This window comes from Scophthalmus maximus, chromosome 18 (genome assembly GCF_022379125.1).
Source record: "Scophthalmus maximus strain ysfricsl-2021 chromosome 18, ASM2237912v1, whole genome shotgun sequence".
NCBI classification, from domain to species: domain Eukaryota; kingdom Metazoa; phylum Chordata; class Actinopteri; order Pleuronectiformes; family Scophthalmidae; genus Scophthalmus; species Scophthalmus maximus.
Window position 1 is genome coordinate 15,073,164 of NC_061532.1, and position 144,179 is coordinate 15,217,342.

At 43.3% G+C, this 144,179-nt stretch overlaps 5 protein-coding genes and 3 long non-coding RNA genes across 17 annotated transcripts in view; 5 read left to right on the forward strand and 3 right to left on the reverse strand.

Moving 5' to 3' along the window:
* Positions 1–264: 264 nt before the first annotated feature.
* On the reverse strand, positions 265–73,006 carry LOC118289772. 3 transcript variants are annotated; one of them, XR_007030029.1, is made up of 4 exons: positions 72,876–73,006; positions 39,798–39,941; positions 8,400–8,507; positions 265–1,632 (listed from the first exon to the last, which is right to left on the reverse strand). It is a non-coding gene; the product is annotated as an uncharacterized LOC118289772 (long non-coding RNA). The 3 variants fall into 3 exon arrangements; XR_004786241.2 differs by lacking the exon at positions 265–1,632 and having other exon boundaries at positions 8,304–8,507; XR_007030028.1 differs by lacking the exon at positions 265–1,632 and having other exon boundaries at positions 8,304–8,507; positions 39,791–39,941.
* Positions 35,000–46,847, forward strand: thbs1b (thrombospondin 1b). The gene is made up of 23 exons (XM_035616763.2): positions 35,000–35,281; positions 35,437–35,521; positions 35,690–36,249; positions 36,490–36,565; positions 36,888–36,971; positions 37,091–37,200; positions 37,428–37,553; positions 38,443–38,539; positions 39,444–39,617; positions 39,818–39,994; positions 40,096–40,269; positions 40,521–40,648; positions 40,757–40,909; positions 41,143–41,361; positions 41,526–41,633; positions 42,008–42,167; positions 42,272–42,390; positions 43,437–43,671; positions 43,817–44,044; positions 44,148–44,419; positions 44,508–44,605; positions 44,700–44,839; positions 44,949–46,847. The coding sequence occupies exons 2-23, from the start codon at positions 35,458–35,460 to the stop codon at positions 44,954–44,956; spliced, it is 3,510 nt and encodes a 1,169-aa protein (XP_035472656.1). The 5' UTR covers positions 35,000–35,281; positions 35,437–35,457; the 3' UTR covers positions 44,957–46,847.
* Positions 64,949–72,863, forward strand: LOC118289771. Its single transcript, XR_004786240.2, has 3 exons — positions 64,949–65,227; positions 67,983–68,117; positions 68,780–72,863. It is a non-coding gene; the product is annotated as an uncharacterized LOC118289771 (long non-coding RNA).
* Positions 72,966–77,832, forward strand: LOC118289770. Of its 6 annotated transcripts, none has more exons than XR_004786235.2 (4): positions 72,966–73,102; positions 73,188–73,316; positions 74,312–74,508; positions 74,951–77,830. It is a non-coding gene; the product is annotated as an uncharacterized LOC118289770 (long non-coding RNA). The 6 variants fall into 6 exon arrangements; XR_004786237.2 differs by lacking the exon at positions 72,966–73,102 and having other exon boundaries at positions 73,109–73,316; positions 74,951–76,286; positions 76,359–77,832; XR_004786239.2 differs by lacking the exon at positions 72,966–73,102 and having other exon boundaries at positions 73,109–73,316; positions 74,951–76,026; positions 76,359–77,832.
* A 12,435-nt stretch (positions 77,833–90,267) lies between these two features.
* gpr176 (G protein-coupled receptor 176) lies at positions 90,268–99,828 on the reverse strand. The gene is made up of 3 exons (XM_035618288.2): positions 99,013–99,828; positions 94,572–94,824; positions 90,268–92,378 (listed from the first exon to the last, which is right to left on the reverse strand). Exons 1-3 carry the CDS (start codon positions 99,239–99,241, stop codon positions 91,142–91,144), a joined length of 1,719 nt encoding a protein of 572 aa, XP_035474181.2. The 5' UTR covers positions 99,242–99,828; the 3' UTR covers positions 90,268–91,141.
* A 645-nt stretch (positions 99,829–100,473) lies between these two features.
* Positions 100,474–105,430, reverse strand: acot20 (acyl-CoA thioesterase 20). Of its 3 annotated transcripts, none has more exons than XM_035618289.1 (4): positions 105,347–105,430; positions 102,613–103,133; positions 102,321–102,523; positions 100,474–101,945 (listed from the first exon to the last, which is right to left on the reverse strand). In XM_035618289.1, exons 2-4 carry the CDS (start codon positions 103,067–103,069, stop codon positions 101,355–101,357), a joined length of 1,251 nt encoding a protein of 416 aa, XP_035474182.1. In that variant the 5' UTR covers positions 103,070–103,133; positions 105,347–105,430; the 3' UTR covers positions 100,474–101,354. The 3 variants fall into 3 exon arrangements, with proteins under 3 accessions (XP_035474182.1, XP_035474183.1, XP_035474184.1); XM_035618290.2 differs by lacking the exon at positions 105,347–105,430 and adding an exon at positions 105,131–105,309; XM_035618291.2 differs by lacking the exon at positions 105,347–105,430 and adding an exon at positions 104,741–104,877.
* A 4,534-nt stretch (positions 105,431–109,964) lies between these two features.
* susd6 (sushi domain containing 6) lies at positions 109,965–139,076 on the forward strand. The gene is made up of 7 exons (XM_035617495.2): positions 109,965–110,211; positions 115,884–116,048; positions 133,289–133,483; positions 133,904–134,098; positions 134,230–134,368; positions 135,313–135,791; positions 136,701–139,076. The coding sequence occupies exons 2-7, from the start codon at positions 115,925–115,927 to the stop codon at positions 136,724–136,726; spliced, it is 1,158 nt and encodes a 385-aa protein (XP_035473388.2). The 5' UTR covers positions 109,965–110,211; positions 115,884–115,924; the 3' UTR covers positions 136,727–139,076.
* Positions 139,077–139,710: 634 nt separating this feature from the next.
* Positions 139,711–144,179, forward strand: part of srsf5b (serine and arginine rich splicing factor 5b) — a 5,728-nt gene continuing 1,259 nt past the window's right edge. Inside the window, exons 1-8 of the mRNA XM_035616784.2 lie at positions 139,711–139,872; positions 140,115–140,253; positions 141,175–141,245; positions 141,362–141,535; positions 141,808–141,880; positions 143,213–143,286; positions 143,413–143,520; positions 143,804–144,179. The exon at positions 143,804–144,179 is cut by the window's right edge and continues 1,259 nt beyond it. Coding sequence (XP_035472677.2) covers positions 140,128–140,253; positions 141,175–141,245; positions 141,362–141,535; positions 141,808–141,880; positions 143,213–143,286; positions 143,413–143,520; positions 143,804–144,164 — 987 coding nt within the window. The 5' untranslated portion in view covers positions 139,711–139,872; positions 140,115–140,127 and the 3' untranslated portion in view covers positions 144,165–144,179. The remainder of the gene's footprint in view (positions 139,873–140,114; positions 140,254–141,174; positions 141,246–141,361; positions 141,536–141,807; positions 141,881–143,212; positions 143,287–143,412; positions 143,521–143,803) is intronic.

The window sequence follows — 144,179 nt, forward strand, 5'->3', positions numbered from 1 at the left end:
TGTTCAAGTGGCAGGTTGGAGCATCTAACACTAACATCAACAAATTCTTTTTTTTTCACCACAATAAAAGCTGCCACCTCAAGAATGTCAAATCTGATGCGTTTGCTGATCGCAGTGTTTTTCTTTTCGTGCTGCACAGATGATGAGTCACGTTCTGCAGATGGTTCGTCTAAGCACGACAAAGCTGTTTCAGATGATGGATGTTTGAGCTTGGACAATTCCGACAAAACAAAGGAGCCTCTGCTTTGCAGTTGAAGAATTTATTAAGTGTGGACAATGATAGCGAAGCATTTTGGCTAAAGGGCAGCTACAATATAATACTGAAACATTAAATCTGCTGCAGCAAAGCTGTGTAATTCAGAGGGTTTGTTTAATCTCGACAACATGTCGAGTGTGATGGGGTTGCAATCACTTTGGAAAAGGAACTAGGAGACAACATGTCAAATGAATCAGCCATCCGATGATGTTTTCTGACAGCTGCTGTTACAGTGCTTTGCAGGAAATCTGCAGGAATGCTTACGCCAGCACAAAAGGAAATTGTCGTGTTGCAAAACAGAAGATGGTCACGGTTTCACTGGTGCAAACAAGCAGCAGCATTGTGTTTTGTGACTTAAAAAAACAATGGCAAAACCAATTTATTGAAAGTGCAGTTTTCATTTGATAAAGAATTGTTGTTATAATACTACAACAAATGTTTTAGTTCAGAGCAATACTTTTGAGGCATCGCGAAACATGCAGAGAGCAGCCCTGTGAGGCCTAGTGGTGATCCGAGCTAACTGCTAACATTAGCATGAAAATGTGCTTAGAACAAAAATGCCAACATGCTGATGTCTAGCAGAGTTTATATCCACCATGTTAGGCATTTAAGTTTAGTGCGTCTGGATGCTAACATTTGCTAATTAGTGCTTTAAATTTCAGGTTTTTAGCCATAAAGCAAAACTTTGAACACATATGGACACGGGAACAGTTCATGAGACATCCAATTCTCCCTGAGGGGCTGTATGTGAGAACACAAATGTCCACGAATGTTGGTCAAGAATCTTTGCTGCCATTCCTCCGGTAAAAATTTCTGGATAATGTCTTAGTAAGCCTGTGTGAGAATACAGCAAGAAGACGAGCGAGTGGGCCCCAACCCTCGCCATTGGTGCTGCAGAAATGCTCTTGCTGTTGTGAACGTGTCTGACATGAACAGTCTCCAATAATTGTTGGATGGAAAACAAGACTTAAAACGATCCATCCAGTAGTTGATGAGATACTTCAGTCTACGACACGAGTCTGGCTAAAAAGCCTTGGTGCACAAGTTCATTGCGGTCGGAAGACATTCATCCAGCTGCGTCGCGTTTCAGTGAAAAACTTTAGCGATTGCAAAAATGTAACGCTAAACCGTTGCACGCATGAAGACGAATGCCCCTTTTGAGTGCAGATCATGTATTGGCCCTTTTTCCGGGACAACGTCTTTGCTATTCTCGGTGTGATCCATCTTCGTCCCCGAGTTGTGTCTCCTGTCAAATGTTTTCTCTTCCCGCCTGGAAGGTCATGCTCCGTCTGCCGGCTCCCCGCATGCCTCAGCCCCCTTGACCTCAACCATGGCTGTGGTTTTCCTCTTTCTCCTTCCATCCTCCCATTCGGTGACTGAACGACACGAACGCATGGTTAAAACTTTAGAAGGTTTTTATTTGTGGAAATCATACCACTTTTAATTAGATTAGGAAGCAAATGTAAAGCCAATTTTTTTTCCATCCAGGAGGTGAGTGAAGGAACGCGCCGGCAGTATGAATTTCAGTCTGAGTACAAGGCAGCCGCTAACTTTTTGGGAATGTCACTAATTTCCTGCCAGTGTTGTCGGCCTCAGATTTCTCTCCTGGGGTGTATAGTTTGGCTGAAGCCTTTCGAGATGATGGAGGGCAGCCGCTCGCCTCCGTCGTCTCTTATTTCTCATCAGTGAGCAGCAGCAGCGGCGGCACGAGGACGACAGATACGCTCACATGGCTAATAAGACACTTGGGGAGCATTTGATTTCCTGCTCCTGATTCTTGTGGATGGAGTCACATCCTCCTGGTGTGCCGTTCCGTCTGCGGCGAACTGCGCCTCAGGCTGACAGGAATGAGATATATCGTCATATCAGTCAGTCATATCAGAAAGTGTATTTTTCCGTCTGTGTGAGCGTGTTCGCGTCCATCTGTGCAGCACATGTGTTCGTATCTGAGCGCTTCGGACACTTTCTGATGGGAAAAGCACTGCATTTGCGCTCATTCTTAAAATAGATCCCATAATCACTTCTTGCCGGCTGCAGAGAGGATGTTACTCCTCCTCACACATGTTTTGAAGAGCAACAATTACCTTGGCATGACCTCAACACTGGCAGGTTAGGTTATTTACTGAAGTATTCAGAATCACAGTAAAAAAGTTTACCCCTTAGGATATTTGTTGCATATACAACAGAGAGAAGGGATTAAAGGTGAACAGACTATGGAACCCTGTAATCTGCCAATGAATAAAGAGTCAGTGAAGTGAAAATGAAAGTCAAACATTTTGTTTACAAGAAAGCTGAAGAAGAAAATAGTACTTATATGGACGCAGGAGATGATTTAACCTTTATCTGACCAAGAAAAAATATCGAAGGAAATATGATGAACTGAGAAGCTTTTTCCACAGAACAAGCTGAAGGAAACAGGAGTTCAATCCAGAAACACATTCCTCATGCACGAGTACAGTTATCAATTAGGTCTAATGGGCTGTTTGGATAACGTGGAGTCATACAGTAAACATCTATGATGTGCACACACACACACACACACACACACACACACACACACACACACACACACACACACACACACACACACACACACACACACACACACACACACACACACACACACACACACACACACACACACACACACACACACACACACACACACACACACACACACACACACACACACACACACACACACATTTCTGGCATAGCTACATCTCCAGTCACCGGTTTCCGAGGAATATAAGCACTTCTGACGGTCACGAGCTCCTGCTCCAGACACATCCTCCATCCCGCCACAACACGCCTTCTTCAATCAGCTCACATTCACTTCCCTTCTCTGCCCCTCAATGGGCCTTTATGGACCATTTTCATTAGACAAACACCACCTTTGTCCACCGCAGCGCGGTCCGATCAACCTTTACTATTTTCTGTTTTTGCGAAAGGAATTCTTTGATGTGTGGATGTTTCCACTGGCATCGACATAATTCAGGGGAAGCAAAACAACTCTCCATGCGAGCGGGGTCACAGGTCCTCTGCTGTTTTGTATATTATGTAATTCAGCCTGTCAGCTGGGGAAAATAGATGGGAGCAAAATCTTCAAATGTAATAAATCAGACAAAAAGTGAGACAACATATGTTTTATCGCAGCATTATGACCCGACACTGACACTTCCCCTTCATGGAAATAGAAAAATAATCACACAGCTGGTCACGATGGGCTTCTGCCCTTGATTTCACAACAAAGGTTACGGAGAATGTCATTTTTGACAAACCAAACATGGCTTGAAGTTGCTGTCATCATTCGCCGTTGCCTGGAAAAGTGTAAATTTGAAATAAATTTGCGAGCATTTAAACAAAAACACGGACTCCCTCCTCCGTGGGACCCACCACAGTGAACAAGGTTCATGTTACATGTACTTAAAAACTAAGAGGCCGTACAGAAAGCCTTGCTGAGGCAGAAGGCAGAGCTGAAATTGCCCAGAGGGCGCTCTCAGAGATAAAACCGCCTCTTAAAAACACAGATTTGCTCGGCCTACAGGCCAACAAAAAAGACCCACCCGGATTCTGTCGGAGCATAGGAATGAGATGATGATGATCTCACTTCAGCTATTCATATCCCCGTGGAATGAGAGAACATTAAAGTTTATGGTTACTGCGCCTCCAATGGCTCTGCTTTTTTTTTTTTTTTTTTTTTTTTTTAAATCACTGGCTTGCAGGTGGAGCTCATATTAAATTTCATGCATGGGCGAGAAGAAGAAGAAGTCGTCTTCGTCTTTCGACAGGATAACAGCAGTTACTTGAAGTGACATGTTACAGCTACAGAATGGCATCAGGTGCTCCCACTCGGAGCAACAGCGTCCTGTGTAGAAAATGTGAAAACCTCAAAGGAGACTTATTTCATCATTCGTGTCCCTCTGCTTGAGGTCTTTCATGACAGATGACCCTTCATGTGCCGTACTGTACATTTGAGACAGTGACAGACAGAGGAAGGCAGAGCGACCGGGATAAAGACGGACTGTGCAAGTTAATTAAAAAATCCATTCCAGGCATAGCTGGTTTTGGTGAGCGGGCATGTGTCAGTGGCTTGTCTTATGTAAGCCAGCACCTGGGATCCTTGAAGCATGCAAGATATGCGATCGGGTGCCGTGAGGACACCGCCTCGTTCGACTTGTTCAAACACTGGGGCCTGTATGACAAAGTGAGGTTAACTCAGCCAAGCTTTCTTTGGGTTATCTGGGCTTAATTAAACTTGACGTTGGTGATTCTGGATTACTGGTGGTCACAGAGCGGCTCTGTTGACCAGTTTAGCCGACAGTGCTTTCACATGTAAGAGGCATTTGTAATTACAGGCCAGTCACATGCTCCATCAACACACACGGAGCTGAGAGAGGAGAGGATTTTATAGGAATTGGGTCATTGTGATGGAACAAAGGGGTCATAAAAAAAACTGTAGAAATATTGCAGTTCCATCAGCAACTATTCTGATATGCAAATAAAGGTAATTTTCAGGCAAAGTAAAAGAAAAAGTTACATACTTCATGTAACATTTCATTGGTTTTTCTGCTTTGCTTCCTCAGATATAACAATAAACTAAATATCCCAGGTGTTTGAATTTATCACACTGGGCTCCATGATCTGGTGACTTTTTTCAACAAGATTAATTCAAACAAATAAACGATCTACAATAATAATAATCATTATTTACCGCCCTAGAAATAATTATAACCAAATACTAGAGGTATTTAATAAGTGTGGGGGATTATTATACAGACCTAAAGAGAGATATATGATATGTAGAATGGAAAGGATATGGGAAGTCAATGTTTTTTTGCTGTAATGCACTCTCATGCACACAAGCAAAACATGTTATACATAGAAATAATTATATGTAATAATCAGACAATGTATTTGAATTTAGCTACCGTTAGTTTGTGGATACACTCAGCAGGTAGTTACTCAGATTTCTCCCCTACCCCCCGATCTTATTGTGGAAGCATTTCTTTCTTAATTTGATAAATGCATCTGTATTTTCAGATTAAATCTATCCAGAGAAATCCCGTCGCCATAATTCCCAACACACTGATCTCTCAGAAACGGTCTTCTTGATGACAAGATGTTTAAGAAATCAGCTTACAGGTGAAAGGTCACTGAAGGCCAGTCACTTAATGTCATGTGAACGCACTGATTAATAAATATGAGTAATACAGCAGATTAACAGTTCAAAAAGCTGCTTCTGCTGAATCCAGGGAGATTCTGGTCTTTCTCCTTCATTACACTGTAAGATTGCTATTTTTCCTCTTAATTATGAAGAGCCAGGAGAGAGAAACTCAGATAAGTCAACCATGATAAATGGAGGAAAATAGAGGGAATTGAAAACCTTTGTAAACAGCATAAAAATCCCATTGTTGACAAATGTTTGACTGGCTACATTTTTTCCTTTTGACTGTCTTGGCCTCTCCGGACTAAATCAATGGACCACGCCATGATGTCACTACAGAACAATTAAGCAACAAATGTTTGTGCTCCGTCAAATCCTACTGTAAACCTGAAGGGCCATTTCCTTTCAGTGTGGGGCTTTTGTGGCGGGCTAACGTCCGTAATAACAGAGAAGAAAAATGGCTGAACAACCACAGAAAAACATGGACACACACATGCATATAAAAGAGAAAAGAAGAACCACTCCATCGCTCCCTGTGTCTGTGTGCAGCTCCCTTCCTCTTTTATTCTTTGTTCCTCTCCCTGTCATTCATTGCAGCAGTCTGGACGTCTGGTCCAGTCTCATCCCTTCCAGCTTCAAGATCTAAGATTACAGCACAAGTGCCACAGACTTCCAGGGCAGAGAAGATATAAAGTTTGGATTCAAATGTCTCGCCAGCTGTATGATTTCACACATAGAAATAAAATAAATTAATTACGTCATGATGGACCTAAGACGATACAGTTGCAGGCTCCCCATAAAAAATATGTGTCTGAGTATTTTGAGCAAACAGAGCAGAACGCTCTCTTCCTCGGTACTGGAATGATTTGCATCTTGAAACTGGATTACAGGAGAACAATGTGCCTCTTTAGTCAGTTTAAAGGGATAAATCCGTGTTCTTTGTGTAACCTAGTGGACATCAGGGATAAAAGCTGGTCCCGTATAATCTTCCTATCAAAGCCCCTGAACGACAGAGTTAGAGGCTTTTGAATGAGCGCGTTTGTTAATTGATAACTTGACCCCCCACAAGGACGCTAATACTTTAAACGCTCCGGGTCATGCAACAGTGCCCCTGCTGCAAAAACACTTTGTGACAAAGTTCACTTGCCTGCTTTCAAACCCTTGCGGTGATCCCTGCCCATGAGCTGTTTTTCTGCTCAGTGTTTTCCAGAAATCACAGTGACGATGAGATATGGTGGGTTACAGAGATGACCTGTCTTTCTTCAGCTGTGTGGTTTAACGCTGAGCGCGCTAACAGTCTTTAAAGATAATATGAAGCGGAACAAATTCAGGTGCTTCAATGAACAAGCTTTAACCTACAGGAAGAAAGTTGAAAACTCGAACATCGACCACGGCCATGGGCCAAAGGTTGTCCGTCCGCCCCTTCTCAAGAAAAGCATTCGTATCAGGGACAAATGTTCAGTTGAACTATTCGATTTTTGTAGTCAAAGACCAAAGGTCAAGGTCAAATCCTGCTTTCTGGTCCTGCGAACTCTCAGGAACACCTTGTGTCTTTGATTTGGCCCAAACGTGCACTTGTTGGTGGTCAAAGTTCAAGGTCGCCCTGGTGTCGACAAAATGTACTTTTTGGCCGTAACTTATTTTGGCCGTACACATAATCTGCAGGACAAACGCTGAACACTGGGCTGGTGTCTCTTGCACAGTCCTGAAGACGTCTTATGTAACTTGGTCAACAGTTCTTTGTAGCCATGGGCGACCACTCCTCCCACAAAAGAGACCCGTCACGTGGCGTCCCTGCCCTCAGAGCTCTATATCAGACCAGGTCCTCTTCAGTCCACACACTGCTAACCCCTCACCCTTTGTGTGTTTGTCATTTATTGTAAAAGTTGTTTTTTATATATATATATATATATAACGAACTGAGCGTACGAACACATGTAAGAGAAATTTTGGGTATGACAATGTTGTTGCAGGAAGCTCATAGTTGTTTTCCTTTTTTTGCAAATTCCTTGCTCATCAACCTTCCAGTAACATCAGGCAAAAACTAAAACTAAAACTAATCTTGGAGCTACTCCACTTTTCCAGTAGACGAACAGCAAACAACTAAAGCTAGTAACTAGCCAATGCAGCATTAGCATCTAAATTGATTTAACTCCTACACAGATATTCAGTATTGTGTAACAGATTGTACGTTAAAAGAATCAAGCTCCTCATTCAAAGAAAGGTTATAATGGAGTGTAGAGGGGCGAGTAATTAGTTTATCCCGGGTGGTCAGAGGAATTAGCAGCTGCATGGATTAAACCCATTTTGATACTATTATACACTAAGGTTTTTCATCTTGGACCTTTGTACGTTTTCTTTCTCTGTTACTGTACCAAAGTTATAGAAAGGACATCATGGCCTCTTCCCCAAAAGGTTTAGAAGTATCAAAAGAAAGTGGAAGTTGCTCTCAGACTTCTCCTCCGCTCTGAAAAGTGATGGAGCCGCCGCCGCCGTCGTCGTCGTCGTCACTAAGCACAACCTGTCATTGTGGCCCACATTTTCCCAAGGATTACTGTCACTGGCCTCTTCCTTCGGGCCAATCATGGCATCACTCGCACTGTCCTTGATTACAGCGGCTGGCAGGTCAACACGGAGGTAATCGCTATTCACTTTTCTAATCCCTATTCTCAGACTCGGTGGATCTTCTCACCAGCCGTCACTCCTCTCAATTCTCCGCGTTCCCCTTTTCCCTTCTGTCTGTTCTCTGTCCCATGCCGCTCAGCTGCACAACAGCTCCATTCACCTCGCTGTCCCTCTCCCGGTCAAATGCTCGGAGAGGCCATTAAGTGATTTAATGACGCACAGCGGAATGATTTCAAAGAGAGGTGATGTCACCTTTGAGACTGCTGAAGGTGTTTAATCACAGATTTAAGGTATTAAAACCCCCTCCGATGACAATATTAAAGTTGAACCAAAGGTAAACTGTGTACTTACATAAAACTCTTAATGGGATCAAAAGCGTGCGGTCGTGGGAGTGAAGATAAATGTCTCATCAAAGCTCTGATCTCATTCCAAGGCTTCTGTCTCTGCCACTTCAGTTCCCTGAGACGTGGAAAAAAAACAATGCAAAGAATTTCATAAAGCATGGGAAGCAAATGAGGGGACATGAGTTACATGATGACTAACACATGGGGAGCTGCGTTAAAGCTTTGTTGTTCTCGTTCTGCTGCACGTCTGCTGCATCAGTGTGCGAGTTCATTGAGCAAAAGAAAAAGAGTCTAATATTCTTGGCCAGTAAGGCCGATTCTGATTCAGAAGCCATGACAGTCGACAATGCTTCAAGTATGGATGTTGAAGAAGATAGTTAAAAAATGAAAGTAGATTCTTGTTAAACATCTTCAACCTGGAAACACAGAGTTACAGTATCAAGATCCGATGCACAGTATTATACCCGAGTCGATACGTACGAGTATTTTGAGTTTGTTATGTCAAGTCCAGAGGGAACACGCCTCACGGTGGTGGTCCGACATCACCTGCTGCTGTCAGCGCTGACATGTTTGTGAGGAAACGCACGATAAACTGATCAGTCTGAGTTATTTACTGTAGAATGGCCGAGGGTATAGCTACTGCAGCTGTAAATCATATAGAGTTGTCTCAAGAGGACATTTTTCTCACTGCTGCTGTATGCTTTTTATACTGTTGCATAAGAAACATACAGTATAACTCACACACCTGTACATAAATATATATATATATACATATATATACATATATATGGTCATATTACCAGGTTCATAAACAAGTGGAAACATTCAAATTTGGTTCCCTTCTCTATAATGTTTTCAGTGTTTGTCCAGGGTTTCTGTATCAACATAATGTTTTTTAGTAAAAGACAGACTGTAGATATTCAATAAAACATATCAGCTGGGACTTCTGCAGTGTTTCCTGGTGATAAGCCTTTGGGGCGAGGAGCTGCATTGACAAGTTTCCCTGTCAGACCGAAGAAAACTTCACTGTGATGTCTCCTATCTGCTGTGAATGCTGTCTGTCTGTCTGTCTGTCTGTCTGTCTGTCTGTCTGTCTGCGTCAAGGCTTCTTTGTCAGTCTGGTCTGGTTTAATGATCAGCTCAAGTAGTTGTGGCTTCGAAATATTTTCCCGATGATGTATTTCAGACACATTCACATTTTCATACCTTAAGAAAAATACTAGAAAAATAAAAGGTTGGGTCTTTAATCCAACTCAAAATGCCAGTATGATTCATCAGAGCTGTTTGTCAGATGGTCGAAAAGTTTCAAACCCACAAGCTTACATTCACACCCACTTCATCAACCAGGCATGAGTGGGGCTTGAATCTTGTTTGAACTTTGAGAACAGTTGTGTGAAACAGCTTTGAACACTTCTGCCTTCCTATGTGGTCGGACGACACAAAGTAGTTTTTTATTGAGCATAACACAGACTTAACTGTGCAACCAAAACCAACATCCAAGCTGTGTAAATATAACAGCAAGGTCTTTCATTGATTCATACATTTTAAGCTTTTATTTGTTCCTGGCATTATTGATGATGGATATCAAATTTTTACGGAATCGTCACATTGGAATTGGCTGTAGGTTTTCTGCTGCCTTAAAGTTGACGTTATGGAACTTTTGGATTCACTAAATCACTATACACACACACACACGCACAGATCAGGAGGTGACGAGGCGGTGATTAGCCTGTCAGCTCGCCTCCTCTCCAGCCCACGAATGACGGAACTGATGTTTCTCCACACACAGACGCTGTGATGTCAAGTTCTCAGCCTGTAGCACTTGTCAACCCCCCTGGCACCTGTCAATGTGCTTGCTCCAGTTGTTCCCGGTAACCCTCCGCTCAAACGCGGTCACTCACATAAACATACAAATGCGCATGTTCATGCACAGGCACACACAGAAGTTGGTTGATTTCATCCACATTTTATAGTGACTTTCAAACAGGTTTTACACAAGTTGTGTATCCAAGAGCTGTTGTATTTCCTTATGCACGATGACACAAATTGCTGCCGTCCCTCTGAGAAAATAAAGGGAAACAAGAAGCTTAAGTGATTCACCTAAATACCAAAAATATCTTGATGTAAAATGCAATCATCAGCGTCATATATTTTGCATTCCTTAGGAAACCTCTCCCTGTCTGACACAGAATGCGTCACACTTACTGCTCCGACGACAGTGAAATCGTCTGCCCCGGCTCTGCGGGGCAGCACGGGACGCCCGTTCAAAGACTTCTAATGAGTCGCTTATCCTGCATTATGTAATCAGTGTATGAAGACTCGAATGTGAGAGAGGAAAGCAACACGCGTAATGGAGAGCAGGCACAGCAAAGACAATGTTGGAGTGTGTGTGTGTGTGTGTGTGTGTGTGTGTGTGTGATTCCGTTAACAATAAAATCAATGGGAAAACAGCTTACAGCTACATAAGTACAACATATTTCTGTCTTCCAGATGTAATCCTCTGCTGCTCATATTCAAAGTCTTCAATTTCCACTGAATCTTATATATATATATATATATATATATATATATATATATATATTTCTGAAGGGAAATGCTTCACATACTCCTTGTTGATTTGCGATTTACATTGTCAAAATATTTAGTAATTTCAATAAACATTCTGACATTAAATAAGTGTTGAACAAAGGCCTACACTGAAGGGGAAAAAGTGCAGATGATGAAAAAGTGCAGATCTTTTAACATGTTTTTTTTTTTCAGTGAAAGGGTTAAACAGCAAAAAATGTTGCTTCTCATTTTCATTCTTAACTCAAAGCAACTTAAAACATTGGACAGTTCAGAAAAAAAAATATTCAATGTTAGGGTTTGAGAAATCAGCACAACAATGTTCACTGGACACTAACTGACCGAGTCAGAGTCCTACCATTTGCATGTCTCAACTGTTAGGGGACCTGTCTGTCAAATTTCAAACTCATCAAGTGTTTTTTTCTGCATTCCAACAAATATCTGTAGGTTAAGTCAGTGTTTCCTGTTCCTGGTGGGCACCATCTGCATTAACCCTTCTACACAACCTTTGAGGACATTCGAATCTCATCCACCATCGCCTCTACAAATCCCCTTTACACTAAGTTTTTAATGGAAGTATCACAGCTGCATAATCCTGGCCCAACAGTGCCTCTGAGTTTAGCCTGGACTCACTCATTCCAGCTAGGTTTGGGAAGTCTCTGTCTTCAGCGTGGCAGCCTCTCACGCTGCTAGAGTCCACCACAAGGTTCCTGGGCCGTCGCCATGACAAGCAACGACCACTCTCTGGCCGCAGATCCTCGCAGCTGGTGTCATGATGGGATCACATCCCCCGACCTCCCTCCGAAGCACAAGACACGTTTGCTCGGAGGTGAAATCAGAGGCGTGAGCGAGAGAAATTCACACATCGAGTCTGGCAGCTTACGGTGATGTCTGATCCAACTCCCCATCAGTTGCTGATCAGCCGGCAGCTCCACAGTTCTTTTCATTGGACCGAGCAGGACATGCACTTCCAGGCCAAGGTTTCCTCGTAGATGTCTGATATTCCAATCCCAACCTGGAGCCAGCACTTTCATTTCCGCGGCTCAGTTGGTCTCCATTTGAAAGTTTCCGACCGAGCACTGACGTGCACTATCTCTGCAGTGGTGGATGTCTTCACGACGTTATACCAATCTATACGTTTACTGACCAAAACTACAACACTAAGACCAAGTTCCTGCCACTGAGCTGGTTCTGTTGTCCAAACTAGTTTGGCCCACTGCATCATTTGATTCACGTCAAATGTTACACATTAGTATCCACCCAAACGTAGTAGTCAAGGGACATCTGTGATATGTCGTCACCTTGTGGATGTGATAAAGTTGCTTCTTTCCTAGTGTTGACAATAGTTAACTATTGGACAGTAACTGTTGGACACCGACTTGGACAATTGAGGTCACAAACCCCAGAGTCGTGGTCTTCAAGAGACGGTCGGAGCACTTACGCAGAACAACATTAGTGTTTGGTTTGGTCAACTATTCAACCATAGCACATCTGTGTTTGCCTACAAAGGAGGCGTTCATGCACAGTACAGTAGTTTGGAGGGGCTCAGAGCACGATACACAACCACTATAATTTTGTGCCTAAGACACGGGAAAAAATACATTGAGGATGCGTTTATGGGAGAATCACGCTATGGAACAAGCGAGCAGTTTCATGCCCCATGCAGACGGCTGGACTTATTAAATTAGGAGAGACATCGTGAGAGAGATGACTGAAAAAGGAAGCAGAGATGTTTTCTTCGTCTAGACTTTACATTAAAGTATGTTTGAAAAACATAGTATAAAAAGCAGAGTGAATTCTGAAGTCAGAACTAACCAGGGACAATGGTTCTTTTCCCTCCAGTCGACTTCCTTTGTCCTCTTGTCTGTGTGTTAAAAATGCTTGTGTTCCATTTTTGTATCTTGTTCTGTTTTGCTCAGTCTCGCGCTGTCCGAACCTGTCCTCCTATCCATAAGCACGATTCCAAATCTCTATACATGTAGAGAAGAAGCCCCATTTATGAAAAGGTATGTGTGGTTTATTAAACTAGTGGTGCGGAGCAGCGCTGTGGAAGCCCCCTCTGATTCAACATCAAGATTCAACATTCCAATCTTTGATCTCGGCACTGGTTTACCCCCAGAATACTATATGGAGCGGAAGGGGAAAAACAAGCCCAACATAATTGTGGGAGAACTCATTTCTCCTGACTTCCTGTTATTGAGAACATGCTGCAAATAGGCTGACGGCACGGTATCAGCGACATTAACAACGTTTCCTCGGACCGGCCGACTGACTGCCTCTTTGATCGGCTGAGGATCAGTCACACACACTTGCCAGTTCTGCAAGAATGGAAGACAATTTGTGATGTGTGCAGTGTGAGGGAGCTGGAGAGCAAAATGATGGAATGAGGAAAAAGGTGGGAGGCATACAGGGACGAAGGAGTCAGGGATTTATTTGAGAGACTGATCTGAGAGTTCTGAATTTTGATATTGACTGTGTGTGGCCTGCACTGTGCAATGTACAGATCTCGACCATGTTCAATCACAAGTTTATTCAATTTTTGGTCACTAGGGTAATCAGTAATTATGCTGTAATGATAAGACTCAAATCAAAATTATTAATGTACCGCGTACAACGGTGGCTGACATGAAAGAGACAAAACATAAGGAAAATTCAGAAAATACCTTCATCAATTGGACAACGCGTGCACTGGAAATAAGTAGACAAATGTACTGCACATACCAAATGAGCCGTGTTTCCATGTAATTGTCAAATGAGGCACATTTTGCATTGATATAAATAGACAAGAGTAGAAGAACTAGAGGCTGTGAACCAGAAAGAGGACAATCGTCTTGGCCACCTATGTGAGAATAAAATGGAGAGAGGCCTTCATGATGTTATTTCCTTCAGGCAACCTGAAGTTGTTCTTTCATGTCATGCTCTCTGGAGACAAAGAAATGCAGTGGGGAAATCTGGTAAGATGCCAGAAACAGCTTCTTTTTTTGTAAAAGTTGAAACAGCTGATCAGTCGTGAACATAGCCTGCATATGAAAATGGACGGATTCACTGGGTCCGTAGAGTGAAGCCAATGCAGAAGTGCCTGGAACCTGTATTCTCGGGACTGACCAGCAGGGGTGTTGCACCAAATTCTGGGCCCTATACATACGCAGTCTCTGTGGCGCCCCCCGTAGCTTTGATGCTAATTAAATTATGATGCTACTAAGCATGGATGACTTTATTAAACTACACAGATGTGCACAGTGACATGCTATTCTCAAACAGGATCTTTTATAAGTGACACGTCGTGAAAGAAATCCGTTTAACTCTCGTTCATGGAAACAACTGTGCCGTGGTGTGGTCCTGAACTCCAAACAATACGACCAAAATGAGGTCAGATTCAAACACCGACTGCAGCTGGTAATCTTTGACTGATGACTTAAATGGAAAATGACAGATCCCATACCAAAAAAAAAATTAAGTGAAAAATAAAAGGAAAGGCCATATCCAAATATTTATATTTAATCCCAAATTGATATGTTTGCGTATAACATTTCCCCAGAACCTGTGGTTTCCCACTGCTCCCTGGAGCAAGCTTCGGCCGATGATCCAATGCTGAGGCGGCACGCAAGCTGTAATTTTAATGCAAACACAATTATAATAGTGGGATCCTCCACTATCATTAGTGGTGAGAGTCTGAAAGGCAGAAATGGCCGCAGCACTGCATGAAGCTGACATTTCACTGCTTCGGAATGAGTTGTAGTTGTAGAGCTGCGACCTGGAGTCTGTCTAGCATGTCAGCAAGTCAATCACCCCCCCCCCCCCAACGTCCTGGAAGTCGAAGAAGGATGGAGCAAGAAAATTTTGAGAAAAAATTCAACACAAATTCGAAACCCCAGACTAGCCAAATTAAATAAGGCCTCAGTACCAAACCAAGTTTAAGAAAACATGGTGTTTAGGTGCAGTTCAGACTCTTCCGTTTGTGGTTGTGTATCAAGGCTTGATTTCTTCTGAACTGTGGCATCTCCAGCCATAACACACATTGTTAACATTTTTATACTCTGGCAACAGAAAACCTCAGACCAGGACACCGGTGGCTGAGAAGTCGTCGGAGGCTGCAGGTTTAGGCAAGTGAATGAAACCATAGAGTCAAGTAGGTAGGACAGAAACTGGAAGTATCTGGGTCACTCCACTTAGATTTTTTTTAACCTTCTCTCTCATGAGGTGACCCGCCATCACCAGTCTTCACGCAGAGAATTTCATGTCAATGAAAATTCACAAAAAAATGATTTGTCATCTTCATCACAGTTTCTCCCATCCTCATCCTCGGACTGGCATCACCTTTACAATGTGATTGGTGCAATTGAACATTGGAGTGCGGACGATAATGAGTAGATCTTCCCATCTCATAGCCCCTTGAAGAATATTAAAGTGGGTGGAAGTGTAGAATTCTACTGGAGGGTGATGCATTGTGGGAATGGAGAACATCTCAGCTAGAATGTTTTACTTCAAAATGTCCATGTTACATACCCTGAATAACAAGTAGCACAAAATGTACCAGTGTTTTTAAACAGTCTGATATGTATTTGTCTCAATACTATCAGTTCATATGTGGGGAATCCTGATTCTACATTTTAAGTATTGCAAAGCAACATGTGATGTAAATTCCTCCTCCTCTTTATGTTATCATCTTGAAAATCTTCTGAATTCCCCTGGAAACTAGAAAAAAAGTGATCCTGGGCAGGTAATACCAGGACTCAAGCTCTGGCCCGGGGATGGCCACTGATCTCTGATATCGGTCTGCCAGGCAGTAGTCATGCATACCTCACAGCCGAGTCATCAACATCAACACCCGCCTCACTATTTCGTTTCATTTCTAACTTCCCCTCTTTCCATTCCAGTTTCTCTTTCCCCCCATTTCTCTTCTTTTCATTAATGACCTGTTGTGAGCGTGGCAATTATTCGTAGTATCCTCATTTTACTCCCTCAAGGACTGGATGTAACATGCTGTATCACAAGCATGAAAACCAACATGAGTCATTTCAATAAAGTGGGCTCCACGCTACAGTATCACGTACGTTCCAGCTTCTGCTAAATTAGCTGTTCAAAATATGCCTCAATGTGGAGCAAAATGCTCGGTCACAAGGCCAGCAACGTGACCACTGCTTGTATGGGCAGGGTGCGTGGAACATGCCTTTCAAAAAAAAAAAAAGAAAAAGAAAGGAAGAAAGAAGAAGAAACTGGAATGTTATAGGGATCGCACCCAATCACACCAAAGGTTGTATTCAAATAACATCTGCATTTTGAATTAGTCACTTTTCATCAGCAGTGGAAACAAGAGTGGTAAATTATAAGTGCTGCTCTTCCAAGTCAATTTACTGTCAATCCAAGTTAATTCATTATTTTCTCAGTCTGTGAAACTGGAGGGATGTGACTCAAACCCATACACAAACGCACTGACACCCGCTTCTCGTCCTGCTGCTTGAAATAATTAGTTAATCTATTCCACAAGTATGGAAACAAAACCTCACACTCCATATTACTCCTTCTGCCAACGTCTTGGTCAACCACTGCTTCCGGGTCCTGTTACATTTTTTTTTAATTGTTTTTTTTTTGCAGATGAAGTGTTAACCTTCTGTCGACTGTCGTCACTGTTTATTTGCAACCAGTACATGTCCCACATACTAGCTAAATAGTTAAAAATATTTCAAGGAGAAGAACAAAATGGACAAATATCCATGTGACAATGCTTCCGATTGTTGTACCTCTTACATTCATTATACTCAGGAAGCTAAAGGGGAAAAACTAAACCAAGCAAAAAACTTTAAACAATTGTTGAACATTGATTTAATATTGAGGCTCTGCACACATCAGCATTTCTGGGCTGATTCTTTGTCCCAACCATAACTGTGACTGTTTTCAGGGCATTTTAAAATTTGAACCATGCATGGCAGCTGCTAAACAAAACAAAAACAAAAAAAGGTGAATGAGGTTAATTCAATTTTGGAAAACTGGGCCTGCAGTGTCTTGGCGAGGAGCAGGGGGCGCTGTTGTGTGCCCCTAACATCAGGTACCTCGAGTTGAGGGAGTGTCAGTCTTCGTTAGGGTTCATCGAGTTCAGCTTCATACAGGATATGCTTAATTTAACAATTTGAGAGACGTCACATCGCTGCACACAAAGCCTCCTGACGAGTATGATAGGCTGATGATTCTCCACATGCATATGTAAACGTGTCAGGTTATATCTGATCTGACAGATGATGGAGAGAAGATTTCAGCTCAGGTTTCACACGAAGGGGGATTGGAAACCCAACACTTGACAAGAGACCAAATGCAGAATATCAACCATGTGTCGGTAAGGCTTATTAAAATAAAATATTTCACGGAAACATTTGCTTCTTTTCACTTGAACGTCCTGTTAAAAGGTGACAAATCATACAAAGCAGTAGAGCCCGACTTTTTGGGGGTTGATGCCAATACCGCTTTTAGGGAGTAAAAAATGTCCAATACCAATATATCAGTCATATTGGTCCGTTTAGAAAACATTAGACTTCTTCAATTGATAAAATCAGTTAAATTCAATTCTAAAAAGATGTTTTTAAATTGTTAGTTGAAGCTCAGCTGATGGAGCAGCTAAGTTGTCATAAGGATGGTTGTGATTGTTGATATCACATGATATTTCAAGCAAAATCCCAATGGAAATAACATCCTTGACAATTTAACTGTATGCCAGAAATGTGTGATTGTAGTCTTATACTTTAACTTTAATATTTGGAGTCAGTGACAGCTGCAAATGTCACTTATTGATTCCCATCAGGTTTTTATTATAATTATTATTATGAATCTGTAAACGGATATAGAAAGGTGGGGTTTCCCAGCATCCACCGTCTGAAACGAAGCGGGTTTTCAAAGGTTGCCTTGGCACACATTTTATGAGGTGCTTTCATTCAGGGACAAACTCAGACGGCAGACATTCTTGGCATTCCTGTCCCCTTCCAGTAAACACCGGTTGGGTGCTCAAAGTGGTGTTTGATTCCTGCTGCCGACTTTCTCTGATGGCAGCTCCACGCGTCTAATGAGCGTCTGTGCCTAATGTTTCGTCTGGCCCGCTGCATCGTTCATGTGCCACTCTGAATGCAAATCCACACAACAAGAGGCTGGAGCTGGGAGACACATGTGAGCCACATGCTCCTTCGAACTCTCGATCTTCCTCTTTTTTCTTTTTTTTTCCTGAAACAAGTTACACAATTGGTTTTTCTTTTATGCAATTACTTCTCTACTGAAAAAAACACAATATTTGCTTTTCATCGCGTGGACCACGTGTCTCAAAGACTACACCTACACACGGTGTACATCAATGTCCAGCCTTTCCTCAGAAGTCGGGCCATATGTGAATCCTTCAACCTCAGCACATATCTCGAAATTGAGTCTTTTTTGTGCTCCATCACTGTGACAAATACCCCGCATACCCGCGGGGCTTATCCACCTGGGGTGTAAAATGGCAGGCTGGAGAGAAATAGCCTTACCTGCACGTACAAACACAAGGCCGAAGGCATCGCAGTAAATCACTGGGGTTCAGTGGCTTGGCACGACTTCCCTGGCTACAGCGACGCACAAACCCCGCTGGCGCGCCGCTGCCGTACTGCTGCCGAGTGCAATTCCTGACGTTCAGCACAGGTCACCGCACTCATCGTAACTCACAACGACCCAGCCACTGAAAGGAATTAGGCTTTGGCCATTGACTCAAGTTATTGTGACATGCAACAGCAGGGTAAAAGCTCAGGTAACAAACGTAATGACGGCTGACGTACATTTAGCACCGAAACGTCTTGCTGGATCATTAATTAGTGCCACGGGGGTTTTACCTTCTAATACAAGTCGACGTTCTGGTGGTGGTTTCCCTACTGCTCACCACTAGACACTGAGAAAGGTCTTATATGAAATGCTCCTTTGATTGTTGCCGTTAGTAACGCGCAATATACTCAGATTTCTTGCCTGACCAAATACCGATATGGATACTACATCACTTACAAACAACACAGGTGAATCACCTTGATAAATGTAAACAATAGCGGTATGTAGGCGGAAGAAGAAGTAGTTCTCCATCCAACAGGTATTATTCAGACCAGATCGTGGTGATACCATTGTTACTTTCTTCTGTGTCCCTGTTGATGATCTAATACACGTTTACCCCCAATTCAGATATCAATCTTTTAACACAAAAACTTATCCTGGAACGGAAAAGTTTGGGATCGGACGTATCCATATTGTATCATTGATTTGCACACCACTGTGTTGCCATGCCTACAGCTATAATCAGATACTTTACTGAGATGTTTGAGTTTCCTGCTTGGCCTTACAGTTCAGAACATGATGAAACTCACTCGCAGGCCGGGGGTCTCTGCAAACCAAAGAGTCCTGGTAAAGCCTGCAACAGCTCAGGGTTGCTCCAGGAATTACTATAAATAAATATATATAGAAACATTTTTTAAGATATTGCAATCCTCAATAAAAGAAAATCAGTGCTGAGTGATGAAAAGGTACAAACAATACACACCAAAGGAACTCCATATCACCATTGGAAAACAAGCCCAAACAGCTGGAGCACATGTGTGTGTCGGTTATGCAATAGGGCATCTATCAGTAAAGGTACTGCTGGTGTGCTCTCTCTCTCTTAAAGGCCAACGAGAGTAATGTAGATGCTGACTCAAGATGTCGGACGTGGGCGGAGGGCAATTTGTAAGCTCAATGTCATTTGACCTACGAGTGAGGACGTGACCTGGCAGTTGGCGCACAGAGCAGCGATTTTCTATAAACGGGCCGATAAAGGAAGAGATGGGGGAGAAATTGATGACATGCCGTGTTGCTTGTGCCTCGTGGCCCTGACCGGCTCGTGCAGGGTGAATGCAGTCTCATCACTCAGAGGCACTTGGAGGAGAAACAGAGAGGAAGAGGAAATGAATGAGTGAACGCGGTTGATTTGGAGATCCTTCAGCAGAATGTGTGCTGCCGGCTAATCGTTCCAAACTGACCTCAGACGTACAGTACCACTGGTAAACACACGAGTGTATCAATGGAAACAGCAGAAGATAAGCAACTCCTGTTTATGTTTACGGAGCAGCCAAACAAAACCATGAGCTGGGAGGATTCAAATGCCGCATCTTTTTTTGTTTTTTTACCACGAGCAACCGGAGTCGGATCTCATCTCATGCTGTGTGAATGGAAGTAATTTTCCACACAACAGCATGGCTCAGTTAGAGGAGCTGTTTACCTTGATGACCTCTGGGAGGTTTGCTAAGAAGGTTCTTTAATCCCCTTCAGTATTTAAAACTGATCCATGGACAAATCACCACCAGGGCTAAAAAAAAATAAAAATAATGATTAGCCATAAGTATAATACATAATGTATTGTCTGTGGTTGCACCCTGTGGTTCACCATTTGGCCAGTTTTAATATGAATCAACTGTGGAACTTTTTTGGTTTTTCTACAATAGAATAGGTTCATCTAAATAAGCTGTAGATCGTGTCTCTGAAAAGAAAAATGTCATGCATCACTAAACCATGCAACCTCATTTTCTGACTCCATTGTGACGTCATTCCTTCTATTTGATGATAAACAATTTATTCTCTATCTAAATAAGTTTTACGGTTGTGTCTATAGATATAACTAAGCATGATGTAATTTTCTGACTTCTTTTTCACTTCCCCATGACAATATCTCATGTCACATGATGGGGAATCATTTTCTCAATCAATATAGTCCTTAGATTGTCTGTCACTAAGATAAATCCCTCCATAGGTGCTGGTGGAAAACAAGACACTTCTAACCAGGAATTATTAAGTTTAGCTATTTTTTCCCATCAGGGGCGGTGTTACTTGATATGATACCCAGGACTGTGTTAATAATCATATCTCAGCAGGTTTTCCGGCCCTCCGAGTCAACAAGCATTCCTTAGCCGTGACCGTGACAGACTTTCACAGAAGTCGGGATCACTCGCTGGGCCAGACACTGCTCCATCCCCAAACAAACAATGGCTTTTAACTGATGCAGCAAAGCAAATATAGGAAGCAGGGGCTGCGATAGGGGTCTTATCTGAGGTTGATCAAAACACCTGCACAAAGGGCAAAGAGGTCGCGGTCTGTGAAAACACACACACACACACACACACACACACACACACACACACACACACACACACACACACACACACACACACACACACACACACACACACACACACACACACACACACACACACACACACACACACACACACACACACACACACACACACACACACACACACAGATGGGCAGGCAGGCAGACAGTCTGGTGGGTTTCCTTCTCACCAGCTGTCGGAGCTCATTGGACAGCTCCTTGACCACAACGTGAGATCACACCTCACGTGATGCTTGTAAATCTAATGCTGCAACTAGGGGGCATTTTCACACCTGAAAGTCTGGACCAAGGTTTATGTTAACATTGTTTACATTGGCTTCGGTTAGTTTTGGTTTACACTTTGCACAGAATTTTGTATGACATAAGTGCGTCCTGTCGTCATCACCAACGTGGGCTGTGACTACCCCTACTTGACATTGATTGGTTTGTAGAAGGGGAAAGCATCTGACGTTGGCGTGTTGTCAACTCTGTGGTAGAAGTCTTTCCGATTGAATGGAGAAAATGAATAAACCTGTTGATTTTGTTAATTTCGTGCCACTGTCATATCATTGTTTTTTGTTTTTTTTACCAGCATCACCAACTTCAGGCGCGGAACTCAATTGGTACAAGTCCGAACAATCTAAACAAATAGTTTTCACACTAAGAGCACCTCTGTTGCTCCGACAAAATGTTGGTCCGTTGGTCCTGCCCGTGGTCCGAGGCTCCTTTTACACCTTTTATTTGGTTCCAACTAAACTGACAAGTCAGAAGGTCCGAAGCAAAGAATGTAGGTGTGGGAATGTAAGTGCCCAGAGAGGAAACTGTGAGAAAATGTCTGAAAACATGAATTGAGAGACTTCGTCGTTTAAGACTTTGTTGGCGGTAGAAATTCAAAGCTGGAAATTCACCCCTATATTTCACAGTAACCATCCCAAAGCCTCTCCCAAGTAGACACATATCACTAAATTAAATCAGAAATATCGTAACGATTGCAGGGGTCTTTTTTTTTCTATGTGGTTGCTAGAAATCTTTGAATTTTGTCCTACAACATGCAGGGTTGCAAAAATGTTTAATGTATCCATGGGTTCCTTGGTCTTCACATGAGGAATGTGCGATCCACAGTGTCGTCTGGACGGCCAACAACAGTCAACATCAGCAAGCCTCTGTTTCAGCTCAGTGTGCCTCTGTATGACTGCGAGGTCATGCAACTCCAGCTCCATTGTTTCTCCTTGGGGCAAGATTATGGTTTGTTTATTTTGACATTTCCATGGAGAGACACAGAAATGGCACAGATTAGAGGAACTCAAATAGTGCTTGGAGTGGGGGAGGGGGGTCACGTCATGCTGGCCTCATGTCAGGGACACTGACTGGTCTCTTTTTTAATGAATCGTAATTTGATCATTTCCTCAACCCGAATCAAAAGCATGGAAGGAATAGAAGAAATTTAAAACATATCGGTCACATTGCGGAAGGAAAACAGGACAAGAATGTTTTGAAATAAATAAATAAAGCCATGATTTGTTGGCATCTGATTATGGTTTGTTCTTGTTTATGGAGTGTCATATCAATGTTTTGAATGCCGGAATATGCTTACGGTCATGACAAGACTCTTCAGCGAAGCTCAAATTGATAATATCCAGGAACATTTAATCATATGACTTTACAATAGCATAACTATTATACGTTTCTGAACGCTAGTTAAAAACCATGTTTACACTGGTTTTCACTCTCACATGGTTTATGTTACAGTGTCGGGCTGTATTATTGATTGACGGACGGTTGAAACCTGCAGCTTTAAAAACAATTACATACAGTTCCTACCAGAATTCTAGTTGATTTTTCTCTTCAGTGATACTGCCTCAAGAATTACAGTTCTCATGGGTGTGATACATCTGCTGCCTTTCACCTCCCATTATGAAAAAGAATAACAAACACTCATTTACTTTTTGATTTGCAGCGCTGCCAAAAATAACCTCCTTGCCCCGTTAAGGAGTCTTGACAAAAAGCAGCGGGGAGCCTGGCAGGAGCGGATTCACCCTGTGTCGAACATTCTGGATCAAAGTGGAGGACTTGACTGCTACGCTGCCGTAAATCCTGTTGATATCCACACAAGCATGACCCCGCTGACTCCCACAGCACAGAGGCAGGGCCATAAACCTCCGTGCACACAGTTCCATTCAGGTTGCTGCTGCTGCTGTTGGGGCCGGACCACAGGACCATGAAGGGGGATTATTTTGCAGGTATTTCTCAGGATACCCCCCCACAACTCTAACGCGATGGATGACATTGAGTTGGCAGCTGATGTGGACCCTTGCTTGTCCACATCTCTAGATGACGTGATCAGGTCATCACGTCTGTATTGAATGATTACGCACTCGTGATCACGCTTTACGTTCAGCACCACTGTTCAATGCCAATGCAGCGGGTGGCGTTTGTCAGATTTGCATGTGATAAGCTGTTTTCAGACATGAACGCTGCAGCAACAGGAACGTTTCTGGTACATTCAGGCGAGGGGGGGTGCCCTGTAAAGCGCCAACTTTCTTGCTGTGAATCTTGTGGAGATATAACTGCTGTATTCTCACATGGGCTCAAGCTGACATTTTCTGGAAATTCTGCTTGGAGGCTGGAGTAAAAGTTCAGGAAAATGTCCAGACTTCAGTGCTGCTTTGCAGCTATGGTGACTCGTGGCATAATGGGATAATGATAAAAACCTCACACTGGATATAAAAACTCTTTAAAGTACAACGTGTGCTCTTTGTAATACCTGAGCAGTGATCCGCTGGTCTGCTGTGCAGGTATGGCCCTGAGCCAAGTTCCACTTCTGCTCATTTAAAAGAACAAGAAGACACGGATACAGTGGCAGCGTTTGCTTTACAGGAGTAATTACAACCATTACGAAAAAAGAAAAAAAGATTAATTAATGAGGATTGCAGCGTTGTGGGTCACATCCCAGTGGGAGGTTTTACAAGAGCAATCTTGTTATCGGTTTGTTTCTGATAAATCATCGCATACCGAAACTGGAGGGGAAAAGTTGATGACGAGTCAAAGCGAAAACAAACTATTTTTTTTCCTCTTTGAGAGACGCTGGAGGTCTGAGGCAAAGAAGCGCTTTGGCTGTGAAATGTGTGGCACAAAAGCACGTTCACGGCAGGAGAAAAAAAAAGGAAGAGTTCCTGATTGGTTTTTATTTTTCTGCTATGGGAAAGTTCAAAGTCTCATTCGAGTCACTCCACCCAGTCACATATGCTAATGGCTCTCGTCAGGAATGTAATAATCACAGAGAGGAAGCCAGCGAGAGAAAAGCGCCCGCTGACAACTTAATGGTGTATGTAAACACAAAGATGTTTACATACTGTACCTTAATGCCTGTCTCTCTTCAACAACACTTGATGAAGGTCAAATGTAACTTAATTACCTATCTGATTATTACATGAGATATGTTTTTTTTTTAAATCACATTTGGGTCATGCACAGGCCCAAAATTTGTCAAGTGATAATGTTAACGATTGCACGACTAATATTTTGTGTGTATTGTTAAGAGTGGCAATATTTAAGATACTTGTGTCTGTAGTTTTATGAAAAACAAACTCATCATCATAACTTCTTCTCCTTATTCCATACTAACAAACAAAAAAATTTAGGATGCACCACTTCCTGTTAAGAGAAGGATTTTCCCACTCTGCAAATAAGCAATGTAAAATGTCTGTGCGGGGCAGGCGAGAAAAAATGCTCGTCCCCTGCATTCATCGTGTAGTCTATTAACATCAAGACTGAAAATAGTTCTGGCTCCACTCGTCATAGTGCCGAGTCTGACACGCTGACCCCGTGACTTCAGGAAAGGTGAGAGCAGCCTGCAGAAATGTTGGGAGGTGGGTTAAAGGGCCGGGAAGAAAAAAACAGGACCGGTGGTTTTGTTTGTGCTTCACACGAGAGGTCAGATCATTGCTAGCTACAATGTCAAGACTGGCTGACGATAGAAAGTGGACGGGAGTCAAAAAGAATCTCATACTAAATTTCTTTTTAATGCAAATGAAGAAATGAATGTTGTAACTGCTGATAGACAATTATTTTAATTAGTGCCTTTTTGAAACGTAGATTTTCTTTAGGACTCGCCGTGTGCTGAAAACACGAGCCTGAGTCAAGTATTAGTGCTTCATGGTCAGGTGAGTACTTGTCGAAAGTATCAACAGAAACATCCATTCTGGTGTCACAACATGTCCCCAGGTTGCGGAAGATGAAAGTAGAAAATCGACCGGCCTGACATGTTGTCAGTGACCCAGATATGTTAAGGAGCTTATAACGGGATAATTGACAACAAAATTACAACCGTGAGAGTTGACACACACACAGAGTTCACACACGTGCTGAAAAAGAAAACAGAAATAATGTCAAGAGCAAAAGGCTAACAAGTTAAAAATCATGAGCACTATATATCATTAGCCTATAAGCTATTTTTGTGATTTGTTCATTGATTTAATTTTGGGTCTTCTAATTAATATTGGTTATCTTCGAACTGTAAAACAGAATATATGTCAGGACACCAACTGACATCTTCACACAACAGTTCAATATAAAGTTATTTAATTTCCAATAATATTAAATAGAGAAAAAAAATCTAATATACAGACAAAATTAAAAAATTTAATTAATTTTAATTGAAGACCTAAGTAACTCTAAGTTTAACCAATTAAATATACAACGTAAGATTAAATTCTTTAAAAAAAATTGTTTCAAAGTTAGAGACATACCAGACAAAGTTTAACAAGTTCAAATCCTGAACATTGAATTTCTTTGTTTTTATTTTCACCTAAATATAACATGAATGTAATTTGAATGTCTTATTTTGATGTGTTTAATCTTTTCTTTATGTATTAAGTGGCTTATTTTAATGTGTCCACGCCTTTGTGAAGCACTTGCCTTGTGTTTGCATGGTGATGTGTAAATACACTTGCCTTGTCTTTTATAATCCTTGAGACAAAAGGCAAGAATGGACTGTGTACATGTCAACATCTCAACCTATCTCTTCGGGTTCATGTCCTTTTCTTTTGGGTTATGACCCTTGAAACAGCTCCTGTGTCACCCCCACCTCCTCCCTGTATCCTGCCTTTGCTCGGCAACCTCATCAACAGAGACGCTAATACCGGCCTGGTTTGCATCAACTACTGTACGACTCAAGAGGAGGAGCAGCAGCGTGACATATTTTTGGGAGGACATTTCCTGAAAATGTTTTGGCTGCGTTTCGTGAAAAAATGCTACATTGTGCCAAAATAAGCAACATTTTAGTGATTAAATGGATGTTATTGTGGCGTAAAATGTTGATGTGTGACAAAGTGTTTAACTGACCAGGCAGAGAGCCAGTGTCAGTTTAGTTCACATCAACATAAAATGAGAGTGAAATCCTTAGAAAAAAAAGTTTGTGGGTCCAGGAACACCTTGAATTAGGGTTGTTTTAAAAGAAATACAACAACAGTTGTATTGTTGTTAATATAGCACAGTATGCATTGGGGCGTGGATACACCATGATTGACACTTTGTACCGTCCAATCGGTGCAGGTTGCAGGTGGATGTGCATTGGATAAGCTCTCAGTCAGGCCCATCCACCGCTCCTCCAAATATGGTTACTTCTGGTTTCAAAAAACCAAGATGGAGTGGACAAAAAAAGAAGTAGAACTGAAACAATGATTTAATTAATCTATTAGTCAAGCGAGAGAAAAGGAATCTGTGACAATTTTGATAATCGCTTTTAAGTCATTTCTTTCAATGTGAGGATTTTCTATTTTGGAGTTTTGGACTGTTGATCTGTCAAAAAAATAGATATTCAGTTATACAACTTATCAGAAAAGAATCATTGGCAGATTAATCAACAATAAAAAGCTAAAGCTAAAAGAGGAACAGGTTAACAACAGAAAACTTGAGACTGTGCTAAACTCACAAAGGCAGAGAGAAGGATACCAATGTGTATGAAACCTATGGATTTCACATATGGAGAAAAAAAAACATGAAATTGTATAAAGAACACGAATGATCAATCACAACGGATCATTTAGTTTTTGGTACAAAACAATCTTGAACCACTACCCGAGTAAGTGGATCATTGTGAGTTTACTGAACCCTGCCGTAGCTGCTGTGGGAGTCATGCGGTGCACCGATTCCAAAAAAAACAACCTAAGGAGAAACTTCCTTTCCTCTCAAGTTGAGCTTTTCTACATGATGTCTCACAATCTGCTACTCCACAGCCATCATCCAGAGGCAGTTTGGTAAATTTAATAAGCTTACAAGCTGTTAAATAAGCCAGGGGCAGGTTTCTCTAAATGTTATGAGCGACCTCAGATTAATCCTTTTACCTTAAGCCTGGCTGTGAACCAGCAGCAGAGTCACAGATGTGATAAAGAATAGCTGCAGCTGATGCAGCTGAAAAATGACTTTACAGAGGCCTGGATGTTCCCTTTTTGTGCCTGAATAAGTCCAGCTGAGACAAAAACAACAACTTCGGAAAGGAGGTGGCATCAATCGAGCAACGGCTTCTGAGCTGAAGCCAGAGGATGAAATACCAAACATGAAACTACAAATGGGGAAGCTTTAGATAAACACATGAATGAATGTCTGCGTGACAGACATGTTAATATCTGTCTTGTCGGACGGATTTATCAGACAAAAGATCTCTCCCTCTGAGACCAAACGCACGGAGAGGTTCTCAGCGTCAGAAACCTGCCACACATAAGCCTTTTGTAAAGACGTTAAACTGCAGAACATGTACACATTACCTCCAAGGTCCCGCTGCATCTACAATCCCGCTGACAACATGAAGTAACACAATACAGTCAAGATGTTGCCTCCAGAAAGCAAAGAGCTTGATATTGAATGAAACGTGGCGTTTGCACGTGTCGCAAGTGAAAAAAACGACAGTAAATTAAAGCTGGGACCAATTTGTCTACGCTTCCTCATTGCATTGCTCTCTGACATTGGGATTGTGACTCCTGCCACATTAGACAAAGATAAATAAAAGTGTATATATAGTATTTTTATAGTATATCTTATAATAACTTAATTTTACAAAATGTAGGCAGCGAATGAGGAAGGATTACGAGACAATATTAACAGAGAGATGACAGAAATATATCCAATTTTTTCTACGCTGGCTTTTAATAAAATATTTAGTATCTGAAGTACATTTTTTAAGTTCACACAACACGATTTTTAGACTTTTTTTACATTTTGGAACTCGTCCTTTAAAGATGCAGATCGGCGACAAATCAGAGTTCAGTCAGCAGTCGCCAAACGGCGGGTGTGATCTCTTCAAAGGCGAAAACAGGCAAAAAGGGTAAATATCTTAACAAATCAGTGACCACTACAGCCAATCAGAGCGCAGGACTTCTCCTCTTGGTGAAAGATCATGTAGTGTGTGACCCCCTGTTGCCAGTCAGTCGTGTAGTATGTACTCACAACGACTGTGAGACTTGTGATCACAAGACACTAAGTTGTGTAATGTGAACTGCACGGCGATCCGACGACTTTGAAAGTCTTAGTCATAGCTTTGCTTACTGTACGTCACTGGGTTTGGTAAACACGCACATTCCTCACTGTTTTTTTGTGTGCATAGTGTTTTTTATTTGATTTACAAAAAAATGTGTTTTCTTACAATTTACACAGCAGTGATATCACAATACAAAAATTGCATAAAGCGGCCACCCACGGAGGCACCCGTTTATTGTTTGCTTTGAGCATCCAATTAACTTTTGCTCACTGCCAGAATGACTCAGACGCCCACAGAACCATTAACAGCAGCGTTAGTCATTTCGAAATACCTTAAATGACCTATATTTATTGTTTACTGAGAAGTACCTCTGGGGGGGTTGTTGGAATCACTGCAGGGACACTAATGTATTACAACAAGTGGCTCCTGAGCGAGCAGGTGGTGGGAGGACTCAATGAACAGTCATGCAGCCGCTCATGCACCAAATAACTGCTGAAAGATGTCGTCTCACTCCGAGGGTCTTAACCTGGTTGTTGTGACCCTCAGAGGGGGGGGGGGTGGTCACAAAGGGGTCAAAGGAAAGATGTTGTACAACAGCAGTGTGGTACAGATGAATTGATCAGAAGACGATGGCTGATTGGATTCAGAACCATATCAGTTGTCTAATCAGGCCCATTGGTGTTTGTCAAAGAAGTCTAGAGAGACAGAAAGATTTAAGAGGAACAACAAGGCAATTCAAAGTGCTTCACATGTGATGCATAAAAGCCAAACAATTCCCTCTCAAAAGTATTAGAATCAAACAAAAGGTCTAATACCGCGAGGGGACAAGAGCTGCACGTCAAACTGCTCTCTGAACATGTTGTGCAGTTTTCTCTGACGGCCCGAGGCCACTAAAACCATCTCAGTCGTTCAAGTTGAATCAGCTGCTTTGGGCTGTGTTCACTCCACAGTGCGGTGCAGGATAGTATGTCAGATTCGACTGAAAGACAAACAAGGAGTGGTGCACAACCTTCAGTAGAACCATTACACCAGATGTAAACATATGAGGGTTGCTGGGACGGTAAGAGACGGCGGCCATGCCAGGGTGTGAAGTGCCCGTAGGTGCAGGTAGTTTTTAAACAAGGCCTCACTGGGCGGCTCTTTCTCTTTGTCTTTTCATGTCACTGCCAGGTCCTGATCCACACCCATTCTCTGTAACAGCTGAGACACTCATCTAATTGTGTGTTGCCTGATTTTGGCTGCACAGGTCTGGACTGATTCTCCCGTTTTGGTCCGTGCCCTCTTGCGTCTGTTGCAACACTACACTTTCTCTGATAAAGTGCTTCGGGGACATTGACGTCATTCGAAATTGTCTGGGGAAAAACATCGCTCCTAACCAAAACTGCCGCCGTTGAACGTGAACAAAGTCCATCAGAATCAGCTGTGTGAAAACATCCTTTGCCTTTCCTTCACGTCAACGGCGGGTTATTGCGGAGCCTCTTGTTGTGAGCTCAGATGCAATCAGAGTGATTTCTGACCAGGCTCTTATGCAGATAAACGGACGGGGCATATGGAACAAGGCTCCGAGGATATTTATGTACGCTACAGAGGTATGTCAGGAATGTGGATGTGGCAGGTGACCTCTCTATATCTCCAAATAAGGCCCGCTGACAGTTGTTTATTGACGTTTTTGCCCAGGTCACCGCAGTTTGTGTTTGGTTACGGGAGGAATGTGTCGTAAAGAATGGCCACTGTTTGAAATTCCCTCCAAAATGATGCCTATGGTTACAAAATATCATGTTTTAAAGGTGCTGGTGTGTTGGCCCAGACTGAATCATCTCAAAAATCTATTGGACGGATTTCCATGTCTTTTTGGACAGACATTCATTATCCCCGGGGGATGAGCCCTACAGACTTTGCTGATCCCCTGAGCTTTGCTGTAGCACCTCGATGACGCTAATTTTGCACAATTATTTTGGTGATCTTCTGACTTGTAATCTAGTCACAACTTTAATTTGATTTTGGTTTGTGACATTTCCCATCAGCCGCAGCTGTACTTTGTGTTTAGTGCTAAATAGCAAGAGGTTGCATTCTGATACGCTAAACCAAGATGGCGAACATCAACATCTAAGCTTTGTCTTTATGAGCCTGTCAGCAAGCTGATGGTAGCATTTAGCTCAAGGTGTCAACATACTGCCTCAGAAACTTCTTCTCTTGGAGCGACAACACGTTCTTAAAACTTTTAACATTCACAGCGAGTAGTCGAGCTGTGACTGATAAGAACCAAACAGGAAGCAAATATAGGGAACTGTACCATCCTTTCCAAAAGGTCTTAGTTTTTTTTACTCATCCACAGGACAACAGCATTTCCAAACTTCTCAGTTTTAGGTGCTCGAAAACTTAACTGTGGATTATGATGATTATGGATTTATCTGACCTAGCTATGAGGAGTCTGGTTTGTATCTGAAGCAATAGGGTATTCAAAATCCACAAATCTTGAGTGAAAGCTTCAAACTGCTTTTGCAAACTGCCTGCCACTGTTTTACTGTTCCTCCTGCTTAGGGATGGATTTAATACAGGAAATGATTTAGTAATGAGTGACTTCAATGACGGTCGTGGATCAATAATGTCACTGCACTTGATTTAAACAGCATGTGTCCTTTGTTTTCATTGAATTTGGTGAATATTGGGTGACGCCAGCACACCAGGAAATCAATCAAAAGGTTGTCACTCCGCTGCCTGTAATTCCTCATTTATGAGTGTCATTTTCTCTGAGCAATAAACAGCTGGTTAACAGCTGTGACATCGCTAATGGTCAAAACAGCCTGCTGCTGTATTCATTTGCCAAATTTGGGGAAAACATTTCATCGGCGGCCCCATTAGAATTAAACAGAATCAGCAGTTACGCTCTCAGCAGCAATTATATCAGATGATTCAGAACACCCAAACATCTTTCTCCCCCCACCCCCACCACCACCACCAGCCCACTGAGCTCTGGAATGCAAATTACATTGTCCATGGAAGCCCCTGAAAAGAAGCTGGCACACCGTGACCTCCTAATAGGCTGAAGATGGAACTGGATCAAGACTACATTCCTAGACACTATTAGATATTTAGAAATCACAGATCAGCCCTGCTTGCAGGCAACCAATGTCTTTTCCCCGCTAATGGTCCTGGCTCGGGAGCAGCAATGTCATCATGGGTGAACACTCCTATGAGTAGTTTATTAGGAATTTGTGAAAGCAGGGAGGAGACCCAAAGAAAGATACGCACAGGTGGTCAGCTGTCGGCGTCTGCATCACCGGAAAATTAATTTTGGCATGAGATCTCATTGCGTTTGTCCCATACAGACCGAAAGTGTAAACGGTCCCTTCATTGTTCAGAATTATGAAAACAAAACTTTTTTTGGGTTTACCATAAAGCAACATTATAAAAGTCTAGCAAGTTTTGCATTAACCTGACGGTAATTTTAAAAAGAGCAAAGTACTAAAAATCTGACTAGTGAATAGTTTGGCCAATGAAGCTCCGTGTTTGTTTACTTTGTGCTGGTTAATTACCGTAAAGAAGCAGAGAGGGGGTTGTTGGTGAGTGTGTGTGTGTGTGTGTGTGTGTGTGTGTGTGTGTGTCTGTCTGTCTGGGTCCTGCATTGTGCACAGAGCAATAACACCAGTAATCTCCCATCTGATTGTGTGTGACCTCAGGAAGAGTCTCTGCCTGCTGAACAACAAACACACACTTCAGCACCCTTGTAACACTGCACAAGTGAGAGATCTCTATACACTGTACGGCTGCAAATATTCATTTTCATTATCAATAAATCTGATCCTCTCCAGCCTCGAGCTGGGTTTATTTCCGCCAACCAGTCCAAAACCCCAAAACAGGGGAATTGTGGGAAAATGTGTTAGCCGAGATCATGCATGGTGCCACTGCTGCTAATGGATGAATATCTATGAAAAGACATGTATGTTTTCTTTTTAAATTTTTCCTTTTCTTTCCTCCTCCACCCATTATTTCTTTGTTCCTCCTTTCCTCCTTTCCCTTCCCCTTGTCTCTCCACTACCGCTCTTTTCCTCACAACCCCCTTGTTTTGTTACGTTTCCTCTCCTTTCTCGTCTCCTTTTCCCTCCTCTCCTTCCCCACCTTCTTCCCTTGTTTGTCTCCTCATTTTGCCCATGTTGCAAAACATGAAAGAAAGGGAAAAGGAAAAAGAGGAGGACATGCAGTGTCCATGTGCTCATGCATCTTCACCGTACACGCACATGTCTACACCAGCAGTCTGCAGCGAATGTGTGTGGCAGCGTGTGTGTATTCAGATTAATATCCCCTTCATCCTTTTATTTATATTTTCATCTGCCAAAAACAGCAGTGCATTTTTTCTCCCCCCCCTGCACATGTGCTTTCTTCTTCACAGGCTGAGTTTACTAAATAACAACCAAACACTAACATGGGTCTTAAATGAGCTTAAACAAGCTTCCAAATTGTGCGTCACTCAAGCAAGAGTCGGTCCATTTGTTCACCCAGGTCAACGCCTTCCCAAAACAACAAATCTGCAACTGGTGTATTACACTGTGCAGCAGTTAACTACCCTGGCATCTGAAGCGGTGACAGTGAAGTCTCCACGGGCTGAAACAAGCTTCCCTGCAATCTCCATCGAGGTGCCTGATCTGAGACCGAGACTCGCAGGCACCACAGGAGTCAGCTCAGCTCTGACCTCAGGACCCTTCAGGGTGCAGCTTCCATCTCCGCACGAAGGGATTTGTGCACACCTTTCTGCTACACTCATACCTATCGCATTGTGTGTGAGAGCAAGTAGATAATTAGCACTGTACGGCCAAAAGAGGTTGAGTTTCTCTGTGTCTGTGAAACAAGCCAAAAGCTGTTATTACTGATCTGTCATAGGCAGATCTGTTTACCATCGCCAGGTAGTCAAAACACAGCCTGTTATCACACAGAAGAGGAGAAGGGGCATGCGCTGTTACATTTGCTGTTCGTTCTATCCTGTTCTGCATGTACAGTTTGAAGAAACTGATGAAACGCCGCACAGAACACTGATGATGTAGATCTACCACACCAAAGCAAATAAGAGCCAGTGACTGAAACGTTAATCACTGCCAGAAATAATCACTGTCATTACAATTGTCTGGAAAAATTGATTTACAGTACGTACATTCATCTCACCACCGTTTACTGTAAATGTCAAGGAGATTCTCCCTACAAATTACATTTATTATTCAATATAAGCAGTTTTTTTGGGAGTTTACTTGGATGATCCTCCAGCATAAAATATAAAGGATCAGCTTCTATAGATGAATATGTGAAGGACCGAGGAAGATGTGACTATGCTACTCTCACACTGCTTAATCACTGACTAACCATGGTTATTTTAAACAAAGTTAATATCAAAATTATTGCTACACGGTGTGACGTTTCTGAGCAGGCATCTGTTTGCTACCTACATGCGTCTGAAATCAGGACTGACATATTGGGGAAAACACTGAAGACTTGGACACTGGTGTCTTTGTTTTTTATTTGACAGGGACTATACATCAGTAAAATTTGCTGTATGTATGAAGTCCCTCAATAAATATTAAAAAGGCTCTAAAAACAGAATATAAGAATTAAGGTAAAAATGTCAAACGTTTTTTAATTAACACGCTGAACTCTGAATGAACCTGAGTGAGGTTTGGGTCAGTCACCAAATCAGAATTGATTTTCTATATGTTCAAAAGTATTTTAACATTTTACTATTAACTTTATTTCATCTGTGTAAATCTGAATGTCAGTCCAGGTGTGCTGCAGCTACGCTGCACCTTGAACAGCCTGAGGCGCCTCTCCAGTGAACTCACGTCGGCTCCTAGCGGACGGAGGTGGAACTGCAACGAGTTGAGGACTTATAGTCTATACTGAAAATAAATAAGGAGTTGTAGTAATTCTGTTGTTAATTTAAGGATATACAACGTATATGTCTCATAGGGGGAAATTATTGGCATTCTTTTGCACCATGTCAATTTTTAATTTTAAATTTAACTAATAAAAAAAATAGTCAATAGTTTGTTATGAACCAACAATATTATATTTATATTATGGGTATATTGCAGCAACTCGGAGCTTTATAATGTAGTAATTTCAGTATCAAAATTTTGAAGTGACAGTTTTTTTTCTGCTTTTTTACACTATAGGCTACTAGAATAGGGAAATAGGAATATTGCAGTAATTGTATCGTGTGTTATGAAGATTTCTGAGATGGAAATGCCTCAGAGGACTGATGGATGGAAGCTGTGAGAGGAAACACTGGTCCATTAAAAGTCTGAGCGCAACAAACAGTGGAAAGTCTCTCTCTCTCTCTCCCTCCCTCTCTCTCTCTCTGAGGATAAGCTCGTCCCTTTTTCTCCCCTCACCGTGATTGGACGAGGCCACTTCTTAGGAATGGCATCAAACTATTTAAATAGCACTTTGTCCACCCTCGGCTTAAAAAGGGAGAATTTTTAGCTGCCCGACACCAGCGAGGACAAGTTCTTTAATCAAGAAAAGAAGAAGAAGAAAAAAAAAAATCAAAGGAAAAAAAACGCTAATATTTTATAATTTTTCGTCTTTTTCATTGTGGACTTTTTTTCGCCCTGTTAAAAAAATTCTCTATCAACTAATTCCTGAGAATAATTGCTGGATTTCTACACATTTTTTGCAGGATTTTATCGATTTTTTTTTTTTTTGTTGATCTGCTGTTTTCGTCAAGCAGGTGAGTGGCAGAGATTCTGAGGCATGCAACTATTTCTGCAGCTGCATAAATGATGAACTTGAAACCAATTATTCTAACCCTGGTGTATAGTGACTTTAATTGACATGTAAATGTTTATTTTATTTTTATTTTGGGGGGGGGTTAATTTGTCACAGGCAGCAGGTCGGTGTTTCACCATGAGGCTGACAGACATATTTTTGCTGTTGATGCTTTGGAAGTGCGAGGGTACGAGAGTCGCAGGTGAGTCGGACTTGGAGGCAACTTGAACTTTTCTGAATATCAGCCTTCTTCTCTTCTCAAGTAGGAAATAAATTGTCATTTTTTTAATGAGTGCAAGGGGCCGGGGGAGGCACTGAGGGTGAATACAACGACACAAAGGCTGAGTGCGTGTTGTCATCCACCCCGCAGAGAGCAGAGACGACAACAGCGTGTACGACTTGTTCGATCTGATCCAAGTCCCCAAGAAGAACCACGGGGTCACCCTGGTGAAGGGAGACGACCCGTACAGCCCCGCCTACAAGATCCTCAACCCGGACCTGATCCCCCCGGTCCCCGAGGGCGCCTTCAGGGACCTGATCGATTCCATCCACGAGGAGAGGGGCTTCCTCCTGCTGCTCAACTTCAAGCAGTCCAAGCGGACCAGGGGGAGCCTCCTGACCGTGGAGAAGCGGGACGCCACCGGGCCCGTGTTCGAGATCGTCTCCAACGGCAAGGCGAACACCCTGGACATCGTCTTCTCCACCGAGAACAAGCAGCAGGTGGTTTCCATCGAGGAGGCGGACCTGGCCACGGGCCACTGGAAGAACATCACCCTGTTCGTGCAGGAGGACCGCGCGGTGCTGTACGCGGGATGCGACGAGGTGAACACCGCGGAGCTGGACGCGCCCATCCAGAGCATCCTGACGCACGAGACCCCGGTCAGCGCGCAGCTCCGGATTGGCAAGGGCGCGGTGAAAGACAGGTTCATGGTGAGAGAACGGCGACTTAGTCTCTTCAGTAGCCATTCAGTCTCCTTTCACACGTTGTCACAGATTAAAAACTCAAATGCGCAAATGCGTAAAAAAAAAGAAGAAAAAAAGGCGTCATATGGCATGACCGAATATGTTTATTAATTCAAATCTTTCGGTGTGTTGTAGTTATTAAATGGGTTGTTTTTTTTCACGTTGCACCGGGCAATATTGCTTAAACTTGAACATCGATGCTTACAGGGGGTCCTGCAAAACGTGCGGTTTGTGTTCGGAACAACACTCGATGCCATCCTCCGCAACAAAGGATGCAAGAGCTGTGAGTAATCACCACCACGATGTTTAGAGTGTTTACTCATCCCTCATCATGCACTACTGAGTCCCTATCAGAGAAATATGTCTGCTGATAGACACAGAAAACTCCCAATGGAGCTGTTTACCACTTGTTACAGAGGAATGTCAGTTTAACTAACATCTCTTGAGGGTCTTTTATTATGTCTACTGGGGTGCAAAGTAGTAACTAATAACTTTTCATGGAAATTTAAAGCTCTGAGATGTGTTGTATAGATTAAAAAAAACGTCCTTATTAATACTAATGTGTGCAGATTTTTTAAAATTTGATTCACAATTTCTCTTTTTAGCGATGACGTCTGAAACCCTGATCCTTGAGAACCTCAATGGCTCCTCAGCCATCAGAACAGAGTACACCGGACATAAGACGAAAGGTAAACACGGCTGCATGTCACCGACATGTGGACTTCCCATTATATAACCCGTTAGACCAGCTCACGTCTTGTTTGTGGTGTACCTGTGTTAACTCCTAACGACTTCTGTGCCTGTGAAGACCTGCAGATGGTCTGTGGCTTCTCCTGCGACGACCTGGTCAGCATGTTCAAGGAGCTGAAGGGCCTCGGCGTTGTGGTCAAGGAGCTGTCCAATGAGCTCCGACAGCTGGTGAGAAGGAAACCCACCAGACTGTCTGCCTGCCTGCCCATCTGTCAGTGTGTGTGTGTGTGTGTGTGTGTGTGTGTGTGTGTGTGTGTGTGTGTGTGTGTGTGTGTCTGTGGTTTCTTGGGTAATATCCTGTGTGCAGTTGTCCAGCAAAATAATGTCAGCGCAATTGCTATTGAAATGTAAATCCAACACATTTGTCTAACATAGCTGTGTTCTCTCCCTCCAAGACGCATGAGAACAAGCTGATCAAGACCCGCATTGAATTCCCCGGCGGCGTCTGCATCCACAACGGCATCGTGCACAAGAACAAAGACGAGTGGACCGTCGACGACTGCACCGAGTGCACTTGTCAGGTGAGATCTCCAGAGTGCGCTCCCATCACCTTGTGTTTATTGTGCCTTAAGTGCTTAAACACACGTGTGAGTGGACGCACTCTCATGCTCCGACTTGTCTGTGAGACATACTTAACACCACTCAACTGACCTGGTCAGTAATTAGTGTGACGGCCTGGCAGAAGACCAACAGTCTTTTTACTGTGGTGATGAGACGCCTGTTGTCAGAAGTTAATCTCGAGCACCAAGAGGTACTTGACCAGACTTAAAGTGAGGCGTTGCCCATAATTAAGAGCAAGACCCTGTGTCTGACAGCTGGATATGAGGGATGGATTCACCGTGCAAAATACTTGGCGTGGAAGATCCAAGCATTTCTACTGATACACTAGTTGTCTTCCCCGTCAGTGCTCAGCTTCAGGAATGAGAACATTACCATGTGTAGTTAGAGGCAGTTCCCAGAGTCATTCACAGTGCAACCGCAAAGGTTGCACTGGCAGGCTTGCTTTACTTGTCTGGGGCTCATTGCCCAGATCGTTTCGACAGTAAAAACCAACCTCCATTATTATGCCTCATCATCCCCACCCTCCCCTTTCCCAGTGGGCAGGTGCCTGTCTGCAGGAGTTTTTGTTCTCAGCCAGAACTCGGCTTTTTACTTCTTCTGGCGTTGTAAATCTGTGCAAACTCAGATGTTTAATGAGTTGGTTGCACGGATATGGCCTAAGAGACTTGGATAAAACATTACCCAGTAACACTAACTTATTTAAATAGGTTTACGCAACAATCTTCTCAAGATTAGTAGCTCTGTCAAGTGCCTGGACTACATTCAGAAGACAACCGTCTCAACATTTGAGGGATATCCACATATTTGACCTAATGTTTAACCATAAATTTAATCTCTGTGTTTGTGCAGAACTCTGCTACTGTGTGCCGCAAGATCTCCTGCCCCCTGATCCCCTGTGCTAATGCCACTGTTCCTGACGGAGAGTGCTGCCCCCGCTGTGGAACACGTAAGCATTTCTGTTCTCTACAGCCCAACTCATATTGTTAAAATCTGCACAGTTATTGGAGAGTTAACTGCGATGACAGTTATGTAAACCTGCACTGTAAGAGTCTGTATTTAAATGTTGCCTGTAAGAGAGAATGTATATGCTTCAACACAGATCAGTCAAACACTGCCTCATTCACTGACTGAGCCGTTTCTGGGTTATTTGCCATATAAACAAAAAAAATGCCACAAATATTCCCTTCATGTAAAAGGTTATATCCCAGAGAAAACACTTTAATTTTAGAGATGATTTAACTGCACTCACATCCGAGTAAATAAAAGGGTGCTTATGTGTTTGGAACATAGGCGCTTTGTGCACCAAAACATCTTTGAATCTTCGAGTCAAAATGGCTGCAATTTGCTAAATTGGTTAAAGCGGGACGGAAAATTGGCTGGCTGTTTAGTGGAGCCCATCTTCTACATGAGGGAAAGTGACATGTTCTTCATACCTATGCAAACTTGGCTGCAGTGCCTCCCCAAAACCTAAATAAACAAGGGGAGCCACATTCATCCTGACCTCAGCCACTTGTTGAAGTCATTACATACCAGGGCCGTGTTTGCAAAATCTGTTTCCTCTTTAGGAAAACACAAGTTGATGGGGCATCCCAACGTATCCTGCGGACAGTGGTCCTTTCTATTTCCCCAGCATATCACGGTGTTTTAATGGCCGCCCTCTCACTCCCTCAACAGAAGGCCTTCTCTCTGTCGAAGCCCCACCTAAATCCTCACCATTAGTCCTCCGCTTTAAGAGCTTTTTCTCCTCATTTAGGCTTGGGGGTGTTTGTGGAGGGGGTGCTGCCTCACTGGAATAGCTCTTTTATTGTCTCCCTCTTCCCTCTCTCTCATATTCTCTCCCTCCTACTCAGCGAGTGACTATGCAGAGGACGGCTGGTCGCTGTGGTCTGAATGGACCCATTGTTCCGTGTCATGTGGGCGGGGCATCCAGCAGCGCGGGCGCTCCTGTGACCGTATCAATAACAACTGCGAGGGCACCTCTGTGCAGACCCGCGACTGCTACCTCCAGGAGTGTGACAAACGCTGTGAGTTAACTCAACATACTCTCGCCCATCGGCCAGACACAAACAATCAAGTGGATCCCGTTGAGCAGCCACATGTACTTACATTTTACTCTGCGTTTAGCAAGTTTGTCATCATCTGTGGGACTTAATGCGAGTGCCACAGTGGTCCAACAATTTCTTTCCTGATAACTGACCTCTAACCTTTTCTTTGGGGCCTTTAGTCAAGCAGGACGGCGGCTGGAGCCATTGGTCACCCTGGTCTTCCTGCTCCGTCACCTGTGGTTCTGGTGTCATCACCCATATCCGCCTCTGCAACTCCCCCATCCCTCAGCTCGGAGGCAAGGACTGCGCGGGAGAGGGCCGACAAACAGAGAAATGTCAGATGTCTCCATGCCCCAGTAAGTCCCACAAGCTGATGGTATTCACTGCCTGGTAGCATGTATGTTTCTTATACAGTATGAATAGGAATGAAATGGGTTTTCTTCTTGTCTTCCCTCAGTCAATGGCAACTGGGGGCCCTGGTCACCATGGGATACCTGCACTCTCACCTGTGGAGGTGGTGTCCAGACTCGTAAACGCCTGTGCAATGACCCTGGACCAAAATACGGAGGAAAAGAGTGTGTTGGTGAAGCCAAAGACACTCAGATGTGTAACAAGAAAGCCTGCCCCATCGGTGAGGCATTTTAATCGCTTACAGAGCTTCTACTTTTGTCCTGTGGTCTTTACTGAGCATTAACTTACTACATTAGTTTTTTCTATTGCAAGCTTTATTACTCAGCTTTACTTTAATACTTTATACTTGGATCTCCTTTCACAGTGCGGTCATCACTTTAATGGGATTTACCTTGTTTAAATATAATGGTTACATCTGAAGGATACCTAGCAGAGGATGCATTGATAATGAGTCAGCGTTGCTGTTTTCAGATGGGTGTCTGTCCAACCCTTGCTTTGCTGGGGCAAAGTGCACCAGTTTCCCTGATGGTTCCTGGAAATGTGGCAAGTGTCCAGCTGGCTACGCCGGCAATGGTGTCAAGTGCAAAGACGTCGATGAGGTAAAAATTCCTTAGCTCTTGTGCTATGATTTTGTCAGCTATAAACATGTAGAGACATACAACTGTCTTGGTTAATGATCGCAAATCTTCCTTTTATCCTAAAAACAGTGCAAGGAGGTGCCAGATGCTTGCTTTGAGTTTAATGGCGTGCACCGCTGTGAGAACACAGAACCTGGCTACAACTGTCTGCCCTGCCCTCCTCGCTACTCTGGACCCCAGCCCTTTGGAAGAGGCGTGGAGTACGCTGCTGCAAACAAACAGGCAAGTACAGACAGGAAGATATACAAGTTGATGAGATTGATGAGAGATATTTAAATACCGATAACAAGATTAGTTGTGTAATGTAAAACAACTCATATTTCATCAGGGCAAGAACACGCTTATTTATTGTGATGAAAGTGACGCCTTTTTTAAGAACAACATGCTGGGAATTTGGACTATGCAAAGCCAGTCTGATTCTAACGGATTTTTGAAACTTCCCACCACTCTGACAGATGTGCACACCTCGTAATCCCTGCCTCGATGGAAGTCACGACTGCAACAAAAATGCCCGCTGCAACTACCTCGGACACTTCGCTGATCCCATGTTCCGCTGTGAGTGCAGGCCTGGTTATGCTGGCAATGGTCATATCTGTGGAGAGGACACAGATCTGGATGGATGGCCCAACGCCGACTTGGTTTGTGTGGAGAACGCCACCTACCACTGCAAAAAGGTAGGTAATGGTGAAGCAGGCTCTAAGATGACTAAAAAATTTGGTGAAGCAAAGTCACTTTCCTATACTCATAAGTATGAGTCACTTACATTTGTTAGAGAGTTAAAGTTACCTACATGTTTGTTATAATCTCTGAGTTCCTGACAATGTTGTCTCTTATTCAGGACAACTGCCCCAACCTTCCGAACTCTGGGCAGGAAGATTACGATAAGGACGGCATTGGAGATGCTTGTGACAGTGATGATGACAATGATGGAATTCCTGATGATAGGGTAAATGAAACCTCTCCAGATGTGGCCATAACAGTGCACAAGCGACTGTGTGTGTGTGATCTCTGACTGTGATTTTTGCATTCATCATTCATGCTGTCTAATAAAAAGGGCAGGTGGAGAGGGGGGAAGGGGTGGGAAGGCTCAGCAGGAAAGCAAATGTTTCTCCCCTGCCTGAGCCAAAACCTCAAATTCCCTTAAATTCCAACACTGAAGTGAAGCTCTGAAGGAGCTGCACTGTATGTGTTTGCTAATCCCAACATTAGATTTGGGACAAGGCCTAAAAATAAAGCAGCTTTTCATTCTGCATCCTTGCAAGTACATCTACTTGCACTATGACAGCAAATAACAACTGTTTCTCCTTCCTCTTGAAACAGGACAACTGTCCATTTGTCTTCAACCCCCGGCAATATGATTATGATCGTGACGATGTGGGTGACCGCTGCGATAACTGCCCCTACAACAGTAACCCAGACCAGACCGACACAGACAACAACGGGGAGGGAGATGCCTGTGCTGTGGACATCGATGGAGATGGTGAGTACTGGAAACTTAAGTTAAAAACATTCTTTGGAACATCTACATTGTTGTGCTTTTTTTTTTAAAGAAATTCTTCATAAATGTCACTATCCATTTTCTAGGTATACTAAATGAGAAGGACAACTGTCCCCTTGTGTACAATGTTGACCAGAGAGACACAGATCTGGACGGCGTAGGAGACATGTGCGATAACTGCCCTCTGGAACATAATCCTGATCAGGTGTGTGCACACACACGCACGCACGCACACGCACACACTGCCCTTCCCCATTTCCTTCCACTTCACCCACCAACAATACTCCACATTCATCTCCCTGTCGTTCTCTATAGCTCAGCATATATCTCTCTTTGAGTTGAGAGAGAGCCTCAGTGATTAGCTGTCTAAGCTTTATCACGCCATGTAAAGGTGGAGTAAAGCCTGCGTGCAGCTCAAGGGCACATCAGTTAAATAAGGCGTAGTGGGGGGCTAGGGGTCTTTTCAATGGCCCATTGACGTTAGCGAGCTAATGTGAGGGAAGAGGCCCTAGACTGGATATTACTGAGGAATGGCCCTGGGCTGTGTCCATGCCCTGTTGGTGCACCACGGGCCTGCTCAGTCCACCTGTGCTATGCTACAATGAGAAATAGGAATGTGTTGAGGAACAAAAAAGGATGGGGGAAGGCGGGGAACAAGTCAATGCTGATGTGGTTTTTAAGGAGAATTGCACACTGCAATTTAAGGCCAAAAGAGACAAGTCCAAACCTGGGCACAGGGAGTACAAAAGTGAACAAAAATACCCTCTTTAAAGGTTGAGATCTTCAACAGCAGAAGTTTTGATTCAACATAGTTACTCAAATCCCTCACGCACACTTCTGTTAACCCCCTTGGCCTTATTCTTTCTTTGTGCCGCAAGGTGTCTAGTCCTGCCAAGTAGGGCTAGCATGACTCTGCCTTTCCCTGCAGATGCTGGGGGTGCTCAACAAGCAAATTGGAGTAGGGGGAGCAACAGGGTCCTGTAGAAAGAAAAGTAGATGAAAACTGCCAACAGAGCTTGGACAAATTGAGCTTGGCAGCTTTACAGAGGCAAAGAGTGATTGGAGCCCAAGGAAAGTCTTTAAAGAATGCAGAGGAGGAGAGATGAAAGAACTAGGGAAGCAGGAAACTATGTTGAATGGCAATAAACATGGCAGAATGTAATTATCAATGTTAGCATGCTATTACTTAACTCTTCCCTTAAGCCATACATTAAGTCATAACTCTTATGCTAAAACACTGTGAAATTGCAGGTGGATTCAGATGATGACCGTGTGGGAGACAAGTGTGACAGCAACCAGGACATTGATGAGGATGGACATCAAAACAATCTGGACAACTGCCCCTACATCCCCAATGCCAATCAGGCTGATCATGACAAGGACGGCAAGGGCGACGCCTGTGACCATGATGACGACAATGATGGCATCCCTGATGATAAGGACAACTGCAGACTGGCCTTCAACCCTGACCAACTGGACACTGATGGTGAGTAAAATGGGCCATGTTTGACACAGGTGTCCCTTATAATTTCTTGGACAGCAATACACTGAAACATAGTTCACAAAATATATAGAAGTCTTCAAAACACCTTGAGTATTAACTCCAAATGAATATGTAACCTATTTTTCAGGTGATGGCCGTGGAGATGCTTGCAAAGATGACTTTGACCAGGACAATGTCCCTGACATCTATGATGTGTGTCCCGAAAACTTTGGCATTAGTGAGACAGACTTCCGCCAATTCCAGATGGTTCCCTTGGACCCAAAAGGCACCTCCCAGATTGATCCTAATTGGGTTGTCCGCCATCAGGGCAAGGAGCTCGTTCAGACTGTCAACTGCGACCCTGGCATTGCTGTTGGTGAGCAAAAGATAATGTGTGGGGTTTCCTGGGGTTTGTATAAAGAATTATGAATGCAGTCTTTTGAGAACAGTCTCATAACTTGATTTTTCTCCTTCATCAGGGTACCATGAGTTCAATGGAGTGGACTTCAGTGGGACTTTCTTCATCAACACAGAGAGGGATGATGATTATGCCGGCTTCGTATTTGGCTACCAGTCCAGTTCCAGGTTCTATGTGGTGATGTGGAAGCAGATTACACAAACCTACTGGTCAAATAAACCCACCAAGGCCCAGGGCTATTCTGGCCTGTCCATTAAGGTGGTTAATTCCACCACCGGTCCAGGAGAGCACCTCAGAAATGCCCTTTGGCACACTGGGAATACCCCTGGACAAGTAAGGTTTCATCTCCCAGTGGATTATTTTAATATGTAATTAGGGATATGTAAAAACCCCGTGGTCGTTTTTTTCCCCTATGCTTTAGGTCCGCACTCTCTGGCATGACCCCAAGAATGTTGGTTGGAAAGACTTCACTGCCTACAGATGGCATCTCATCCACAGACCAAGAACAGGTCATATTAGGTGGGTACTTTACATCAATTAATTAACACAGAAGTTCACATCATATGGATTTGATTTCCACATCTAAACATTAATTTTTCCTTTTACTCCACAGAGTTGTGATGTACGAAGGCAAAAAGATCATGGCAGATTCTGGAAGCATCTATGACAAGACATATGCAGGCGGCAGGCTAGGTCTTTTTGTCTTCTCACAAGAGATGGTATACTTCTCAGACCTCAAGTATGAATGCAGAGGTAAGGATTTATGTGAAGTGTAACTGCAAGCATTTCAATTCCTGGTCTTCATGTCAATTTTCCATATTTAACTCCATACATTGTCTCTTTTTTTCTTCATCTCTAACAGATGCATAAATGGATGGCGCAGGAAGTTCTGAGGAATGCACCTTTTTTTGTACAAAGTATGAACTTATGTATTCTGATGCAAAGTCCAGGGACCGATTTATATCCGCGACTCTTTCTTCTGCGGCAAGCACACTCGGACAGGGCAGAGGGCATGTGGTCAGCCTCAGGGTAACTTGAAGCTGGTTCGGGCAGAGTACCAACCGGCTGACTGCCAGTTGAGGATCAGAGAGCCCCTTCTCCTCCACCCTTAGCATCCACAAGAGCAGGGAGAGCTGGGGAAAAAAAGAAGAAAACAAGCCCTCTAGCTTTTGCCAGTAGGACACCAACACCCTTCTATCCCAGCTCTGCCTGCCCTCTCGCTCTCTGAAAGAACTCATTCAGCTCTGTGCGGGAGCGGCTCCCCATAGATAACTATGCACTTCCAAGCCTTTACATCTCTCTCTGTCTTTCTATCTCACTTCTCCAACCCGTGTGCCTTTCTGCTTCACCTTCTGGATGGACATCCCAAAGAAAAAAAACTGTTCAAATATTTCCCTTTGCTTTACCAGATCTGCCAGGATGTAGATTCTGAATGATACGACTTTTGAGGACTCCAAGGATGAATACAGCAATAACATTTTTTTAGGAACTTTTGTTGTTAAGGACTTTTTTTTTAAATTTTGGGAGTTGAGAGAGTTAAGGGGAAGAAGATGTTGTGGATGTTTGTGTTCGTGCATGTATTGCATATGGAAGATTGGTCATGAATGGAACAAGAAAGTGACTTTACTTATCTACCTAAAGAGGAACTGTGGAGAGGAGAAATACAAATTCAATTTAGGTTAGCTATCTTTTGAACATACAAATGTCGTGGGCTTTGTTGACTCTCAGGGTGAGATGGAAGTAACAATCTTCCCATATCAAACCAGTACAAATTTTTTTTGTTAGAGCAAGAAAATTCAAAGGTGTTCCAAACGTACTCCAAATCTCAAATTAAAGCCTGTGTCACTAAAGAGATTGATCTCCCTCAGCTTTTGAGGATTTCAAATTGAAATTATGTAAATACATGTAATTTATTGACTCTTGCCTACAATGTAGGCAGAAAACGGAAATTTGAATGCTTTGAAAAAGTATTTTTTTTAAATATCCATCCAATGCTGACTTAAAATCAGGTAGTCAGATGTTAAACAGAGTGCATGCTCTTGTCTATCATTTCCCACTGCACAAAGTGAATTTGGTATTCTTCAGAAAGGTCTATTCGCATGAAGTGTACTGTACGTGACTTGAGTGCCTTTTCTTCAGAGAGAGATGGAAAAACAAAATCTTTGATGTACAAATATTACCTCATTGCTGTTGTATAATTTGATCACACAAAAACAAAACCATATGCCTTAGAAATGATGGACATCTTACTGCTACTGTAGCATGAGCTGTAAATAGTATGACGTTTCATATCTACAGAAAAAACAACCAAGTTCCCAATCCCATTGATCTAGCCCAGTGAAGATGGGAGGTGTCTTTTTTATGAATAATTTTTGTCCAGTGCTGGTCTTAGCAGATAAATTATTGTTCTGTTTTATCTTAGCTGTTTGTGTGTGTGTGTGTGTGTGTGTGTGTGTGTCTGTGTCTGTATGTGTGTGTGTGTGAATGCTATTTAAATAATTTATCAGGATTTGTTGCCTTCCAAAATGGCACGTCCATCTGTATAAACTGTTTGCACACTGACGTGAGGATGTTCTGTTCTTTATCGTTTTTACCTATTTTTTTGTTATTGTGTATCAATGTTACCATTATTTTTGTACAATTAGTTTGCTTGTCTGGATACATTTTCTTAGTTGTACAAAGCAAAAAAAAATGCTGTTTTTATTCTTAGCGACTATTTTGTTACATACTTCAAGACAATAAATAGTTGTTAAAATCTCAAGGCTGCTTTAGTTTTTTGTTTGTCAAATTGGAGAAATGTTAACATTTTTCATCCAGGTTTAATGGTGCCTTCACACCAAAAGCAAAGCAAATGAGATTGCATAAGCGAATAGACATTAATTTTGCTCCACTTGCGCCCGGCGATGTAAGTAACGCAATGCGTATAACACAAAGACACTAAATTTGCGTCATTAGCTTCACTTGCTTAATATTTAAACGCGAGTGAAACATTCAAGTGACACAATGTTGCGATAGCCAATTACCATTGATATATTATATTTTTGCGGGTTGTGTGTACACATGCAGGACAAACTCGCGCCAGTAACGCAATGCTAAAATTCGCTTCTCGTTTGGTGTGATCACACAATAAGTCAACGTTTGATCGAGTCTAGAAGTTGATAAGATGACGTGGAAATACAAAGACATGTTTTACATTAAACACAAACTAGTGTGACTCAGACCAGACTTACCAGAGGCCTTTACCAATTAGAAGACATCACACAGACAACTGGATTTCATTTGGTCAACTGCAGCGGCCATGCCAGACACTTGAATAAACTCAGAGTCAAAGTGATTGCCAAGTACCCCAGAGGAAAACACGGAGTTGTACTTTCAGGTCTTTCTCTGTGCAGACAGGCACACATCGTCTCAGTGATGATGAAGGCCACATGAGGAATGTGACACAAATGTCTGCTCCTCAGCCTGATCTGCCCCGACCTCTCTGATCTGTGCTGACCTCTGCCAAAGGTTAGAGGTTAGAGGAGAGCAAATATTAGGATGACACAAACCTTGACATTGGCTCATGACTTCAGAAGACGGACACTAAAATAACCCACCAGTGGATAAAACAACAGGAACGCACAGTAGAGAAAAGAGAAAACCACAAACTATGACCTCATATATAACAGTAGTTTTAATTAAAACCACTGACACAATCTGAACGAATTATAAGCTTTGAAATGGATCCAAGGACATTCAAGTGCGATCCAAACAAACTTAAGGACCCACTAACAGTACAGATATTTTTTTTCCTTGACTTCACAATTGACACTTTCTCCTACATCGAAAAAATTGATCCTGAAATGATTATAACACTACACGATTAGACTTGCCACTGAGACAGGTGACAGCCTGACTCGTGTCTGGTCGTGTAGACTAGGAACAAAGTCAGACTGTAAAGACCTTTAATCACTTGTCTGAACAGCGTGTGGTGTCTGACATAGTCTCTATGTTTATGTGGCTTTAGTTGTCAATTTAACCATGGTGGCTTCATCTCTGCTCATGCAAAAAACTGTGCGACTTCATCAGTATATTATAGAAATAATTTCAATCAGGAGAGACACTGGGGCTGATGGTGGATGATGACTTGCAGAGACTGATGAAGAGATGAATCTGAAGTGGTGAAGGGGAGGTGGAGGGCGCGCGTGTGACTGCGGCAACGAGATGATAGGGGAACTATGACTGCTAAAATGACGGCCCAGGGAAATGACAGCAAGAAACGGAGAGAGTGTCCGTGCGTGAGAGGAGGAAAGGCAGGATGAATGAGAATCGAAATACGATCCAAGCGTTCATGAGAGTAGACTTCCTGTCTGAACTTACGCTAGAGCTTCGTAAAAAACGTCCATGTCCTGCGAGCAGGGATTTTCACTGAGGAAAGACCTGCGAGACGTAGCCAACTGTAGTGTGTTTACACAGGGTCAGTCTGAACCTAATGAACTGGATGACTCCTTGCTGTTCTGTAGCAATCAAATTTAGAGAAGTAAAAAGAGATTTTTTTAATCTAGTAAATGAGTTACAAATGTATTCGTGATGACAGAACGACATGGGTTATTATGGATCATTAAAATCAGGCAAACACTGAAGGCTAGACATTTTAATACCGGCTGCAGTTGTCACACATCTCTGCCAGCTGTCTACGAACACCACATGTTTACTCTCAGACCCAATTTTAGGATGCCTGTCAGGGTGTGAGTGGCCACACTGAGCATCCCCATCCGTTGAAACAACATCTAACAGCACACAGGCAATTTTGAATAATGAATAACTGATCATCAAATATGTGCCGATTTTCTGTCTTTCATTAAATGATTCATTGCTTCGTTTTTTTTTTAATTGATTCTAAAATGAAGGCAAGATTATTTCAACCGCTGCAACTGTCTCATACTGATAGTGATGTACAAATGACTGAAGTCTGGACATTTTCTGGAACCTTTCTTGCCAGCCCCTGGTAAAATTTCAGTAAAAAAGTCAGTGAGACTAACGTCAGAATACAGACGGAAAATCTCCGGCATCTCCTGCTGCGTTCTTCATATGTGAACGGCAAACAGAGTTCATGTCTGACTAGAAATGCTCATGGTGAATACGCACGGTTAACACAGCATGTGTTGTTGCCCATCCTCAGATCTTCCCAGCAACACCAGGACTTCAAACTGGCAGCCTTCCGGTCAGAACTAACTACAATGCTTATTCATCACCCACACACACACACTCTCAAGTAATGACAGACCAAAGCTTTAAAAGACCCACTCAATTACCTCCAGCGCCTTTAATGGGTCCACAAAAGCACCTTTTGCAGTAAAATGATATATACATCAGCCTTGAAGTGTGGTGACTAATGCAAAGTGCTGATGAATGGAACAAAGACCCTCCACCCTGGAGTTACAACGGATTTATTTAGCTCCTGTAATCCACCCGAGGAAGTGGAGGGACTGAGCTCCATTTGCAGAAGCCGCGGCCACAATTGGCCCCAAACCTCAAGCCTCTAACCTGAAAATCCCTCCACCTTTTTCATGTCATTTGACACCTTTATGCTTCACGCTTCTGTGTGTTGAGGGTTTGACGGGTTAGGATGGAAGACCCCCCACTGCATACTGCGGCATTTGCACACCACCCTCAGGAGCCACCTGTACATACAGTCCAGTACGAGAGACTCAAATAAGAATAGAATAACATTTTCTTTCACAGTAAAGACTTGGCGAAAATAATTCTGGAACGTGGATTAGTCATGGCATTCCTTTCCATTATAGTATTAGTTGGGTGTGTTGGGTGTGATCAAAAGTAAAACCGCAGTTTTATCACCTGCGCACTATTGTTCCTAAAAAAAAAAAAAAAAAAAAAAGAACAGCTCAAGGCAGTACAACAGTTAGAATCATGGCTTTAATCGCTCCAGCAGTTACGTAACATCGTGAGGCATCGGTGCTTTGCTGTTATTGAGATCTCTGAAGATTAGAGGCATTACATGGCTGAAGAATTCGTTATGTGGAAACCAAGGGACGCAGTACCGTCAAAGAAAATTCTAATATTGGTCAGTTCTACTGTGACACTTATAGAATACCTCTACTGATTCACCTGGGGCTGCAACAAACGATCGTTATAATTATTGATCAATGACCTTTTACATCTTAAATCAAGAACATTTTTGGAATAAAATAAATTTAAATGAATGAATTATTAATAATGAATTAAAAAATGTCTCTGCATTGTGACTTATGTACTTAGAAACAAATAACTTGTCCATGATATTTTATAGAAGAAGAGAGGAACATAGTCTAGCATATACATATTTTAGTTGTTATAAAATATCAGGGGAAAATAAATAAATAACCCATGCCGATCACAATTTTCCAGAGACCAAGGTCACATCTTCATGTTCCGACGTAGTCAGGGGAAATCGGGCTAAAAATCATTGTGTAGTGTGAATTAGGCATGAGTGTCAAACTGCTGTATGACATTGCTCTGCACACATTGAGACACTTAATTGCTTTAACAACCAGAAGTGTCTGAACATTGCGCTGGTCAAACCAGAGGCTTCACGGCAGCCGCAAGGTCAACAGGCATGGCATCGGTCAAACAAAATGACATCTCTCCATGATTCCAGGAATGGAAACAAATAGCCATAACCACATAAATACTTTGGCTACTTTTATGTAATTGCCCATGGAGAGCAATACAGTTCCTGTGATTGTTGGCAGTCGTGATGGGATTCCTTACTAGGATGTGCTCTGACCTCTGACCCTAGGACTGGCTGCACCTGGCGAACTCCAACAGGCAGTGGATATTTTGATGGAAAAATGTGACCTTCATCATTCTTGATGAACAGCGACAGGCACACAAAAAAACCCATCCCTAAACATCATTATGAGGATATAAATCATAAATCCTCTCTCTCATGTCGGTATGTCTCTTGGGCAATGAGATGACAGGTTATGAAAAGCAAGTTCACAATTTGAAAACAATGAGGTGGAAAATTGTTGATCGTATTCAAGTGTCTGGTATGAGAGCCGTGCGTTGAAATGTGGTCACCAACATTTTTGTGGAGGTGCAGACTGAGAGGTGGCAAACGTGTTTGTTCTGCTCCTGAACCCCGTCACATCGGCTTGGTGTGATCTTTGCACATTACTGCTGTTTGTTTTTCCTCCGTCTTCTTCTGGACACACTCTTGAGGCAGAGAAACACTTTGAATGGCGAAAAGATGAAGAATGTTCCAAAACAACCCGAAGAGGACCGCGTCGGTGACGCCTCGTGCAGGACCAGAATTCCATTATGGAGTAAATTAGTTTTTCTTTCCCTATTTTACTGGTATGACACAAACGCCAAGCGCCTGCTCTTACTCTGCAGTGTGGAAAACACTGAGCACATGCTCTCCTTGACTTGGGTATTCAAGTCTTCCACTATCCAGGTCAACCCACAATGAGACAGAATAATTTATTTTTTCCTGTGTGGCTTATTATTGAATTGTAATTAAATGTAAAAGTTGATGCAAAAAAGCAGTTGCACACGTTTCCATGGAGAACATCCTGCATCCAGGGAAGGGTCAGAATTTAGAACAGTTGATCTCGTCTCTGTATTTGATCTTTTTCTTTCCTTAACTTAAATAAATGACCAAAAATTCTTCCCGAAATTACCCTTTTCCTCACTTTCCTTGATTTGTTAACTTATTTTGACAGTTTGTCTAAAAACAAGGAAGTTGATGAGAATGACTGCAGAAGGGAAGAAACCAAAAAAAGCATTTATTCTTTACATAATCATTAGAAAAGGTGCAGGGTAAAATGGTGGCTAACAGATGTCTGGTACATGCATGTGTCTCGACCGGCTCAGCCTGAGAATGACTACAGTGTGCCTGCTCCAGGGCACAAAAAAAAAAGAATTGTCAGGATGTCCGCGGATGTGGAGATGTTTTTGGTGTACGCGCCCAAGGAGCAACTTTTATACAAATAAACGGGCGCCATCTTCAAACGCAATAGTGCAATATGTGTGCAGAAAGCAGCCATAGAAGATGTGTGATTGGATGTCAATTATCAAACTTTGATTTAGATCCATTTCCAAGCTGCACGATGACCACATACTCTTTTTCATCTGGAAATATGACACAATATAGAAGATAAAGATGTGATATGTGCTCTTTAACTGTGACTTTGAGGTTAAAATGATCCCAATGTGTCCTAAATGTCAACTTACTCCTAAAAAAAAACTGCTCACCTCCGAGGACGTTTGTTGAAATGCAAGAAAACCTGCTCATCATACTATAGATTACACAATATAGCTCAGCTGTGTTGCCAATTTCTTTCAGCAATTGCACGTTGACTACACATTTGGACAGTACAGCTACAAATTACAACAGCCACTAAGTCATAATATTAACTATGCCAGTACAGAAATAACAAGTGCTTTATATCTGTAATCAATTCTGATATAGTAGCATGAACAGTATCCGTTTTTTATGCAACACTGTAAATATGAGGGTCAAAGTCTTCTACAGGCGACAGCGAGCAAGAACGACCCCAGACGCCGTTGGTGTGCTATTCCTTGACCCAACTGGCAGCAGATGAGAGAGGATGGGGAGACTGAAGGAAGAGGCAAAGGGCTTTTAATTTCCTGCAGGGAGCACGCTCCTGCTACTGCTCTACAACTTCTGTTTATCGGATGGCCTGTAATTCCTCCAGGCCTCGGCCGTATGTCGAGCTGCAGACTTGGCTTCAAATGCGCAGCATTGCAAAAAACAGTGTGCCCATACAGCGTAGCTCCACCCTTTTATAAAATCTGTGCTTATGCGTTCTTTCTATCAAGCTCTCAGTTCCTATTGGTATCGACGTGAAGCTACAACTATACATCCACAAATCCGGCAGTTGTTCAGTGCTGAGCATCAACGACTGACCACAAACTTGGAAACGGACATGATGTCTTCTGTTTGAACATTCAAGGCCGAGAGGAAGTCAAGGATTCTGTGTGTTGTTGACCACAAATCTCCCCCCCCCCTTACTCTCCACACCGAGGTGTGAAATATTAGAGATGGCTGTGGCAGACAAGACTTCCACACAGACACTACACTTCCCTATGGGCCGGCTGCGTTGCGTGAGAGACGGAGATGTAAACACTCGAGATACAGACACCTGTGTCTCACTGAGTCCGATGCTTAGTTGAGACTTATTTGAATGGACATATGTTATGACGGTGAAATATGGCTCACTGGCTTATATATATTCATAAAGTAGGTCATAAAAGTCAGGAATGGGGCGGATTTTCACGTTTGCACCTTTACACCACAGAATATTATGTGTATGCTGCGGTTACATGTTGAAAGTGGTTCAGTTAGGGAAGCATGATGTGGAAAATGTCTACTTTGTGGGAACTGTGTTATTACAATGTACTCAAAGAAGTGATTAGAGGTAAAAGTAGAGGTTTTGCATTTGAGCAGCAGAGTAAATCCTTGATCCACAGTTTTATAAGTGAAAATGTTCTGCTCACAATGTTTAAAACTAATCCAATCATGTGTACACACAATTTTACATTCAAGGAAACCACAGTGTTGCTCGCCTGCTGAACGTAGAAGAAATTGAGGTCACCTGGATTACTTCTGAAAAATGCTTTGCAACAGCATTGATAATAATCTCCATCCATCCATCCATCCATCGTCTACCGCTTTATCCATTTAAGGGTCGCGGGGGGCTGGAGCCAATCGCAGCTAACATTGGGCGAGAGGCGGGGTACATCCTGGACAGGTCGCCAGCCTATCACAGGGCCACATACAGAGACAAACAACCATTCACTCTCACATTCACACCTACGGTCAATTTAGAGTCTCCAATTAACCTAACCCCACTCTGCATGTCTTTGGACTGTGGGAGGAGTCCAAAGACACGAGTCGTTTTGCTCTGCCTTCGGAGCAGGAGATCCGTCCTTTGCCGAGCCAGGAAAGAACAAACCAAGGAGGAAAGAGAAATGGGCAAACCTCCAGTCTCAAGCTCCTGCCGACGCTATGAAAAGGCCTGAGGTTTCCATTCGAGGTGCGACCCATAGGTCTGTTCCAGGCCGTGTGACAGTTGAATGTGAGGAAAGTCGATGAGGGGGAAAAAAAAAACTCCCTGTAAATGAGGCCGACTGACAAGTGGATGCCAATCAGCCACTGGGCATCACAGGAGGGGAAAAACAGAGACCTGAGAGATGTTTTTCAGAGCCATCAGGTCGAGGAATTTTCGAAGCAGTGCATCACACAATGAATCGTGATTAAAATGCAAGATAAAGTATCTGTCTGCTTGTCAGTTCATTTGTGCGGGTGAGTGTTGCCAGAAGCTTTAGATTTGGTTCCACACATATCTGATGGCAAATCTGTGTTTACCGGCAACATTCCTTTACCAAAAAAGCTCCGGTTACGAGCCTCCGCTGTGACTGGCCTCAGTAATATCCCGGTCCAGTGCTTTCAAAGCGGAGCTACTCAGATCAGGGTGTTCTGCTCGCATTACTGGGTCGGTGGCATTGCTTTACTGGGCAGGCCCACCTGGGACATGCTTCAAGTGTAAGCGGGGAAATACCTATTTCAAAAGGTTACGGTGAAATGGTGGTTTATCTATTTCTTTATGAAAACAGCTCGTACTGTTTTTCATCCTGATGAGAAACGTGAGGGTGCGGTGTAGGGTTCCCTCCAGACCCATTTTGTGTCCTCAATCGGTGGCGCGAGACAAAAGAACCACAGAAACCAGAGCTTGAGGTAGTGCTGCACTCTCGCCGTGAGTCAGGAGGGGGTAGAAGAATGAGGTCCTTTCTCTGTCTGGCCTGGCTAACTGTACTGTACACCTTAGAGAAGCACTCAGCACAGAGGGGAGATGGGTTGGCTTGATAATGGACACACAAACACAGACAGACACACAAACACACACATCCGTCCTCACGATCCCCCCTCATTGAGGCATTTAGAGCCGGTGTGAATCAAGCTTCTCGCCGAGTAACTACAATCACATTTGTCTGTTGGAAGCACAAACTGTGAGAGTGAGCAAAGCACCATGCTCGTCTCATCTGACACTCCAGCCTTTTGTGTGAAGACGAAAAGAAAAGAAAAAACCCCAACAGACTGTTCATCGCTGCCCTTTGTCATTTTCAAGTGCGAGTGGGAGTCCTGACACAAATACAGCTTGATGAAGCTATTGAGAGCTGCCTTGTTTCTGTTCTCCCTTTTCACACACACACAGACACACAATAAAGTACACGGACACAACAACATTCGGGGGAAATTCCTGCAGACGAAGTGACGATACCATGAGCACTACGTGCTCTAAACAAATTGCCCTGGCATCACACAAGCTTGTAGTACAAATCAGCAAAAACAAAAATGAGATATAGCATCTATAGAGGCCACAGCCAGGGGGGCGAAAGCCATGTGCTCGGCCAGAAAGACAAGCGTAGAATCTCCTTGACAAGCTGCCTGTGACTCAGGCATCCAGGAAACATCCAAAGGGAACTATCAGATATCTCTCAGTTCTTCGTCTAGACACAACAGGACTTCTGTATCAGCGGGACTTGCTTGGAGGTTTATCTTCAGACAAATCGACAACTGCAACGGTGTGTTTACAGGTCTCAAAAATTGATAAGCCAGCTGCAGCTGGTTCGAAAGGCTGACTTGGAAAAGCATGGACTGGTTCGGGGCCAAAAAAGATTTCTGATCTACTGCCACATTATGAACCATCCAGACCCCTCAGGTGGTCTGGGACAGATCTGCTTTCTGTCCTCAGAGTCAAAACTAAACAGACAAAAGCACGACTCAGTTGTTCAATTCTCCACAAATGTGGAACAAACTCCCAGAGAAATGCAGGCCTGCCTGCAACTCTCACTTCTAAAATAAAATATATATATAATAAAATATATTATGTGCACATCCCTGGCTCTGGCTCTACCTCAACATAAGCAGTGGAAGTTGTAGGATTGCGTGGATCAGAAGATCCTTATCCCGATGGCATGATTGAAGTGCTTACATAACTGAGAATGTGAGGAATGTTCAAATATCAAGCTTGATTTATGTGTACCTGTTGAAAGAAGGCGCAAGTAAAGGGCAATGGAGTTCATCTTCTACTCAGTTGTATTGCTTGTCCTGATTTCTGCTATTTCTATTTTGAATTCAATTTACTGTAAAAACTAAAACCCTCTGTCAAATGAATCCCCTTGATCTGAGCGAATTTTTGAATATACAGATTTTTCACTATTTACTGTTATTTTATATACAAAACAATTACCGCTATAGAACTTAACCGTTACACAGACGGATTCACTTAAAACTATCTTTTAGCTATTTTGAAAAAGTAAATCTGTGTCTTCAATTTACAACAACTTCATTATTCTAAGTTATTTGCTAATGGCTGTTAGGAACAAATGATTACTGTTCTGACCATCTACCCTTTTCATACATTCAGAGTATTTGGTAAATAGCTCAAATTGTGACGACTTCAACATCTTTTGAAAATATGAGCCTTTTGTGTCTGAATTGAGGAAACCCAAATTGGACTAAAGGGGTCTAATTTAATAGCTTATGTAGGCCTAAAGTTAACAAAAGAACTTTTAAAGAGTTGTGCAGCCTGAATATCCACTTTATGGTCTGGTTACCACAAACGCGAGACAAATTTAGCTGCAAGTTTATGTCCTCAATATTTATTTCCTCAATCCTTAATACAGAATCTTCCTGTCTACCAAAGCTCCTCTCAGACTGGACCATCTAACCACCATACATACTGTAACCTGTTGATGATATGTCGTTTACTTTATGGTCACAATAAAACCAGCCTCTCAGAAGAGCCAAAGTAGTGCAGACAGAAGACTTTCACACAGCGATAAAGTCTATTTTCCTGCAGATTTCCTAAAGCTTGTGATTACGGACCTAATTACTAACATTCCTCAGAGAACTTACAGGCTACTGCTCAGAACGTGGCGGCTTACAAGAACAGTGGGCTCCTTATACAGTACTGTATCCAGACATATGCACACAGACAATATGCTGTTCTGTCTCATAAAACGTACTTTAATGAACCATATATGGTTCATAAAAGAATGCGGCACAGAGAAACTCATTTCAGGGGAACTGGAAGCACTTAAGGCCTCATAAAGCAAGATCTTTGTAAATGCACCTGTCTTAACCCAAACCATGGCATGAGGTTGTATAAGAAAAAGATCATGCTTTCCCCAAAAGGTCTTTTGCCATCTTCGTGGGATAAGTTTCACATCTAAGTACCGAATACATATTGGAAAACCTTCAATAGAAGAGTCAGGGATATGGTTACATGAAAGCACGACCACAGATAATGTAGGTTGTGTGAGAAATTTGCCAAAATTGGTGCAGCTGTAAAAAGAAAAAAACCCCATCTTTGATGAAACCTGTATCTGTGCACAAGCCCCCCAAAAAGTTGAAGAGATCAGCAGTATCAAAAAACATTTATTCCACTCAGTTTAGAAGAAGTACAGCTCTTGACAGGATGTTTAACCAATAATTCTTAAATGAATTCCTCTCAAAATTACACAAAAGCATCACTGTGGCCAATAAACTTCTGTCCTTCAGTTGACTTCAACTATCAGTTTTCTGCATAAAGGCAAACCATTGACAAGCCGATCGTCTCCATTACACATGAATAAAGTATCGTCAGATTTCCTTTTTGTGAGATTTTTGTAGTTTCAGTTGCGAGGGTTGAGTTTGTGCGTAGAAACCTTTGTAATGCTGATCCAGTCTAACACAATCCAAAACACTTGCTACAGTTATTCCCATTCATGGGCGACAAAACATAAGTGACCTAATTTTTCACTACGGTCGGGTTGGCAGACTGAAAATGACAGGGTAACATCGGTACAAACCTAAGATGGGCTGTAATGGTAGAATCCTGGCTGGCGTCTTTCATCTACTGTACACTTTGGTGTTTGTCTCATCAATCAGTTCAGTAGTAGTAGTGAAAAAAAAAAAATTGCTGACCTTCCCTTCAAAGAAGGACTAAACTGTTTCAACTGTCACCTGCTGGAGTGAGACACCCCTAATAATTACACGGACGCTCTGGGGGTTTAAGGCCACGTGAGGGAGGCAGGGTCATGTCATGGCAAGTCTGTTGTCATGTCACAAGTGGCTAACCAGAATCAGGTGTTCAAAAATGTAATTATAATAAATTCAGCTCCCTTTTTCACCCTCCTAAATTATAAGAAATAAAGCTGAAATTATGAGTGAATTACTGTAATTGCTAAATGAATGTATTAATGACAGGGTAACATCTATTAGTCCATTGATTAAGCGGAGTACTCCTGAGGGGCTAGCGGTTAATGCGTTGACCATAAGTTACAATGGCCTGGTCTCACGTCCAGGGCTTTCTGGAGTGTTATATATCAGAGATGGGCTGAGTCGCTTACAACCCACAATAAACAAAATCCCAAATAACTGGAGGAAACTATTAATTATGTTATTGTGTAAAAATGTCACCAGCGGTTTTCAAATGCAGAGCTGCATTTTTCTTTCCATGTTGATTGACCAAAACAAGCAATCCAAAGCCACAACAATAAGCTCTGGGAACAAAATGAGATTTTCCAGAATTTAAAAGCTAATTGAAAATGTATTTCCCAATAGCCGAAATCATCAGTTGCTATGGAGTTGTTGTGGAAGAACAATAACAGCTCACACTAACGCTGTAGATGTACGTTTTCAATTGTTTGCGTGAGTGTAAGATGTCTGCGTTCACTCCGGAGTGAGTGCACCAGAGGCCGTTTGTTATTTTTATCTGTAATTACATCGTTTAACATTTCAAAGTGCTCCACTCACTTAGCAACCATGTATTTGTGGCGCTATCTACATGGCAATTTAGGAATTGGAAGAGTTTAAGGATGCCGACCACAAAAAGGCAGAGAATTGCTCTAATTTTTCCATCACCTCAAAGCATGTGTGCAGTGACCAAAGAGTTCACGGTGGGCTTGAATGAGCGGGCTCCTCAGCACCTCCCGCTAATGAAGCCATTTGGCCAATTAGCCATTTAATTTTAAAGCACAAGACTTGATGAGGGATGCGCCTGGTGTACCCACCATGTCTGTAAAACTGGTCCAAATAATTAAGATTAAAACGTGTGAGCAGTCTTAACGAAACCAAGGAATTAGACGTAATCTACCACAGCGATCTTGGTTTTTGATTATCAGTGTGGAAGCGATCCATTTAAAACTGGAGCTGGTTCGCTTGCGTGAGGCCGGTGACTGTCCAGACCTGGGCGGGGTATTCTGAGGGGTTCGGGGGGGTGGGTGTTTTCACCAAAACCACAAATGAGCTTGACAGGGTTTGTAAGAGCTAAAAACAAAACAGCTGTTGGTCAGAGGTGTGTGGTCCCAGCCTGCGGACAAACAGGAGAGACTAACTAAAATATAACTAAACTACTACCTCCCTGCAGGGTTTTGTTTTCATTTTGAAATTGGTTTACTTCTTGTTAACACATATGCTCATATTGAAATCACTTTGAGAAGCTTATTACAAATTATAACAGGCAATGAATAAGAAACACAGTATAAATGTAGGATATTGGGATGAGAAGTTAAGAGGTTCCTTCTTATACTTTGCTAACATTAATACATGATTTACTTGTACAACAACTGTATCTTACAGTGTATCTTTGTTTATCTTTGCACGCATGAAGAAGAAATCTGCAGGTGAGTCATCATCATTTTTTAGGTTTGTGTTTTATAATGAAGAAAAAGCATTCAAAACATTTTTGGGAACTTAAACATACAGTATACACAATGTGGGTTTGGTTAATTACACTCAATGTTAACATTATTTTTGTTTCCATACATAAAGAAACTCTTCAAGTTGACACCAACTATGATCGCACAAAATAACCATTCATATCATGTGGATTATCTTCCTGAATCTGATAAACAGGCTTTTTTTTTATCCACACAAATAAAGAATAGTCTTCTCTGATTTTGTCTGGTTACGTCACTTCTTCACTAAAAATTACCAATAACTAAAACCTCCAATTACTGTCCATGAAAAACTTGTGGGAACTCGAATTTATTGTCCTCTACACCCGCAGAAAGAGTTAATAGATATCCTCGTGTTTGACATGATTCTGTCTGCACACGACACCGCTGTGCGTCAGTCAACACTGCCCTCTGCGCAGGGTCACCACACTACATCAGCTTCTACTTATCTCCACTTCCACGGACATGCTCTGCTGTCGTCTCTCCGTGTGCTCCGCCGGACAGCGGACAATGCCCCAGACCGGACTTTAGATTCCTTTATCTTTACGCTTTATCTGGGAATTGATCAGATGCCAGTGACGTCATTAATTATCACGGGCTTCTTAGCGAGATACAATATGTGAATTAGTGTCGGACTTGTGTGTCCAAAAAGAAGGTATTAAGAAATGAAATGACGGCAGGGTGGATGGTGGAAATTTGGATAGGAGAAGACATTTGATTCATCAAAGACATGCAGGAACAAATATGAGAATCTCCTTACTGTACTTCAAGTAGGATATATTAAATGCAATGGAACACATCAACTCCCACTATGAAGAAATAACTTGTGCGCATAAATTAAGTTCTGCAGGTTCACCTGACAATAGTTGTGCTTCATCTTAAATGACAAATGAGATCAGATTTGACAGCGGTTGAAGAGAATGATCCCCCCAAAGACCTCCTCTTCTGCTGTCGGAGTCATGCAGAGAGCAATATTTATTTTTTACAGTGAGTTGTAAAAATGTGTGTAAGTGAGAGCGCATCAGTCCCTGTCAATGTGTGTGTGTGCGTGCGTGCTTGTTTGAGGCCTCAGAATATGTGTACATAACAGCATCTGTGTTATTCCCGCTGCCATTCACATTAGTTTTGAGTTTAATGGAACCACTGCAGCCGGGCCAGCTCCCTGGACGTGCTTGAGGAAACCCCTCTGCAGCTACTGGACGGCCTGGATGCAATTAAAGTCCAATATGAGCGTGTGAGGGAGAGAGGGAGGCATGTCAGACGTGCCCAGTATAACCAGGCTGTGGCTGCAAGTAGCCAGATGTGATCCAGCTCGCCCCACTCCTGGTCTGGGGCAAACCACTCGGCTATTAATGGGTGGGGAATGCCACAGCTCCAGGGTGTTCCAGGTGGTAAAGGGGTGCTAATAGAAGTCACAGTGACCACATCCCCCCGAGGTAAAGGTTAACCCCGGTTGGTTTTACATATCAAAATACAAAAAAGGCTTACATACACAAAGCTGAGGTTAAACATATATAGACATATATAAATATATTGTGAATATATAAAAACTAACATTTGAAACCTGTTTAAATAGGGGTGAGGATCAAACCTCTAAGTTTTTTTTGTCTGATACAAAAATATGCCCATAGCCCAGAGAACCAGTAATTGGACTAGAAATATCTTGCCAGGTTTCATAACATATACTAATCCTGTGATGAGCTACTTTTAATATTTAAATCCATATTGCATTGCACATGTTTTGGCAAAGGTCACTTGTGGCTTCTTCAAAAATGTTACCTGAAAAAAACAACCTAATTTTATAAACAACACTAATTTACAAAATATATATTATGTTAATCAGATCCTTTACATTTTCAGATATATTTTGTATTTTTTAGGCCATGCTAAAGATTTTATTGAGAAAGCTTTGAGACTATACTAGTTGCATGCTGTGATCCATGAAGTGCTTTAAGGGTGTGAATCCAAAGCCCTGACCTAAAGTAGGAAATGAGCAGGATTATGTTTGTCTGAAAAGTATCCTTCTTTGTTGGAAGATTTAAGCCTTTGTTTAATTTTGACACAAATAAAATATGTGAAGGGCAAACACCTAATTGCCACACGCACGTCATAATCAAAGGATCAGATCCGGGCGAGACTTGAGGTCTATATCACTTCATTATGCAGACTCAAAGTTCAGTGAGGTGATTACAGTCTGCTTTTGCTTTTACCAGGAAGTCCCACAACACCCAAGTTCACCATTAAGAGTCCGGTAGGAGATTAACAACGGGATCAACGGGCTTAGCTACTGTGGTAACACGATTAAATCTGATTGGGACCAAGAAGCTCATAAACAAATTCATTGCTCTAAACAAAAGGCTCATTTTGAAAATACAAGTAATCATTCTTTAAACAGGGACCTCATGTCTTATACAGACGGATCGCTCCTGCTGGGGCAACGATCGTGATAACTTTGTTGGCGTTTCAGCCTCGTTACGTAAAGCGATTATCTGCTATTTAGAGTTTGACATGCATTTCATAATAACATATAACCATGCCACAAATTCCTGTAAAGGAAGAAGGCTTTAGCGCAATACCGGCAGGAAAGTAACTATAACAACGAGTAACTTTATTGTAAGTATTTCATTGTGACGTGTACGTTTCATTCGTACTGATGAATTTTGGTAAGTGCCCTTTTCCATTAGTAGAGAAAAAATTTGATATCGCTGCATCTCATCCAAGCACCAAATTTGACGTCTTCTTGGGTTTCATCATTTCCTGGTCACCAAGACCCAGCAGCTGTTGGAGTTGGGCCGAGTTTCTATTATTTTCAGTATAATTATGGACTTATTCCTATGGCCGTACCACCTTAACACATCCCATCTTGTCCGATCTTGGTTAAGCAGGGTTGGGCCTGGTTAGTCGTCTGATGGAATACTAGCAGCTCGAGTTTTGGAGGGAGAAACCAGAAAGTCTTGAAGGAGTTAAGGAATCAATACTCATCCATCCACGTTCTCTATACTTTGTGAGATTGAGACAAAAAATTTCACAAGTTTCAACAACATCCTTTGTTGTCCTGGGTGTGAAAGACGACCTCCGTGACCCTTTGTGGTCTCCGAACCAACCTCAATGCCAACAATTCCCATACAACACGTGAAAACTCACAAATGTCAGTATACGGAGAAATCAGGCCACTAATCGTCCATTGTCACCCGGCGACATTCCTGATGTTTGCCCCTGGCAACCAGGACTTAGGGAAGCGCAGGGATTTTGTTTGACAGCCGTGTCACCGAGCTTAGTGCTCCTCAGGGCGGGGCAGACTGCCTCCCGTGGGGGACCCCCATGGACTGTGTTTGGGTGGAGGGGGGGGGAGTAACTTACAACACATTGTAGTGCAGATATAATATTCTGCAGAAACCTCAAAACAAGGTTATAAATTTGATTCATGAACACAAACCTTCATTTGTATCCACTTTGAGCCAACGTTGACTGAAAGACACATTTACAGGTTAGTAATGAAACACAATGTGTTCCTCAACGAAATAATGTTCTCTTTAAATCTTCAGATTCAGTGTTCGGCAGCTTTTCTGTTTTTGTGAGGAGAGCACACTGCATGAGCAAAATCTAAATCTAGCATTATGAAGTTCCATCTATTCTTGATTCAATACAACAGGTTTTTCCAGCTAGTGTAATTTGACTTCATGCATTTAACGACTTTAACAAAAGCATTAATTTAAAATCTTTGAGTATGAAAAGTGGCACCACTGAGAAGAGACGAGACTAATGCAGTTGTCAACGATGCCAACTCAATGGAAATAGTTAGATGAATGCAGATGTTTGGGTTTTGAGGGATAACAGTCACAATGTGAACCAGCTGCACTGTGGTGAAATTGCTTCCAAATTGAATCATATACATTAAAAATGTAAAAGCTGCAAATCAGAAGAGAACGTATATTTAAACCATGGTGTGCTCGGCTTCGATGCTATATAGAGGAAGGTAAATTCCGAGACGACCTCTTAAATGGCTCAAAATGAAATGTCGACCTTACCACTTGTTTTATGACTAAATATGAAAAAATATACATGTCAGCATGTTTCCCTTACATGCCTTCGCAGATCTGCTGCAAAGCCCACTATATCAACAAGTCAGTGAAAAATAAGCTGAGGTCTTTGATGCCATTTTTATATATCGGTACTGTAATTGCCCATTTTTAGAATAAAGTGGTTTTGATACTTTGATTAGAGACGTGAGGGTCCCGTTGAAAAGGCCTCTAAAATGAGCACAGAGGTTCCTGACCCGAAATAGCCGAGTCTAACTCGAGCTAGGCTCCGGCCGGTAGAGGGCTGTTTCATGTAACGCTGCCAGCGGCTATTCCTGTCACATCTCCACAGGGTTCAGATAAACACTTCCATTCCACAATCCCAAAGACATAGTTAAAGAGAACGCGATTATAGCCTTGGGAGTGTCGTATAAATATCCCCATTGGGAGGGATGGGCTTCTTGACAGCCCCCGTTTCTCTTTGCCGTTTCTGTTTAGCATGTTTCTAACAACTTTCCTCTCTCTGTGACTCGTTGACCTGTAAGGTGAACTGTTTCTGCACGTGCCGAGAGTTTCCTCCCGTGTTAAAGTAGGTCTGCTCAGACAGCCTGGCTCCCTGTCTGTGCCTCGGCCTCATCATTTGAAGAGCAAAGCTGCTATATTTATTCTTCTCACTGGATGTGGTGCTTTAAGTACACTCTCTAGTATTTCTGTGTGCACTCAATGTCAAAATAATGCTTTAGTTTTAGGAAAAACACAATAAAGCATGTCCATTTTATATCCAACGAAAGTATATCCACAGCGTATGACCTACAGTGCAGTCCAAACTTGACTCTGTGTCACAGTTTGACACATTAAAGCTCCCTGCGAGCTTTAATCCAACATTATATGGTGTAACCGGGGACAAATTGTGAGAAGAAATATGACCAGAAGCGCGGCTGCCGCAGCCAGGTCCAAGTCCGCGACTGCGGTTGCCAGGTCCTGGAGGAAAAACAATGGGAAGTGGCTGTGTAGCGAATGTGGTCGGCGGCAGAGAAGCCGCCGCTGTCCTTTAATGTGGCTTTGAGCTGTCTCATTGGCCGCCAGCTCCTTGCTGATTTACACCACAGCGGCAATTCACAACCCAAACAAACCCCAGGCAACTAATTATGTCAGGTTGACTCTGTCAGCTTATCGTGGAGGAAAAACAGAGGAGAAAATGTTGACCGCGGAGGCTGACATCTTTGGAGTGTAACTCCAGACAATATGATGGAGCCCCGGTGCTGTCTGTTGTGGCCTGGTTGTGGATCCTGTCTACTACGGTGCACAAGTCCAGAGAGGTTTGAGGAAACTCGGTCATATATTCTATGGAGGCGGCCCACAGAGTAATTCATAAACCAACTCTGAGGAGGTTTGTAGCATTTCAAATGATGATTGATGCATATTTGTGAATAAATTACAAGTCACATGAAGAAACAGTCTGTCAGCGTTAAGCCCAAGAGACCCAGTAAAGACAGAATAATTTATCCATTTTATTTTTTACTTTGCTCTCACTTTCACTATGGCTCATTACAGACTCACCAAAGTTTAGCACCACACTGCCCTGATCAATGAGACCTAGTCATTAATTTCTATCAACTATCATAATGTTAATGGTATTTAGATAAAAGTCATTAAGTTTTAATTCATTGCAATTCAAATTGCTGGAATAAATTCAACAGTCTTCTGTCACATCTTCTGTCCAGTTGCCTGAAAAATACATGAAGTCTGGTGGTAAATATGACAGGTTTAATTTCCCAGTTTGGGGTCAATAAAGTACATCCATTCATCTATCTATCTCGACTAAAAAAATATATTTACATTTTGACTGGATCATCCCAGAATTGATTGTTGGACGTTCTTCTTCCTGAGGTTTAACTCCTCAGATAAACCCCAACCTGATGATGTGCATCTAGTCAGATGTTTAGTAGCCTGACTCCCTGAGTCCTCGTGTCTGGCTCTGTGTCCTCCCTGCATCTGTTTGACCCTCGTTCAATCCACCTCTCGTCTCTTTTTACGACATACTTTCCTATGCACTCCTCGCCATGAGGTTTACAAGTTTCCCAGTCTTGATGGCATCGCTGAGGCACTTTTGGAGTGTCACTTTTTTCCCCCTTTTTTAAATGGTCTGAATTTTTTGACCCGATCCGAAGATGACTGCTCTTAACATACATATAAATACAAAAGACATTTTCATATATCATACGCTGTTTAATTGTCATCTGACACTGGACAAAAATATAACTGGAAACGCAGCACTAACAAGAAAGACAGATGCATCATAATATTATAATTACAATTAATGTAGTCACTCATTGAGATTATTGATGGACTGGACTGGGATTAATTTAAAGAGACTTTTGCGTCACTGGATTCTTATTGGATCACAACAAATGCACTGAATTCAAACAGGTTTTAATAAATCTATCAATATCTGGAGCCACTGTGTCACAAGAGGAAGTAATACAATATATTCTGGCATTGATATTTTGTCCCACCCCTAACAAGCATAAATATAATGTATAAGCAAAAAGTGTTTCTGTCTGTGCAGTGTGTTGTAGGCTTGCAGGGATCCCACTGAGCATGCTCCAACTCATTTCGTCACTTATTTTTGTTTCATCACAGAAATTCAGACCCAACTTGGTCTCACATTACCCTGGAAAATATACACCGAGAAAGGATTCCTTAAATATTTTCAGTGGGAATCAACAAGTAAATTCTTCTCTGAAAGCGAAACATCAGTCACATAATTGTGATCTTCATGGAAATTCCTGACACCAAGATTGTGTAAATACACGTTCTTTGATCGTGCACATAAACTGAACCAGTATCATGAAGCCATTTAATTAACCGAATGCAAACCAAAGAGTTGTCTTTGGAATATAGTTAATCTTTGTTAGGACTCAAAAGCAAACAGAAGCATAAATATTGCTCTCAGAAACTTGAGAAGAGACAATGTTCGTCTCTCCAAGTCCTAAACAACCCTTCCCACACAAACATACTTTTAGTGTTGTGTGCAGGCTGCTGACTTTGACCGTCTTCACAATCTAGCCGTCACTGAAAATAAATTGCCGAAATGCTTAGGTTTATTTTTGGTCATGGACAACCAAGACCTTTTGTTTGTGTGCAGAAACTTTTTTTTTTCTTTCATAGCACTGTGCTGACAGAGCACAGAGGAATGGATGATCACATCATAAATTACAATGGCATGGGCATCTCTGAACTGGACAAAAGTGAAAGAGTTAATGTCAGTGTATGTGAAACATGGCATTGAATCAAGCTTTTCCAGGTATTCTACTTCCACGAAGACGTACCACGATCAGTTTGAGGTGATTTTTTTGAATATCTAGAACCACGTCTTTACCACTTTTGCAAGACTCGGTTGACAAACGGTATCTCATCGAAGAAATTACAGTGTCAATCAGAAATTCCAGTTTCAGATTTAAATCTTGACTTACTTCTAAAAATACCTGCCTGCTTTGTAAACAACTGACTGTCCTGTTTAAAGTTGGGGAGTGTTCAGCTCTGAAGCTGCTCTGCATTGGGCAAGGCTGTAAATCTCGACATACAGTAAAGACGTGAACGTGGTGTAAATCATTCGCTCCCATTTGGCCCGTGGCCTCATCCTCTGAATGGGGCTCGCTGTTCCAGTCACACCTGCTCACCTTTCGTGGATGATGAGCCGAGAGGCTGGGGTGGGAGGAGAAAGGGGAAGGCCTTGGACGGGCTGACCCTGCATACCCCAAGAAGTCATGGTAGTACCTCGGGCTCTGTACTTTTTGAGCCTCTGAGAGACGATGGATCAGTTACATCAGCTGTGAATGAACTCATCACGAAACACACGCACTTCATGAATTATACACCGTAATGCATCAAAGCCTCAAGCTCAATCATCTGTGATCCCCTCGTCTTTAGAGGGCAGTACTGAAATCGCTGATGTAAATGACGAAGTTATTCACAACCAAAACTTGGCACACGCATTACAAACCATGAGTAGTTTAATCTGACATGGGTCATGAAAAGTCTGGAACAGTTACATGATTCCACTCATTCATAAATATCTGTTGCGGTTCATCTTGTCACATTACTCATTTGTGTCTGATAATTTTCTTTTTCTTGTCGTCAAGCTTGTTAAAGAGTCCTGGTACAAAAGCCTGGAAGGGAGAAGATACTTGAAGAATACGCAATTAAAGGAAAGATGAAGGACCGAACATGCCGTGATCTCGTCAACAGTGGTTCGCTGTTATGGTGGAATAATATGGGTACGAAACTATAGTGAAAGCTTTAGAGAAGAGTATATTTGTAGTATTTAATCAAAGATATTTTGGTTGTTAAAAAAAATGGTGATTGTTATAGAATAGCAGGTGATTTTCATTAAAATCTACCCTTTTCCAGGTCTGGTATCGACACATTCCTCAAGATCTCTAGTTTGATGTCACACCTCTAACTTCACTCTAGCATTGGAATTAAGCACACTTCAGCCTGGGAATACAGTAATTTTAGCTGAATCACCAGCAATTCAGCTGGTTTTGTAGGTATAACGCTGGGGTTAACAATCCTGGAGAATTATTGTATTCTCGCTTTTAAACTTTAACCCACCTAGTGTTTCATGGTATTGTCTTTCATTGCAATGATTCTGCAGAGAATATCAAGAAACCTATAGTCCCTGTGGTACAAGTGTTTCATTTATAAAAAGTCTTTCATCTCATTTGTCTTTACATTATGAGCACAATGATTTCGATGCATATTCTGTTGTGAGAATATTGAAGTATGTTAAGAAGCACAGATGATTGGCATCACTAATGCTAACCAGGCAGTGAGAGTGGTGGGCAGGAGTCCTTCTTTTCATTAGCACCAGCTCACTGACTGGCAAGTGCAGCCGGCTTACTCTTTACAGACGAGCCTGTCCTTGTGTGATCCTCAGCTCTGCTCGGAGATCTCACCTCAGGGCTGGAAACTGAGACAAGGAAACATGCACAGCAAGGGAGCCTGCTCAGCGAGCCAGACTTCCAGAGAATCCTACTGTATGGATACAGGAAGCTGGACAGACTAAGAAGGCTGCTCTGCAGAGACTATGCCACGTTCACACCACATCTCAGCAGTCAGTGACTGGCATCGCTGTCTGAAATGATGCCAGGCTTTTGTTTCCCCCCTGTAATTACCCCAATGTTGTTAATGAAGAAAAACAGGAAAAGCATTATCCCAGCAGGAGGTCTCTTCTGCTTTGAACACCCCATCCCTTTTCTAAACATCAATTTAAGTTACACAGCTGATAAAGACTTTTTCACCTACAACAACACTTTCAAAGTGATCACTCTATCTGATAAACATCAGATTTGGGTGGCGTAGATGTTCGAAAACATCTCATCCCCAACTCTTTGAATAATATGTGCACTTTGTGTGCTCTATCAAATCTAAATGCATATATTTACACTTAAACCAAAACCACTCAACTTTCCATGTTTGCCCAAAGCAATAAAATTGCATTCTGTATTAAAGCCATACAACCAACATCTTGTCAGAACCGTCCCATATTCAAAATCTTGGCCACAGTTGAATTATGCAGTCATGCTTCCTTTCCTGTTGAAGCAGGCCAGGACAAATTGAAATTATGAGCAGGCAGTGGAAGAAAGCAGAGAGGTTTCCATAGCACATCAGGCTAATCAGAGGGGATAAAGTCATGAGGAAAATGTGTTTGTTTGTGCGAACAAATCCTGTATGCAAATCAAAAATGTAGCATTGAGGTGCAATTACAGTCATGATTTTGCATAGGCATAAATTCAAAAACCTGTTACTGAGAATCATAGTTTTAGAGGAGAGGTGCTGTGCTGCTCCGTCTAGTCAGTCTGTGCTGGCAGCATCCTCTTTTCTCACCGTAATGTTCTCAGCTCCAATTTTGTTTGAAATAGACTGAGACAAGTCTATCTAGCAATGTCTGAATTTGAACTGCACCATTCACTCTAACTGAAGAAAGAAAAAAGTGAGTGTGCTACAGATTCTTCAAAGCATTGTTCCATTAAACTGAGAGCAAAGGAGGAACATGATGCTGTTACATTTTACTAGTCTTAAAGCCATTTACAGTGAGGAAATATAAGGTTTCTCACCCTAATTGCTGATAAAAATTTACATCAATTGGAAAAAGTGAACACGCACCAAAGAAAGACAGATTAACACGTCAAATTTCTTATTTCACCTCATTCCAGCTGCGGTACTTCATAAATGGACCATTTCCTTGCCAACAAAGTTTTCTGAGAAACACCAGACACGGATGTTGTTGTCATCTACTCCCCATTTCTATTTGGGACTACACAAACCAACTGGCCATTATCAGACGTCTCTATGAAATCATATGCTGCTGGGATTCTTGATGTGCCCCTTGGGGCAAATGTCGTACCACTTATTACACAGCACGTAACCCAAAAAGGCTCTTGGTGATCCGCAATGATCCGTGGCGTCATGGCTGCCAGTGACAGTCAAACTGAGCTCACATAAGACCACACAAACACAAACACAAAGGGATCTATTTAAACCAGCACGGGGATGCCAAGCTCACAGTGAAAGCAGATGGATACTGTTATATCAAATTGGAAACGATTACAGCACCACCTCATAAAGAACAATGTCAAAAACATGCCGTTCACATATATAATTACAAAAAATGTCAGGTTTTAGAGTATTGATTTTTCCCTTACCCCAGTCAGACAAACACAATGCCTTGTGATGTCTTTGGGTGCAGTTTAAATACCAGTTTAATTATGAAATTAGTGCAACCTATTGACAAGTTGCTGTTGATTTGTGTTAACTTTATTGACTCGACGACAGGAGTGATTAACTGAGCTGTTGACACAAGCATGTGAGCAGAATGTTCATTGAAAACTGAATGGGAGCAAATTCCAGTCCTTTGTTTTGATACAAAAAGTACCAAAATAAGTCTTGACCCGTCCCTGCCAGATTTTTCAGCCCAAGAAGACAAAGAAGTGTGATTTTAAAGACCACAACAGACATTCCTGTTGAATTTCTGTAGGATCTAGTTTCCTGATATTTTGCACATTAATGATTATGGAATATAATCATTATTTAAAAGGCATCTCCTATCAGACTTCACCTAAATTAAAAGTATTAATGTGTGTTTCCAGTTTCCACAATGAAGTCTGATTGATTGTCACGTCAAATCCTCCTCTCATTTCCTTGCATGCAAAAAGACATGCAACAACAAAAAACAGATCTAAGAGGAAGAGAAGAAAAGGGTAGCCACAATGAAGCTTGCTTTTCAAAGCGGATGAAAAAGCCAGTTGGGGTATGATATGCATGTATACTTTTGTCTGACCTAATTGAAAGCAGACACTTGTCTTCACTACATCCATCCCCATCATCAGTGTCTTAAGTAATGTCGATATTTGAGCACTGAGGAGGTTAGACCCATCATGTGTTTATCATGATCAGGAGTTGTGCAAGAGAACTGAATTCATGTCCATGCCGTCAGAAATCTGCCCACCTACAGCGAATGCCAAAAGCTGCAAAGTTTAAGTTAATATTTTCACAAAGTCTCTAAAGTGTATTTAAAGGCATATTGTAAATTCTCAGTTGATACTAACATCCAGCTGGGCCAAATGTGGGCTCTCCTGCTAATTAAATATCGTATCAGACACTTTGATGGTGAGCGACGTTACTCGGAGGAGTGGTGAATAACAGGGCTCGCTGCTGTCTTTATGGGTCACTGTGGAGGTTAGGGGGGGAATGTAGAGCGGGAGCAGAGGGCTGTCTGTCGCTCTGCCAGCCAAGCCACAGCTGGCCAGATTACAAGAGTCTGGATTAGAGGCCAGGGGTTGGGGCAGGGATGTGGTTTCCATTGATGTATAGAAACTCAAACACACAGGGCACACATTATTAAAGCATCAGTGTCAACATCGAGACACGCAAGAGCACGAAACTGCCAACGCATTCACGTAGTGTTAAACTACAATCCAACCCATTTCTTTCAAGCAGCGATTTATTCTTTGAATTTCGTTTTATGTGGCCACTTTGTTGGGACATCATCCATAGGCATCACGTGTCCGTGGCCTGACATCTACATCTATAAAAAAACAGGACATTTTTGACTTTGCATTGGCAAACCATTGTCTCTAGATAGATAATAGCTTCTCGTAAAGCATAGGCAGCATAAATGGGAGGATGAAAACAATCTGCAGAGCACACTGAGCCTCTGGCAGGGAATGACCTAACCAAATCACGTCATCCCAAAACTTATAGCTGTTATTCAAGAGCGGCTACATACCAAAGCAGGGTAGAGAGAAAAATGTATGTATACTGATGTATAGAAACACTCAATCAATACCGTCATTCCATTGGAATTTGTCATATGAAGCTAGACAAAAAGAAGGATACTTACGAATATGATGCACAGAACACAAGTTGTAAAAAATAATAATACAAATTGTAATAAACTGACTTCTTTCATCCAGAACACAAAGACACCAAAATATTAGGGTAGGTTACTCTTGATATGTAACATCTAGGCTCTGGCCTTATTATTTCCAGCACCATAATACGTGAAGCTCAATAATATCATAATACATTCAAGCATAATTAAAAGGCAAACACTATTATTATCACAAGAACTCCCCAAAAAACAAGCCATGATATTTAACACCGAGAGCACAAAGAGCCAATTGGGCGACAGGAATGAACCCTTCTAAACAACATCAACGATCAAAGGTAAAATATGCCAGAAAACCAATGCTGCCTGTATCACCCACAACACACGATGTAAATATCTATTATACAGCATAACAGTATGAAAGCGGGCCAATGCACCCAACAGACAACAACTGAAAAGAAACAAGGCTTCAAAGAATCAATCCACAGTCAATACAAACACAAATATATGCACAAGTAGATGTGAGTTGAAAAAAAAAAAGCAACCAGAAACTGGGCAACAACAGTTGGCTAATGAGCAAAGCTAGCTGAGCAACAACTTCATCGTTTTTGCAACAGCAGTAGCACAAACAGTGATTACTTACCTTGTTGACATGGAGCGTCCTGGCAGAGAGGATACATCACTCAGCACAAGTGGACAGCAGGACAGGAAGTGTATTAAAATGCCGTTTGAACACGACAGTTATGATGCTAATTGTTTGAAAAAAACGCAACAGGTGCGCAGGAAACGCTAACTGCAACCGACGTTCGCTAAGCCCCGCCCCCTTAGCGAACGTGCTCGATTCGAGCTCCATTCAAGCGCAGCAAGCAGGTACAGTTCACCATGACAACAATGCTCTTATTTACTGCTCCATTTTCTTTGTTATTTCATGGGCGGGATGGGTTTTTGATTTCAGACAGAGGCTGATGGAGGCAGGCTTAATACTGAGCAGGCTTATCACTTCTACTGTCCACCTTGTCAGCTGGAGGACAGCTGTTGTTAGCTAGCTCCAGCTAGCTCTAGCTAGCTAACTAACGTTAGCCAGGTGAGTGTGTTGTCAAAACTGTGTCTTACTGACTTGTTTTAAAGCTTAAGGGTCTTGAATATATATATATATATAAATATATATATATATATACACATATATATACACACACATATATATATATATATATATATATACATATATATATATATATACACACACATATATATATATATACACATATATATATATATGTATATATATACTTATGTACAGGAATTGTAAAAGGAAAAACTTCCACAGGACTCCGGTGTAAAAAAAAAGATGTCTGATGGAACGAATAACTTCAAAGCAACGAATGAATAAACTTCAAAGCCATGCAGATTGCTACAGTGACATGCTTACCTATTTAAACAGAAATGTAAAAATTGTTGCCATTAACATATATTGTTCTTCAACCAAATTAAAACTAATTTATTAATAGCTGTCCGTTTATCAAATTACCATGACATTATTGAATGAAATTACATTCTTAATCTCCAGTTAACATAAAGTACTAAACTAAGGTATGAACTGCACTTATTTAAACTAAACATATGGAAATGTAACTTGGCTCCCACAATTACTATGTATGACTATTTCCTGATTAAAAAACAACTCAAAATTATGACCCTATTCTCGAAAATCTCAGATTTTTTTCTTCTCTTAAATATTGCCCTGATACTTCCGGAGTAGACTATTTTACCTGTAAATCTACAAACTAGAGTTATCCACCTGAACTATCTCACCTTTTTGCTCCATAAATGAACAAAAAAGACTGAAATCTGAGATATAATGATTGTTGTATCGAAAGAAAAACCCCTAATGAATGTTGTAAGAGGGATAAAATGTGCTATTTGGAAAACAACCATAATAGGATGCAGTATTTGCCTGGAGCACCTGACGCATACACACCATGACACTGGTGTGACCTGTAATCTGCCTCGGATTTAAAATAGCTTTTGTTGCACATCATCAAGCCCTCTTATTTTTTTCCCCTCTCTTTGTCCATCCAGTGCCTCGAGCGGGAGTTTTCATTGACAGGCGAGTGATTCTGAGCAGATGCTGTCTTCGGTTAGCTCCTCCAAGAATATGACAGAGAAAATCAATTCATTTTCACCGGCTGGAGTCTTACTGTCTTTTCAGCAGCAATTCCATTTGCACTTGACCAGAACTGAGATTACTGGTGTAAGATGCAATACAGGAAAGACAGGTGAGAGCGTTAAGAGCGTATGACAGATTCCCCCCCCCCCCCTTCTTCTCCATCAACTGCTTTCTCCATGAATAAAATTTTCCATGATGGCTATATCAAACCAATATGTTATTATCTACGCATCAGTGATGTAATGGCTGGTAAAAATACAACTCTGGAATGATCAATCAAAATCCAATGTCATTTATTATCCGTCAGTCAACAAGTAGATACTGACAATGGTTCTATCAGAGGAGAGCGACCATGCAATTTTCAAATTTACAAAACATCGCACGTCCCATTAAAATTACTTTTTGTGTGAAATGTCAAAATTGTGAATCTTTGACTAACTTCTTTTGTATCTTTCAAGCTATTTGGTGCAATGGAGAGCGAATATTGTTTTGCAAAATGAGGTAATTGAGTGTTTTCTCCCTAAATTCTTGTTTTGTTGTGTTCCTATGAGGGCTTCAACATCAGATCCATCATTATGGTCAGCATGGAGTCAGGGCTGTTAACTGCTTGCTGCCAGGCCGTGGCCTCCCCACACAACCCATACACCCAGTGGGGAACTGTGACTTCATAACCACACTACTAAAAAAAAGAAATGCAGTCGGCAAAAAGAAAACATCAACAAGGTTTCTACTTGTTTATAGGAAATTCCCAAAGGGCAGCTCTTGTCATGGTGCAGTTTATAAAATTCAAACGTGACTCACATTGACCGCTGGGTTGTGTTTATGCCACACGTGACTTTTTTTCGCTCTCCCATAATGCTTGAGGTTATTCAACTTTTAAACTCCTTCAGGCATGTGTTTCTACAAATACCTCTTTTATATCAGATGAATTCATACAGTTGAACTGTAGCTTTCGAGGAGCATCAACTGCCCGCTGCTGTAATGCATCAGTCACGGTCACTGGCAGGAAAAGTTCCGAACTTTTAGTACTTTCTAGTACTTGTCAATCGATCCTTTTGATTCCTAAACTCTTGATTCTACTATGTTGACATTTGTATTTTTATTTTTCACTGCATTCTACAAATTTATTTACTCATGGACAATAACACATTGCGTCACAGCTATTTCAGTGTGTTTAGACACTTGTAGACATATTGATGTATGATGATGCATGGACTCAACTGAACAAAGAGAAACTGCAATAGGTATGGAGGTACCACTCAGGACAGAACCTTGTGTGAGGAGTTTGTCTGAGCTGATCCTGAGTTTATCATTACTTTGTGACCATATATGGCTAATGCAGCCAAGACAACGATGAAAACTTGAGACCGACATCATCTGTCCCCGCCATTGTTCCCTCCTTTTCACTTTTCTGTCGGATACTTTTTTCGGTGCCAGAGAAGTTCCCATCTGGGCACAGCCAAGTTTTCCAAAATAGAAGCGTGGCTCTAGCGGCGCACCACCCAAAACCAGCAGTCACTCAGTCGTCTCTGTGTCTTTACCCTTATTTTACAGATTTTGCCCTCTTGCTCGATGTGGCCGTAACAAGAGGGTGGTGGCACTGCGCACCAACACTCCTTCTGATACAGTGCGTGTTTAACCAACAGAGTACAGGATGATGTGTTGAAAAGAGGACAGGGAGAGGGTTTCAGCTGGAGATATAGTATTCATTTAAAATACTTTTTCACAGTTACACAGTGATGCGTGGAAAAGGTTTACAACTGGTTTTAGTTTTCATTTTGAAAAACAGTAACAACGTCTACCGAAGGAAGCAGGAGCCGATGTCATATCCCAAGAGAATCGCAAAAGACCTTGAGTCCAGCTACGTGATCTGATTGGAAATGTATGGTGCGTCTGATGTTACAGATGCGGTTTCACTGGTTTGCTCAATCATAATTTAACATGTCCCCTCTGTCGCAGGAATCTGCCTCTCGCTCAGGTTACAGATGACCATGAATCCTGCTTATTAACCTCTGATCCAAGCCCCTCAAAGAAAAGAGCTTATTGACAAAGACATGGGAGGAATCGATAATGGCATCAGGCTGCTCCCCTGGACTGCTTCAATACATGCTTGATATTATACTGTATGTCACAGCTCTTGCGGGGCTGGAATGCAAAGAGAACTTGGATATGAATATATATATATATATAGATATATAAAAAAGTTTATTGGGGCAAGTGAACTATTTCCCTGCAAGCTGAGTTCGCTGCAGTTTTTCCTGACATTACTGACTGTAAGGGGGTTGCAATCTTTTGAGAAATCTTCAGATTTTCATACAGAATTAAACAGTGGACCTCAAATATTGTTCAAGGATACATATAAACAATTTAATGTGATTTCTCTCTGCCAAATTCTCTGTAGCGCTAATGTAAGCTGCATTCTTAACAAAACAACAAATCTTAAAATTTTAACCTATAATTTGGCATCTTAAATTTGTTTTATTTGTTATTTGTCGATATGATAATAATAACTTGGATTTAAATAGGGCCTTACAATGTACCCAAGGACACTTGACAGAGCTAGGAAACTGTAGAATTTAATTAAATAAAACAATTATAATACAATACAGAAAAAAGTTGAAAAATAGAATAGATATTCTTAAAGGACCTAATGTCATCATTACTTATTGACTCAAAGTCATCCTCTAGATCTGTGACATGTAAGTGTTTTCTCCACTTGCTCTGTCTTCCAACTCATTTGTTTATTTTCTATTACCTTGAATTTTCTCTCAGTGTTGTCTACTGCTCGATCGTTTCTATTCCACATGTTCTGTCTCTCAGCATTTACTTTTGCCACGTGTTGCTTCTAAATATGCTGTTCTGTCCTGTTTGAAAAGAAAAACAACAAAAATCACAAATGAAGACCAGAGTATTCATTAGTCGCATACTTGTCCTCTCCACAAGCGGCATCCATTCAGTCGGCATCGGTTGTGATAAAAAGTCTTTGTCCATCTCGACATGCCGGAGCTCACTGATGGGAGTCTGCCAGGAGACGACTGCCCGTCATTACGACTCCCCAGTCCTGCAGGGTGCATGTGGCTAATCAACAGCTGATGAATGGAAGCATGGGGTCACTCCGCAAGCTGCCTAATAACGTCTGTCTGCCGGGTTCATAACCCTCAGAGATGAAAGGCGTCTCGTGGATGATGCTCCCATCGCTGACCGCTGAGGTCAGGCTCCCTGGCCGCCCGTGTGGATCTCAAGGGGGGCCGACTTGGATATTCTGTCCTTTGACTGCTGCCGATGAAGTTGTTTTGAACAATGACTTTTCTCTTCCTAAAATAAACTATGTGATAAGAGTTTAAATAGACTAAACCCAGTTTGTTGAACTAATATTCAGCTAATAAAAGCAGAATTCATGTGCTTTTGTCCTGCAGCCAGAAACACACACAGAGTAGGACAGTTTCATTACGGCCAGTACCGCCTTCCTGCTGTAGACCTGTTTTTTTTGCAATTGGAGCAGAGTTTGACATTGCACATCACAGCGGGACCCTGTGCATGAGGTCTCGGCCGTTTTGAAGAGTCGAGACCCCGCACACAGGGCAGAGGCCACGAGCCGCTTCGTGTTGTTACTGCGGCCGCAGCCAGACGTTTCCTGGACGTACTGCACGTTTTTTGCATCGGAAAAAAACACATCACTGTCCGCTTCCAATGTGCAATCCCACTGCCCTTTACCAATCCACAGAAAGAATGTAAGTGACGCATTAAGATCACAACATTAACAGACATAACATACCTGCAAATGAATGGAAAAGAAATGAGAAAAAACATGAGAAAGTGCAATTGGTAAGATGTTTTTAATGTTGAGAGTTGGTCACAGGATGGCCACTGTGGAAAAAAAGGATTTAGTGTATTCAGGCTGTATTTTTATTTATTTTTATTTTTAGATGGAACACCTGGTCAAAAGACCAAAATAATCATAACCATAAATCAAATATCACAGTGAATATGCTTACATGCACGATGACAATTCAGTCTTTATCCATTTACACAAGTACTGAATTCCTACGTAATTGCCCCAAATTGTCTTAATCAGATCAGGATTACAACCAGTTATAGAGCCCAACAATGTTAATACACTTTTTGTTTCTTCTGTTAGATTATTTGGGTTTTTTTGTGCATATTGAAGCGCACCAGCCACTGAACCCCTAATATTCTATTTCCAAGAAAAACAATACCTATGGTGATGAGCAAACAACAAAACAAATATTACAGTGAAAGAATCCACATAAAAATGAGATTCCATTGGCGAAGTCTTTACATCATATGAACGTTATAAAAGAAGATTAATCTCCATAATGCAATCCACTCTACAGGGAGTCCTGATGGTGAATTGTTCAGTGCACATCCTCAAAGACATAGCTGGACACACACACACACACACACGCACTGAGCGGACACACACAACCTGAGAGGTGAGTTATTCATTCAGGGTCAGCACCTGCTAACCTCTCGCGAAGAGGGTGGACTTGAGTTTTATCACCGATGTTGGCTCGAACAATAAGGATGGTGTTTATTCACCAGGTGTGCCTCCAGTTCATGTACTTTGCATCTGGTTGTGAGAATAATTATCCGTTGCTGACGGTTGGAGCCACAGGGTTTCATTTCAGACATAAGGGGGTCAGATGCAGGTGGTCAAACAGTTCCTCGTGCAGCGCGTCCATGGGACTTTAAATCTGCTCTTATATCTACTTGTATATGAACATTACATCAAATCACTACTCGTGCATTGCCTTAACCTGATGCTGCAGTTACTCGGCTCAACAGAGCTTTTTTAGCATCGTGTAGCTCGCTATTCTGATTTACAGCATATTAGCTGTTTTGGTTCATTCCCTCCGCTCTCATTAACACAGCAAATAGTTTTATTTTTTATTTTACAACAACAACAACAACAACAAAACTCATCAAAACCTTAAAGTTATCAACTATATATTGAACATACTTTAGCATTTAGAAGCTAACGAGTGAGATATGTCCGGTGGAGACCAAAAATGGAGCTAAAAGGAGCGTGAAGGATGGACTCAAATTTATTGTTTGGTCAGAACCATGATTATAAATATTTGCTAACATTGCTCCCTGTTTATTGGATGTGATAATGGGCAACTGTTTGCTAACACATTAGCTCTTTCCGCTGCCCGGGGTGAAGAAATCAGTTAATGCCATGAAGAAGAAAAAAACATGTCGCCTGTGTTCTTGAGGAAAAATGTACTCAAGAAATCTATTCAGTAAGCTTAGTCAGCGTATTGTAGTGTCTTTTCACATCATCGATACTTAGTATACAACAGTATCATGGCAATTTCATGTAGGGCAGGGGAGGTCCATTTAGTCCTCATCCCTATATATCTGAACTGAACAGGTATGTCTGCCTGGTAAAGGGAACCAAACCAAACCAGGAATATCAGTTCAGTCCAAATTTGGCCTGATTGGTTGCCAAGCAGCTGGTGATGATATCCCACCGTCGGCTCAAGCATCTTGGCCCCGGCTGCACCACATGGGTTGCCCTTTTGTCAGAAATGTCCCAATGCCACGTCCCAGACCTCTCTTGGTGATGTGGCTAATGTCACCTAATGCGTGTCCCCCCCCCCCCCCAATCCCCTGTTTTTGAAGGCCGTCCAGAAAAACTCGGTGACCTTGAGGATACATATTGAAGCGGTTTCTGCACTGCACGGTATTTTTCCTGAAACCTAATCTCACCGAGAGCCCGGCGCATATGAAGGGCACCGCGAGGCACCGTGTGGCACAGTGGTACAAATGAGTCTTTGTTGTTTTGTGGCTCTTGCATCATCTCCAGACTTCAGCTTCCTGGACCAACTGCCGGAGGGTTTGGAGGGAGATCCCCGTGGTACACTCGACCCTGCATTGAACCCATCAGCTTTTCGCCTTTCTCACGGGAGCGGCCCGTTAGTTAGATCATAACCCTATATGTTCCCAGGCAAGATTCTCCAAGTGGCGTGGGGACTCTCTCCTTGTCCCGTGTCGGAATCTGAGCTCTGCTGCTTTGGATCAGGAGCGGAGCCCTGCTGGTTGGCAGGTCGGCGGCCACAGTGTTAAAAAGCGCTGCAACTGTGGCTGCTTCGGCTGCTCCGTCTCACCCTGCCTGCCTGCCTGCCTGCCTGAGCTCAGCTTTTCCAGCCATAACTCATTCCCGCTAATTAGGACAAGAGCTCTCGTCGGTCTGCAGAGGGAACCACTTTCGCTCGGGAAGCCCTCGGTTTGTTAGTGGCCGTGCGAGACAAGGCTCCAGCTAAGAAAAGCACAGACAAGAGTAATCCCTCTGCTCTTCCCTGAGGTCACCATCACTCGGCAAAAAAGAAGAGTAGTTCCCCCTCACGTGAGCTCGGCTCGGCCGAATGCATCGACACAATCGACGGATGGAAACGGTCGAGAGGCTGCTCGTACTTCGTCCAACTTGACGCAGAGAAAAAACTACTATGTGAATTACTTTTCCTAAACCACACAAGGCACAAAACAAAGTTCCATTGATCAAAATCAAATACGCTGCGAGTCGCTGACATGCTGACTCAATCAATGACACAAATCGGACGGCTGCAAAGTACCCGGTTGTCCGGCATCAGGTGACTCGTGCTCCTTTCTCTCGTACAACAAAACTCACTCAGATGTATTTGCTTCTTGCAATGGTACAAAAATAAATCCCAAATATCCCAGATAGTCTGCGTGCGAGTGGTGATGAAGTTGTGTCACGGTATCAAGGCCCCGCCAATACAGGAACATCGTTAATGTATTTAACATGTACTTCTTAGTGTGGCCCACGTCCCGTCCACTAACATGGAGGGAGCGGTTTCACGAGGCATCTCGTATGCAACTTTGATTAAACGTCCCATATAACTGTGGGATACTGCCGCCGGCAACAACCTCACTGTCGCCCATCTTCTGCTTTTTTCTTCCAGCCGATAAAATTGTTCCTTGGTAGCAACAGCGCTCGCGCAAGAATGAGCCTCTGAGAGCCATTGTGCATGTTTTTATAAGAGGCACAGTAAAGTTGGAATGTGGCGGAGAGGAGTGACTGGATGGAAAAGAAAAAAAACAAGACGAAACACACTGCAAAGGAACAGAGTTTAGCTGGTAAGCCAGAAAGTCGCCCCTTTAAAATGACAAGGGGGCAAGGGAACGAGAGTGGAGGATTTGGAGCTGCAGGGACATGGAGAAACAGAAGACGCAGAAGGGAAGCGCCATAAAATCGGGAGTACCCCCTCTGAACATCCACACAAAAGACCTCTCCACTTTGAGGAGCATCCGTAACTGGGACGTCCTGCTGAGCTGTCTGCTGTTGAGGATGCATAATGCTCCTGCAGGCTCCCGGGTTTTTACGTAAAATTTGCAGTATTATCTTGTAGTTATGCGAAAAACGAGTCAGGCTTTCTCTGGCTCCCTTGGCCAGAAGTGGTTTCTTATAATGGATAGAATATTAACGCTAATGATTATTATTTTACATTATTTTAAACATGTGCTCTCAGAATAATGATTATCATGCTAAAATAAAGCAGCCTTATGAATTGAAGGGTTCATATTTCTGCCATTGAACTAACTGAACTTTTTTTTTTTTTTTTTTTTAAAGGGCTCCCTTTCTAAATAAAACTGTATTTGGCACCCAGGAGGTGTTTCTGGCACCGGGGTGACACCTTTTTGTGTCTGTGCTAGTTTCAAATGTCCATCTTGCTCGCCGACCCAGGACAACGCATTTTCTTAAAACAGAACTTCTCCCTGAGGCAACGTGGCGGTAAATCTTCCGTATGCGGCTCATGCAGCAAAAGGCATAAATCAGCAGCCAGTGCATGCCGAAGAACACATTGTAATATTTCATTATCGTCATCCACGTTTGCCCCTTTTTCCCAGCACTCGTTCAGTGACCCAGAGGATTCTCCTCATCACATTTGGCCCTAAGCACTTTGGCGTATCATCAAATCAAAAAGTGTCAAATATCCTGCTTGTTGTCACTTTGGTGAACACACATGTAAAGAGCAATTTAAAAGCCAATATTCAGCTGTCAGTCCACATTCAAACTGCCTCACTGCACAATGTCAATGAAGTGCTCTATCGTGTTTTGTCCAGCAGATGGAGGTAGAACTCCAACCATTGGTCTGGCATAATTAAGTCATTGGTCTGGCATAATTAAAAGTGATTTTTGTAAAAAAAAAAAAAAAGAATTGGAGCTGTATTATTGCAGGGATTCTAATTCCATATAAATATAGCATTTTGATTCTAAAATGGGCCTGAAAGTTCTCCTGTCAAACCCAAACAAAGGCCCAAAAATTCTAATTAAATTCTGATGATAAAATCCTTTCAGCAGCATCATTTTTTGAACAAGAGCCCCTCCACAAACCTGTAATATACCAAGGACTATTAGACCTGTCATACCCGTTCCCACTGGACCTGGGCCGAGGAATATCGGCCCCTCTGTAGAACCAGGAAACAGGGGACGTCAATCTGTGTTTTTCTGTTCTTCTGCAGGAAACCAGGAGACAGTCAAATCAGTCTCCGTATCTATTGTGTGTAATAGACGAGCGGAGCTTCCTTTTATGCTGTTTACTTTTTTTTGAGACTGCTGAATTAGTTGCGATTGTTGTCACCGCAGCCTATTTCTCTCTTACCCCATCACCGGCTTTGATTGATGTCAATGTAATAGAATTTGCTTTGATTGAATTGGTTAAATTACCTCAGTTGTGTATTATAGCGCCGAGGAGACACACAAATAGATATCACGAGGAAATATTTGGGGTTTCGTAACTGGTGGATTGATTGAGGACTTTGCGAAGAAGGACAATCAAGGGTATTAATCGATAATGAATTGTTTAATCATATTGCACTTTTTTTCACATGCCGTACATAGACGTGTCTGTGTGTGTGTGTGTGTGTGTGTGTGTGTGTGTGTGTGTGTGTGTGTTCAGAAAACTGATCATGACTATAAGTTGAGCAACAGATTGAATCTTTTATGTTTTCAGAAAAGAAGAAACTTTTTTTTAGTTGAAGTACATTGGGCAGATATACCTTTCAACTATTTTCTGTTAATGTTCTGTCCTTTGCTTCTCCTTTTATTCTCCTCTCCTCTCCGAACGTTAATGATTCAGCTGAGAGCGGAACTCCGTACTGATCTGTTGAGGGCTGGTGGGCTCACATCAATGTAAAATGGAACTGATTGCTGAGCAGAGAGCCAGAGACCTTTTGCTAATAAGCCCCCCGCCTTTGACGTGACTGATCAAAATGCGAATGCAATTTAAACTATTTCAGAAGAAATAAGGTCAAAGTTGATGGAGTCTGGGACGATGGTCTTGCACATTTGCATCCAGCTGACTGCCAACGGGGATGGTCATAAGACTTTGCTGTCTGAAAGAAAAGTTGAAATGAGACCCAGAGAAAATTCAGAGTCATCATGCAGACTTTCTTGCATCCAAACAAAAATGTGATGCTTGCATTTCACAAAGTTGTCACCAAAAAGTCTGCAGATGTTCTCTTTCCTACCGGTGCTCATATATCTTCCACTGTACCTGGGAATATTGGTAGCACAAAACCAAAGTAAAGAAAAATATTTTGTCCAAATTTTGTATTTCAGACTCGAAACCACATCTGAATGAATTGATCTTTTCCAGCTCTTTCCAGATGTGGCTACGTCATCCATCCCAAACTGTGAATATTTCCATGTTGAGTGAAAAGAGGCTGAACTGGGCCTCCGCCTGCACACACGCATCCATCACGATCACCTGGCTGTAAAAAAAAAAAATAAAGAGAGAGAGATCGATGGATCGACCTGTCAGCACTGACCCTTCCGTCGGGCCGCCACCGCTGCTCACATTCCTCCCCTAGAATCTGCCCTTGAATCCTCCAACATCGCTGAAGCTTTGACGGCCGCTGTCATGAAGACACCAGGCACCCGGAGACCGGGTCTCGTGCATGAAAGCCGCTCTGCGAAGCCAGTTTAATTGCCAGGAATTAGGGCGAGGGCCTGCGGGGATGGGACGGCCTGTCAGACGTCACTGCCACGCGTCGCTCTCTCGCTCCGGTAAAAATGATTTGGGAATATTACTGCTTTCCTTTTTCCAATCTGATCCAGATTACAATATTAAAACCCATTTGTTACTGTGAATCGTGGCTCAGTAAATCAGCATACGAGAGGATGCGGAACCTGTGGGACACGTCTGTGATGACTCCAGATGCTGCCAACCCAAGGAAAGTGACCGAAAGGTCACAAAAGTGTTTCCTATGTGGCACTACTGCCCCCTACTGGCAGAACAGACGCTGGTTTAATTCGTTTTTGCCTACAGCTATGTGTGCAGCTGCCTTTTTAACTCGAAATAAAAAGCTTATCCTCAAAGATTAAGACATTATAAGTCATTTTATGGACTTGAGTGTAGTATTTTTTTCTTCTTTCTTTCTTTCTTACCTTAATCATCCGTATGTCCTGTTTGTTCTTTCCCCTACAGGGGGAATAAAAGTCTTCTCCGAAACACTGTGACAGGGAACCTGTTTAAAATAAAGGTCAGGTCAAAATTGAATTTAGAGAGAGAAAAAAAAAGCCCGGCTCAGCTCAAGTAGACAAATTTAGGAAAATGAAATGTCACAGTGGATCAGTGCCTCGTCTGAGGAACCGGCTCTGAGCGGAGTTGGGAATTACAGTCGTGTTCTACGCCGAATGTCAGCTGTCTGGGCTGGCAAATAATGAGAGGGTGAAAAAATATTGAGCCTCCCGCGTCCCATTCAAATGAGACGAGAGGCAAAAGTGCAGCGAGCGTGAATCGCACACAGGCACGTTTGTGGAATTTGTGGGGGCTTGTTTTGAGCTCATCTGAAGCACTTTATGAATGCAGCAAAAGCACTGAAATAAGATGGATGATCAGCCTCACGCTGGAACTCAGAGGGGAAGTGTTTCAAACAAACCACGCATCCTATTGCTTGGAAGACGACCACGTCCACACATAAGGTGAATAAGGCCCGGCCTGGTTCCATTCTGGACAGGGGAGGGAAATTGGAAAAAAAATGTAAAAAAACAACAGCAGGAGCGTCTGGTCAAGGACCGGAACTGTTCCTTCCGCCTCTAGTCGTCTCCTTTTGTACACGTCAGCGTGGCTCCTCGCTCCATTCAGGGGTTTGTGATAGTGAAACATGTATCTAAGGCTGTGGCCGTACTGGTGCTAAAATCCCGTTATTCCACTTTGTGCTTGACAGGGGCGCATGCTGTGCATCACCTCTTTTGCAAAGGTGAGACCCGCCATCCTAAAGCTCCATTCCCTTTTTCCTCTTCTTTCTGTGGATTTGAACAAAGCATCAGTAGAATTCTCCCGCGGGACCCTGCCGGGGTCAGAAGCAAGTGGCCCTTTTTTAATCCCAACCACTGTTGTTGACTGACAGGAAACCGCAGCGTGGCAGTGATGAATTCAGATCGAAGGTCAGCGACCCCTGGCGTCAGTCCGCTGACACTAATGATTATTGATCTCCTCGCCGTCCTGTAATCAATGAATTCATTTCCTGAAGCTGGCAGGTGTGTCTTGCAGCGAGGCCTCCAGACCTCCCGTGGACTTCAGGAGCTGTATTTTTTTCGCCCGTCATCCATTCCTTGAAATCGACGTCTGACACGAAGACCCTGCACGGGTCCTGTTTGAAGCTGTACTCCTCACCAGCAGCAGGTGAACTGTCTCTCTCACTCTCACTCCTCTTCCCCACCGCCCCCCACGCCTCTTTACTGACTGTCGAGGATGTTCTCGTAAAAGAGACAGATACGGTCTATTTATAAGGAACATGTTGTGTTATATTATAATGAATATAACCTATTCCTTTATTAGGAGCATGGACTCGTCATGGTTGAGATTCAGGAATCAAATCAGTGCATAATTCAAAACTAAAATCAAATGTTTTTCTAAATAATAAAGAACTGCATTCATGTTTTTATTGGAATGGGATTAAAACTGGGCATTTGCAATGTTGATCAGCTTTGCCACCTCCCTCACCTCGGGCAATATTAACTGTCTGTCGGAGAAGGAGTGCAGAGGGCTTTTACTTTACTCCATTAAAAAACTACCTGACTGAGTAAAGGCGAGAGGCAGCTGAGCTCTGAGACGACGTCCACGCGGAAAAACAAACACAAATCTGAATCTGACATGAAAAATGGTCAAATAATTCAATCTCAGCCAGAGTCGAGGCGACATGACACGGACCGTGATCGCACCTGCTGCGCGCACACACACACACACACACACACACACACACACACACACACACACACACACACACACACACACACACACACACACACACACACACACACACACACACACACACACACACACACACACACACACACACACACACACACACACACACACACACACACACACACACACACACGGACCAACAGGACAGAGCTCTTGAATCTGAAGTGCCAGTCAGTCGGTTTGTTTTTTCGGTTGACTTTAATAAGGATGTCTGTGTATTGTTCTGGGGAACCATCAGTATTCATTATGTACAATTTACTATGTCTGCTCAAAACGACAATTTAGTCATAATTCAAATCACTTAGGAGGCATCCTGCTGATGAGTTTCAGGCCGAGGGGAAATGGTTTGACTCACTCCAGCTCGGGCAGAAATACAAAAACAGACTGTTGTGACTCAGTGGTTTGGGAAGTCAGGAAAAAAACCGATCTGTCTCTCTGCCCTCCGGCTCTCCGACTACAGCTGACAGACAGAGCCTTCATTCATTTGTGAATGACTCCAACAGCACGACGACACAAGTGACCAAATGTCACAACTGATTTTGAAAAGAAGCTCAGTTGTTCCGAGGAGCAACTGGACAGGAACTAGAATAAATCTTCCCCGAACGTCCTCTGGGGGTGTTTGCAAATGAAATGGAAAAGGTCTTCGACCCTCCACCTGGGCACAGCCGCCGCTCAGTCCGTCCCCAGAATTAACGCCGTCGTGCCACATTATTTCCTCACAATTGCTGCAGCTCCTTCACCCTGCGTTTGAAGTCGGCAGCGAGGGGGGAAATGCTGCGGCTGTAAGAACCTGCTGCACGGCATCTGGGTTGCCCGTCGCCTGGCAACCGTGATCATTAATTCAGTCTTTTCCTCCAGTTGTTATGGGCGGGCTAATGGCTGCGAAAATGTAAAAAGAACGTTCAGGTTGTTAATGTGGCGTGTATTTGTGATTCCAACGAGTGGACTTGTTGCCGACGGACACGTCCGTTGGTCCGTCACGGCCCCCGTCAACCGCTCGCTGATTGATTTCCTCGAATGGAAATTAGCTCCGACTGCTGCATGGCAAGAGGGAGCGCGGCGCATGAACCGGTCGTATATAATGTTGTCTTCCGCAGCCTTTCGACAGCTGCAGCCGAGAGCAACATATAAATGGATTTCAGATTAAGTTTTAATCTATAAAAAAAACTGGAGAGCAGGTCCGTGTTGTGACAGTGGCAGGAGTCACGTGTTGCCGGGGACATTTTTCCGCGGGAACCATGGGGGGGGGGGGGGGGATTATGTAATTAAATTCGTGATATTACGAAGAGTACAGTCGTAATTGTAAAAGATTCATAGTGATTCAAGACAAATACGTAATATTACAAGAATTTAAAGTGAGACATTTGGAGGAGAGTGTAATATTTCACAGCCATTCCCTCGTCAACAACGACATAAAAGAGGCCCTTTAGTCCACGTGGATCTTTCTTTGGAACAGAAAACTGTTCCTTGCGCAAACTTTTGAATGTGGCGCCGATGTGACAAAACATTAAGTGTTTTGTTTTTTGCGAACTCTAATCTTGTTACGTGCTCAGTAGGAATACGTGCCTAACAAGATGCCCCACATTCCTCATTTCAACGCAGGCGACGGGCAGATTTCCTGATATTCCCCCTCTTCAGTGATGCAGCTTAGAATTATGTCCAATTCTCGTAGTGTTTGGATTTTTTTCTCTCCTTTTTAATCATTATTACATTAGGGCTTTATTTTTTTGTATGATTACGACGCCATGCTTGTAATATTATGACGTTTTCTCTCAGGAAATTACAATTTATTCTCTCGATATTGTAACTTCTTCCTTGTAACATTACGATAAATAACAATGTTGTTGTTTTTTTGGGGGGGCAGGGGGGAGTTCAGAATATTCCAACTTTTTCTTAAAAGCTAAGAATTTTTTTCTGTCAAAGTGGCCCTAACACTCTGTCTTACGACCAAAGGAGAGTACCCACAAATATGTTTCCATCCTGCTGCGGATTAATCAGCGTAATGGGAACATTGTTCCTGGTACTAGACAGAAAAATTGCACCACTGACACTCGAGAGATCAGAAAACACTATGTAGTAAATTGTGTTTATACGATATGTATATAGTAATTACATATAACTCTTTGCTACGGTTTTGAAGCCACTGAGAGAAATATAACCAATAAACGTCCCCGATTAGAGAACGCTAATATGGATTTCATTGGAAGCCACAGGAGAACTGGTAGAGGGTCAAATTTATTTAATGTAATTTATCAATACTGAGTGACCCAAAAACAATCCAATTCACCTCCGTTGCGCTGAAGGGGGAACAGAAAAAGTGAGAGGCACAAATCTAATAACCTCTGGCAATGAAAAACCAAAAACCGGTCGAACTGGCCCTTTAATTGAATTTCCCATCTCTTACCATAGACTTTCCATAGAGATGGAGACGGAGGCTGGAGGCAGGGTGGGGGACGTGACGGGGACGTGACGGGGACGTGACGACAACGGTGACGGCAAGTCCTGCTTAGATAACCATAAAGCAAAGCGGACAACAAAAAGAGCCTTTCTTCTCCTGTTTTTGTGACTCAAAAGCTCCTCATGTGCTCCTTCTTACACCGACTGCAAAGGAGATTATGCTCTGGTCTGGACTGCAGCCGCTCTAATTTGCTGCCATTCAGAAAGGTTGCGACAGAGATTTCTCCTGCGTTGTGGGATGACAAGCGTCGGGTTTGAGTCTTACTGTTGTCATGTAGGACGTTGCACGTGCAGAATACAGAATACATTAGAAGCGTTTGCGTTGGCAGTAAGCCTCTGATCTCTCATCAACATGCCTAGACCTTCGCTTACACACCATCAGTCACAACAACAGAATGCTTGAAAAAAAAAAAAGATTAATAAAAAAAAAAACCGCTGCTTTCTCTGAAAAGGCGGCTGGAACTGGAGGTTATCTTCACATGCAGGGATTTCGGAGAGGGCCAAGAGTCCCGGTGTTTCCCTTGTACAACGTGGGCTGTGGGGACAGTAGGGAAGTGGCAAACACTGACATAATCTCTGTTGTCAAGCTCCTCATCGTTGCAGGAGGAAATTATTTTTGACTGAATGAGCCTCGAATGAAGTCAGGTGGGAAATATGAGCCGCGGCCAATGTCTTCTTAAAAGAAAACCAATCGATGATCGTTGCTGCTTCATACGATGCCGTGAATGTATCCCCCCCCGTGTTGTGTGTCTACCGAAGCGACGACTGTACAGTCCGCAGCAGCTGTCAAATAAAATCATCGATACAGTCATTATTCGGAGACAGACGCACTCAAAACAAACTAATCCCTTTCCCACTTCTGAGTAGAAGCGATGGATATTGTTTCCAGCCAGGCGTGACTGCACAATTCCGCCCGATAACGGCACGGATCGGACGCGGCATGGATTCAGCTTCTTCTTTGTGGACACAGCAGTGGGACAGTGGGCAGCCCCAAAGGGACTGACGGCTTGACAAATATTTGAAGTGCAGCCCAGCTCTGTTTACCTCAGCCAGGGCCTAAGGTTGAGGCCGCTGATATTGAATTATTCATCACAAAGAGAAGACAGAGCTGACGGTGTCAAAGTAGAAAAAAGAATACGCTTCATAGGGCATCTGATGATATGAATTATTTCCGTGCTCTTTTTCGCTTTATTCTTACAAATTGATTTTCAGGAAAAAAGTGGAACGAATCAATACAATTGATCAGAGGGGTCTAAAAGATTCTCAACCTGAATGGTTATCATGGTTTCTTTCTTATTAAAACAAACAAAAAAAAAAATCAATGGTCGCTCTTTGGGTTACAGAAGCAATCAAACTGTGAAAATATCACATTTTTATAACATGTATTTGCATATGGTACATCTGCATTTTGAATTTTTCTCATCAAATCCACTCACATTTAAAATTACAGATGATAACGATATCTACCACATTAGAAGAAATGCAAATTTTGCAAAAGTGGGGCTCGAGGGGGGAAAAAAGACGTGTTAATCCCAAATACTGAAGTAAAACGTGTCAAAATGAGACGTGTGTACAAAGTGCGATCACTGCGTACCCATTTTATAAAATGTTTTGTTGGAAGATTCAATATCCCCACTTGATTATTTCCTTTGAAAATTGTTATCCAGTATCAGAGCATAATAATAATTTGATTTGTATTCATTTAACTACTAATCAAAAGAGGGAGATGCAAACCGGCATCTGCCCTCTCAATCAAGTAGTCATTGTTCCATTGTTCCTGCCCAAGTGGTCATGAAGTCGGGCTGAGCTAGACGTATTTCTCACAGCAAATTAAATGTTTAATATCAAATAGATTTTTGTCCAACAAGAAAACGGATGTGCCCCCCGGGCGTCTAGACTTTTGTGCAGTAAACTCAGGATTAAACGACCTAAAAGAAACCAAGCATCTCACCGAGCAGCCTGACACATCAAGATCCTCCTGCCGAGGCCCGGTTGACTCGAGAGGCACAGATCGGGATCAACGCTTCATTGGTCCACAGTGGGAATGGTGCTGACCTTATTGTTCCTGCTGATTCTCCGCTCAGGCCGAGGCCTGGGCAGTTTGGTCTGGATCAGCTCCTCGGGCGTGTTACCCAGTGGAGGCAACAGCCTCTTCTTGCTGTTCCTGGTCTCTGGTAACCACTGAGGAGGCAGCTCAAATGGTCCAAAGCCAAACTGCGTGGAGTCCTCAGCTTCCGTTGGCGTGGCTGGCGCCACCTGCGACGACGAGGCGTAAGCGCATGTGTGGACCGGAGAGGCCCGGGGTGCTGTGATCGCAGGAGGGCCCTCTTTGGTGATGACCAGCCCCCCGCCTGTGCCCTGCAGGGGGTCCTTTTTGGTGGTCACCTCCCCTCTGAGGCTCCCTAATCTCGACCCGGCCTTCGGGTCCTCTTGAGGCCCAGAGCAGTTTCGCGATCCTCGAGCAGGGATTCCGTTCTCGGCGTCCTCCTCTTCGTCCTCTTCCTCGGAGGGTCTAAAGATCTGCTGCTGGCCAATGTTGAACATCTCCAGAAGTTGGCTCCCAGAGCGGCCGGCTGCCTCCAGTCCCACTGGCTCCCCGACGGCCCCCTCGGCTCCCAGAGAGGCCAGACCTCCCGTGCTAACCGCGTTACGGCGGCTGTAGCGTCTGTGAATCCTGGCCAGCAGGTCCATCCAGCTGTGACGCGCTGAGCGGTTAACGGTCAGAAACAAGAGTGGGTTGGTGAGCAGAGACACCTTGGGGAGCCACAGGGCCGTGAGATACAGTGAGATGGGCAGCTCCTTGGTGTCTGCCAAAATAGTACGATAAACCACCAAGGCCCCATAGGGGGCGCTGCAGGCGGAGAACGCGAGCACCACGGCCAGCAGTGTGGCGTGGAGCTCGGCCTCCCGCTGGGACACGTACGGGATGGAGATGCCGTTCTGTGGAGTCCGCAGCGCCGCGATGATCACCTTCTTCTTCTGGCTGGCGCTGAGCGCCCTGCGGATCAGCAGCATGAACAGGAAGACCAAGGCGAGCGGGAGGATCACCGTGGTGACGTTGTAGATCAACACGTACACCATGTGGCCCAGGGAGCGGGCGTGGTCATCTGAGCAGGATGAGGTGACGTACACATCCGTCACGTTGGTCACGGCAAACACGGGAAGGCTCGCCACCACCGCATGGATCCAGATATAGATGACCAGATCCCTGGATCTTGCATCGGAGATCTTCCTCTCTAACGGGTACAGCACTGAGTAGTATCTGCAGCGAGAAAAGAGAGTTCATTTCATCATATTAGGTAATTTGATCTGCAATGTGTAAAATAAATTGCATGCTGTCTGAATGTAGTGTGGCGTAGCGTGTGTCATTCAAGGGCTCGTGTCTAAAGCAAGGTTGATAACCATGGTTACAGCAAGTGCAGTTTAAAATAAATAGAGGGTTTGGGTCTCAACCACCCCTCATCCGAGGTCCTCAGCTGCCAGGATGGACAGACAGACAGAGATTTCTTCATTTATTTGTATAACTTTGGGTTGGATTAGATGAGTGGTTGTTGAGAAAATCAAAAAGAAACACGGGGATTTCTCTATTTATTAGTAAGATGGATTTGTCGACTGAATTGAGCTTTTGAAATAATTCCACAACCTAGAAAAACTGACTGGACCATAATGTTTTATATTCAAAGAAAAATAAAAAGGGGAAAAGGAAAAGTGTGCATATTTAATGCTCCAATAATTTTTTGGGAATTGGCTGAAAGGATTTTCTCTGCCCTGTTGTCTGCGGTGAATTACCTTGCAGAAGTTGAAATCTCGTGGGCGGGTTGTTATTGCATACACACAACAGCATAAATACATCTTTTCACATCTGTATTACAGATAATAGCATGTAGATTGTCTCTCGCCGTACTGTTGTCCCAGTAATCATCAGCACAACAAATCGCATAAAGGACTTGCTTATTTCCCTGAATTGTCTCTTCATCAGCGAGTGTGCGAGTGTGTGTGCGAGTGTGTGTGCGTGTGTGTGTGTGTGTGTGTGTGTGAATGTGTGTGTGTGTGTGTGTGGGGGTGCAGGAGCCCATATCTGCACTGCAGCCTGTTGTATATCAGCAGCCTCGGTTATCCTTCCTTCAGAATTAATAATTCATTGGTTTGTTAGATTACTGCCTCTATTAGTTGCTGAGGAGGTGAAATAATCTCTGTGGCAGTGAAACCCAGGGTGAGACGAGGCTGCGACAAACACAGGATCTGCTGCGATCCCCATAAAACCCCACGTAAAGCCACATTTACAGTTGTAATACTCAGGGCAGTTAAGCTGATTTCATGAAGTCCTGCGTGGCTTTTGAATTTTGCTGCAGCTACATTTTTCCGTAAGCTGTTGTCCAATATGAATTATTTGCACCGTTATTGTCTGGTAGCCTGTATATTCTGAGGAAAAAGCAGGATTTTCATAAAGTATGCTGTCATCACAAAGTTAATAACCAGAATGAGCTTCTTTGCTCCACTTTGCAGATTTATTTTATTGTTGGAAAGAGCCAGGCTAGGTGCTCTCCAGTCATTGCACTGTGCTGACCTCATATTGAATAACCTCTATCCAACTCTCAGAAAGATCAAATAATAAATAATCAAATGGTCGTGTTTCCCAAAATGTAAAAAGAAGAGGATTTGGTTTACATACAGTTATGAGACAGGAGTCAAATATGGTTGATTTATTAGAGAACTCATGAGAGTTAGACTGGAGTTTAGTTTTGTGATGGCTTTTATTCCTGTTTTTGTTTGGTTTATCTATAATTTTGATGAAAATGATCAAACCAACTACCAAAGGCGTAGTAAAGATATGGAGCAAACAGAAAGAAGCTAAGAGAGATAGCGTGAGTGGAGCCACGTGTTATCGACTGGCCAGCTGTCCAATCGCTCCATGTAATTGATTCTCTTCTCTTAAGTGTAACTTCATTTGTTGTTGGAAGATAAAGGTGGCTAATAGTTTTACATTTCTCAAATTCTGTTCGAATCACATCTCACGCGCTGGGTTCGGCTCTACCAGACAAACTGGTGCACGGACAAACAGGGATTTAATACTAGTTTAAGATGATGGGACAAGTCTCAGTTCTTTTAAATTAAGGCCGCTGCCTTTCAATAAATACTATCTATGCATTTCTTGTGCTTTTTCTACTTTAACATGTTTTTATTTTCTCTTTTTAATTTTTAAGTATTATATTTTATGGTGAATTTTTCTTCCCAATTGCTTTTGGGGTTTTAGGTTAAGCACGTTGAATTGTCTTGTCGTTGAAATGTGCTTTACAAATTAACTTGCCTTGTTTGATTTTGAAAAAAATGCATGGATTTTGATTTGAAAAGAAAGCCACAATTATTAAACCCCCACAACCACGGACAAAAAACCCCCCAGTGTCTCAGTCTACTCCAACGACACGTGTGAACTGAAAGGGAGTCCGTGTCAGACCTGTCGAGCGCGATGGCGCTGAAGCTGAGCACGGTGGCCGAGCAGAAGAGTTTGTGGAGGAACTTGACGGCCTTGCAGAGCAGCAGCGCGTGCAGCCACCAGCAGCAGCGAGGGCTGGCTCCGAGTGCCACGTCGAAGGGGACGCACACCAGGCCGGCGCAGATACCCGAGCACGCCAGGTTCTTGACGAAGCGATTGGTCACGGATTTGAAGACGCTCGTGCAGCAGGTGCACCACAGCACTGTGGCATTTCCTGCGGAGAGAAAGGTGCAGAGCTTTGAGCGCGTTGACGTATCTTGGCGACATACTGCATCAGATAAAAAGAAAGATCTCTTGGCAGAGCTGTGCACAATGTCTGACAACACATTGGTGCCAAGCTTGTCATTTTACACCTTGCGCCATCAGGGAATAAACCTATGAACTGGTGCTTTTTTCAAAATTTCTGTGGCCAAATCTGCTTTTTGTGCCACATAGCAAAGGAAGACAAACAAGATAATGCCTTAGCAATGTGGCTCAATATTCAAACGCAATAGTTTTGTAATCAGTAACACAAATATTCAGAAAAAAATCCACAGTTTGACCCGCATGTGTCGCATTGCTGGCACGTGACTGGCTGATCGGAAAACTGCATGACTAAGCAGGCGCACAAGTGTTTGAATGTATTCTTCAATACAACTACTGAAGATAGAATTTGCTGGAGGTCGTCAGACACGACCAAGAACGCAGCAGGAGACGGTCCGAGTCAGACGTGTTCACAACAGCAGGGAGATTTTGGGAACGTTCAGGCCCGGGGTGGCGCCTGGGTACAGCGCCGACTTGCGGATATTCTCCCATGGGTTTCGCTCGGACATTTTCCCGAGGAGATTTTACATTTGAAGTTCCATAAAATGTAAGGCGCAACAAGTTGTGGCCATTTGCGTCCTCCTCCCATACAGTCCCTCTGGACACGTTTAGGAGAATGTCCGGAACCTCACGTGCGTGTCTGAGAGCAGCTCGAGTGACACGGCGCATGATGATGTGCACGCAGACGAGTGAACCGCAGCTTTTTTAAATGTTAAAACCCATCCATTATTTAGCGTCGAGAGACAGTAATCACTGTTAATCAGCTTGAAAAGGCGAACTTCATGCTCTCCGTGGCACACTCACTGATGTCAGGTCACACAGAGACATGTGTGATACCAGCCTCTCCAAACGTAATTACCCACAGAGTGTTAGCTGTGCTCCGAGAGCAAGATGTCCTCTGGTTATTGTGTTTCTCGTGTCTGTGAGGGTTCATAAAGGGGCCACAGTCACTCTGGGAAAAACAACGCTCATCATCCGATGGTGTGTTCAGAACATGTTTTTTTTTGCGACGGTTCTGCACGAAACTCTGGACAAGGTCAGATATCACAATCAATTATTGTGTATTAGGTCGCTGGAATTTGGCCCAAGAGGTTTTCAGATGGAGCCAAGAGAAGCAGCTCTTAAGGGAACACGGTGTGCCTCACTGCCCGTCTCTCACTGTGGTAACACACTGTGACGGAACACTAAACAGTATTTTCCAATTGTATCTCTGGGAAAAACCTAACGTGGAGGTAATTAGGGAGGAGGTTCGCTAAGCCTCTGCTCCGATGGATAAAGATATGAGCACAATACTCATTGTTTACAATACTGGATGAATGGATGGATGGATGGATGGATGGATGGATGGATAGATGGATAGATGGATGGATAGATGGATGGATGGATAGATAGATAGATAGATAGATACCATTTGGTCAAAAAAACAAAGTACATGAATCTGAACATGCAGTCTGTCCAATATTTCTCACAGTATGGACACAGCGTGGATAAGTATCACATAAGGATGAGGGGGGAAAAAACTGTCTCCATCAAAATACAAAAGATTATTTTTATCTTCACAATTTCATCCTGGATTTCATCACTGATAGTTTCGCACAGCGTTGACACATCTCTACAGTCAATGAGTCCATTGCAATGATGTTGTTTTTCTTTGACAGGAGCTGCAGTGTGAGTCTAGCTCCACAAGTGCAGCTGTAGTGGTGCGATGTCACACTTTCCCAGCGGCTGCAAAACAAGTGACGTACGTGGGTTCACACCTCTGACACAATATGGGATAGTACAAACTCTCACCTAAACAAAAGAAACAGGGAGCTTGTTAGCGTTTTAACAAGTAAGGTGAGACATTTCATCATATATATATATATATATGTATATATATATATATATATATATAAAAGTGTTACGGTTGATTATGTCCTACGCACAATTGTGATACAAGTGTCAAGTTGAGAAAATTGTTCTATAACTAAGAATGTAAGTGTTTTTTTAAGAATGTCTATTAAAAAAATTAAAGTCTGTTTGTGCAGCAGTTTATCAGACCAAGTGCTTTCACAAACAAAGGCATAGCTGCGACTAGAAGTGTCTCTTCATGCAGACAACATTGGGACCTTTACTTTTGTCTTTTATAGACATAGTTTGCATTGTCTATAAAATCACTTTGTCCTTTTGTGGCTGAAATGCTCACCTGGCACTTGAGGAACACCTTGGCAACCACACACGGGAGCCAACGGGGAGAAAGAGCAAACACTAAAGATGATTGCTTTTCCCACTCAACGAATGGCAGTCCAACTGGAGGTGGCAACGTGAAAAAAGCACAATAAAAAAAAAATCGATATATTGTCTGCGTCATGCTTATGAAGGTGAGTCGTGCCATCTCTGTAAAACTGCCGCTCTCAGCGAGGGCTCCCCGAGACGAAACTCGTCCTGGTGTTAAAGTGAGAGCCCTGATGAACGCGCTTCACAGCTTCGTAGTTGTCAGTTTTATTCTTCATGAATGGTGAACCACAGGGGGACTGGAGAGCTCGATAGCCGCACAGTTCCCATAATTCCTCACAGGCCTGATTATGACAATTGTTGGCAATATGAGCTAGTGTCATGCACACTGTGGTACATTGATCAGATTTTCAGTCAAACTCAGATCTGTGCCATATAACACGTTTATGCTTATTACTGGGAATGGGTCAAAACGTAAAAGAAGAGTTCAAATAAAAATTGAAATACGTGCATTTGCCGCCTTCACAAGAATTAGATGAGGAGCTCGATGGTACTATTATACTGGAGACTGCAGCTCAGCACAAGGTCTGGATGCAAAACTCCCCCCATCAACCACACCCAACACCTGAATCTGTGCAGCTGCTGCTGCTGCTGATGATGATGGTGATGGTGATGGTGATGATGATGGTGATGATGAGAGTGAGGAAGGAACTGTGCGAACTACACATCCGTCTCAGCCAGATGCATGAAATGGGCACTGCAGATGGCCGCGGTGCCATAAGTGCGGCTGTAATCTTCCGCCTCCTCGCTGCACAGAACAGCGAGAGCTGAACGGTTGCGCTGCGTGGAGACGTACGGACTCAGCCAGCGGGAGGTTTGGACTTTGTCCCGCGGGACTCCAAAACTGGCACACTAAAAAAAGAAAAAAAAGACTTTGTCTCCGACTCAGCAGCGCCTCCTGCAGGGCAGGTGAATGTGGCAGGGTCAGGGAGGGGCTCACACGAACGGCATGGGACTGTTGGTTATGGCGTGCAAGAATATTATCACTGAGTAAATTTAGAATAAAATACAATCAACTATCTGAATCGATAATACGACCAGTCACAGTTCGATGGATCGTTGCGAGGCTGCTCGACGACTGCCGAGTGCATCCGTCCGGACGGCCGCGCTGAAGCATGTCTCCACCTCGCTCCATGAATTCAAAAAATAACAAAAGGAAGTGGAGTGCGCGGCGAGTCTGCGCTTCCGGAACCAGGCCAGCACTGTCGAAAGGAGTAGTGGGCACGTGAAGGTTAGACACGGCGACACCTCAGCGTGTGTCGACCGCGTGCTACAGTGCGTCGCCATTGCAATAAGATGAAGTGACACCAGTGGCTAGACGGGCTGGTCTGGATCAGTCGAGCACAGTGACGGATCTTTTTTTGCCCTTTTGTCATTCGCTTGTGTCCTGGATGTGTCAGAAGAATAAACCCAAGACAGGACAGGTGACCTCAATGCATACAGTTCCATTCTTGCATACGGCAGTGACCATCTTCTCATGAACACACCATCCCGATTCCTGTTCACACAGTCTCCTCCGGGCACCGATGGCTTGTACCTACTTCTGTAAGCCTTGTGTGTTGTTGTTGTTGTTGTTGTTGTTGTTGTTGTTGTTGTGAAATACCCCAGCTATCTTTTGTCATTATGGACACAAAGGATGTCCTCTTGAATCCCCCTGGCTCAGGGAAACATTAACAACGTGTAAGCACTGTTACATTTCAAGTGCAATGTTTTTTTCACACAGGTTGATGCAAAAGCTTTGCAGGATTTTGTCTTTAATTTTGAGCCACTCACTCACTCACTCACTCACTCACTCGCTCTCCGTCTAGTAAAGGATGAGACTCACCGAGCAGCGACCCTATGAGGACGAGGACCTGGACGGTGGTGGTGAAGTCCCGGTACGCCTGCTCCCGGACGAGGCGCTGGTGCTCGTGCAGCCCCGCGCCCTCGGCCGGCGCGCTGCGGTCCCACCGGCCCGGCGGCGCGCTCGACGCGTTCAGGGGCACCAGCCAGACGTCGGCCGCCGTGAGATTGTCCACCGCCGCAGCAGCAGCAGCCCGGCTCCCGCTGTCCATGACGCGCTCAGCCCGCCGAGGTCCTGCTGGTTCTGGAGGAGGATGGCGGGACCACAGTGGCCATCACTGAACGGGCATCATGATGAGGATGATGAGGATGATGATGATGATGTTGATGATGATGGAAGAGGGGGAAAAAAGGGGGGGGGGGGGGGGTGGTGTCTACAGATCACTGATTATGTGCAGAGGAGATGTCAATGAAGATGTTTTTCTTCCTGATAAACTGGGAAAAGACGTGATGCAACAATCGCATGCAGAAATGCGGACGCATGGTGGAAATCAGTCGGAGCCAGTGAGAGATCCGTCAGAGGTCGGTGGGTTGGATGCTGCTGCTGCTGCTGCTCTGTCAGAACCCCCCTCCCCAGGAAAGGGGGAAAAAACACCACACTTTGGTCTGGCACATGTCCATGAAGCCTGCAGAACCGAGAACACACACCATCACCATCACCATCACCACCATCATCACCTCTCGTCGTCCAGGAAAGAAAACCCCCCATAGACAGCCTACTGACAGTCGGGCTGCGACTCCATCCTGCTGCTCATTGGCAGAGCGGCTGTGGCTGGTGTGGGGAGCATGCCAGTGAATATTTCACAGCGTGAGGTGCAAGACTGGAGAAGGAGGGGAGGGGAGGGGAGAGGAGGGGAGGGGAGGGGAGGGCCCCTCCTCTCCTCTCCTCTGACAGCGCCGAGGATCTCCACTGACACAAGCAGTGTGCAGAGTGGCCAAATCACGTAGTGGCAAATATGATGATATGGTTCATTTGCATATACAACTCTATTATTATTTAAGGTCTTTGATTAGTTTACAACTTGGATTTTAGTGAAGTAACGCGTGTATTCTCTGCACACACAAAAAAAACCCATCTGGGACTTGACCTGACCTTTCACATCACTGCCGCTGTTGTCTCCTCAGTCTTGTTCTCTCGCGGGAGCGTGGGACATTCCTCACTGGTTTGCTGAAACCCCCCCCCCAAAATAGGAGAGGGCATACCACCGCATAACCAAAAACAATATTTCAATCCGTTTTAATTAGTCAGAACACAATCCATCATGTAGTCTCCTCTTTGTGCGACCCAGGGACCTACCTCAATGGGTCAGAGCCTGCTCACTGTTTATCTGTTAATGGGGATATCATAAAATAATGATATCGTCGCTGCTTCTTTTATATGTGATGTTTCTTAATGTCCAATAAGAGGTATCACTCAAAATAACAAAAGTGCAGTGTTTTCTACAGTTAAAAGGCTTTTATTTGATTTCTTATACCAAGACATGGGCAATGTGGAGGAAATCAATCAAGTTTTATTAGTAATAATAAAATAAACAGCTTTCTGATATCAATATTCATCATGAATAAAAAAATATATCATACTAAATGAAAAGTCAGTCGTATTAAATATTAAATTATTACCTATACAAACCAAATATTCAATGCTTTGGATCAAGAACACTCTTGGTCTCTTCTGTCCAAAGAATCGTTTTCGTCCGATCAGACATTTCTGTTCTTGAGTGGTAGTGGTTTGCAACCAAGGGTAAGCTCTTCGTAGTTACACTCACAAAGACGTTTCACCCTAATTGGAGACTTTGATAATGATACCACCAACCTCCTTGTTAGCTATCTTGACCTGGATAGATGCTCTGAAGGAGGTTTTTCTTCACCATGGAAATGATCATTCACTCTAGTCGTCATCAGTGGAGCAGCATCCGGCCTCGTCCAGAACCAATTTTCCGAAATTTTGCCGCGGGTCTGGCAGGAGTAGTTCCAGAAAATAGTCAGAGCAAAAACTTGCAGTCATGTGTTATTTTCACATTCAGGAAAATGTCTGGACTTAAGCGCAGGTCTGAGAGCAGGCACGTTGAGAGTTCCCATGAGCAACCTAACAAATTCAAATGTAACCTACTCCAGGCTTTTTATGTTTAACTTTTTTCATGAAAGAACAGGCCACACCTGTCCATGACACAGGTTATCAGTCAATTGTCCAAATACTTCAACCCCATCCTGACGGCTTCATTCCAAATCCATTGTGGTTGCGTACGGAGGCAGAATTGTGAAGTGAGTCATTGTCCAAACACTTATGGACTCGACTGTAGTTCGCCCCCCACAACAATCCCCTTGCTAACAAGTGCTCTCGTTGTCCAAGTGGCTCTTGAAGAACTCTTGGACTCTTTCCCACAGGTCCAGCTGAGCCACAGAGTGGGCTTTTGGCTCCCCACCAAACAGCACGACGCCGCCCACCGCCGCATGAAAGCCAGACGGACAATGCGGCATGTGAGGGACCTCCAAGAAGTGTCCCGCTTTCGGATAAGCGACCACCTGGAACGACGCCTTGCCGTGAAGCCTCAGGGTTGCGGCAGCCTGCTGTGCAAATAAGGCGCTGTTCCAGTTTTGGTCATCCTCGGCGACCGCAAACAGGAACCGGCAACTCGCGCGTTCGATTGGAATCAAAGACGCCCGGTTCTTTTCCAAGGTAGCGCCTGATAAGACGTCGCGTATATTTATAAGCCCAGAGTCCGATATTTTAACATTTTCCACGGTAGGATGGAGCGGAGGTATTACAATGTCTTTATAGTGGAGGGGAATCACACAGTTTGCACTGCAGCCATTGATACAGACGGTTGCTGTGATCCCCTCTAAGAGCGATGACATGGACAAGGCCAGAGCTCCACTGTGAGAGATCGATATGATGCCAACCCCGGGACCTTTAACCTGTGAAGAGAGGTATTGTGTTAATAGGCAGGTTTGCCCCTGATGATATGTCGCATTTTAATAAGATTGAATATATTTTTGATCAACAACAAAAAAAAAAGGGATGTATATTAAATTTCATTACTCATCTGAAAAATGTTTAGTTTCGGTCGCAACCATTAGGTTTGTGCCATTGGAGGCCAGTAGATGGCAACATTGACACAGCAAATACAAATAGAAGGTGTGTACTGTATATCTAATGTTCTCTCATTCTATATGTTGGGAATTTTTTTGGGCAATCAGAGACAAATCAGCAAATTGCATGTCCCAGCAAGGGCATAAATGGATTTTCTGAGATTTTTTGTATGATCTATACTTTTAATCTGAAGTACTGACCTCTGGCTGACTCCTCAGATATGTTACAGCTTCTTCAAAGTACTCCAAATCAAGGTTTTTGGGGTTTTTAGGTAAATCCTGGTAGCCATAATAGGCCAGCGCCAAAACAACAAAACCCTTATTTGCCAAGAGGCAGGCTCTGGGTTCACTAAGACCTCCACCTAAAGTGTACAAATCCACAATCCCAGGGAAGGGACCCTTTCCTGTAGAAAGAAAAATGTACATGTAATGTTTTGTATATGTGATTCAGTGTATATGTCTCAAATCTCCCTACAGAAAAACACTAACTGACCCGGTGGTATGAAGAGGACTCCTCGTATTCTGCCCTCTCGCACAGGGACTCTCTTCATCCCTTCCGTCATGTATCCCCTCTCGACAGTTTCGGAGATTAATAGCTCACCGGTCTCCCGACTCACTGCGGCCATCTCCACCAGTGTCGGGCTGAGCACGTTCCTCTTCAGGAGCTTACTGTGTGCCGTGTCTGGAGCCATGGACCAAAACAGACCCATGGGCTCCACGCCGGTGTAGCTCCCTCCCAGAGAAGGTGCGCGGCAAACGTCCACCTGGCCAGCATCATCTGCTTGGTACAGGGCGGAGGCCTTGAAGATCACCCCTCTGTCGTCAACAAGTTTGGACCTTAGTTCTACTGGTTTGAACGGAGCGAGTCCCTCCACTTTCACCTGCACCAGTCTGTCAAAGAGACAGCGAGCGCTGGGGAGAATTTTCAGCCGGATCTGTGAGTAAGCCATTTCTTTTCTTCAGGATGAGATGATTCACCCTTTTATCTGGGTTTTTCTTTTCGTCTCATTGGTACTGCCAAGACAAGAAAGAATCCAATTAGTATTTCATGAAAGAAATCTCCTCTTTGTGCCTCAGCACATAACAACTATAATCTTACTCATTAAAAACATGCACTGAATAGAATCAGAACAGAGAGGCCCTACGATGATCTTCTAGTCAGAATATTTAAACATGATTTTTATGTTGCAAAAAGGAATTGTTATTAGGAATTTGTTAATAGATTTTTGGATCTTCAGTAAATCCTCTCACATGTCCTTCACACATGCAACAGCCATCTTTTCATCTAACTGAAACTACACTTAGTCAACATGACAGCTTCTATCACTTGGCTAAGTGGGCGACATCGTCTTGTTTGACTGTAATCAATTGCCCTGAAACTGAAATCTGACTATTTTCTATTGAGTTTTAAGTTCCATTTGAGCTTCTGGTGCATGTTGACGTTGATTTGCATCATATAATCACATCAGCACATTTTCCAGCTGCACATTCACGCTGCAATCTCCTGTTCAATCACATCACAAAGGTGTTGTACTGGATTGAAGGGGGGGGGGGGGGGGGGATCTCGGGGACTGTGGGACATTTAATGAATGCATTTTTTTTCAAAATCTGAAATACAGAGATAAAAGAAAATAACATTAACACCCTGTCAGGTCACGGGGGGGGGGGGGGGGGGGGGGGGGGGGGGGGGTGAACGAAACACATTGTCGCTATTATGTGTCACCACTGATAAGAACCATGGCGACTGTCAAGAACAGCAGAGGCAGAATATTGTGCTTCCTGAAAGAACATACAAACATTTATTTTCATTTTTTTGGATGCAGTCACTGTGATACAGAAAGGCCAGTCTTGAGCGTCAGTACATCTGGAAATGGGTACCAAAAAATGGATAAAATAAACTCTCCTTGGCAGAGTTTGGGGCCCAGCTTTTGACAGAAAATGTTTTGCAGGCAAGTCCTGCGGTGAGCAAGCTAATAGCACAGAGGCTTGACGCCACATGCAGGAGAGGAAAATTACTGAAGGAGTGCCTTGTTGCTGCTACTGAGCTGCTTGCGACATACAGTGAAAAAATTGTTCATTGTGGGCAAACGGTGATGTTTTACTCTGCAAGAACAAAACCCTGCTATGTGACAGCTGAATACGGAGGTTGTAAATCTCACTTCAGACATTTCAATGCGAGGTTCCAGGACGTGAAAAGTAAACATGAGACACTGAGCACTGTTTTCACGCTGTTAACTGTGCGACCAGCAAAGTCTGTCTGACAGACTACAACGTGGAATCAGTGAGCTGCACAACAACCTCCCTCTGATAAAGTTCTGCTAACTGTAGTTGAGTCCTCAGGATTACCGAATTCTGAAGAGACAACATTGAAGTTTGCATCTCTGCGTGGGACAACTCCCTCTAAAACTGACTACATTCAGCTCAAGACCTGATTGACCCAGATCCTGGAAAACCAGCTGCTAGTAGCATCACCATCACTACCATTTGACATCAGCCGCCTCACTAAAGAGAATTATTAGTTCCAGCCATTGCATCGGAGCGGTTAGTGTGATATTATATGCGTGTTGAATAATTTAGTATGGCCCACTAAGGTAATGTAGTGATCGAAAGAGGTCCCTCACCATTGGCTTTCAGACAGCTGGCAGGGCCCCTGGACCCCGACAGACATCAAGGTTAGGTAAAAACATTTCTTTGTTCACACGAGAGTCTGACGTGAACTGCATTAAGTCTCCCACTTGTCACCCAGACAATTCAAACTCAGTGAAAGAGAGGAGGGGCAGCACCGAACAACATGTGCCATGCTGTGACCTTATTCTAGACAACAGTGTTTCTGAAGCTAACTTGAGAAAATGCTTTGAGGGCGTTGAATGCGTCCACACGGGGTCATGATGTCTAACGGGGTGAAAGGTCAGGTGACACAACTCACTGTTCCCTCCAGATGCAGAAACTAAAGATCAAGCAGCCAACAAACACGGGAACAAAGTGGTGCCTACATTATGCGTGACCTTCACCTGTGGATGGGGAGTACTTCGCTTAGCTAGCTAGCAAACAAAGTGCGTTCGCAGGTTTGGTTGGGTTTAACAGTTTAGTAACTTTGTTTTGGACAAACTAGCTAAAGAAGGTCACGGGCTGTTGATGTATTATCTCGCAGCAGCCACAAAGAGAAATAAAACTCTTTCTTGTACAACAGCTGAGCATTAACTGATGCGTCCACGCGCAGCACTTACCAAGTAGGAAGCAGCTGGCAGGAATCCTCTTGCCGGAAGTAGGAGTGTTTCCGGTTCTATAAAAAATAAATGGACTAAATGGCTTATTCAAAACATGCTTTGTTGATATGCTGCTTTCAAATGTTTGATAGCATAAAAAGTCAAATAAAACTAGGGAAATTGTGCTAAAGGCCGAGACCCGTAAAATATCAAATGTTTCACCGGTTCTGATGCGCGTGTAAATTTTCGAGAAGGTTTAGTGCCTCAAATTAGCGATATATTTGCTGAATAATGATTATGATAATAATAATAATCCCTTCGATTACAACAGGTCCTCGTCTGACAATGCTTGCCAGTGGCTCGGGCCCTAATTATCTATCATAATCCAAAAATAATGAGCCAACAAACAACGGTACATATGTGTAGGAAGGCGACGCCTCCACTAGATGTCGCCCGAGACTTTTTTTCCGCGGCAGCCAATTTTGACATGAAATTGTAAGTAAAAACACAAAAGCGATACCAATCACATGAATAAATATGAATTAAGGCTCTTGCTTAATCACTCATGGCTACCAGGCTTTTTCATAAATAGCTGCTGTGAATTTTGCTCTTGGCACAGTATAAACAGTGCTATAACATTCAATTTATTTAATATTAATCTCCTGACACATGTTTCTGGTATTTTGAGTTTGCCCTATGGTCTCATTGTTGTTGAGACCAGAGACCAGAGAAGCTGTCTATGACTAAATGTTCATTAGCTGTGTGTAACCAACTCCAGGTAAGTTGCCATGGTAACCGGTTCTTTCGACCTAAATTAAACTAAATTGAAATTTGGTTTGGCCAATCAGTCAAAAAAAATGTATTTTACACAAGAACGTTCTGTTCTTAGTATCGAATAGGTAAAAAATTGAGCGAGGATGTTTTTTTTGTGTGTGTGTGTGTTTTTTAAAGTGCAGTTTGTCTATATATCCAGTTTGTCTGAATATCCAGTTCTTAATTTGTTTTGCAGTCTATGTGGCATTGGGACGGAGTCCATCACTCAGAGGCTCATGGGGGAAATGTGTAAGTGTGTGTGCGCTTAGATAGTTACACTGTGTGAAAGAAGATAAATGTGCCTATCTGTTCTGTCAACAAAATATATGAGTGAAGAGTAAAATGTTTGGCTGTGAGGACGTTTTTTCCCCAACAATTTCTCCCTTTCTGAAAAAAAAATGCAGAAAAAACTTTGAATCTTTCTGAACTCATGAGAAAAAGTCATTCCCATCATCTCTCGATGGAGCAGTTTATTTTAGCCGCGGGATAAGCAGAATGTATATTGATGAAAAAAATTTGGCTTAGAAGAATAGATAGTGGGATTGTCAACACAACATCATTGCTTGGCCAGTGCCAACATATGTGTCTTTGTGATCAAATATGTTTGACTTTCCTGGGAGAGAATAAAGGAAAGGAATTTTTGACATAAAAAGGAGGGGAAATTAAGGCGGGGGTGTAAGAAGAGATCAGGGAGGGACCTAAATTTGACAGCAATGGGAGAAAATGAAAGGAAGTGGATTCAACAACTATGTAGAATCAACAAAAACTTGTTAACACCCGACCATAATGTTTATGCGGGTTAAATCAAATAATATGGTTTTAGCTAATGGTAATCTTGACGTGGATGCATTGTGACACAATTCAACTCAATTGTTGATTTTTACATGCAGGGAAATAGCTCTTCAGTTATTGTTGGACTATGAACTTCCTTCCTACTTAACAACAATTGCATAAAAGACATCATACACGTACACAGACAGATTATTTTGTCTTACATTTGAAGGAAAAATCCAGAAATATATAAAAGTAGAAGGAAAATAATGACAAAGCTGCAAATACAAATAATTCATGATACAAATATGAATGTAATTAATATTTAATGTGTAATTTCTGAGAGACTCTGAGCGCCACACGGAGCATTACACACTGAGGATAAAGGCGAGATTACTGTATGATATGGATTATATTATTCTCACATTAAAGTCAAATCCGGTTTATCTACCAAGTCAACATCTTCCCATAATAAATCTCGTTCTGATGCCATAGTTGCTCTCTGTATTTCATGGGACCAGACAATCCATAACCCCTTTGTTTTTGTTTTTATAGAGCAGCTGCTCTCTGTAACATGGTCGCTAGTTTTATGACAGAGATGTTTGCACATACTTTATGAACTCTCTTAGGATACAGGAAGTAGGAAGGGATTTACTGAAATGTTTGTAGGTGACCGCCTCTTTGGCTGTTTCTTCATGACACATTATGTTTTTTATGTTTACAGGAGTCATTGACAGTAAATTTCCACCCACTCGTTCTTGTCTATCTTTAATTTGCAATTACACTGTGTTAATATAGCACTATCATGTGCATTATATAATGAAATGTGCTCATTCTGTTTCACACACACTGAGATAATATGTGGTTTTAAATGACCAAAATATGGGTTTCACAAGTACATAAGTGTACTGTAATGATGTACAGTGGTTTCTTTATTCATAACAGCTAAAAAGAATTACCATATCAAATGATCAAATGAAGCATCCTCAAAAAAAGCAACAGCCAAACCTCTGCATGGCCGTGAGAGAGGAGAGAAAGATGAAAGTCCTGAGTTTATTTTCAACCTTGTCCCTGGTGTTTATTTTATTACAACAATGTTCAACAAGACATCCAATGTCTGACAGTAAGAAAATTTGAATTACATGAGCAGCTATTTTTGTCAGGGAGCCAATATGGTAAAAGTTAATAAAATAAATATATATTGTTTGATGTTGCTCTAGGTGCAAACATTAATGTATGAAAGAGTAACCTATACACAAAAAAACATTATAAAATATCCACAGACTAGAGGGAGGCACATATTCACACAATACACAGTTGTCTACCACGGTTTGGGCCACACCAGCAGAATACATGTTTTTTTTAAATTGAAGTGAAAAGGAATAAAATACAACCTTCACAGGAAAAACATACCAAAATGGGCCTCTCGTCAAAATAAATAAAACATAGTAATTGCAATGTGTGCAGATGTGTTGGTATACCCAACTCAATGAGTACTGACTAACCCCCTCTTTGCCAGATATAACAGCTTGCAAACGCATTTAGCATCCAGCTAAGAGTCTTTCTATTCAAGATTTGGGAATTTTCCCCCACTCTTCCAATAGGCCGCTCCAACTTCTAAGATATTTTTAGCCATCTTGCACACTCATCATTCTCACTGACGTTCAGGTCAGAAGAAGCAGGCCAGTTCCAAAAGCTTCATCTTACGTTTCTTGAAGTATTATTTCATGGTGGTTGATTGGATCATCGTCCAGCTGTAGAAGCCATCAGCCTCTTTTTAGTTTCAGTTTCTTGACTGACTGCACTGCAGGATATTTGCATTGAGAATCAAATGATATTCAGTGGAATCCAGCCTTTCTCTTCATCGTTGCACTGTTGCCTGGCTGCCACACAATTCCCCAAATGCAGAATATCGCAATAGGACTAGGCAGAGCATTGGCAGAGATAACTGGTTTGTAAGGTTGGGGTCAGGTTAAGCATCATAAGACACAACTGCTTCGGGGTAAGGTAGGAAAAGGGAACCACGGGTGCAAAGCAAAATATTTCCACTCAGTGTTTCCAAACTTTTGCACATGCCTTTACTGTTTAGTTTTTAATCTGATGAACTCAAATCGTAAATATAGAGGCAGCCTGATAAGGATTTTTGGATGCAGGTGCCGATAATGAGGAGTAAAAAAATTCTGATATTGATTGATATTTGAAAAAAGGGATAATGATTTCCTAAGATGTCACTATCAAACCCTTAGTTGTCATGCAATTGAGGCTTGATATTTTACAGCTTAACCATCAACTTTATTAATAAATACAAATACAAATACGAACAAATATATAGTACTTGATTATTTTTTTATGTAAAATGTAAACATAAATGCACATGTTTTTCTGCATTGTTTATTTTGTAAAGTAAAAGCATCGGTGCATATCGGCAAACAAATTTGTCACAAATGATTCTGTGACAGGTTCACATCGGCCGATTTTTCCTCGACCGACGGATACATCGGTCATGGGGTTTGAATAATATCAAGAAAGATTCAATTTTATGTCTGTACACTGAAGCAATACTATTTCTTTTCACTTTAAGAAAACAGTACGTCATTTGCACACAACTGAAACCATTCATGACTCCATGATACAGTTAATAATAACATAATAATAATTTTATTTATACAGCACCTTTTAGAAGTAGCTTCACAAAGTGCTTTCCCAAAAACATTGAAATCACAGACAATCAAAATCAGCATTCCAACAATAATACGGTTTTCAGGTCACATATATGTACATAAAAAAATAAAAAATAAAGATATAAAAGACAATGTAAAAAGACGATATTAAAAGACGTTAAGGCACTTCGCAGTTATCTTTGTGCTAAATGTCGGTGTATTTTTTCTCCCCCCACTTTATTTTGTGGATTCTTTTGTCTCTCCCCCCACAAACCATATTCTGCGCTTTTATTTTGAAGTCGAGCCTTTTGTGGTCCCCGGGCCTGACAGATGATTTTTTTTTTTTAGTTGGCCCCGCCCTTTTCCCGTAGGTAGCCATGGAGACCGCGCGAGAGCGAGGCAGCTGGTAGAGCCGAGTGTTTCCGCTCACCTCGAATATAAAGAGCCCGACGGACGGACGAGCCGAGGAGGACGCGGAACAACGGGAGCTACTGCTTAGATTTTATATATATATACATATATATACATATATATATATTTTATATATTCTAGTTTGGGTGTCTGCCTCTTTACACGACCGTGAATGTGTCGAATGTGAGCGACAGCGAGGAGAGAGGCTCGCCGCTGGAAACCTTTACGTTGGTGAGTGTGTGTTTTTTTTGTTTTTTTTCGCAAGCTAAGCGCCGCACACACACACACACACACACTGGCTCCTACGAGGTCTCCGGCTCCCTCCGTCCATTACACGGTTACAAACAGTGACAGTGAGAAAAAATGACTGTCGCCGTAGAAAGGGCAACTGTTGTGAACTTGTCGAGGAGAAGGAAGGAGTTGTCAGCTCGCTGCTCGTCAACTAACCGAGTGTGTTGTCGGTGAAGCTAACCGTGACGCGTGTCAACGACACCTCCTGCCGCTGTTTCCGCCAGGAACACTTTCGCGTTTTTTTTTGTGTTATGGCTTAACAGATTGATAAAAGTATTAAGAAATACAGTCAAAAAATTGCAATATATATATATATATAAATATATTGATTAAAGACAACCGGTTCCAGCAGCTAGCTAGTCCTGTCTTTGATGTAACAGCTGTAACGTAACATTTTTGGTCATAATCGGTAAACGTAAAAAAAGAAAAAAAAAGAAAAAGACGTTGTCGCATAATGTCCAAAATTATTCGTGGTCCATAAACATGAGAGCGACTGGGGAAAAAAAAAACAAAGCTCCGGCGATTCCTCTGTGTCGCTGTGTCACTTTGTTGGACTCGGGTTGCTTTGTTTTCGTGGTGTGCGCGTGCGTGCGTGTGCGCGTGCGTGCGTGTGTGTGTTGGCAGCCCACTCCACTCTTTGTTTAAATAGCTCGCAGTACAGTTGCACGTGTCGGAGCGTGTGACTCTGCTGCTACGAATACAGTCGGCCACGTTGTGGTACAGTTGCGGTGGTGTATGGACACACACACACACACACACACACACCCTCGCCTTTGTTTCCAAGGGTTATGGAAAGTATATGAACATTTGCAATGGCAAAAGGGCAGGGAGATCCAAACGTGAGCCGTGGATACATTCTGAGAAACCCCAGATGTCAGGGAAGTATCCAGGTCCACTGTTCCCTGTAACATATGTTTTTTCCCTGTGCTGTGTCTAATGTAATATTGGGGACGTGACCGGCGTTTTCACCACACGCTCTGCACCACATACTGCTCTGGAGGACGTAATGACATCTGCCATCTTACCCATTTTACGACGGGGTATTAATATGTTTTCATGTGGCATCCGTATACTACCAATTATTTTCATTATCGCTTAATCCAAGAGCTCAGCATGTCGTTTAAATGTCTTGTTTTGCTTGACCAATGTACCATAACCGCAAAATACTTTTTCATTTACTTTCAAGTAAGGCTAAACGAAACCCGTGTTTAAGAGCTGCTCGGTGTGTTTTTCTCGTGAAAAGTGATTAATGATTAACAAAATAGATCGACGAATGCGTGCAGCTCTTGTGGTTTATGTTGCTCCCCACTTTATGGAAACATTGGATTTTTCTTTGAGTTTGAAAAACTGACCAAACTATGTACTGGTTGCTCTGAGTCACTGCTCCCCTTTTCTTCTTCTTCCTTGTTCCTAGGAAATCGGATGTTATACGCAGGGTTGGTGCCGCAAGCGTCTGCTTCTGTTATTTCCTGGTGTTGTAATCCTATCACTCCTGCATGCGAGCTGTTGATACAGTATATTAGGTTTTCAGCAATAGCCGCCATGTAAATGTTTTTATTTTTCAAAGCCGTTGCAGTCGCTCACGTGACTCCCATTGTTTACGACCACTTTTTACATATTACACATGCACAGGCTTTTCGCAGTTAGTAACTAGCAGCTTTCACGGTTCTCTTTTTAAAGCACATTGTGTTACTGAATAGAGAGTTTTATGATTCCCGCTGCAGCACACGCAGGCCTTGTCTGTTTGACAACATAGCTTAGAGAAAACATCTTGTGAGTAAAGATAAGAACACCGTTTGGCTTCAGTCCTGTTCTCAAACTTCTCTACATCTCACCAGTGTTTTCTCTCATTTCTTTTTTGTGTTTCCCTTTTTTTGTTGTCTCTGTCCTCATGTCCTCTTCTCCATTTTCTGTGTGTTCAGTCCCCTTGCCTGAGGCGGTGTGTAGAGGGATGCTCAGGCCCCGTGAGGCTTAACACTATGAAATGCTTCACAACAAAGGGGCTTTTCTGTGCTGCCATGCAGAGCCCCGTCTCTGGGCTCCCTCCGCAGGCCCAGACGGCCTCTACCGGCAGGAGTAGCATTGGGGCCTATCGGGTTGAAATCTCCTCTCGGCTGTTTCTTTGGCACACTGAGTGCTCTCTGTTCCCGGACAGATGCCTGTGCTGCTGCTCTCCTTGGCTCCCTTTGCATTCCAGGAGCCCCGGGCAGCTGACAAACTGCAGCAACAGCCTGCTGGCTGGCTGGTCGGCCCACTGCTGTCTGATGTGGAGAGTTGCATAGTCTCCCCTGCCCTCCAAGTAGTCAAAACACACAAAAACTCAACTTTCTATCTTTCATATAATGGATTGAACACAGGACTAATAAATAATTTTGCCTTTTATATCATTTTAATTAGTGCTGCGCTGAGACTTATCATAATGTTTTATTATTCTTCCCTTTCTCTTTGTGCATCTGTTATTGATAAGCTAATATTCTGTCAAATACTCCATTCTTGTGGTACTAAAATAATTGAAATTATAATACTGTGCTAAGTCTACTGTGATTTTAGACTTTGTAATGATACGGATAGCGTATTTAAACACGCACAGTATTGTACATGCATCAATGCTTGTAACATGCCCTAAACTCTTATTCAGCGTATGTTACTTGGCTTCTTGCAGCTGTGGACAGGAAGTGTTTGTTTATGTGGTTTGATAGAAAATTTTGTTCCTGGAAACAGAAGCGAAAATGTCTTGAAGTTAAAAATAGCAGCATGTGTCAAGCTTGACCTCGTCTGTTGTGCTGGACAGGAAACTCTCATCGTTTGACCCTCAGACTCGGGAAGTACGTATGTCTGTGCCTTTTGCTTTTAAAATGTCTGCTGTGTTGTTAATCAATAAAATGCATGAACATAAAGTCAGCACATCATTAGATATTTCCTCCAAGGCTCGGAGCTCTCTTGTTCTAACTAATTGGAATGCTGTATTTCGTTGGGATACCTCAGCTCAGAGTCAATGACTTTCTCCTTTCTCAGACGCTCTTGTGTGAAAGCAATTAAGCTAATTCTGCTTAAGTTTTCACTACGCAAACATACTGGCCGTTCAATACTCTGCCCTCAGCTCTCTCAGGAGGTCAGTCCTGCATTATAAATGCCATCCCAAGCGGTTATTTACATCCTAACAAGTGCCTTTGAACAAAACACGTGTTCTTTCCCTGTCCTGCCTTCGACTTTTGTTTGTCCTTGATTTTTCTTTTCCTCCCCGCCCAAGACGAGTTAATGTAAAGCCCGTCTGTATCCGCGGCCTGAGCGGCATCGCTCTGATCCCAACACGGACAAATGAGAAAGCGTCTATGGATCAAATAGCTGGCACAGGGCCCCCTGCGTGTGTTTTGGACTGGCTGCCCTTTGGCTCAATGCGGTAGCCAATCTGTCCAGCCAAAAAAGATTTACGTCACTCTCTCCCACTGGTCTGCACCACATGCAGGTACGCCTCCCCATCCTATCTGCTCTTCTTAGGACATTAGAACGGTGGCAGGCAGTAGGGGGCCCTGCTGTTTGCGTGTGTCAGAATATTTCCGTTGTTGTGATTTGAAATCTAGACACTCGAATGTGGAAGCAGTAGCATGAAATGTCAAGTGAGTCCCAGTGCAGAAAGTAGACACACACACACACAGTGATTCTCATGTTACCAACTCCAGTTCGCGACGCAGGCTTTCTGCTTCTTACTGATTTGATGCAGTGCTTTATTTTTTTCCCCACATTTCAAATAAATTGTATTTAATGTGGATCTGTAACCTAAGGCCAGTAACCAAACCACATCCACATTACCATGTTGCTATGTACACGCATGCCGCCCACACTTCCTGTTGACACCAGCACGCACATGCCCAGTGTACACGAATGGTCAAGAGATGTGTGTGGACAGAGACCATTTTCGTTTTTGGATGTAGCCTTAATAAGGTCTGCGTTGGCCCTGTTGCAATCCAGTGGATTCTTCGTGTTTTACTATTTGCCATTGGTGTGCGCCTGTTTACCGTTTCCTCCCTCAACACAGCAGCTCCTGGTCGTATACGTGCCAGTGCCAGTGGCCACACGGCAGACCTGCAATCAAATTTGTGGCCGTCTTAAGTGCAGCCATGCCATTACTGTAGCCATTACCTTTTCACAGCCTTGTGTAACTGTAATGGGTCCTCTGCTCCCCCCGTGCTGCCAGCCAGGCGGCAAGCTCCCCACAGACTGCAGCTACTGCTGCTTCATCCCAATGTCTCTGAAGCAACACGGCCTAAGTTATGTGCACCTGCATCTTATTTACGTAATGGTAGTGTGCGCCTGGCTGTGTCCGCCAATCAACCACCAACAAAAGCTTTTAGGAAGTTGGTTAAGTTGGTATCATGGTAATGGGGAGAGGATGGTGTGTTAATGTTTTCGTGTCTCTTTATCACCTCCCTGCCTTTGTCTGTGGTCATCCAGCCTTTGATTTTTTTTTTGTTCTTTTGCACATAAATGTTGTTTAACTGCAGTGCTGACATTGCACCTTCTGCTTTACAGAAGAAAAGAAAACCCAGATGAATGGGAAAAAGACTATTTGCCGTCTATAATAAATGTTTATTAGAGGGAAACTGGCCATGAACGATGTTTTACATCTTATCAACAGCTTATACAGTGTGTTTGGCCATATTAAAAATAGAGGACATGTTTCAGTAGGTGGCACCTAATATGTTTATCGTTCCATAATTTGTCCAGCAAACTTTATTACAGATGTGCAGCATATGGCAGCGCAGCATCACAGCTGAGCCGACCACAGAACGGCATCTGTTTGTCATTCGGCTGTAAATATCCCATCCCCTCTTTAGCATCACTCACCAGTAACTACATTTGGGGGATCGCTGCTCAAACCATGTGTTTTTATAAACATATATTGAACAAATTATAGATAAACTTTTAATAGCAATGTTTTGCTTGTGAGTGACTCTGGCCCAGACCTATTGGAATTTTGCTATGACGCTTTGCTGAAAGGCAGAAGTTTTTTCTCCTCACCAACAGCGTTTTCCTTTAAAGGTGCAGTTATAATCACTGTTATTGTTTTTGTGCTGACTGTCTCCCTTTTGCACGTTTTTAGACCCCTCTAATGCTGCTCCCTCATCAGCAGCAGGGATCAGGTTTCCCTGTTACATCATCTTCAGCAGTGTCTAATAGCTGGTTTATTTAGTCAGATTGGGGGATTGAGGGGAGATCAGAGAAACTCTCATGCTGCTGCTGCTGTTGTTGTTGTTTTTTAAGGAAAGCCGGAAATTGTTCTCTCTCTCTCTCTCTCTCTCTCTCTCTCTCTCTCTCTCGCGGAGGTGGTTTGAATAGAAGGATGCCGTTTTGATGAACTAATGAATGAAAAGGGGAAATGTCATCCTTTTAGTTATCGTGATTCACAGTGAAACTGCTAAGGCCTTTTCCCAGTCACTCCGTTTCTCTTCCGGTGTATTCACTGTGGTGCTCTCTCTCTCTCTCTCTCTCTCTCTATCCTTTCCTGGTACACTGTGTTGCTCTCGGTTACGTAATCCTTGCTGAATGTTGATAGTAATCTGTGTCCCCCCCCCCTCCCTGTCTGTCCCTTCTTCTCTATGTGGCCCTGACAGGTTAAGCCGTAGAGGACTCTCGCTGGTCGCCGGAGGAAAAGATGTGCGATGGAATGGTAGCGTTTCAGACGAGAGCCCCGTCCGCCGCCTCCTCTCGAGCCCACAGGCTGGCTGCCTCCGCACTTCTCCTCCTCTTCACCCTGCTCCCTCATGGTCACGCATCAGGTAGGACACAAACAGTCTTTCTCTCCTTCTCTGCTCCCACGTGACACACATCACACTAAACCGCTATCTTCGCCATCTCGTGTAAATTGATTGAGTTTTTTTTTTTAACCGTCTTGCGGGTCAGTTAGATTAAATTGGTCTCCTTTACCTTCGAGTCGGTCAGGTTTCGCTGCCTCCGTACAGCCGCTGACTGCCCGACCCCCCCCCACGCCCCCACCCCACTCTGAATCTTTTTACTGCCCTAATGAGTCACAACAGTTTCCCTCTGCTACCGAGCAAAAGAGAAACGATGTTGTCTGTGGTCACATTGCTGTCATAAGGTTTTAATCGGCCGTGACATTTAGCGTCCTCTGACAGCTTTTAGCACGGCAAGCCAGGTTTTGTTATTAGCCCACAACAGATCAGGGTTTTATTTCAGCCTGAGATCTTGGATTGTTAAGTTTGAATATGAGGATATCGGGTTTTTAACTGTGGCCCACGCGTGGAAGTTAAAGTAAACAGAACCAATAACATGTATTTATCCGTCACTGCAGCACCTTTTTAAAGCCTGTGTCCTTTGATTGTTCTGAAGGAACACAATGCTGGTGGCTTGTACTCACTGAAACCCTTAACGTGTGCCAGCTTTCCTTTCAATTTAGCCATCCGATATTCCAGTCCCCTCCCCCACATACAAACACACACTACCTCCACACATGCGCTACCCAGACACACACACGCACACACGCACACACACACGCACACACACACGCACACACGCACACACGCACACACACACACACACACACACACACACACACACACTCCCCTACACATTGGCAGCTTGTGAAACGCGCCAGATGTCCTTGCCACAGAGAGCAGGCAGATTGTGTATGTATGAATGAGTAAGTATGTGTGTCGGGATGAAACGGTCAATTTTAGAATGACCGTTTCAAATTTCAATTGTCATAAAAACGGTGTTTGATTCCTGCACTTTGAAAAACTTAGGGTAAATACTGTCTTGCATCAACCTAAGTTAGCAACTATTAGCAATGCGGGTTTGTTTTGCATCAATGAAAACATTGCAGAAGGGTGCGCTTCCCAATTATAATTTAAACGTTAATTGATTTTCTTTCTTTTAATGCCTAAATCAATGTGAGTGTGAGAAACAACAGGAGTGAAGAGGGAGAGAGATGGGCAGATGGGCGAGGGTAGGGCACCGCTGATCCCAAGTGTATCGTCTCTCTCTTTCTCTTATGTAACACACATGATTCATGTTGAGCCCAGAGGGGCTGGTATCGCGCTCACGTTTTACATCCAACACACTCTCACACACACACACACACACACACACACACACACACACACACACACACACACACACACACACACACACACACACACACACACACACACACACACACACACACACACACACACACACACACACATACACTGCTTACCGATTCCGGGGAAATGTGTCCTTGAATGCCCAGCGCCTGTTCTCTCTGTACTGTATATTTATGTGTGTGTGTGTGTGCAATCCTATCTTAACCTGTACGCTCAGGTTATTTGTGGATGTTGGACAGATAATAACAGTACCCAGAATTCTTTGTCAGTATGTATCCAAAGTATGTATCGCCCGTGTTTGTCACAGTTGGTGCATTACATTAGGACAAATGTACGCCCACGAATTTCTTTCCAGTGCCCATGATGCACCTACACTTATAAGAATGCCAGTGAACTATAGGAAATGGACAGATAGTCTTTTTTAGACGTCATGGCCAGGACGAATTTCAGACTTTTAAGAGCTTAGATTTCTTTGTTTTCATTTTTGGCATCGCCATTTTTATTCATAGAAGTTAACCTGGAGAAAGTCTACTCAATGAGTGAACAGTCAACAGTACAAAGGTTATTTTTGGGTGTTGTCATAGGTGTGTATTTTTAACCACGCTTCCTTATGGTGCACAAGGCAGTTATCTATGCTTAGTCACAGTTCATAGTGTGCTTCATATTTGCCCTCTTGTACTAAGGAACATACGCGAATTTTTTTTTTTACATTTTTAAATCAGTAAGTGTAGTTTGATCTTAAATTGTTAACCAGACATCACACGCAACTAAATATACAGCTGACTGCTCTTTTCCAAAAGATTTTCTCTGGAGTCCTGCGCACGCAAGAAAAGACACGAAACTGAAATTACCTTTGTTGCAGTAGAACCTACAAGAAATAGCAAAGGAAATGTAATATAAATATGAACAATATAATGGGGTATATGTAAATATAAGGACACATGAGAGCAGTTACAATAATCAAACAACCAAGACACGAAGTGCAGAAAATAATTCTAATATTGGACAAATGACCGTAAAGGTGATCCGCTTTAAAAGTCGTCGTGTTATTGGTTCCCCTGTTCGCCGGCGTCTGCCCCTCTCCTGCTCACCATACATAATTCACATAGGTAATCCCTCGACGTGTTCCAGGGATGGAGATTGCTCTGGAACTTTTCATGAATATGAAATTTCATCACTGCCGACAGGCTTATTCCAGACTCCCACAAATGGCCGTGAGTGGCACGAATAGAAATGGATACTAAAAAATATACTGGAGAGCATTTGCATACTCGAGCAATAGCTCCTGACACCAGAAACGGGAATGCAGCACAGAGCGGAATCAAACCTCTATTTCTGCTCTATGTTTTTCTGGATATTAGTCCACAAATATGTGGGATTTCAATAATGGGAAATTAGATGTAGAGGCAGGGTGATGGAGCGTAAAGGTTGAGGTCCTTTAACAAAGAAAGGAAAAGCCGCTGTGTTGTTGTTTTTTTGCACTTCGTAGAAAGGTCAGGACAACAGTAACTTGTACCTGTTAATAAGCTCTGAAAGGATGTAGGGGCAAAACCTTTCAGAGCCGAGGTGTTTTTAGAGCCAATTACGGTCCACCAAGTCGTGTTTTTTTCATTTTTGTATCTGTCGTTAAGCTTTTCATTAGAAACGATATAACCAGCAGGGTATCTGCTGTGCTAAATGTGAACGGCTCCCTCGAATTCGTGTTTTCTGACTACTGCGTGTGTTTATGTTTATGTTTACGACTCCAAAAGCGTAGCAACGTGCAAAACAAAACATCCTCTGCATTCAGTCCGAGTTCACACACACACACACACACACACACACACACACACACACACACACACACACACACACACACACACACAGACACAGAGCGGCACCTCTGGTTTTGTGTACGAAAAGTATAAATGGCATCAGTCTGGAGGATTTTCAGGGCAAAGTGCAAATATCCTTTGTTTCATGTCTTTGTCCATCTGACATCCCATTAATGTTGGCTGCGCAGAGCACAGTTCCCTAATATGATGTCAGTTCCTCACAGTGAGTCTTTGTGGTTTCTTTCAGAGGAGGTTGGCCCAGACACTTGAGTCAGAACTGAAAGAGTAAAGATGGGAACTCTGAGTGCTTAGGGGCTTATTCACATGACCATATAACGTGTTTTCGTCTCTAGCAGTGTTAAATGTCACGAGGGGAAGAAATAAAGACTCTGACCATCCTTGTGGGAGTTAAATAGATATATGTTGACCGCTCAAAACCTCTTTTGTCCTCTGAAGTTGAGTTAGAGCTGTACATGAAAGCGCCGGCGAGGACCAGAAGTCTCCCACAAACAAGCCCGCTGTGTGCTCTGTGAGACGGTGACGTTTATGTATGTCCATGTGTGAGAACGGGAAATGACTTTCCCTCGGCCTGGAAGAAAAGTGGAGTCATAGGGTAAAGAAAAAGAGCCGAGGGGAGGGGGAGCGAGAACGGGAGCAGAGAGCTGCCTTTCTAATTTCCTCTGAGATTTGTGTTTGTTTTTTGGACAATCGATTGTCTATTCTTGGCTCCAGTTGAATACATTCCTTTCTGCCTGGAAAAAAAAAGAAGGTCTGATTGTTATGGCAGTTCTTGAATCGGTGTGTAGGACCAATTCAAGGATATGAGGATGTTTTTTCTTGAATGTGGAGTTGCTCTAGGAAAAAGAGTCCTTCCCAACTCCCCCCTTTCTCTTTAATAATATAGGAAACTCTGGTGGCTAGCACAGCGTCACTGCTCTGACCACAGAGGAAAATATCTGAATGAACGTGCCCATTCTGGCATCGTCAAACTGCTGCAGTCCTCGAAACGTGTTGCTGTCCCACAGACACTGAACAGCTGAGCTGAATTTCACTAACCATATTGCTGTGAAATAACTTCAGATTAAACCAAATACATGAAAGTCTGTCCCAAGGATTTGTTATTGTGGCTGTTTTCAGACGGGCAATGAAGTCCGGACGTTCTGCTGAAATTTTCCAGAGGGTGTGAGAACACAAATGCTCTGGACATTTTCCTGAACTTTTTCTGCCAGCACCCTAGTAAAATGTAACCTCTTTCACAAAGCCACACGCGTCTGCCCACACACAGTTTTTTTTTTTTCCCCCTGCCCTCGCAGAACGTTTCTCTAGATAGGCCAGGTTTACAAACGGTGCAACCCAAGGGTAAGGAAGGAAGGGGGGGGGGGCACACAATGTGTCCTGTGCGATTAGCTGTTCAGAATAGTCCCCCGAAGGCCTGTTAGTAAGGCGTTTAGCGGGCAGGGGTAAAGCAATACGCCGGCTACTGGCTCCTTTCTGAAACCTGAGAACAAAGAGGGCTTTTAGGGCCAGTGCTGCAAGCCACAGGCCGAACCGCAGCGAGCTGCAGTTCCACTAGATCACCAGGCTGCAATTAGGACGTACGTGCGTGTGCGTGTGCGTGTGCGTGTGTGTGTGTGTGTGTGTGTGTGCGTGTGTGTGTCAGCCAGCCAGCCAGCCAGCCTCTCTCTCTCTTTCATTACCTGTGTGTTTATCACCCAAGCCATCACTCACCCAATCGAGCCCTTAAGCGAAACTGTTTTTTTTTTTGTTTTTTTAACGCCTCACCTAAATGAAATTCTGCACGGAAATGGATAGTGGACAGTGTCAGAAAGACGACGCAAGAGACAATTTCCTTTCACTTTTATACAGTTGACCACACAGTTCCGTCACTTTGTGAGGATCCCAGATGGCCAGGATTATAGTCGGCTTCTCATCGCTCCCACCTGCCTGCCCACACTAAGCTTATTAGTGATATTTACTTTTCTTTTAAATCCCACTCGATTTTGGGAGTTTTATTTTTTCCTCATACATATGTTTGTGGCTGCAGTGTAACAGTATCGCCTGCTCCAAGTGGTGGAACTGGCAGCACATTTCACACCAACGGCCAATTTGATAACACACAAAATTAGCTAAGATGCATTACTGGTTATCTTTCTTGCTGATGCGCTGTAATGTTAAACCCTCTGTGGATATTACAAGCAGTGTCACTTTGCTTCGTTCAAAGCTACATTTAGGCCGGGGGAGAGGAGAGGAGAGGCAGTTTGTAAATTTATTCCCCAGTGAAATGTGTGTGGTTGTCTGTAGCAGCAGGCAGTCGTAATGATTTCCAAAGGGCCTCGTCGGAGGGACCAGCCTGCTGAGTAGAGGACATCTCTGACTAATGAGCAGCTAAATATATCCCCCAGTCTCTCTCCTGTCTTCTGTTGCTTTTGCTTGTCTTCTGTCTTTTAGTCTTTTTTAATTGTCTTCCTTGTCTTTTCTTCCATTCTGCTCTATTCACTTTCCTTGTACTTTCTAGCTTTCTTTTTGTGTGTTGTGCTACTTCTTTTGAATTGTCAAGCAGTATCTCCTTGGAATCTTGCAAAGAATCAAATTCAGGAGAATTTCTTACTTTCTTGACTTAAAAAAGACAAACTCTGCTCTGTCTCCCTGTCTCGTTTCCCCCCCTCCCCCCTATCCCTCCCTTCTCACCTCTTTGATGTGTGTTTTTCAGGCCCACTGAAACAGTGTGGGCCGGTTCCTTAGTCACACCGTTAGTCAACAACCGCCTCATGTTCAAACATGTTCACCAGCTTACACATACGGCTCGGAGCATCCTACACACATGCTGGATTTGCCAATTGTTGAGACATCCACACGGTGTGTCAGACTGTGAGCAACCATGATCACAACTCGTGACAGACATGCAGCATGAATAGTTCCTTAACAGTGTAACACAGTAAAAAGTGATATCTTGATATGATAAGGTGAAGGCTTTTATCCCTTTCCCATAATATCACCAAGAACATTTACTTCATGACACATAAACCTGCACTTCCTGTAGCTGCTTCACAATAAAGCCTTTGAGTGGTTGTGGGGTGTGTGGTCCACACCATCGTCGTTTTGAAATGGCGATTTATAACCGAAAAGATCTCCATCCAATCAAGTGAAACAACAGTACAGAAATTTTGATATTACAAGATCTTAAAATACATGAGCTTTCGTATTAGCTGCCTGCACAACAGCAGTTCTCTCCGTCAGCACATTTATCAGCTGCTGCATTGGAAAGTAAATGCATAGGTTCATGCCTCAACATGTCATAGCTGTATAGAGACAGTGGAAAAGGGGAAATATTCGGCTGCAGCTTTTAGTTTAAGTGCAACTTAAGCTCTGTCTATAGGTCCCATGAAAAGTAATGCTAGTTTATCTGCCAAACAAATTAATTCAAAGTGCATACAGGCTACTCAAACACAGTCTGTCTTATCAGCAAAACTGACAGCAAAGTAAAGTAAACAACATGATCTGACCAACTTGCTGATATTGAGATGAGGGGAAGGGCTGGGCTACCCTGACTCCCTCGTGTGGCTTGTTGACACGGGTGGAGGTGGCGTACAGCTGTTTCTCTTTAACCGCAAATGCAACTCTGCAGAAATGGCTCCACAACCGCTTGCCTTCTTCTTGGGCCATCTCCACCTCAATAGATGCATTGTGGAGATTGTAAATAACGGGGGGAGAGGGGAATGACACGCCACAATTCATGATTCTTAGCCGATCCTCCTACAGAGAGAGAGGTCAGAGCCTAAAGTTGGATTCAGAACAGCGGTCGTCTGGGATTAAATGCCTCCCTAAGAGATACTTCAATGTTGTGCATGGTTGCTGATTGGTCCACATTGAAGAGTTGTGTGTCAACACACAATTATTTTTTTATTATCATTAAGTATGTCTTTGTTTTATTTTTTGCCAGCAGGATGTCCTAATTAACACTCAGTATATCCTGTTTACTTCTCATAATTTAGTGGTTTTCCCCTCTTTGTTCTGTCCGTCCCTCAAACTAATCCGGTCTATTAAATGGGTGTTTTCAGATGTTTTAGTGGCCAGTTGGCTTATCTCCACTCGAATGCCCCCTGTCCTCATTACATCATCTGTAACAAACAGCAGCCAAATGGTGAAGGTCTTCACTGGTGTCCATTTGGATAATTGTGTTCAGGATTTATGAAATGTGTGCATGTCTCTGCATGTCTTTATCTGTATTCAGCCGCGTATCAATTTGCACAGGACAGTAGATTAATAAATGAATCCTTGTATTTGGTTCAAACAAGCTATCGGAGTTCAGAGGTGTCTCCCAGTATCCGGCTTACTTTGAGCCAACAGCCAGAAAAGTGAAGTCCTCAACTCACAGTAAGCAATGGAAAAGAATGTGAGTAACTGTCAGCATTTATGAACCTGCAAATATTTAGTGTTTTGGATAAATAAGTGACAGGAACAGTTGCAGAAACTGGATTTGATGGATTTTCAGTTGATGAATAACTCCTCTGGTTTTTGTCTGTCGGCTGATGTCATTCAGACTATAGATGTCAGCTGGGTTTGAGTCACAAATGTATTCATAACTTACTTAACACATTTGAAAATAACTCTGAACTCCCGACTTTCCGTCTGACGTATTTGAGTTCAGGCTTAACGAGTTACAACTTTAATTTCAGTATGTGTGAGTCAATAACAAAAAAAAATGATGTTGTTGTTTATTTTTCCTTTCACACTTTCAGCTACCAAGTTAGCCAGCAATAAACACTGTACTATGTATCTTCCTCGTGATGATAAACATAGTCTGTTGGATGCACTGTCACTGGACTTTGTATTCATAGCTGACAAGACTCCACGGTTTGTCCAACTTGGCCAGACATGGATTGCTTGGCGTTTACTAAAACTTTACAGATTTTTTTCACCAGGCCACCGACGTGGCTGGATATCTCCCAGTGCTCCCAATGGCCGTCCGTTATCGATGCGTTTATCTGTGTGTGTGTGTGTGAGAGAGAGAGAGAGAGAGAGAGAGAGAGCGACAACAAATGGCATACCACGTCTCTCAGCAGTGCAGGCTGCAAGTGTGAAATTGGCTACTGATGCCCGGTACCATTTGTTCACTCTCTCTCGGTGACTCGCTCGAGCAGACTGCTCAACAGTTGCTCCATCAAAGTCCAGTTGGGCCTCATCAGGGTGGTTGATGGACACTGGGCCGCAACACCGACTGCATTGTTGAATCACTGGAGATGTCATTTAAAATGAGGCACACAATCTCTTTTTGTTTTTTGACAAAGATACATCACCATAATGCTGCATTCCTCTGTGTTAACATCACAGAAGGAAAATATTGTTGTCTGATACACAAGTCCTCCTGCTCTCTCCATTTCTCCCAGCCGGGGTGTGTTGCTTGCAGTACAGCATGTGTTGTTCTATCACAGTGAACTTGTTCATCAAACAACCCAGGCCTGCCGGTTTAGATTGAAGTCGGCCAGGAAAAGAAATACCAGCCAGCTGCAGATAAAGCTTTTGTCTTAATGCCACTTTTTAAAAAGTTTTTTAATATTCTGTTACAGCTCTCGACAGACTTACCACTTCTCTCACCAGTAGCCCTCGTAGTACGATGACAGCAGCGTGTCCGCTCTGGTACAAGCAGGGGTCGGGATTATCTCCCTAACTTTCACCTTCAACTAATGTCCCGGGCCCACTCCTCAATCTCTGCGCGCTGGCAGGCTCAGGTTGCTGTAATATGATCAGCCCACAGTTGCATTGACAGTTTTTTGAGGGGGGGGGGGGTTGTGTGTGTCTGTGTCTGAACACATGCACGTGTGTGTAGGAGGGGTCCCACACACTCTTTTGTTTTCCTCTGAAAGCTGAGAAGAAGGAATGTCTGCCTCCCAGCTGTCCTCTGGAGTAAGGGCTGATAGAAGAGAGAAAAGGGGGAGCTCACGGTGTCCCCTCCGCTAACATCCTCCCATCTGTTGAGCGCAGGCAGAAAGTGTATGTGTGTGTATGCTTGTATATTAGGGGTTGAAGAGAGGGTCACACAATGGTGTCACCCCCCTCCTCCCCTGCCCTCACCCACTTTGGGCTCTCATGCATATTAAACCCTTCAAATGCAAAGTTGTCTGTTGTGCTTTTCGGAGGCACGCTGCTTAAATCTGTCACTGTGCCCAGTCCCTCAGTGAGTGGGGACAATGGGGTGTAATGGCAGCACACGTGGCTCGCTAAATGCATTGCGACAGCGGGGGACGGACGGACGGACGTGTGGGGGAGAGGGAGGATGTTTCTGTCCTCTTTGGAGACCTCCTTCACCATGGGTGTGTGCAGTATGTGTGTGTGTGTTAGTGTGTTTTTTCCAGTGTTGCAGCTGCAGGAAAAATGTGTAACCATCATTGGGCTGAACGCTGCGTTTGGAAGCCCGCAGCTATTTGACTCATGTTTTGTGGCAGGTTTCCTGTTTACTGTGGACCTGATACTGTTGGCCTTGGCATCCGGAGTACAATACGGACATTCGCTTGGCCTTTGTTGGAAGTGTGCGGCGATGACACGAGTGCCCTCTGTTCCGTCTGACGCTCGGATTCATACCCCGTGCCCCCGAACTATTCACACAACGGAGGTGTAGGCTGTCAGCGAGTAACACAAACCTGCTGTTTACAAAGGCTCCCTGTGGGACACTCGCAACCTACACTTGCATTTTGAATAACTGTCTGCCTGCATCTGTGTGTACCCGGGCTTTTATATAAAGGTGCCATCACACTGCCTCCCTCTTCTTCATCCTCCTCCTCCATTCCTTCTCTCAGAGGTCCCTCGACCTTCTCTCAGAGGTCCTGGTGATGGAGCAACAGCCCCCAGAAAAATGGAAAATAGTCTTTGTGCTTTGAGGTTTTCCCATAACCTTTCCCCTCAACAAAATGCGCTTTAGTCCTCTTTGGGTCTCTCTCTCTCTCTCTAAATCGGAGCTCAGCTGTTCAGAGTCCAGAGAATATGAGAGCGGATATTTATGTGTCACTGAATGACGGACTTCTCAGCCGCCCACAGCAGAACATGACACTGCTAGTATCGCTCACCCAGACATCAAAGGTCCCATGTTACGGCCGCGTGTCACCCACCGGGGTCAGAGTATAGAGTTGTGTCACCTCACACCGTTTGAAGTGTCTCTCACTGAAAACGTATCCGTGATGTATGTGTGAGGGAGTCCACACTACACTGTAAACTCCACTGTACACCAATCTCATCACTTTGTCTTGTAGGACCATGATTCACTCGCGGGTCTTTGGTGTGTCATTCCACAACCCTCTGTTTTGTAAATTATTAAGTTATTAAGTTATTAGTTATTAAGTTACACGTATGTCTCGAACAAAGAGAGACTGTTTGTTTCCAAAACAAAATGTAAAGCCTGCATTTGTTGTCCTTTGTCCAAACAGTTTGCCTGAATTTAATTATTTGAAAACTTCCCAGGAAAGGAAATGATCATATATGGATTTCCACCAAAAAATTGTCGCTGAAATAAGACAAAAAAGTAATCCAGCATTTATCCACAGGACATAACTCAAATCGCATGTTCGCTGGTAATTCCCATTGAAGCCAAAAAAATGGTCTTCAGGACAGTCACGGTTTCATGTTATATCTGTTATATCTGCCCTTTCATTTTAATGTTTTGTATTTGTCCAGCCAACGATCCAAAACCAGTTTTCTGTCTTTGAAGACAAAGAAAACCAGAAAATATTCACATTTCAGCAGCTGGAAGCAGTACATGACTGCTACTTTTGTTTTTAAAAAAAGATGGAAGACATTCTCTAAGTTTGTCTGCTGGCCACATCTTCTCCGGATTGTCATTAGCTCTCCCACCAAATCCCCATGTTTCCTGACTAGACTGTCGGCTTTCTAACAATGGCAAAAAATAACTTTTACCTGTCTCTCTTTGTCTTTCTACCATCCACCAACAGCAGAAATGAACGGGGGAACTTTCTAACACTTTCCCATCGTGGGCTCTGCTGTTATGTACGGTACTGCTCTCTAATAACAACAGCTTGGCTAAAAAATCCCATGGATTAGTGTCCGAGAGTTGGGAACGTGGCAAAAAAAGGAAAAAAAAAAAACCCCACCCTCGGCCCCAAAAAGATGACAGCATCATCATCAAAAACAACATCAACAGAGGACTCTATGAGCGGCCAACACAGGAACAAAAGCATATTTACAAGGCTAAAGAGAGCATCATCATCCCCTCTGTCTTTAGCTTTAATCCGACACACAACCCCCCCATCTTTAGCACACATCCACGCGCACACAAATTCCCCCGCTTCCCGACACACTTGAACATGCGCGCACGCAGTGGGGAAACACACCCATATTTTCCCGCGGCCCATTGTTCTACGGAGCGATCAAACAGCTGGCTGCAGAAGTCATCCCTATCGGATCTGCTCGGGAGCGCTCCCAGCTTGTAATAGAGGATAATTAGAAATTTTTAATTTGCCCGGGCTAAAACCCTCGTCGGGTTTTCCCCTCAATCCACCCCCTCCCTCCAGCTCTTAGCGGGCGAGTGCCATCGGTAGCAGATGGGGAAAGGGAGATATTCACAGCCAGGCAGACACTTCTGAGCAAGGCAGGGGATTTAAGGCCCCCCCCCCCCACGGCCCGAGGCCCCTTCAGCACTGTCTTAAGGCGTTGGATGTTGGGATTAGCAATCAGCCTCATGTGCGCTCTGTCCTGGCCCAGTTCTCCCACTACAGCACAAGTGTTTCTCCAACCTTTTTCAGCACATACACTCTCTGAACAGCTTACGTCGTTCACCCCAGAAGATTTTTAATGGTTTATCCTTTTTTTATTTAAGTCAGTATGAGAGAAGCTTTAGTCCTGTTGGAGTCTTCAGTGGATATTGAATCAAACACGGGATCATCTCTGACTCAGAACACACATGTACTGGACGTCTCTGTCATGTTTTCATTCAATCTGAGTACCTATTTTTTTCCACAATAATCGATTGTGTCTCTGTTCTAGTCGTCGTTTTCAACATTTCTCAACAAACTCCCCCTCTTCTCTTGAGCAAACACTCAAACATCAGACCAGTGGGAGAACAGCTTGTGTTTGACTGTGACTCATTCCCCTTCCTCATAAGCACAAAACATGGTGTGCTGAAAAATCCACTCTGGCATTGCTTAGTGCCTTGATCGGTTTTTTCCTCGTGTTTTTTCTTTTTTTTTTTTTTCTTTTTCCCAAAGCCAATATTCAATCTAGGCCGAGAGGGTGTTGGGTAAAGCGAGCGACAAAAAGGTTCTATATCTTGTTTACCACTCTACCATCTCTCTTGCGACTGAACCAGGAGTTCATTCTTTCCTTTACCAGTGTCTCTCTCCGTTTGTGCTCGCCCAACCCACAGTGTGGTATGTGCTGCAGAAGCCTGCTGCCTCCTCTTCCCATTGTTGTTGTACAGAGCCTCTCCCTCTCTCTCTCACACGCACACACACACGCACACACACTACTGGTTAACCTGTTAAGACATGTCTCTTTTCGACTTGTATTTGCTCTGGACCACAGCTCTCCACCCTCCCCCATTTCTCTTCAGTATATTCTTCTTTTTTTCTGTTTCTCAGTTACTGTCTTCTTCTATTTTTACCTCACCTATCCCTTCTGTTGTTTTTGTTCAGCTCAATTATGTGAAGTTGAATATATTTGTGAGACATCCTTGTTCTAACGTAGGCGCTGACTTCATTTGACAAAAAAATAATCCAGTGGGAGACGCAGTTGAAGTTAAATTTCTTCACAGCTCTTTAAGTTTTAAGACTACATTTCTTGTCTTTCATTTTCACTTTGTGAGCTGACACGGGTTTGATTTGTTTTATTCTCAAGGGATGCAGTCTGCAATGGAAGCTTTTAAAGGTATTATGGTATCAGTCGACTGTCATCACTGTGTGAAATTGATATTTTTATGACGTTTTCTCTCCAACTGTTTCAGTTAATAAAGTAAATTTAGCAACAGTGTTATGTCGGTTAAAAAAAACACCTTAAAACAGATGCATTGTCCAATATGCGAGATATTGGTTTAAAAACATGCTGGTAGCACATTGTTCTCTACCACTTACTGTGATAATGTACTTGGCCGCGTGTGTTGCAAGCAGGTAAAACTTGTCGGAGCATTTTCTAACGCTCCACAGTGAAATTGGGTGCGTGCTGTGCAGTAGGTGCAAATGACATTTGGAAAACCGGTCACAAGGTTTCCCCTCGCATGAGAAGGGGACAGATTCTGGTTTGTTGCGTGTGTCTGACACGACCACAGGATTCCAAATGGGGCATTTCACTGACTTCATGGTTTGTTTAGTCTGACCTGACTTCCACGTCCTCTGTGACCCGGTGTCTCCGTGTTGACCCTCGTCCGGGTGAAGCCCGTAACTATGTTTAAATTTTAATGCTTGATCAACAAAACCACAGGATAATGCAGGGAAGTTCCCTGGTGAGTTCATACTAACACAAACGATTGAGGATTTTCTTCTAGCTGGAAAAATAACTAGCTTGTTTTTCTTGTTTTATTAAAAAAATGTTGTACTTGATGAGATTCTCAATCTAATTACTTTTATCATGTTAACACAACAAGTATGCAGTCTGTTGAACTGTAGAACGGAGGAGTGTGTAGGAAGCTTTTTTTTTTTTTTTAAATGTGTTATCTTCTTTCTTGCTGCATGATTAGATTTAAAAAATAACAGAAATCCTTTTTGTTTAACTGTGGTGCCCTGTCATTTGTGTTTGCACGCGCCTTAATCCCTGAGACAATCCCTGCAGATGGTAAAGCATTTAAAATGCTAAAGGCGGTGAAATACCGTTAACAGCCTTCTACAGTTCTATTGACCGCTTCGCAGCGCTTCACAAAGGATCATAACAGCGGCCCACACACTAAAGGCTATTGTCCTAAACTGCACCCTTAGGCCCCCTTTTGGTCCCCTGCTGCCTCTCAGCCCGGGGTCATCAATTCATCACCTTTACAACCTCCATTAGCACCATCTCCTCCTCGGAGGGCCTTTAATCGCCCCGGAGCAGCTCAGCCGAAAGCCGCTCGGGTCACGCCGTCAAAACGGCGGCTTCCTGAAATGTTGGTGTGTGTCGATAGTGCTGCCTGCGTGTGAGATCAGGAGTGTCGATACGTTTGTGGGGAACGAGTGTTCACCTTTACTTTCATGCACAAATTGCCAGTGCGTGTTGCAGCAGCCCATTAAACAGCTTGTGTTGGAGACATTAAACCAGACTGTTTGTCATGGCAGAATTCTGGGTAATCACTGTCAACACAGTACCTGCCTCTGTAATTGTTGCTCTCTACACAACACCGGCTAAACAGCATGAAAATACAGAATCCTACTGTCCTTTATCGGGCTGGTGCATTCCGATTATAGCCTAAATGATACTGGATTTATCTGGGGACATTTACAGTGAAAAATAGGACCTCAAACTACGCTTACCTCAAGCGTAGTTTATAATTTCTCCACTTCAGTTTCTCGTTGCTCATCAGCCAACATATGCCCCTCGTCCCACCCGCAATGAGCTTATATCAGCTGATTTCATCACCGTGGCTCTAATTTTAACTTTAATCAAATTAGCTCCTTGTAATCTTGTTTGCAGGATATTCAACAACAGGAGATTCGAAAGATGTGTGTTGTTGCTCGGTCTCCTTCGAGACTTTGAAACAAGGAACAATGTAGAGCTCAAATGGTTAGACCTCAGCATTTACTTGATTTTTTAAAATAACCATATTTGCAGGAGTGGGGGGGGTGGGGCCTGACTGAGAGCTCGTCCACTGCACGTCCACCTACACCTGCACCCATTGGATGATGGGTGCAACATTACTTTATCGTCTATTTTACTCTCCATAGGACCATAATTTACTAAATGAACATCATGTTCTATTGAAGAAGACTTGAAACTAGAGATTGAACCATAAACTCCTCAAGAAAATGTTTACTGACGTTATAAATCACGTGAGAAGTAGAGACTACAGAAACTGACTTCTTTTTGCAACCAGTGGAGTCGCCCTCTGCTGGTCATTTGAGAGAACACAGGTTTTAGGCACTTTTTTATTTACAGTCTCTGGTGTTAACTCCATATTTTGTTTCACATAGCACTTCTCGAACACACACACCAGATCTATCCCTGGCTGACTTCAATAACCCCCCTCCCCCCCCTTGGTATTGCATGACTAACCCTTTGTTTTTGTGTGTGTGAATAGGCACTCGCACATTTGAGTGTTTGCATTCTGCATTTAATCTTGCGGCGTGAGCTTAGAGCAGCGTTTCTCCCGGGAGATTAGAGGATGTTAGAGCCACTGCTGTGGAAATGGTCTCTCTTTTTCGATCTGTGAACAGACTCACGGGCAAGCCGAAGTGGCTATTTGCTTGTGTCAAGCAAGTGATAAGACCCAGCAGTCGACCGTAGCTGATATGATTTTATAAATACTCAGACCAAGGATTAAATAATGAGCCATGTGGTCATTAGTGTTGATGGCATTATTAATGTTCTTCACTGTGGGGGGTGTTTAAAATGTACTTATGTTTGTGCCTTGTTGCCGTCGTATAATTCCGTTTAATAAATCAAACCGATGAGATGCACAGATAAGAAATCTTTCACTTGCTATGACCGATTTAATTTTTTATACGATAGCCTAAAGGGTTTTTTTTATTACGTGTTTAAAGTTATTACTGAAAAATGTTCCACCTAAGCCAGGCCTGAATTCTTGCATAACCACTTCACAGATTAGCCAGATCAGTGGTCATAATCAAGGTTGTCAGTATCTGTTCAGTTCTACTGAAAGTCAATTCGGACTCCTGCTGCTGCCCCGTCTCAGTTTACACAGGTGCTGCAGTGTTATGTCAGATGGTGGATTTACTTTCTCTGCTTCAGATTTCAGCTCCAAATGTGCTTTTTACATGAACATCTGTGTGTGTGTCTGTGGGGGACAGAGTTTGGATCTGCACAAATTCACCTAATTTACTATCTCGCTGCGATGAAACGCGCAGACACTCACACACACCGGCATGTGGTGTGACATCGCAGAGTCATAGACGGAGCACCGGGAAGATCAAAGCACATTTAAACTTCAGGTCTTCTGCTTCCTCATGTCTTTATTGGTTAGAAGCTTTAGAGCTTCAGGTCTATCATTAGAGCCCAGCGTTAGGAGATCCTGTCTCACCGCCTGAGAGAGAGAGAGAGAGAGAGAGAGGCTGACGCTGGTGTGAGCCAAACACGCAGTTTAATGATCGGGAGCTAATGTGGAGAAATTAGATCTCCGCGGAATTTCCTTTGTGACATTTTAATCCACTGTAGGCACTCGAGATAATCTCCGAGCTGCCTCCACCTCACCTGTCATGTTGATTCAGTGCCTTCTCCCTCGCCCGTGTAAGATGCAACCCAGTTCCGAGTAACAATACCTCTGAGCTTTAATTATCTGCCTCAGCCCGTCGACTTGACGGTTTCCCTGTGAAAAGTTGTTTGACCCTGTGGCGGCTGCCTGTGGAGGAGAGCGGCGAGACACTCTGTGTCAGCCTAATGACGGAACAGCATAATATTCCCGCAGCCCTGTGCATTAATGTAAAAACATTAGAGTCACTGGAAAACTATTCTTCTCTTCTCTATTAGACTTTGATAAGGCCAGACAGTAACAAACAGATTGTAAATACTGGGTATTGTTTGACATTATATCGGGTTCATAATTCTTGAAAGAACCAGGCCACATTTGAGATGAATTGTCCTTGTTTTCCCAGCAGGCCTTGAACAAATGGAAACCTGCTGCTTAAATTGAAAATGAAGATGCTACATATCCTGTCTAGAGGCAGTGTCAACTCCACCAAGGTTTACATACCTTTTTATAATTAGCTTGTTATGTTACATTATTAAAATGTGGTTCAGCATCTCATACTGCCCCAGTTGTGGCTGCCGGCCTGCAGCTGGGTAGTTCCTTACATGAGTATTAAATGATCATGAGCCTAGTCTAGAGCCAGAGGGAGACGCGCCTCTTATCTCACTTTTGTCTTGTTCAAGAAAAGCAAAACTCTCAAGGGCTTCTCTCGTTTTCGGCCTTAGAGCAGCCGACTAATTCTAATTCGCTCCGCTTGGTTTCTGTGTCTTCAGGTTGTGCGCGGCCGCCCGGCGTGCAGCACGGAGACCTGCTGAACCAGACCGAAGCCAACCGGGGGTCCTTTCCCCCCGGCACCTTGCTGACCTATGGCTGTGAACCCGGCTACACCGCAGATGGACCCACCACCATCATTTGTACCAGTTCAGGAGCCTGGTCCCATCAGCTGCCGCGCTGCTTGAGAAGCAACGGTGAGCAACATCACAACATACATAATAATTCAGTTCCCCGTTAACTTCTCATACATTTCGTTTTTGGTATTAAGTCTAATTTATCTGTCTGAGAAGAATTGGTTCTAGCATAAAAACCTCTTATTATAACTGGTTAAGCACGTAGGCTAATGATGGCTTCATGGACTCCTATTTGCACACGACTGCATCAAAACTGAATATCACATCAGTTCAGTAGCGCACAGTATCATAACACTAACAGGGAGGTTGTCCTTGAGAGCCAGCGTGGAAATGTCAGCCAAATATGAGCATCTGTTAAACCACAGGAAACAAACCTGACCACAGGTAGAATTTACGACCAGACACAATTTTTGTACACAGCAGCAGCAGCAGCAGCCATGATGAATGAAAAGCTCTATTGACTCCTCTTCTCCTTCCCAGTGTGCTCACCCCCGACCGAACCAGAGAACGGTGGCTACCGCTGTCACCCGTCTCCCTGCCACCGCCTCACCCAGAAGACCGTCATCGAGTACTTCTGCGACGAGGGCTACGCTCTGAAGGGGGACTACAAGTTCCTCACCTGCCAGAACGGCGAGTGGGACAGTTCCATGCAGATAAGCTGCCGACTAACGCAAGGTCTTTCACCTCAGCTTCTGTGTACTATGTCTTTGATTGCAATCACAGGCAATCTCATGCCTGAAACGTAGATGCTGAAGCGGTGAGCCACATTCTCACTTCCTCTCTCTGTCTCTCCTTGTGTCCCTCAGACAAAGAGCCGAGCTCGCCGCTCGGCATACCGGCCATGTCCATCGTGGCGTCCACAGCTAGTTCTGTAGCACTCATCCTGCTTTTAGTGGTGCTGTTTGTTCTCGTGCAGCCAAAACTCAAGTCCTTCCATCACTCCAGGTAAAATACAGTTCTGTAATTACATTTCACAATCACACACTAACCCCACTCATATATATCAAAAATTTATAGGAATTGTTCAAGAAAATGTCTGGAGAAATACTTTTAGACATTTCGGTACTCACATACAGCCCCTTTGGAAATCTTCCAGACTTCAGTGTATGTCTGAGCTTTAGTCTGCATTACATTTGATTCTCAAAACACACACACACACACACACACACACTTTGAATTACAGTTTTGTGCTTTACATTCAATCTATGAAATGGTAAGTCTTGACCACGGCATTGTTAAATCGTCTCATCCCCGAGAGGGGGGCTGTGGCTCAGGTGGTAAAGCGTGTTGGCCACTGTTCCCTGGGTCGGCAGTCCGATCTCTGGCTCCCCTGAACCCAGGTTATGTCAGGAATGGCCAGACCCTTCAATCTTTTATTTTGAATTTTTTTTTTTTTTACCACCCTTGTCAGAAACTCTTACAGCTCCAGTTTTGTTTGCTCTTGGAGAACACTGCCCTCTTTATACCTGGTCCTGTACAACTACCACCTCCTCATTCTTACCGTGGACAAACCTATTGTTCAGAAGTTTTTGATTCACACAAAAGATGTCCACATAAGACCGAAACTAGTTTTACAACGGTGGCACTTCTTAGATATCAGAGAAATGAAAGTAAAAATAGAAACGCAAAGCTAATCTCATAAGTCACCAACTGTCTCTGCGATTAAAATTAGCCGTAACAGTTTGATCTAATGGTCGATGGCTCGATTTGTTGACGGTGTAGTTGGCCCCCGAGGGCTTAGTGCAGCCTGACATAAACACTAATCACCTCCACTCTGAGGTTCTGCTGCGGCACGCAACACACACCGTGACCTTCAATCTGAGCCCGGTGTCGTGATCCACCTCGTCTTCCTGTTCACCTCACTCACTCTCTGCGCTTCTGTTCACCAGGAGGGAGCAGGGAGTCTCCGGCCAGTCCAGTTCCATCATGGTGGAGGGCGTCCAGGTGACCCTTCCCTCCTACGAAGAGGCTGTATACGGAAGCGACGGACCCTGCGCTGCTCCCGGTCCCCCTCCTTCGCCACTCCCTCCTCCAGCTCCTCCAGAGTCCCGCGTCCCCATCGTGCTCTCCGAGGGGCTTCCTCAGGGGGCCACCGGAGGCCCAAGCTCGAGCAGAACCCGCCACCACAGAGACTTAGACTTCTGTCTCCCATCAACCTCTTCCTCCTTGTCCTACTCTTCCCGCCGTCATGCAGAGACGGTGCTGGTTCACCAGGCCCCCTCCTCCTCCTCATCCTCTTCTTCATCTTCATGGGCTAGAGAGCACCCTGGGGGTGCATGCGCAGGCCCCCTACCTCTACGTAGAGACTCTGAGAGCAGCGACCAGAACAGTCTGCTTTCTGTCACCTCTGCAGATGACTTTTCTGACGGTGAGAGCGAATGTCTGTGTTATTGCATATATCTTGAAGACCTCAATTGACACAGATATTGCTTTTTAACAGATGCAATTATTCACTATAAATAAATATGATTATATTCATTGGGTTTACATGAACCAAAATTCACAGTCTGCAGAACTAGCTTCATATTTACCACAGGCGTGATCACTGCACCAAAATAATCACTTGACCCGTTGCAATTGGAAGAAAATTGATATAGTCCCTCACTTAAGATTTTGTGGTTTACATGTTTGATAATATTAATTCAAGTTTTAACCGCCTGCATGTGTTTGGTGTTTTGTAAGAATTATAACCATAGGACTTGCTGGTAATGGTTAAAAAATGATAATAATTTTTGATTTTAATAATCTCAAACACATGAGTAATATCTGCATCAGGCTGTCGTAGCAATGTAGCTCAAATAACAAAGATGCACTGAAAACTCTTCCTCGGTCGCCTGTCAAGAGTTATTTTACAGGCCAAAAAAAAATCAATACTTTTCAATAAAAATATTGCCCCATTTTCAATATACTTTATTGTATAGACTCTGCTTGAGACATAAGAGCACTTTCAATTACAAACATTCTCTGACTATTTTGGATAAAGTTTGTAATTGACCATAAACCTACTCACCACGTTCAAATCATTGAATTATTTCAGCGAAACGTTCAATTCCACATGCATGTCATAGTAAAACCACTGATTGGTAGTATTAGTATTATTTTTGCACTACAAGTAGTCAATGGGGAGCCTGTTTAATACAGATTTTTTATATGGGCACTTGTTGAGGCTGATTTCTAGTAGAGGAGTACAAACACTGTGACTGTACAGTGGGTGGAGAGTGTAAAGCTCCACAGGCCTCTGCTCTGTTCTAATGTATCCGCTCTCCTTCCCTTGCAGATATTCCCCTGCTGAAGGAAGCATGAAGCCTGCCAGGCTGCTACCGGCATCAGCAGCAGAGACCCCTTCTTTCTCTGTCTGCCACTGCTGACCAGAACTGACTGTGGGGGACAAACCTACTTCCCCTCCCTGACTCCTCCCCCCCATCAGCAGAGAAAAGACTGAAACTATGCCCCTGTCCCCCCACCCATTGCAACCTCTTCTACCATTGCTACCCTTGCAGAGCAAAGCCAACAACCAACAACAGTCACTGTACCTTAACCCAGTGATGGAGCACCACTGGACCCAGCTACTGGATCAAAACGAAAGACACATCAGATCAACACAGTGGTTCCGGGCTCAACATAAATACTGTAGATCCTAATGTATATGAGTAAAACACACACCCTGAGTCATGGTTGTGTACTATAGGCTATGTATCACCGTACACTTGCCTCCTCCCAGGTGTAGTTCTATATATTAACATCGCTCGCAAATCGAGACATGTCGACTCTGTCTGGGATTATCGCAGATATATATATATATATATATATATATATATATATATATATATATATATATATAAAAAATAACTTGATATGTTCGCTCCTGACGCCAAGGCACTTGGAAATCAGAAATCGTCTTCCCGCTGTACTTGAAAAAGTTGTGAGTGACGGGGCTGGGGGTTTTCACGGCCCTCTCTTGTGAATGCTGCATGTCGTGTTTTTTTTAAGTCACTGCTGTCAGTGCGCAGTCTGAAGAATGAAGCATGAAGCCTCCTCTCTCTGTAGCTATCTGTGTTGCCCGGCTGGCGTCTAGCATACGGATTAGTGGGATTTCTCTTCTGTTCGCCGGATGTTTGTCCAGCATCTGGAAGGTGCTGCTACCGCCCGCATGAGTGGGATTGATCGGTGTTCCGGTTCCAGGACTGTGCTACGTGTCGTACTTATGTGAGGAGACAGGAGTCACAATTTTTGGGGGGGTCTGGAAGCTGAGGAGAGGGTCGTCTTTGAACACACGGTGACTGGGGCACATGGCTAAACTTTAAGGTTGTTTTTGTTTCATTTCTTTTTCCCCCTCCACTGTATTTATTGTTTTTTGTGTGGCTCAGTTTGCTCTGAGTTGTTGAATCTGTGTTTGCGTGTGTGTGCTTGTGCATCAAGACAGGAGAGGACACGTCCTCACATGGTTCGCCCTCAACGCTGCCATTTCCTGATTCGCCTCTCTCTACATATCCGAGGCATTGCTTAACAACGTCCCCGTGTCTGGCCATAGGAAGTTTTCCAATCCCAGCATTGAATAAGTTACATGAACAAACCAGCATCACTTGAGGCAACGCATCACCTACACAATGTGTGTATTATTCATGTGCTCTCCAACTAGAATATTTATCATTTTCTGCTGAATGGCTGGAAGTCTCCTGAGAGGAACCTGTCTCTCGCCCAACTTCAACACTGAACTGAAGACTCTCTCCACTTTTAGTGCATTATCGACACCACTGCAACTGGTTGCAGTGAAATTTAAAAAGTTTGGTTACACAGCGCCCCACCACACACACACACATACCACCCCTCTATTGCCAAGCGCAAAATTTAAGAGAATCACGCTACTTTGTCAGAAATGTTTTTTTTGCTTTGGCAGTTGCGCTGGTCACCGTGGCAACAGCATGACTCGGATGGATCCTGAGAATCACTTATCGAGCTTAACCGCGGAGAAAAACAACAACAACAACAACAACAACCGCCGACCTGTTTGAACTTCTGTTCTCAAATTTATTTGGCATTCGTTGCCGTCTGTCATCGTCAACGGCTGCGTTATTAATGCAAACTATGTTGCCTTAGTCTTGTACATTTTCTTTTTTTTTCTATGTATAATCTTAAGCCTCCACGTTGGTTGCTTTACAATACTGCAACGTGTTCTGTTTTCCCAATGGCCTTACTCTATTCTTTTCTATTCTATGCATAAAACTGTCTCTTGTGTATTTATCGACGACTTTACTTTTGTTGTGGACACGACTAAACGAATGTCCATCCTTCTCTATCCTCCCCTAGCATTTCCAGCTACTGTGATGATGATGATGATGATGATGAACCTATGAGCATCTATATTTCACTTCCTTTTGCTTCTCTTTTGCTACAAGGCATTACAATATTATGGGATTGAAAAGAAGAAGATTAACATTCAAGAAGCACTGTTGTACGGTGTTGCTACCCTGAAAATACAGGTTAAACAAAGTACACATCCTGATTCTTAGTTTCGACGCTTTCGGCTTTGGGTTTTTTTTTTCCTTTGTACATGGCAGTGGGTGTGAAGATAGTAATTTAATATTTGTATAAAATTTAATTTAATTTTACAGTGTGTATATAACTTTCTAATTAAAGCTTTCTTTTGAATGTGGAAGACGGTGTGTCATTTATTTAAGCCTGTGTGTGTAATTATTACTTACATTTTAAGTCGGATGTTTTTTCATTACCAACCTTTCCAATGTGTGTCCAAAAAGTCAAAAGAATTTTGTCCATTTTCCCTATATTACACTACAGTAAATCTTTGTAGTCTTACTTGCTCTCAGATCACAATAAAGTTACTCGGTTCAAAATCAATCATTTACCAATCTAAAGTAAAAGATTTGGCCATAGGTCACCTTATCCTTGTGCTTCCGGAATCATTCTAATGTTGATTAGTCTTAAGAATAAAAACTCTTTGAGGAGTTGGCCTTCCTGAAAAGCTTAAGTATCATTAAAAGTACCTCTTAGAATCCCTTTGGTATGATTTTAAATTGTGTAAACTGATGATTTCTGGCTGGACAGTGTGACTCATGGTCGTGGCCTGTATTCATTTCGAGCCTCAACAGTAGCAGTAGCCTCTTTGTATTAGTATCATTATTGTGTCTTGAGTGACACCTCGCGGTGAGAATCAGAAACTGCACTACTCGGCGCCGCCGTGAAAGTGACGTCACGTTCGGAAACCCCCTCTTGCCCTTATCGGCGCACTTCGGCTCTTACCTCGTTCGACGCTCTACGTCAGCCTTGCGTCGTGCGTCACCCGAGCACCAGCGACCCCCGAGGACGTTCGGTTGCCCCGCCCCCTTTTCCTTAACGGCACAGGGTCCATTTTGTTTTATTCTGGATTTTTGCAGGGACTCGTCGAGAGCTAGCTTAAAAACAACGACACACACCGCTGAGGCCACTTGAAGGTACGTCTCAACAGACCGAAATGTATTTGAGTATTAACATGCAGTTCCCCTTTTTGTTTATAATGTCGTGTGTGGGCTTTTTTCGTCTTACATTAGCCAACAACGAGGCTCGGTTGCCCGGTTAGCTCGCTCCCCAAAAGGGCACAGGGCCCCGGTTGCACACATTTACCAAATTGTGCGTAGTTATAATCAATGTGTTGTGTAAGCTACGTGGTCGCTGAAGAATACGTGTGTGTGTGCAGAAACATTTCCAACATGAGTGGCTGTCGTATCTTCATCGGCCGACTCAGTCCCTCGGCCCGGGAGAAGGACGTGGAGAGGTTCTTCAAAGGATACGGCCGCATCCGAGACATCGACCTCAAGAGAGGCTTCGGGTTTGTGGTAGGTCGACAATAAACGTTACCGGGGAGAGACACTGGTCACGACCGCAGGGTTTGCTCTACAACTCTACATTAAAAAAAAAAAAGAAAAAGAAAGAGGCAGATCATGCGTAATCATTACAGCAACTGGATCGGATGTGTGTGTGTGTTTTAATAATGCATCACTCGTCTTGGCGACTACAGAAAGGGAGCTGTTATTAATTGAAGAGGCAGCCTTTTGTTCCTGAATCATCTTTGCTGACACACCCACACACAGCTAACCAGCAAATGGTGATTTTTTTTTTTGAATGAAAATCTGGCTCCCACCTTACAGACTACAAACACACACACAGGAAGTAGTCCACGTGTGTGTGTGTGTGTGTGTGGGGGGGGGGGTAATATTTGCAATGATGAAGTCATCCATCGAGTCAATTGGTAGATTGATTGGCGTCGGTTTTGATTATTTTTGTTAAAGAAGTCTGTGTGAGAATTGAATGCTTTACCATGACCCACATGGCCGTACACTGAATTAGTTAATCAAGGATAGTTAGTGGGTTTATAGATAATGTAAATAATAGTTAGTTGAAAACCTGGACCCCCCACCTCCTTCTTTTCCCACACATAATTACATAATAATCCAGATTAAGCTGATGTATAGCCTTTGCTGTGGCTCTCTCAATTGATCCATATCATTCATTCTTTTGATTATCCTTGAGATAACTCATGAGCTGCTGATGATGCACGTACAGTCGCTGCTGATGGACACAACTGTGCTGCCGTGCATCGCACAGAGGAAACGTGTAAAACTGGATGTGAGGACGGTGGTGGTGACACGGCAATGTCGTGCTCGGGCTGTCTTTTTGGAAGGTCAATTATAGGCATTTAAAAGGTTATAAAGATTGAAAATGTTAACAGTTGTTGTTGCGTGTTCTCTTTGCTGCAGGAGTTCGATGACCCCAGAGATGCTGAAGATGCAGTGTATGAGCTTGATGGCAAAGAGCTGTGCAATGAAAGGTAGGAATGTCTGCTGCGGTAAATGTGAATAATGTCAATCAACTGAATTTTATCTTTCAATCTTGCTTCCTGTCCTTTTTTCAATGCTAAGTGAATTTTTCCCCCCATAATTTCAGGGTGACCATTGAGCACGCTCGTGTCCGTCTGCGCGGCGGCCGTGGCAGGGGTGCTGCCGGCGGCGCTGGAGGTGGTGGTGGTGGAGGAGGTGGTGGTGGTGGTGGTGGTGGTGGTGGTGGTGGTGGACGGTTCTCTGCTGACCGCTATGGCCGAGGCTCCCAGAACAGTCGGAGGTGAGACTTTGCCCTTTTACCCTCAGATTTCCTTTATCTGCTAAATAATGACAGATACGTTGTGTTTGCTTTAAACTAAAGTGAGGAAGGAACATATGTAGATTATCAGTTGTGCACTGTGTAAAATTCTGTTGAAAGGTGATCTCACCCATGATCTTAATTAGCATTGCTATTGACGAGGAGCTAACGAGAGCTCTTAAGTTCCGTTTCTCTCACTGCCCCTACAAAGTTCTCCTTGTATTAACAGGGTGTTGTTGTTTTTTCGTTTTCAGCCGAAACCCTCCTCCGATGCGCACGGAGAACCGTCTGATTGTGGAGAATTTGTCCTCTCGCGTGAGCTGGCAGGTTAGTTTCAAGCACATATTCTCTTAGACACATAGACAAGCTTCTAAAAGCTGCAGCACCACACATGTTGTCATCTCCCACAGTCTGCCTTCAACAATACACACATACAATTGTAGAAGTGATGCTAAAAAAAGTGGCATTTTTTAATGAAATGAAATCAATCGCTAAAATGTGTGAGCTCAAATTGTTATTTCAAAGTCAATGCTCATTGATCTGCAGTTCATGCAGTTACGTAATCATTTTAAATAGCAGTAACTACTACAACACTTAAATCTGTTCTTGTTTTTCAAATTTTAACCATTTCTTCACCCCTTTATTTGCCAGCCTGACTGTTGTGTCATGTGGAAGAGCTCGCTTATGGTGGAGTAAACCCCTTCTGGGTCCTTCTGTCTGGGTTGAGCCTGTGGTGTCACAGCCAGTCTGTCCTACTCCTAGTTGATGCCTGCTGGTCATGTGAGCGCTCGCTCTGCACTAGAGGCGCTGGCGGTCCCCTTCACTCACTCGCAACGCCCAGATGTGTGGTTGAGAGCGAGAGAGAGGAAACAGGGAGTTGGCAGAGAGAAAGCAGAGGAGAGAGCAAGAGAGTCGATGGTGATGGTGGTGGCGTATTGATCGATGGTTCGTTAATTTGAGGGGCTTCGATCGATCGATATCCCCCCTCCCTTCCCCCACTGTGGTGTTCCCGCACAACGCGAGCGAGAGAGCGTGAATTCCTCCCAGGTGCCCATGGATATAATCTGCTGTTATGGCGGGTTCGGAGAGCCTGCGGCCCACCCCAAAGGGTTTCGCTCTCAGGTAGTAGATTCCTCTCTTCCACCCTGTTCACTCTCTTTACTGAGGCGGGGTGCCGAGACGGGGGCAGTCCCGGCGCGGAGCCCTGTGCCCTCCTCGCCAGGGAAAGTGGGGCTCTTAGTGCCAAACGCTGCCCAGGCGGCGCCACTGCACTTCAGTTCATGCAGATGGTGTTGATTTTTTCTGTAGTTGTGACGAGCGGCGGGTCCAATAATCTCAAAGCTGTTGCTAAATAATGAGGTTGTCCAGAATGATCCCCGTCACAGTTTATCTAAATTGGCACACATAATATATATAAGATTTTTTTTTTTTCAATATATTTTTCTGTGTTTATTCATAAAAAGCATTTTGTTTAGGACGGGGTGATATTAAAACGTGGTCTTTGGGGTTCTTGGACTCGCCCTCCTTTTTCTACAGTAGCCTATGTTAGTCCTCTCAAGAGAATCTAACCATCTCTCTGTTTGGGTAAATCAAGTTCTGTTTTAATGTGTCAGCCTGCGCTGAGCCCCTCCCCCAGCTGACTGGTGTTTACATGTGTAGGACCTGAAAGATTTCATGAGACAAGCTGGAGAGGTGACATTCGCAGACGCACACCGGCCCAAGCTCAACGAAGGGTGAGACCTTTAACTTCACATTGACACGTTTACATTTGTAATACGGGGAAAATGAATATCCAGTTCATGAAAAGAAGTGTGACCTAAGATTCAAAATAATAATAATGTGTGGTGTTGGTTTCACAGGGTTGTTGAGTTTGCCTCTTACAGTGACCTGAAAAATGCCCTTGAGAAACTGTCTGGAAAGGAAATCAATGGCAGGAAAATTAAGCTCATAGAAGCAGCAAAGAAGAGGTGAGTAGTCTGCTGGAAGTTACCTCCATTCACAAAAGCAAAGAAAAAATCATCTGTCTCTAGGCAGACTGACAATCTAACATCCTTTCATCATTTATTTGCCATACTTTTTAGAACATCTCTTAAAATTGAGATTATAAGAGAAGGATAAGTTACAGAGATTGAAAAAAATTGTACAAATACTTGCTCAAAAGAAATCCAATATTACTCTGGCAGCCTGGTATAGGTAAAGTTATATGTTTGTGTCTTATGAGTGTGTCTCTCTTTTTCCTCTCTTCTCCAGGTCCAGAAGTCGTTCCCGGTCTGACAGCTCCTCGCGCTCTCGGTCTCGTTCCCGCGGTCGCTCTCCATCACGCTCGCCCAGACGCTCACGCACCCCCACGAAGGCCCACAACCGCTCCCGCTCCCGCTCCCGCTCTCGCTCTCGCTCCCGCTCCCACTCCCGCTCCCGCTCTCGCAGCGTCTCTCCCGCCGGCAGCCCCTCGTCCCCCAAAACAAAGGATCCCGCCAAGCGCTCCAAGATAAGCAAGTCCGCCACCCCGCCCCCCCTGCCGCCCGCCCAGAGGGTCTCCATCTCCCGTTCCCGCTCTCGTTCTCGTTCTCGGTCTCGCTCTCGCTCTCGCTCGACTGACAGCCAGCGCTAAGGGGGGCGCGGTCAC

Bases quoted from the DNA above. Each gene is read 5' to 3' on its own strand.
- thbs1b (XM_035616763.2), top strand. From the start codon at position 35,458: ATGAGGCTGACAGACATATTTTTGCTGTTGATGCTTTGGAAGTGCGAG. The intron at 37,201-37,427 runs GTGAGAAGGAAA...TCTCCCTCCAAG, and splicing joins CCAATGAGCTCCGACAGCTG to ACGCATGAGAACAAGCTGAT. The intron at 40,649-40,756 runs GTAAAAATTCCT...TCCTAAAAACAG, and splicing joins AGTGCAAAGACGTCGATGAG to TGCAAGGAGGTGCCAGATGC.
- gpr176 (XM_035618288.2), bottom strand. From the start codon at position 99,241: ATGGACAGCGGGAGCCGGGCTGCTGCTGCTGCGGCGGTGGACAATCTC. The intron at 94,825-99,012 runs GTGAGTCTCATC...TTCTCTCCGCAG, and splicing joins CCTCATAGGGTCGCTGCTCG to GAAATGCCACAGTGCTGTGG. The intron at 92,379-94,571 runs GTCTGACACGGA...TTCTCGCTGCAG, and splicing joins AGCGCCATCGCGCTCGACAG to ATACTACTCAGTGCTGTACC.
- acot20 (XM_035618289.1), bottom strand. From the start codon at position 103,069: ATGGCTTACTCACAGATCCGGCTGAAAATTCTCCCCAGCGCTCGCTGT. The intron at 102,524-102,612 runs GTCAGTTAGTGT...TTCTTTCTACAG, and splicing joins AGTCCTCTTCATACCACCGG to GAAAGGGTCCCTTCCCTGGG. The intron at 101,946-102,320 runs GTCAGTACTTCA...CTCTCTTCACAG, and splicing joins ATCTGAGGAGTCAGCCAGAG to GTTAAAGGTCCCGGGGTTGG.
- susd6 (XM_035617495.2), top strand. From the start codon at position 115,925: ATGTGCGATGGAATGGTAGCGTTTCAGACGAGAGCCCCGTCCGCCGCC. The intron at 116,049-133,288 runs GTAGGACACAAA...CTGTGTCTTCAG, and splicing joins CCCTCATGGTCACGCATCAG to GTTGTGCGCGGCCGCCCGGC. The intron at 133,484-133,903 runs GTGAGCAACATC...TCTCCTTCCCAG, and splicing joins GCGCTGCTTGAGAAGCAACG to TGTGCTCACCCCCGACCGAA.